The 144,179-nt window shown below is 46.4% G+C and overlaps 1 protein-coding gene across 1 annotated transcript; it reads right to left on the bottom strand.

The window, feature by feature from the left end:
- Positions 1-28,254: 28,254 nt before the first annotated feature.
- On the bottom strand, positions 28,255-110,030 carry LOC138246146 (serine/threonine-protein kinase SBK1-like). The gene is made up of 4 exons (XM_069200422.1): positions 109,882-110,030; positions 60,691-60,914; positions 58,748-58,950; positions 28,255-31,667 (listed from the first exon to the last, which is right to left on the bottom strand). The coding sequence occupies exons 2-4, from the start codon at positions 60,860-60,862 to the stop codon at positions 30,915-30,917; spliced, it is 1,128 nt and encodes a 375-aa protein (XP_069056523.1). The 5' UTR covers positions 60,863-60,914; positions 109,882-110,030; the 3' UTR covers positions 28,255-30,914.
- Positions 110,031-144,179: the final 34,149 nt, after the last annotated feature.

The raw sequence follows: 144,179 nt of genomic DNA, 5'->3' as shown, positions 1-144,179 counted from the left end.
ACAAGGGAGGGGGGACGAAAAAGAGAGTGACACACATGCAACACCCCCACCCCCAACACCATACACGCAACCAGATGCAGTAACATTACATATCTACCCCGTACCCCTCAGGAATAATGCAAGGACAAAATGTTTGGAAGAACGTGAGTGTAATATGATTACTGAACATGAATAAGTGCATTAAATTACAAATGTATATACATATTTACAAATAGAGGGACACTGCCCAGACCTCAATGTCCATGGGCCACAGGGCCACCTCACTCCTGCAACAACACGTAGAAAACACTGCAGGGGCATCAGGTCGAAACTGTACAGGCACCTCAGGGGGACGGGGAATGGGGGCACCTCAGCCAGAAGATGGAACAACACTACTGGTCCTACATTCCCTCTGGATGTCCTAGGGAGTGCAAGGCCATGGTCTCTCAAGTGGGTGGTTTGCCCACTGCTTGGTCCTGGGGAGTGCAAGGCCACAGTCTCTCAAGTGGGTGGTTTGCCCACTGATTGGTCCTGGGGAGTGCAAAGCCACAGTCTCTCTAATGGGTAGTTTGCCCACTGCTTGGTCCTGAGGAGTGGAAGGCCACAGTCTCTCTAGTGGATCACTGGTTCTGGAGGGGGAATTGTGCCCAGTGTGCTTCATCCTGGGAAGGATGGGGTGAGTGGATGGCTTCTTCCACTGGTTCTGGAGGGGGCATTGTGCCCAGTGTGCTTCAACCTGGGAAGGATGGGGTGAGTGGATGGCTTCTTCCACTGGTTCAGGAGGGGGCCTTGTACCCAGGGGGCTTCGTCCTGGGAAGGATGGGGTGAGTGGATGGCTTCTCCACTGGTTCTGGAGGGGGCATTGTGCCCAGTGTGATTCATCCTGTGAAGGATGCGGTGAGTTGATGTCTTCTTCCACTGGTTCTGGAAGGGGCATTGTGCCCTGTGATGCAGATCTTGGGGAGTGCAAGGTCACAGTCTCTCACCTGGGTGTCAGACCCACTGGATTTGCAGGGGCCAGGACGCACAACAGCCCAGGACTACACACTGTCCACCGGCGGTGACAGCTGCTCAGTGGTGGCAGTGGCATGGCTGGTGTCGGGGCTGGCAGTAGTGGGGGGAGGCTCCACCCCATCCCCTGAAGCCTCGGACGGCTGCCCACTGGGGCTGCTGCTGCTGGCAGTGTTGCTGGTGGTGGTGCTGACAGTGGTGGGAGGAGGCTCCAGCCCATCCCCTGCAGTCTCGGACGGCTGCCCACTGGGGCTGCTGCTGCTGGCAGTGGTGCTGGTGGCAGTGGTGGTGGCGGTGGTGCTGGCGGTGGTGCTGGTGGCGGGGCTGGCAGTGGTGGGGGAGGCTCCACCCCATCCCCTGCAGCCTCGGACGGCAGCCCACTGAGGGTGCTGCTGCTTGCAGTGGTGCTGGTGGCGGTGCTGGTGGTGGTGCTGGTGGCAGTGCTGGCAGTGGTGGGGGAGGCTCCAGCCCATCCCCTGCAGCCTCTGACGGCTGCCCACTGGGGCTGCTGCTGCTGGCAGTGGTGCTGGTGGCGGTGCTGGTGGCGGTGCTGATGGCGGTGCTGGTTGCAGGGCTGACAGTGGTGGGGGGAGGCTCCAGCCCATCCCCTGCAGCCTCGGACGGCTGCCCACTGGGGCTGCTGCTGCTGGCAGTGGTGCTGGTGGCTATGCTGCCAAGGGTTGGAGGAAGCTCCAGCCCATCGTTTGCAGCCTTGGACGGATGCCCACTAGGGCTGCTGCTGCTGGCAGTGGTGCTGGCGGTGGTGCTGGTGGTGGTACTGGCAGTGGTGCTGGTGGCGGTGCTGGCAGTGGTGGGGGGAGGCTCTAGCCCATCCCCTACAGCCTAGGACCGCTGCCCACTGGGGCTGCTGCTGCTGGCAATGGCGCTGGTGGCAGTACTGGAAGTGGTGGGGGAGGCTCCAGCCCATCCCCTGCAACTTCGGACAGCTGCCCACTCGGGCTGCTGCTGCTCGCAGTGGTGCTGGTGGAGGTGGCGGCGGGGGTGCTGGTGGCAGTGGTGGCAGTGGTGGCAGATGTGGGGGGAGGCTCCATCCCATCCCCTGCAGCCTCGGACAGCTGATCACTGGGGCTGCTGCTGCTGGCAGTGGTGTTGGTGGCGATGCTGGCAGTGGTGGGAGGAGGCTCCAGCCCATCCCCTGCAGCCTCGGACGGCTGCCCACTGGGGCTGCTGCTGCTGGCAGTGGTGCTGGTATCAGTGCTGGTGGCGGTGCTGGTTGTGGTGCTGGTGGCGGTGCTGGCCGTGGTGGGGGAGGCTCCAGCCCATCCCCTGCAGCCTCGGACGGCTGCCCACTGGGGCTGCTGCTGCTGGCAGTGGTGCTGGTGGCGATGCTGCCAATGGTTGGAGGAAGCTCCAGCACATCCTTTGCAGCCTCGGACGGCTGCCCACTAGGGCTGCTGCTGCTGGCAGTGGTGCTGGCGGTGGTGCTGGTGGTGGTGCTGGCAGTGGTGCTGGTGGCGGTGCTGGCAGTGGTGGGGGGAGGCTCTAGCCCATCCCCTGCAACTTCGGACAGCTGCCCACTGGGGCTGCTGCTGCTGGCAGTGGTGCTGGTGGCTATGCTGCCAAGGGTTGGAGGAAGCTCCAGCCCATCGTTTGCAGCCTTGGACGGATGCCCACTAGGGCTGCTGCTGCTGGCAGTGGTGCTGGCGGTGGTGCTGGTGGTGGTACTGGCAGTGGTGCTGGTGGCGGTGCTGGCAGTGGTGGGGGGAGGCTCTAGCCCATCCCCTACAGCCTAGGACCGCTGCCCACTGGGGCTGCTGCTGCTGGCAATGGCGCTGGTGGCAGTACTGGAAGTGGTGGGGGAGGCTCCAGCCCATCCCCTGCAACTTCGGACAGCTGCCCACTCGGGCTGCTGCTGCTCGCAGTGGTGCTGGTGGAGGTGGCGGCGGGGGTGCTGGTGGCAGTGGTGGCAGTGGTGGCAGATGTGGGGGGAGGCTCCATCCCATCACCTGCAGCCTCGGACAGCTGATCACTGGGGCTGCTGCTGCTGGCAGTGGTGTTGGTGGCGATGCTGGCAGTGGTGGGAGGAGGCTCCAGCCCATCCCCTGCAGCCTCGGACGGCTGCCCACTGGGGCTGCTGCTGCTGGCAGTGGTGCTGGTATCAGTGCTGGTGGCGGTGCTGGTTGTGGTGCTGGTGGCGGTGCTGGCCGTGGTGGGGGAGGCTCCAGCCCATCCCCTGCAGCCTCGGACGGCTGCCCACTGGGGCTGCTGCTGCTGGCAGTGGTGCTGGTGGCGATGCTGCCAATGGTTGGAGGAAGCTCCAGCACATCCTTTGCAGCCTCGGACGGCTGCCCACTAGGGCTGCTGCTGCTGGCAGTGGTGCTGGCGGTGGTGCTGGTGGTGGTGCTGGCAGTGGTGCTGGTGGCGGTGCTGGCAGTGGTGGGGGGAGGCTCTAGCCCATCCCCTACAGCCTAGGACCGCTGCCCACTGGGGCTGCTGCTGCTGGCAATGGCGCTGGTGGCAGTACTGGAAGTGGTGGGGGAGGCTCCAGTCCATCCCCTGCAACTTCGGACAGCTGCCCACTGGGGCTGCTGCTGCTGGCAGTGGTGCTGGTGGAGGTGATGGCGGGGGTGCTGGTGGCAGTGGTGGCAGTGGTGGGGGGAGGCTCCATCCCATCCCCTGCAGCCTCGGACAGCTGCCCACTGGGGCTGCTGCTGCTGGCAGTGGTGTTGGTGGCGGTGCTGGCAGTGGTGGGAGGAGGCTCCAGCCCATCCCCTGCAGCCTCGGACGGCTGCCCACTGGGGCTGCTACTGCTGGCAGTGGTGCTGGTGGCAGTGCTGGTGGCGGTGCTGGTTGTGGTGCTGGTGGCGGTGCTGGCTGTGGTGGGGGAGGCTCCAGCCCATCCCCTGCAGCCTCGGACGCCTGCCCACTGGGGCTGCTGCTGCTGGCAGTGGTGCTGGTGGCGGTGCTGCCAGTGGGGGGAGGAAGCTCCAGCCTATCTCTTGCTGCCTCGGACAGCTGCCCACTAGGGCTGCTGCTGCTGGCAGTGGTGCTGGCGGCGGTGCTGGTGGCGGTGCTGGCGGTGGTGCTGGTGGCGGTGCTGGCAGTGGTGGGGGAGGCTCCAGCCCATCCTCTGCAGCCTCGGACGGATGCCCACTGGGGCTGCTGGCAGTGGTGCTGGTGGCGGGGCTGGCAGTGGTGGGAGGAGGCTCCAGCCCATCCCCTGCAGCCTCGGACGGCTGCCCACTGGGGCTGCTGCTTCTGGCAGTGGTGCTGGTGGCAGTGCTGGTGACGGTGCTGGTGGTGGTGGGGGAAGGCTCTAGCCCATCCCCTGTAGCCTCAGATGGCTGCCCACTGGGACTGCTGCTGCTGGTGGCGGTGCTGGTGGCAGTGCTGGTGGCGGTGGTGGGGGGAGGCTGTGTTGGGGGGAGCCTCCAGCCCATCCCCTGCAGCCCCGGATGGCTGAACCACCATGGTTACTGGTGGGGGCTCTGAATGAGTCCCAGCACCAGGCCTCCTGTCCTTCCTGCCTACTGGTGCAGGCCCCTTGCCCTTCCTGTCAGCAGCTGGATATTGCCCCTTGCCCTTCACACCTGCACCAGGTGGTGCCTCCTTGCCCTTCCTAGTCACAGTTGGTGACTTCCTTGATGCACCTGGTGCAGGCATACTGTCAGTGTTGCTGCCTGGTGCCTTGGATCCTCTCCCACCTGCAGTAGCTGTCAACACTACTGTGCCCCTGGACTGGGTGGCTGAGGTGCTTGCCTGTGTTTTCTTCACCCTGGTCTCACGTGAAGGACTGGGGGAGGAGGGGTAGGGAAGAGGTCAATGGTGGAGAGGAAAAGCTTCTTATGGACATTGGGACGGGAATAAGGTGAAGGTTTGGGAGTGGAGGAAGAAGAAGTGGTTTTAGCAGGTGTCTGTCTGCTGTGTTTGGGTGCAGGTGCATGGGCTAGATGCTGTTGTGAGGTAGATGGCTATTGGGTATCTGAGTGCTTGCGTTTGGGTACCCTGGGAGGAGGGGGCACAGACACAGTTGGAGAGGACACAGGGGACGTGTGCATGGAAGTGGGGGTGTTGACTGCCAGTGAGGGGCGTACAGTGATAGGCCTGATGGTGGTAGTGGATGAGGATGTAGTGCATGAAGGTGTGAGTGTAGATGCTACTGGGAGGGAGGTGGACGAGGAGGAGGAGGGGGACACAGTGGAGGCAGTGGATGTTGGTATGTCTGCACCTGGATGGTGTTTGTGTGAGTGCCTGTGGGATCATGTGTGGTGGTGTGTTTGCCTGAACCACTCCTGTGTGTTGTTCTGGGTGCATACTGGTCTAGCTTGGGGTTGAGGGTAATGGGATTGGGAAGAGGAGGTTGGAGGGGGGAGGCTATAAACAGGGACAATAGCTGCCAACAGGGAGGAGGCCAGAGCCTGAATTGATCTCTGTTGGGCCGCCAGGCCAGAGTGAATGCCCTCCAGGAATGCATTTGTTTGTTGCAAATGTGCTGCCAACCCATGGATGGCATTCACAATGGTTGACTGCCCAACAGAGATGGATCGCAGGAGGCCTCCTCATTCAGGGAAGCAGGGCTAACTGGGGCAGGGCCTGAGGTGCCTGGGGCGACGGAGATGCCCACCCTCACGGGTGAGTGGGCACGGGAAACTCCCTGAGGGGCTACTGAGAGGGCGGTGCTGGTACGGGGTGGCGGCTGTAACTGTAGTTGGGGTGGGCACAGAGGTGTCCGCCAACACCAGGGAGCTTCCATCGGAGGAGATATCACTGTCAGAACTGTCCCCTCCAGTCTCAGCTACGGTTCTCCCCTCGCCCTCCGTCCCACTGCTGCCCTCAACGTTGGTGGATTCGGCCTCCTGGGCCCAGTGGGATGCAGCTCTCCCCACTGCCGGTGCCTCTGCTCCTCCACCAGATGATGCTAATGTACATAAGGACAGAGTGACAAAACAAAAAGGGGTGGAACGAGACAAAGGATACCCTTGGTCAATGGTGGCAACAACACCACTGTTGGCGTACACAACACACTCACACACAGGGAACAGCCCTACGCAGTAGGCAATGCACTACTAGTCACAATGCTAGTCACCAGCCGATGGACAGGGATACCTAACGCCAATTGCAGCATACCTGAGACCCACAGACCCCTGCCCAGTAGTGGAGGCCTACTAGCTTGTTTGGAGGAGGTTGACATCAGACCCTGCCCAACATGGACCCTACTCTGCACTGGCCGTCCTGGCCTAGGGGCACCCACAAGCCCACATCCCCCACCCTGATGCTACCTCACCACGCCCAAGTAGTATATTGGTGCACTATTCTCACCACTTTATGGCTGCTGTGATGCTCCCAAGTGCCCATCCAGCTCCGTATAGGCCACCGTCAGTATGCAGGCCATTAGGGGGGGTTAGGGTTCAACGGGCACCCCTTCCTCATTGGGAGGTCATCCCCAGCTGGGCCTCCACCGTCTTCCATGCCCAGCGTCTCAGGTCCTCCCACCGTTGGCGACAGTGAGCACTCCGCCTACCGTAGACCCCCAGGGTCTGCACGTCATTGGTAATAGCATGCCATATACCCTTTTTTGATGGACGCTGACCTGCAGAGTAATACACATAGGAAAAGGTATCAGTCAGACCGTCCTGCCTGTTACACTCATGGCCCACTATAGCCCTCACATCCCCTTACACACAGACATTGCCCACCATATATGCAGCACACTGCCCAGGGCCCTTACCCCAACCCCCCCCCACACGAGGCCCTCAGACACAGCACTCCATGCATTTATTCCTCATTCATCTTGCTCACAGTGTACTCACCTGTTGGTCTGGAGGCCCATACAGCATTCGGTACTGGGTAGGACCCTGTCCACCAGTCTCTCCAACTCCGCAGCGGTGAAGGCAGGGACCCGTTCCCCAGTGACACAAGTCATGGTCGGTTCCAGACACAGGTCACAGCAGCACTTGCAGTGTAGGTCCTTTCCTGTTGAAGGTCAGGTAGTAAGTGGGTGAACAGATAGAAAATGGTGGTCACGTCCGTGGCGGTGTGTACCGTCACCGCTGGCGTACATCACCATTGGCCACTGTAACCCATAGGGCCCAATAGGATAAAATGAGGATTTGCACGGCCGTTTTCAATCACCTCCAGCAATGGCGCACAACGTCAGCAACGTCAGCGGTATTACATCATTTCCACCTGTCCCTCCATACAGGACAGGCGGATGCCATTTCGGGGGGGGCAGGCCATTGCACCTAACTGCGTCACAATACACATAGGCACCATTTGGGCCTATAAAACCATATTGTGTTACAGTCACAACATGCAATGCAGTGTACTGTTTGAAATATGGAATACTGACCAGCTACTCACTGTTTGCCCCCTAGATAGCAACCACTGCAGATGAATAGGAGATGGAGACATGCCCCCATGTACAGGCCCCTGGTGGACTTGGCAACAATGGAGGACAGGCATATTATCCTCAACTATAGACTGGACTGAGCCACAATCACAGAGATGTGTGCCCATTTGGAACCTGACCTGATATCTGATATCTGTCAGCCCACTGGGATCTCCCCTCTTGTGCAAGCCCTATCTGTGCACCATTTACTTGCAAGTGGCTCCTTCCAAGTGACAGTGGGCTTGGCAGCAGGAATGTCTCAGCCAATGTTCGCAATAGTGCTGACCAGAGTATTGTCTGCCCTGATTAAACACATGCACAGCTACATTGTTTTCCCCCAGGTGGATGATTTGGATACAATGAAAGCAGATTTAAATGCAATGGGACATATCCCCAACATAATTGGGGCTATTGATGGTACACATATTGCATTTGTCCCCACCCGGAGAAATGAACAGGTGTTCAGAAATTGAAAGAGCTTTCACTCCATGAATGTGCAGATAGTGCAGACTGCTGCGGGTCCTCCTGTCCACTAGTGGCAGCAGAGGTGGAAGGCTGTTCATCGGTTTGGCTAGTGTCAGGGGCCTGGTGGTGTGCCACTGCTTCCCTCATGGTGTTGGCCAGATCTGCCTGCACCAGTGCAATGGAGACCAGGGTGGGCCTTCAAGTCATCCCTGATCCCCAGGTACTGTCTCTACTGCAGCTGCTGGGTCTCCTGCAACTTGTCCAGTCTCCGGCCCATCGTCTTCTGCTCCGAGGTATGCTCCGAGGATGTTGGTGAGTGCCTCCTGGAGAGTCAGTTTCCTGGGCCTGTCCTACCCCTGTTGCACAGCAGTCCTCCCAGCTTCCCTGTTGTCTTGTGCCTCTGTCCCAGTGCCTCTGTCCTGTGCCATGTCCTGGCCCCTATTGCCACTGACCCCTGGTCCCCTATCATCCTGTGTTTGTAGGGTGGCCTGGGGTCCCTGTAGTGGTGGACACACTGCTGATTGACGTTTCCTGGGGACAGAGGTATGGGCCCGCTGGGTGGGTACTGTGCTGGTGTTTCCTGAGGGGGGAGGCTCTGCGATGGTATGGGACTGTGCCTGGGTTACAGACTAACCGGAGCTCCCTGATGGGACAGGTTGGTCATCCAGATCCAGGCGTCCAGAGCTGCTGTCATCACTGCGGGCCTCTTCTGGGGGTGGACTGGAAGTTGCTGGCACCTCCTCTCTAATGACGTTGGGTGGGGGACCTGTGGGGATGTAAATGCATTGTTATTGTTTCTGTGTGTGTCATCTTGTGTATGGGTGTGTTGACCTGTATGGTTGTTATTGCCCTGGCAGCTTTGCCTTGTGCGAGTAGTGATTTTGTGGGCTAGGTGATTCTCTCTAATGTGCATTCTTTAGTAATGGGTGTCCATGCAGGTCTGTGAGGGGTGTGCATGCATTGGTGTTGCATGCAGGGCTTGGTATTGGGATGCCTGGGTTGTGATGGTGGGGTATGTGGGAGGTGGTGAAGTGATGGGAGTGAGGGTAAGAGTGGGGGTTTGTGATGCAATGCAGGTAGGAGGGGTGATAGTAATAGAGATTTGACTGACCAGAGTCCAGTCCTCCTCCTACTTCTGCCAGGCCCTCAGGATGCATGATTGCCAAGACTTGCTCCTCCCATGTTGTTAATTGTGGGGGAGGAGGTGGGGGTCCACCGCCAGTCCTCTGTACAGCTATTTGGTGTCTTGATGCTGTGGACCATACCTTCCCCCGTATGTTGTTCCACCTCTTCCTGATGTCATCCCTTGTTCTTGGGTGCTGTCCCACAGCATTGACCCTGTCCATGATTCTCCGCCATACCTCCATCTTCCTAGCAATGGACGTCTGCTTCACCTGTGATCCGAATAGCTGTGGCTTTACCTGGATGATTTCCTCCACCATGACCCTTAGCTCCTCCTCAGAGAACCTGGGGTGTCGTTGCGGTGCCGTGGGTGTATTGTGAGTGGTGTGGGTGAAGGTGTGTGGGATGCTGTGTTGGGGTGTGTGATGCAGGGTGCGTGGATGGTGTATAGGTGATGATGGTGTGTGTCTGTGGTCTTGTCTGTGGTCTTGCTATCTCTCTTGTGGCACTTGTTTGTATTGATAAAGGGTTGTTGGTAATGTTGGTGTGTGTTATATAGTGGTGTGGGTGTGTGGGTGTGTGGAATGTGTATGTGTGTCAGGTGTATGTAGTTTGAATTGTCCAATGTGGTGTAGTTTGGTTAGGTTGTGTGTATTTTGAGCGTAGCGGTATGTACTGCCAAAAGTTTAGCGCCATTGAATGTCCGCCGTGGTGATTCGTGGGTCATTATGCTGTGGGCGTAGTTCTGTTGGTGTAACGGTCTGGGTTTTGCTACCGCCAGTTTATCACTGACCTTTGATATGACGGACTTGTGTGTGTGGCTGTAGAGTGACGGATTGCTATGTGTGGGTCATAATATGGGTTGCGGTAATCTGTTGTGGTGGTGGTATGTTGGAGGCAGTCAGCATGGCGGTAAGCAATACTTACTGCCAATGTCATAATGAAGGCCATAATCCTGCTTCATATTCTGTACAAGAAACGAGACACAGTGATGCCCAATGCTCTTATCAAGACACATAGGTGGTCATTACAACCCTGGCGGTCGGTGTGAAAGCGGCAGTAAGACCGCCAACAGGCCGGCGGTAAAAAAATTAGCAATTACGACTGTGGCGGAAACCGCCAACAAAGAACGCCACTTTAACACTCCGACCGCCACAGCGGTACAAACAAACAGCGCGGCGGTCACCGCCAACAGACAGGCGGGAGACAATGTACCGCCCACACTATTATGACAGGCCAATCTGCCACCTTTTCTGGGGCGGATTCACCGCGGATAAAAACACGGCGGAAACAGGAATCCCGAAGGGAAAACGCTCACCTCTAAACACCCCACGAGGAACGAGGATGCCATGTACCCGGAACTCCAAATTCTCCCTGCAACAGTCTTCCTGCTCCTCAACCAGGAGCACAAACGCCGGCGGCAAAGACCACGGTGAGTACTGCACCTACGACACAGGGGAGGGGGGAGGGAAAAAACAGGGACACACACACGCAACATGCAACACCCCCACCCTCACCCACTACAACACACACACTAATGCATATCAATACATCACATTTACACCCCCCAAAACCCCCAGAAGGATGCAAAGACAATAGAAAATGAGTGTAACTATTGTAATATATTAAAAGCAAGTAGGCAGAAAGATATATTTACACCATGTACATAATATATACCAAGCATAGTAGTCCAGGTAGTGATCTAAGAAAGTCCGTGGAACACTGGGACCACACGGTATGGGCGAGGCCCACACAAGATCCCCGACCATGACGGAGAGAACACTGCAGGGACATCAGAGGGCAACTAAACAGGCACCTCAGGGGGAGGGAAAGGGGGGGCACATGCCGCTTGAGTGCACAACGCCAAATCCATGAGGGGGCCACATGCACACTGTTCAATCCTGGGGAGTGCAAAGCCACAGTCTCTCAAGTCTCTCCAGTGGGTGGTTTGCCCACTGCCATATCCTGGGGAGTGCAAAGCCACAGTCTCTCAAGTCTCTCCAGTGGGTAGTTTGCCCACTGCCATATCCTGGGGAGTGCAAAGCCACAGCCTCTCAAGTCTCTACAGTGGTTGGTTTGCCCACTGTTCAATCCTGCGGAGTGCAAAGCCACAGTCTGTCAAGTCTCTACAGTGGTTGGTTTGCCCACTGTTCAATACTGAGGCGTGCAAAGCCACAGTCTCTCAAGTCTCTACAGTGGGTGGGTTGCCCACTGCCATATCCTGGGGAGTGCAAAGCCACAGTCTCACAAGTGGATGAAAGTCTCCACTTGGTCTGGAGGGGGCATGGTGCCCAGAGTGCTTCAACCTGGCAAGGATTGGTGTAGTGGATGCTTTTCTCCACTGGTTCTGTAGGGGGCTTGGTGCCCAGAGTCCTTCATCCTGCCAAGGATTGGTGTAGTGGATGCTTTACTCCACTGGTTCTGGAGGGGGCATGGTGCCCAGAGTGCTTCATCCTGTCAAGGATTGGTGTAGTGGATGCTTTTCTCCACTGGTTCTGGAGGGGGCTTGGTGCTCACAGTGCTTCATCCTGCCAAGGATTGGTGTAGTGGATGCTTTACTCCACTGGTTCTGGAGGGGGCTTGGTGCCCAGAGTGCATCATTCAGCCTGTGAAGGACTCAGTTGCGTCAGTGCCCTTGCCGCTCATGGGCCAGCGGTGCTTGAGACAGCAGTGCCCTGTTCAGCGGTGCTTGAGATGGTGGTGCCCTGTTCAGCGGGGCTTCAGATGGCAAGGCCTGGTGTAGTGGTGCTTGAAATGGCGGTGCCCTGTGCAGCGGTGCTTGAGATGGCACAGTGCTTGAGACGGCGGTGCCCTGTGCAGCGGTGCTTGAGGCGGCGGTGCCCTGTTCAGCGGTGCTTGAGACGGCAGTACCCTGTGCATCGGTGCTTGAGGCGGCAGTGCCCTGTTCAGCGGTGCTTGAGACGGCGGTGCCCTGTTCAGCGGTGCTTGAGACGGCAGTGCCCTGTGCAGCAGTGCTTGAGACGGCGGTGCCCTGTGCAGCGGTGCTTGAGATGGCAGTGCCCTGTTCAGCGGTGCTTGAGACGGCGGTGCCCTGTTCAGCGGTGCTTGAGGCGGCGGTGCCCTGTTCAGCGGTGCTTAAGATGGCGGTCTCCATTGCATGGTCTCAGCTGCTGGCGGTCCTTCATGGCCCAGCGGGGCTTTTGCTGGCGGTCCTTCATGGCCCAGCAGGGCTTTTGCTGGCAGTCTTTCATGGCCCAGCGGGGCTAGTGCTGGCGGTAGCCTCCTGGGCAGGTGGGCTGGTGCTGGTGGCGGCCTCCTGGGCAGCTGGGCTGGTGCTGGCGGTGGCCTCCTGGGCAGGTGGGCTGGTGCTGGCGGTGGCCTCCTGGGCAGCTGGGCTGGTGCTGGCGGTGGTCTCCTGGGCAGCTGTGCTGGTGCTGGCGGTGGCATCCTGGGCTCGTGGGCTGGTGCTGGCGGTGGCCTCCTGGGCAGCTGGGCTGGTGCTGGCCTCCTGGGCAGCTGGGCTGGTGCTGGCGGTGTCCTCCTGGGCAGCTGTGCTAGTGCTGGCAGTCCTGTCCTGGGCAGCTGGGCTTGTGCTGGAGGTGGGCTCCTGGGCATCGGGGATGATGGCGGTCTTCTCCGCCGTGCTGCTCTTCCCAGACTTGCCGGGTTTCTTGTGGCTCTTCCCCACCTTGGAAGGTGTCACAGCTGACTCCACACTCCCACCGGGACCCCTGGGAGCGGCTTTGGTGGCTGGAGTCTTCCCCCTCTCCCGCCGGGCACTGGCCAACTTCTGATGCTTCACAGGTGGGGGACTGTCTGTGCTGTGGCTCCTTGCCACACTGGCTGCCCTGGTGGCCAGTGCACTCCAGATTCCAGTGACTACAGGCACCACTGGTCCTGGAGATGTTGTGAGTGAGGTGCTAGTTCGGGACCTATGAGATGGACGGGGTGGGGGAGGTGTGGGAAAGAGGTCAAGGTTGGACAGGAAAAGGTTTTTGGACACACTGGGACGGGTAGCTGGAGGAGGTTTGGGACTGGAGGAAGAGGTGGTGGTTGTAGGAGGTGTACGTTTGGTGACTTTGCGTGAAGGTGCATGCGCTGGAGGCTGTTGTGAGGTGGATGGCTGTTGGGTGGGTGTGTGCCTGCGTTTGTGTATCTTGGGAGGGGGCGTCACAGGCACACTGGCAGAGGACAGAGGGGACGTGTGAATGGTAGTGGGGGTGGTGACTGCACGTGAGCGGGGTGTGGTGGTGGGTGTGCTGGAGAGGGACGTAGTGGCTGTAGAGGTAGTGCATGCAGGTGTGAGTGTAGACGAGACTGGGAGGGAGGAGGGAGACGAGGAGGAGGGGGACACAGTGGAGGCAGTGGATGTTGGTGTGTCTGCATGTGTGTGATGCTTGCATGAGTGCCTGTGGGATGTGTGGTGCTTATGTTTACCTGAGCTTCCCTTGTGTGTTGACATGTGTGCATGCTGGTCTATAGGTGTGCTTGGGATAGGCTGAGGTACAGGGGATTGGGTCGGGGTAGAGGAAGTTGGAGGGGGGAGGCTAGAGACAGGGACAATGGCTGCCATCAGTGCTGAGGCTAGAGTCTGAAAAGTTCACTGAAGGGCCGCCTGACCAGAATGAATGCCCTCCAGGAATGCATTGGTTTGTTGCAACTGCCTCTCTACACCCTGGATGGCATTCAAAATGGTAGACTGCCCAACAGTGAGGGACCTGAGGAGGTCAATGGCCTCCTCACTGAGGGCAGCAGGGGTGACTGGGGCAGGGCCTGAGGTGCCTGGGGTGAAGGTGATGCCCACCCTCCTGGGTGAGCGGGCACGGGGCAAAGGCTGAGGGGCTGCTGGGAGGGCGGTGCTGGTGGGGGGGTAGCGGCTGTACCTGTAGATGTGGGGGGCACAGATGTTGCCGCCACCACAAGGGAGCTCCCATCAGAGGATGAGTCTGTGTCGCTGGTGTCAGCTCCTGTCCCCGCCGTGGAGCTCCCCTCGCTCTCCGTCCCACTGGTGAACTCTGAGTCCGTAGTCTCGCCCTCCAGGGCCATGTGGGATGCAGCTCCCTCGTGCTCCGGTGCCACTGCTCCTCCGCCTGATGATGCTAATGCACACAAGAACAGGGAGACCACAAAAAGGGGGTGGGGAGACAGAAGAAAGACATGTTGAGTGCATGCATTACCGCTACCGTTGGCGGACACGACAGACACAGAAGCCCCCTGCACTACGCCGCGCTCTTGGGGTCCACTGTTCAATTCCTGGGAACTGGCCTGCAAGACTATGGATGACATCTGCACACATAGATTACACAGGGGCATGAGTAGGTGTACTTGGCACTCTACAGAGGTGGGGTGGGGTGCCACATGGCCTGCCTTACGGAGGGGCCTTGCCTACGGAACTCACCCTGGCCTAGGGAAACCCTCAGCACACCTCCCCCACCCAGACCCCTCCACTGCACGCAAAGTCACCAGAAAGAGAGTGTACTCACCCCCTTGTGGCTGCTGTGATGCCCTCAAGCGCCCATCCAACTCCGGGTAGGCCACCGCCAGGATCCTGAACATCAGGGGGGTCATGGTGCGACGGGCACCCCTCCCACGTTGGGAGGCCATCCCCAGCTGAGCCTCTGCCGTCTACTTACTCCAGCGGCGAATGTCCTCCCATCTTTTCTGGCAGTGGGTGTTCCGTCTGTGGTAGACCCCCAGGGTCCGGACGTCCTTGGCGATGGCACGCCAAATATCTTTTTTTCTGGTGGGCACTGACGTACAAGAAATGTACAGGGGAAAAAGAGAAGTTATTACCAGCTGCACCGTCAAAGTGATTGGCCCCCATCCCTACCCTTGCCATGTGGCACATGCATTCACGTCTTTCATGCACGCAGCACTCTCCCCCCTTCCTTCTTACATCCAACCCTCTCCACACAGGCATAGCCCATACAACATGCTCCATGTGTGCTTACCTGTTTGTCTGGAGGACCGTAGAGTAGCGTGTACTGGGGGAGGACCCCATCCACGAGTTTCTCCATCTCCTCCGATGAGAAGGCAGGGGCCCTTTCCCCAGACACTCGAGCCATTGTCTCTTCCAGACCGAGGTCACAGCAGCACTTGCAGTGTAGGTCCTCTCCTGTCGAAGATCAGGTATCAAGTGATTGAACAGATAGAAAAGGGCGGTCACGTCCGTGGCAGTACGTACCGTCACCGCCGGCGTACATCGTCATTGGCTCCTGGGACCCATAGAGTACAATGTTAACCAATGCAGCATTGCACCGCAGTCTTCGACCGCCTCCCGCGACGGTGTACAACGCCAGCACAGTTACCTCACATCCCATTGTCCCACTTTAGAGGTCAGGCAGCCGCCACTTTAGGGGCCCACATGGCTTCATTTCCAACTGTGTCTCACATACTTAGGCCTAGACTCAACACACATACAGGCCACCTTTTGTGTATGAATGGTGTTCTGGGTAAACTGTGGGTACGTACCTCTGAGTTGTTTGACTCTGTGCTCGCTGATGTCCTTCACAGGCACCGTCCGCTGGGACATGTGAGGAGATGGCGGCATCCTCTGGTGGACCTGTCGACAATGGAGGAGCGACATGTGATTATCATGTTAACGCGTCCGTCTATGCTAATTTATACACATCAGGACTCGTTTTAGGTCGATTAATCTTTTGACCCAGTGGTAGGTCTCCGTAAGACGAGATTATCAAACATCAAAATTTCCTTTTAATAATCATTAATGAAATATTGGCGCATTCATTTGCTTCTGACTCAAATAATCACACCTTAAAGAAGAGTTTGTGATTTTATTCCCTATTGATTACAATCTAATATTAAACGTATTAATCTCAAAACCAAGAAGCATAAAACCATAATCACAGAGTGGCAATTACAATAATCTTTCAAGAATGCGATAATCAGAATCATAGGATAGATATAACAGCAGAGATTATACCATAGTGCATGATAAACATCAGAATATCAGTTCAGCATAGCTTCATGTCAGTCACGTCAGTTTCGTCAGTCAATCGGATACCTTTTCTAACCTCAAATTAGCATTGGCATGTTGGGCTTCATGCGAAACAATTTAGAACATCAATTTAGAAAAACATCTAACTAAGATACTTAATTAAACATACAGCAGTTGGTACCTAGAAAGAAAAAGCATAGAGATTCTGTTAGCAATAATATTTACCCTCCTCAAGCTAAGTCAGCATACAGGATCAGTCTTCGTCTTCAGGACATTAGTTGGTTCACCGTCAATCTATCTAAAGAGAATCATGGGTCACTCTCCTCATATGGAAGACAGTGTAATAGGGCAGTCTATGGACTGTAATATTTTGTCTAAGTCTCAAATCACCAAATAGAGTGACAGAGTTTCTGGATGCAATCGATGTCTTCCCTTCCTAACTGAACTTCGTCCTCCGTGTCATGAGTTTTTATCCCCTTTTCTTAATCCATTCCCCCAAAATTCTATTGGTTAATAACTACACCCCATCATTGGTAACCAATCAAATGATTCATTAAGTAATGCATTTGTCATTCTAAGATATTTTCTCATCTTCCAATTGGTCTTTACAATCAGCATTTTCGTAGGTGGTACGTCCGGGGTTACTTCACCATCTTGGCACACGTCTCGGGTCAGGAGTTCTTCTCCCCTCGTCTCATCGTCCTTGAGAGTGTCCATTTCTGTTTCGAAGCACATATCTTTATGCTAAAAGCTATTAGAATGCGGATGGGAAGTTTTGTTAATGTTGCTTTTCAATACAGAAGAGAACAATAGCTGGGTCATAGTTCTTTTGCGAGTCCGCGTACAGGAAAAACAGGAAAATAGATTTTAAATGAGAGTTGCACAGCTAGTTCGCGACTCATGCTAACTTAAGACACACGATTTTAATGAATGCAGTTCAACTCATAATACTACATATAACTGAAGATTATTATTTATTTTAGCATTAACGTTCATATATGAGCAAAACTTATACCTTTATTTAATATATTCTAAGAATGTTTTAGTCAAATGTAAGCATTTCACGTCTATAATATATGATATTAAAACTACGCTCTCTCAATCACATACAGGCTTGACCGTGCACAATCCAGGAACTGTGTACCCAGTTGGAGCCAGACCTGATGTCAGCAATCCGCCATCCCACAGGAATCCCCCCTCAAGTGCAGGTGCTGTCAGTACTCCATTTGCTTGCAAGTGGGTCTTTTCAAACAACAGTAGCCATAGCATCAGGGATGGCCCAGCCTATGTTTTCCAACGTATTGTCCAGAGTGTTGTCTGCCCTTCTGAAACACATGCGGAGCTACATCGTTTTCCCTCAGGTGGAGGATTTGCCTACAGTGAAAGGGGATTTCTATGCCCTGGGACACATCCCCAACATCACAGGTGCCATTGATGGGACCCATGTGGCTTTGGTCCCCCCCCCCAGGAGCCCAGGAGTGAACAGGTGTAAAGAAACCGGAAGAGTTATCATTCTATGAATGTACATATGGTATGTTTGGCAGACCAGTACATCTCCCATGTGAATGCCAAGTTCCCTGGCTCAGTGCATGACGCCTACATCCTGCGGAATAGCAGCATCCCGTATGTGATGGGTCAACTCCAGAGGCACCGTGTGTGGCTATTAGGTGAGCACCTGGAGGCAAGTCAGTGGGAATGGTTGTCTGGGGATATCCCTCCAGGTTAGTGCATGTCTAACAGTTGTCCCTCACCATTTGCAGGTGACTCTGGTTACCCCAACCTGTCATGGCTACTGACCCCAGTGAGGAATCCCAGGACAAGGGCAGAGGAACGCTACAATGGGGCCCATGGGCGAACTAGGAGGGTGATCGAGCAGACCTTCGGCCTCCTGAAGGCCAGGTTCAGGTGCCTCCATATGACAGGTGGATCCCTATTCTACTCACCAAAGAAGGTGTGCCAGACCATCGTGGCCTGCTGTATGCTTCACAACTTGGCTTTGCGACGACAGATGCCTTTTCTGCAGGAGGATGATCCAGATGGCGGTGTTGTTGCAGCTGTGGAGCCTGTGGACAGTGAAGATGAGGAAGCAGAGGAAGAAGACATGAACAACAGGGACTCAGTGATCCAGCAATATTTCCAGTGAGACACAGGTGAGAGTACAGAGCTGCCTACTACATGTACTTTAACACCACTACCTCTCTACTGTCTGTCGTTTTCACCCAGTGCATGATCACTGAGTTGTCACTTTCCCTTACGATTTCACAGAAGTGGGTCCCACTGTGTGACATCTGCTTAGATTCCTCATGGACTAGAGCTGTGTGACATAGGTATGTTGACATTATAATTGAATGAGCATTTTGTCACTGCAATTGATAATACACTATTTCGAAATCACAAACAGACTCCAGATTGTTTTGTGCTTTAAGTGTGTTTATTTTAGTGCTCAATATTGGAGGGGGTAGTGAAATGGTGAGGGGTGATGGTGGAGGAATGTCCATGGCAGAGTCCAGTCTATTAGTCTCACAGGTGCAATGCCAAAATGGGCATAGGAAGTGGAGCTAGCGCAGTTTAAGTATGGACAGGGTGACAAAGTGGATGACAATCAATCTTGGCATCGTGCTCTGTCTTTGTCCTGGATCTCAGGGACCGTTTGCGGGGTGGTTCTCCCTCTGCAGGGGGTGGGGTGCTGGTGTGGTGGTCCTGTGGCGGGGTGCCCTGTCCACTAGCACCGGCGGAGGTGGTGGGTAGTTCATCGTCCATGCTAGTGTCAGGGACCCCTTGTAGTGCCACAGTGTCCCTCCTGGTGTTGAGTACTTCTTTCAGCACCCCTACGATGGTGCTCAGGGTGGAGCTGATGGTTCTGAGTTCCTCCCTGAAGCCCATATACTGTTCCTCCTGCAGGTGCTGGGTCTCCTGAAACTTGGCCAGTACCGTTGCCATCGTCTCCTGGGAGTGGTGGAAGGCTCCCATGATGGAGGAGAGGGCCTCATGGAGAGTGGGTTCCCTTGGCCTGTCGCCCCCTGTTGCACAGCAGCCCTCCCAGTTACCCTGTGTTCCTGGATCTCCGTCCCATGGACCGTGTGCCCACTACCACTGCCCCCAGGTCCCTGTTGTTGTTGGGGTGGTGGATTATCCTGCGTTCCCTGTAGTGGTGGACACACTGCTGATTGAGGTGTCCTGGGGACGGAGATATGGTCCCGCTGGGTGGGTGCTGTGCTGGTGTTTCCAGAGGGGGGAAGGTCGGTGGTGGCCTGTGACTGGGTGAGGGGAACCGACTGTCCTGAGGTCCCCGATGGGCCGGGCTGGTCATCTAGATCCAGTTGGACAGAGGTGCTATCATCACTGTGGGCCTCTTCTGTTGGTGGTGTGGACATGTGTGGACCCTCCTGTCCGGTGACGTTGGGTAGGGCTCCTGCAGCGGTATAAAAGGATGGTTATTACGTCTGTGTGTGTCATGGTGTGCAATGGGTGGGTGACCGTGTACCCCAGTGTTTGCATTCCTTTGTGGGACCTTGTGTGATGATGGTTTAGAGGGTTGTATGGGTATGTGCAGTGGGCATGCTTTAGTGATGGGTGTCCATGCTTTGTTGTTGAATGCAGGGCTTGGTGTTGGGATGGGTGGTTTGTGATGTTGGGACATATGTGAGGAGTTGGGGTGCTGGGGGTGAGGGTGGGGGTATGTGATAGCATGCAGGTAGGGTGGGTGATGTCATAATTAAGATTTGTCTTACCAGAGTCCATTCCTCTGCCTACTCCTGCGAGGCCATTAGGAAGCAGAATCGCCAAGACCTGCTCCTCCCATGTTGTTAGTTGTGGGGGAGGAAGTAGGGGTCCGCCGCTAGTCCGCTGAACCGCCTGGTGGTGTCTTGAGACCACAGAACGCACCTTCCCCCGTAGGTCGTTCCACCTCTTCCTGATGTCCTCCCGATTTCTTGGGTGCTGTCCCACTGCGTTGACTCTGTCCACTATTCTTCGCCATAGCTCCATCTTCCTTGCAATTGAGGTGTGCTGCGCCTGTGCTCCTGGCTCTACCCGGACGATTTCCTCCACCATGACCCAGAGCTCCTTCCCCGCGAACCTGGGGTGTCTTTGCCGTGCCATGGGGTGGTGTAGGTGATGTGTGGGGTGGAGTGTGTGGTGATAAGTGTGTTGATATGTAGTGGTGTGTTGTGTGTGGTGCGTGGACGTTCTGTGGGTGATGGTGTTGTGTGCCTGTGGATGCTGTTCTTGCTGGTGGTGTCTCTCTCTTGCCTTCTTTTGGAATTTTTGGTTGTGGGGGTTTGTGGGTGATGTGGGTGTGTGTTTTATATTGTAATGGGTGTGTGGGAGTGGTGTGTGTATGTGTATCAGGTGTTTGTATTTGGAATTTTCCAATGTGGCAGTGTTTTGTAAGAGTGTGCGTATTTTTTGAGCGCGCGGTGTGTACCGCCAATGGAATACCACAGTTGAAAGACCGCTGCATGGATTTGTGTGTTGTGATAGTGTGGGCGTATTTCTGTTGGCATGATGGTGGAGGTTTTGTTTTTGCCAGGTTATCACTGACCTTTGGTGTGGCGGACTTGTGTGGGTGTCTGAATTTTGGCAGATTCCGAAATGTGGGTCGTAATAGCTGTGGCGGAATTCCGCGGCGGTGTGTTGGCGGTCTTCTGCACGGCGGTAAGCAGCTTTTACTGCCAATGTTGTAATGACCGCCATATTTTTATGGGTGATGACACTATGACCAAAATTGGAACAAAGCTTGGAGCTTTAACTGCTTACCCTCTGAAATTTTAAAAAGGATTTGCTGAGACAAGAGAAGAATGTGACTTTAAAGTCTTAGAAAAATACATTGTGTATGTGTGGAAAATGAGTTCTGGCTGTCACACATTTGATGATCTTCTGTACACTGAGTTCAAGAGATCAGTCCCACTAAGTGACCTTCAACGGACGTCATATTTTGTGCGTGGACACAATAAAAGAGCGTTTTACTTTATCATAAGATGTGTAAATGTTTTGTATCATGCATATGTAGAGAAAGACCCGTGTAAGTTTAGTTGGGAAGATACTGATGGGGTGCTAAAACCTACAAAAGTTTTAATGTCTCTACCCGCAGAACTTGCAAAAAGATGTCCCTGTCGATATGCTCTTCTCAAATGATCAACATTCTGCAAATGTACTAGGAGTGATTGCCGAAACAAATGAAATTAACTTTAAAAATGGATTTAAATCAGGAGTGATAAACATTATTTTTTCATATTCAGATCATAAACATTGTTTGGTGTCTACATAAAAAGATTAAATGCCATTATTATTTGTTTCATTTCTATATATGCAATATATGTCTCTTCTTCCTCTATTGTAGCTGCCATTTTGTAAAATGGCAGAAGAGTTGCTCTGAGGAGTTATTTTTTGTCTCTATAAGTCTACTTGACCTCCAAACCTATGTTTTGACACCCAAATGAAGTATATAGTTCTCATGGTTCCTGAAATATTACCTTATCTTTTGCTTCTATGTTTAACAATAACAACCATGTTGACATTCCTATAATTTTACGAAAAGATGGTGCCCATTTCATGGCAGAAAGCAATAGGATTAGTATTAGGATTATGTCATGAAAACAAAGCCTCTTCACAGAACACCCTTTCAGATCGTTCACAAATTCAGGAGAAAATCCCTTTTTTAATCTCAATTTTTGCTGGACTCCCCAGACATTTTGAAGTATGCTGAGCAAGTTCAAGGTTTTTGAAACCTGCAAATTTTGTTTATGATTGTATGTTTCATTATATGTGTGTATTGTATCCATGAATCTATATGTCACTGCACCCAACCCAAGCGACCAATCCTCAATGAACATTGCTTTCAGCCAGGCACAGTGCAGACTGGCTGCAGGACATCCCCTCCATGCCTTTTGTTCAATGCGCCGCAGGCAGACAACTTCTTCTGTGCACAGCCTTCACCTATGTGCATATAGGATTGTGGTCAGATTCAGCACCCAATCCACCCACTGGCGAGCAAACTCCACTGTGCATGGGTGGCCAGCTTCCATGGCTCGGCCATCTATAGGTAGGAATCCTCCATGTGCCTTCAACAAGACCCTGTGCCCAACCATCCACAGGTGACCAACCCCACTGCACACAGTGTCTGTAAGTAAGGGTTTGGCCACAAGGACAGCCCCAATCCATTACATTAGATCAAAACCCCCTGTGATGAGCCTTTGGCCTTGTTTAGTGAGTGATGGCAACAGGGTTGGCCATAGGACTTGACCTCTGGCCAGGTCCACACCTACACAGTTGTAGGTAGTCATCTCTTGATGTGCATGGTTGGCCTGCCCACTTGCCAGAGCCAGGGCCTGTGTTGAATTATCTGTGGGTTAGCCTACTTCATTGATCACTTTGATCAGACCAGGCACATAACCCTGTGCCCAATCATCTGCGGGAGGCCAAACACTTTAGCCGTGGACTTTAGCCGTGCGCAGTGAGGGTTTGTCACAGGCAGCCAGGCCTTGCACCTTAACCTAAGCATTAGGTTAACCCCTGACCTTCTGTTGTGTTCGGTTTGCAGAAGGGCTGTTCTGCAGTGGGTGGAGGCCCATGTTGAGTTGAGAATAGTGAACTCTTACATGTTGTATATGATCAATAAATTCAAACGAAATCATTGAAAATATCATAGGCTAAAGTGGAGTTATAGCAAATGAAACCTGAAAACCCATTGATATTTGCACGTTCTGGCTGAGACTGGAAATCAAACTTCACACAGCAGACATGCAAACCATAATTGCCACACCAAATGCAGCATTTATGACCCCACAGAATTTATCTCAGTAAGTAACAAAAACCAAAAACACAACATAAGTAAATAACAATACTCACCCAAACCAATAAATAATGCTACCTTTATAGTTGAATGTTTTATAGTGTTTACATTATTAATATTATATACATACTCTAAACAGCAAGATTATGTACACCATTTGTCATGCCATCTGGCACACTAAGGTTGAGGTCAAGAGCATTGCATTTGGTGTGTGAATTATGATTTGCGAGTCTGTCATTTTCGGTTTTTAGTTGAAGCCATAACTCCACTTTAACTGTGTTTTTTTCAGTGACTTTCCAAGGTTTTTAAAAATATGTTAATATATTGTAAACAAAGGCAAAAATAGCTTCACTTAACCTTTGTTCAGTGAATAAAATATGTTATGGCTGATCACCACACAGTAAAATAAAATTGTAATCTATTGAAGTGGTGTACGTATAAAACAATACCAAATTAACACTAAACATAAAAACAAAATTAAGATGGAAACACCACAACATTTGAATAGAATTTCTACATACAAATACAGCACACAGATACAATTTCTGTGACAATATAAGTTAAGGTATCACTGCAATGGTATTAATTACAAATGCAATTTTCAAATAGCAACAAAACTTTCTTGTAGCTTTAGCTTTCTTGATAAACTTCACAGATTTATTAACGCTTGATTGAAGACAAAGGAACAACAAAAGGCTAAAACACTGGTGTAGGCCTGCAACTGTTAACATTAGAATGCCCTAATATACAGCTTTTGCCACTCCCTCACCCCTGCCTCTCCTCAGTATATCTTGACCATGCATGCAGGAGGCAGGGGCTGTGACTGAGAAGTAACAGTGAGCCTTTCACCTCCATTGTCCAATGATTCACAGCGTCACTAAATCCATGAAAGGGTATCTCCCTCTTCTCTACCCAATGAAAAAAGGCAGAGTGACAGAACTGACAGAAGGATGCATGCATAGACTTCGGACTCCTTTCACAGACACTGCTGTCCATGTTTATCAATTACTACTGTGACCTTGCACAAGGCAGTAACGGCCAAACCTCCCAGCAGGAACTCTGATTGGAAGCAGAAGCTGGTAAAAGCCTGATGGGTTTTTATTCCTTGTGTCTTTCGAGAGTTCATTTAGTATGACTTTCCATCCTTCTGAGGTTGAATATTCTATTTGTTCAAAAAATGATGCAAAGGTGGCACTAACTTTTCATAAATCAGGCCCTTAGTACACTTAGTGGTCCCAAAGTAAAAACTATGGCCCATATTTACACTTTTTTATCGCCCCATTTGCGTATTTTCTTGACGCAAAAGCGGCGCAAACTTACAAAATTCAATGATATTTCGTACTTTTGCACCGCATTTACGTAAAAAAATGATGCAAATGTGGCACAAAAAAGTATAAATATGGGCCTAACACCTTAAGCAATCTTGGATTGAATAAAGGCATTAACCACCTGAGTACGGTACTGGGGTCATGGAAGGCTAGAATGTGCAGCAGGAGATTGAGACCCTAAAAACAGGAACTAGTTGCAGCTGTAGCTTATGGATCCAGTATCATTTTTTTTCATCCAGTATAATGCCAAGATTCCAAACTCCATTGGCAATACAGGCGCCGAAAGTCCATTGACAATGACTGCAGTTTTCCAAATGCTGGGACTTATGCCTGGGACTAAGGGACTATTTAACAACGTGCAAAGAAGGCTAAAAATAGTATCAACTACTTTTTTTTAGAAGTCAGACAGTGTAAGGTTTGACTGGAGAGCCAGAAGGAGGTTATGCAGTAAGTTATTGGACCACTTCTTCACAAAACAGAGGGACAAATGTTCCAAGCAAATGAGTAGGCCGTAATGTGTGGGAGGAACATCTGAACAATTGAACTCCTGTAATGATAGCTGATTGAATCAATGTTCTGGAGACCTACCAACTTGACAAAGAATTACTGAGATTGATCAGGTACCTTCATGAGGGGACTTACGCCCAGGTACGTTCGTCTCAAAGCGGTGATTTAACAGAAGCTATACCTGTCGACAGGGGGGTCAGGCATGGGTGTGTCCTGGCCCCCACATTGTTTAATCTCTTTATCAATGGTACGGCGGACCAGCTGATGCACTGCAACCATGATGCTCCAAAGTTAGCAGGAGCCCCTGTCCCAATTTTAATGTTTGCGGATGATACCTTATTGATTTCAAGAACCCCAATGGGCCTACAAAACAAACTTGATGCTTTTTTTAATTTTTGTTCCAGGAGGTGACTTGAAATAAATCCAACTAAATCAAAGTTCATGGCTTTTAACCCGCCTAAATCATTTAGGGGGATAATGACTATAGCAGGCCAAGCGGTAGAGAGAGTTAGTCAATTTGACTATCTGGGAATTAGACTAGCAGATGACCAACAGTGGTCGGCACAGATTGGGAAGAGTTTGTCAGTCCTCAGGCAGAGGTCAGCAGTGATAGGGAGGGAAATCGCTAATATTTCGGAATGGGAGATCTCACCTGCTATTACAGTTTACAAAGCAGCATCAGTGGCTACTTCAACTTATGGTGCCGAGCTTTGGGGGCACTCTAATTCTAGGTGTTTGGCGACGGTAGAAAAACGCTTTATACGTAATTTCTTGTGGCTGCCGATGAGTACCCCTCTCAAACCCCTTAGATTTGACTTAGCTTTAAACGAGGTTCACAATGAAATTGCTCTAAGACCTCTTATGTATTGGGTCCGTCTTTTGGACTTCTGAATATTTGTCCACCTACCAAACAGCAACAGATGAGTTCCTAGTGGACAACCGTGCATTAAAAATCCCTTGGTTCAAATATATTAGAGATATGAGTAAATTCCTTAAAATGGAGGAGGTGTGGAGAGATCCTCTCAATTTGACCAAGGAAGCAAAAGTGCACATACAAAGGTGCTACTGGGAGACTATCCTGGTGCAAATTTGGTCTAAAAAATTGCAAGGTAGTAGGACCCTACAGTTTTTGGATCATAAATGTAGCCCTAAGTTTGAGGCCTATATGGATAATGTAAACCCCCCCCTACACCAAAACCCTCTTTATTAAATTTAGATTAGGGGCTCTCCCACTTAAGACATTTACTGCAAGATGGAGCACAGAGGATTGCAATCTGACCTCATGTCACTATTGCCAGGAGCAATCAGAGTCACTGGCACATTTCATGTTTTTCTGTCCTAGATATTTGGTCCCCCAGGAAGAAGTGGATCATTCCTCTATGCAGTTCAATGGGGATAAGGGAATGCAATACATCTTTACGCATCTTGGCAAGTGACACAACCGATAAAGTAGTCTTTGCAGTTGCAAGATACTTGAAAAATGCATGGGCCATAAGAGCCAGAGAATCACTATAACTGTGCATTTCAATAAATTTATTTTAGATTAGAATTATTTATTGTAGCAGCAGATTATTGATTGGAATTAAGATGCAATGGCCCATAAGATTTTAAGATTTTAAGATTGGTCTGTTTTGTATTGTTTTAACAACTATGCAATTCTTCAATTTATTTAAATTTTAGGGTCTCAATATATTATGTGGTATTCCTCGTTTATTTTTTACTTTTATAACTGGTCTTTTGTATGATTATGATATGGTGTTTACTGGATACTTTTATGGCTTTTAGCTGAAATAAAGTTTATTATACATAGAATCAATGATGCTTTTCTCAGATACCTTTGGGTTGAGCTCGAAGGTGTCTGTGACCATCGCAGAGTGGTGAAGTCTGAAACAATCCTGAATCCTCGGCCACTAACATAGAAGTGAACCTATAGCGGTCTGTATAGTTTTCTCCAGAAAACAGAGAGGCTATTTCAAAATGCTGGAGCCCGCCTAAAGACATTGGAGATGCAGTAGGACAAGTGACTACTCGTGTAGGCTATCTGCCAATAAATTCTAATTTTTCACCTATTACATAGTTTCATAGAATACATTCTAGCTTCTTTACTTGGCATGTTCTAATAGCATTGTGACCCATCTGCCTTGGACTGTGGCAGTTATATGCCTTTGCTTGCAGCTTGGGTCACTCACTTGTGAAGTGTATTTAACATTTATTCTAGTTCTAGGCAGTAAAGCTCTATAGGAATAACTATAAAAGTAATTTGAAAAGACAGCATACCATTTGCTATACCCCTTTTTCTGGCTAGTTCTGTGTTGTTTTTTTATCTCATGCAAACATTTTGTAATATATTTTACCAATCAGAAGGCCAATAAAATGTTTTTATTCTGGAAGGACTTAAGCAAACCTTATAATTTATATTCATGTAGAATGTTGTTTGCTGAATGACAACTGCCTTTTTTTGGTTCTAGCAGTGATGAGTATGTTTATTATCCTACTGGACTGTATTATTTTAACCAACTATAGGAAGACATTTTGAGTCACTCAACTCGTTTTAACTTCCAGGTATCTCACAACTCCAGATGTAGGAAGCCGTTTGCATGGTGCAAACTGCGAAAATCGCAGTTTGCGCCATGCAAACAGCCTAATGCGATGCTCATTCACAATTTGCGAGTCGGTACAGACTCGCAAATTGTGAATGCGACTCGCAATTAGGAAGGGGTGTTCCCTTCCTATTTGCGACTTGCATCACAATGCAGAATTGCGTTGTGACCGCGAATGCGGTAGCAAAGCAATTCGCAGTTACCACCAGTGTCACACTGGTGGTAACTCATTCGCAAAAGGGAAGGGGTCCCATGGGACCCCTTCCCCTTTGTGAATGTGGGCAAAAAGGTTTTTTCAGATCAGGCAGTGGTCCAATGGACCACTGCCTACACTGAAAAAACAAAACCAAATGGTTTCGTAATTTTTTTCATTTTGCAACTCGTTTTCCTTTAAGGAAAACGGGCTGCAAAATGAAAAAAAAAAAACTGCTTTATTGACAAAGCAGTCACAGACATGGAGGTCTGCTGACTTCAGCAGGCCACCATCCCTGTGAGTGCAGGGACTCGCTATGGGGTCACAAAATGCGACCCACCTCATTAATAATAATGAGGTTGGTTTTTGCGACCCCATAGCGAGTCGCAGACGGTATCTGAGACACCATTCTGCATCCGAATTTGCAATTCGGAAATTGCGAGTCGCACCGACTCGCAATTTCCGAATCGCAAATTCGGACCTTGCTACATCTTGCCCTTTGTTCCTTATATATCCATTTACTCGTAGCAATACATCATACTAAATTATAATGTTCATCCTAAATGATGAAAAAGTAGAACTAAGTAACAATGTAAGAATGGACATTGCACTGTTGTCTAAAATTGTTTTTCTGTCCTATCTTTCATCCTGTTACACTGAAGGATATTTGTCTAAATGTTTGGGCATGTGATTAGTATAGCAGGACATGTGTTATACCCAGTTTTCTGGCACCAGGACACTCGAGTTTACTATGCTCCAATCTCAACTGGAGTGTTCTCCGCTGGTGTCCTGGGGCCTCAGTACTAGTGGACCCAAAACTGGATAACCAAATAGTCCTCTCAAGCACTTGACTCTCGTGGGGTAGAGAGACATAATAGTCCAAGGCTTACTCAACTCCAGGAGGTGAGGTGGGTTTAGACATTCAGAATACAGTGCACGCAGTATTATCAGCTAATAATTTCAATGTCCAGCCAGTGCTTTACTTTTTAAAAAGAAAAGTACTTTAATACACACTAGAGAGATATGCTACACATAGAACTATGATAGATAGTGAAAAACAGATATCTCCACAGCCCTCTGGGCCAGAGCTCTGACCCCAAACAGTATTATAGCACCTATGCACTAAACACTATAAAACACGGTTAACATGTGGACACACAATTAGCATTGCATATTACAGACCATGTTGCACATGGTTGCTTTCATTTGCTAGAGCCATGATAACAGTCGTTGTACTGAAATTATGTAGTTTCAGCATATGATGTGAAGCTAAATGTTCTGGAGCAGCCCCTGAACCCGCCACCCAAAGACCAGAAGTCCCCTCCCATTCTTAGCGAAGACACCACTCTAGTGGCATCAGGGATCTGATCACAGGTGTCTGATGTCTTGGCACAGTATACTGGAGTCCCACTAGTGCAGTAGTCACTGGCTAGGTGTAGGAGGGTAGTGGCTGACCAGAGTGCCATTACACCCTGATACCCTCAGATTTCACAAAGAGAAAGGTGGGGGCCTGTACCACAGAACACTCTTCACCACCTACAGATTGTAACTGAAAGTATCACACAGGCTCCCACAGCGCAGGGGAGGTGTCTGGTCAAAGTGATCTCACCTTCAAGGACTGGGATCAAGCTTCACCTTCAAGGACTGTGATCAAGCTTCTCTATCTCCCTGTCTCTGTTGATGTGCCTCAAGCTTCCTTATCTTGTGCAGCTGTTTGCAATTCCCTTGTGTTCCCAGCAGATGCTTCACAAGCCTTATATGACGGCGAGTTCTCTGAGTCAGGGCTACTGACTGATGCACTTGCTCTATGTCAAACTGGCAAATTCCTTCGTAGCATAATCCATCTGTCACAGAGAAACCTCTCTCAAAATATGAGTATTGACGGGTTTGCAGACACAGTAAGGAAGCTCATCCACCTTGTATTTACACCATAGGCATCAGCTGACTTCCTTAGATGCACCTGGTGTGTGCTACCTTATCAGAACAGAAGAACAGTCTTGAACACAACTGAACACTAGAGCCAGACTTTTATAACTGGTGATTGACAGGTGGATCCAATCAGAGGGTCTGCTATTCTTTTAATCCTGTGTGCTACTCCAGTCGTGAGGCACATTTGTGAAATGTTCACTGAGTGTCCAAGGCATGCAATGGGTGACTTACTGTGTCTTGGTACCAACCCGGGCTATACCCCAAATTTTAATTAACTCCTGACCAGGAGGCCCTTACCATCACCTAACAGAGAGTGGGGAGACTCCCTTCTAGCAGAGTTAGTGTAGCTAAACACAGATAAGTGCAAAATGTCTACCCCAACCCACCAGTCTTCTCCAAGCAGTAAGGAAGGACACAGAGGAGCTGGAATGTCCAGCAGAACAGCTCTGCTCACTTTAAACACAAACACTTAACCCACCGTCCTCACCCAGCGATCTCACAGGCTCTCACACACACATCCCAGGAAGGAAAAGGCAACAGGACCACAGGCAAGGAAGACTGTACAGATGTAACCAGGAGCGTGGCTAGTAGACTACCTATTCTAGGGTACAGGGATACAGGAATCCCTGACTACAGACTTATTGCTGCCACCACTCACTGTCATTCTACCACAGCCTGGGTAGAAAGTGTAGTTGCCACTCTCTGTGGAATAGGGGTGAACAATGCATGCCCCCTCGATCTCAGAGCCAAGCTCTAAGGTCGCAATCCATGTAAACAGGGAGATCTCAGTGGCCATGATTGATTGTCATGTTCTCTGAGGATGGGCTCTAAAAAACACAGTAACTTTTAAGTGACTTACCTGGAGATCAGCATTCCTGTCCCAATAAAATGCCTCTTCCATTGCTGAATAAGGTGAGTTTGCCCACACATAGCAGATTTAGGCCTGTCAGTTGTGGGCATCATTATATCTCACTGAAGACTTAACTGTTCTGCACTTGGGTTTCCTTGAAGTCCCACACTATTAGCCTACTCAGGGTCTGGTGAGTTGTACACACACGTGCGCACTCACACAAACATACACACACACACTAGCTAGAACAAAGACACAGAGTACAGAAGTGACACACTCTATTAAGGCTTCTCCAGAAGAAAATTGGTCCTAACCTATATATCCATTGTAGGGTATTCTATTGTTGTTGTCATTTTGTCTCATACAAGCATTACACGCAGGCTCTTCTCAAACAAGTATCCCACCCAGAGTCTTGTACTTAGCTCACTGAAGATAAAAGTGTAAACTAATTCATACTTGAGTCCCAGAACAAACTCCTCCTCAAACTTCATGTTTAGAAATCCTATTCTTAGAGTTCAAAACATATGCGTTATTGTACTGCTGGATGTTTCCAAGTAAGTATTAGAAAACATAGGCAACATTTTACATTGGGAACGTTAAGCAATCCTGCTCATGAAATAATTTACACTTTAGTAAAAAACTATGAAACATTACCGAAGACAATCAAATGAACCACAGAGAGCTGTTTTTTTTTTACATTTAATTCTTCCTTCAATTTATAAGTCTAAAATTCACAAGGTGTGTTTTGCATTCAGAATGATAGCATGAGATCTGACAATAATCTACGGAAATAACACAACTTCTAGATGTTTGCTTTTCATGTTTTACGTTGCAGATGTATCACATCTAGTAAACTTATTAAAACACATTCAAACACATATTTCAATGGGTGTGGACACCAGCATTTGGTTATGGTTTCCTTCCTTGGCTGCATCATCAAAACTGCTGGATGATGTCAGAGAGTAATTAGTGCGGGAGTCTTGGCTGATACAGTTCTTAGCATCACCGTTTGCAAAAGGCAGGCCTTGGTGTTTTATTCTTGAGAACAAATCTTCGTTCAAGTTCATTGAAGAAGCCTGTGAATCATCTTTCTTCACCACCCAACATTTACCAAAGAAACACAAGACATCCTTTATTGAACAACGTTTTTGGGGTTCAATAGAAAGGAGTTTCCTAAACATTTTGAGGGCACTGGGGGTAAATCTACACCACTGAGAAGGGGTGTCAACATTTTTGAATCTTTGCCACTGTAGAAATTCCTCGTAGAATGAGTCAGAACTGAGAGCCTTTTCCCAGGGAAAATTTCCAGTCAGCATACAGAAGAGAAGGACACCAAAGGCCCAGACATCAATGCTGTAAGTCACAAGGAACCCATCATGCTTGGAAGCTTCGCAAAGCTCTGGTGCCGTATAAGGAATGGTACCGCTTACTCTTTTCTCCATTGTGCCCGTGATGCGGGTCATTCCGAAATCTGACAGCTTAACTTTTCGACACTCCTTGTCAAATATAAGGATATTCTCTGGCTTGATATCTCTATGCACTAGTTTTCTGCTGTGTAGATGGTCCATTGCTAATGCAACTTGATAAATACATCGCTTAGTGATGTGTTCTGATAGGCCGACCTATAAACAGATAAAAAACACTAAGTATTATCGTCATTTATTTCAGTTTTTGCACTGGACATATTAAATTTTTCACATCCACATACTGCATTCCATCTGACTTTGAGGAGTTAATGATTACATTATTACTATGGGTAATGCACCCCTTTTACAGATGTGAAACACATTGATTATGGCTTGCAATGATTGCTTGGGTCAAATGATTATTTTTCCCTCTTAGTAGCGTGGTGGGGTCTACTATGTCACCTATAACCATGCAGGTGGTCACGTGACCTGCCTCTGGTCTACAACAGCGCAACAAGAAAAAACATTTCCTTGTGGTGATTATGCAGTCTCCCTAGTTTACTTTTCAAGTTACTTTACTGCAGTTATTGCAATGACTTAGAGTGCCGCTTTTTGACAGTCCTCTAACCTAGTGGTTCTTAACCTGTTGTCTGTGGACTTGTAGGCGTCCACAAAGCCTACTCAGGGGGTCCACGACTTCTAAGACAATTAAATATTATTAACAGATTTATAAAATGTATGAGAACATAGATGCAAATTGATTATTTTAAAATGTTCAGTAATCTGAAATTGGGGACTGAAATTAAGTTAGCATCCTCATATTGAGCAGAACAAGTGCATTAAACAGAATATAGTATGTATAGTAGGTGGCATCATTTGAATTAATTTCCAACCTTCCCAATAAAATAATTATATTTTTTTATATTTGTTTTTGAATTAGATAAAATATTTCATCATTTTGTATTTGTTTCGTAAAGGCTTGTTTTGGCATTTTGTTATATTGCTTTGTTGTTCAAATTATTGATACTGTTTGAGCCGGGGCCTCCGTATTCCAATAATGATTCATCTGGAGTCCCTGTATTCCAACAATGATTCAGTGGGGGCCTGAATTCCAGTAATTATTAAGTGGGGGTTTACAGAAGTCAAAAGGTTAAGAACTGCAGCTCTAAACAACTCCTCTGCTCAATTCATAAGGGGTGCTAGCCACATACTGGCAGCCACAACTGCTACAGTCTGCTAATTAATCTTAATATGATAACAAAACAACCGTTTTAGGAGCCCAATTATTATTTCATACCAACACGTTCATATATGCTCAGTTAGTCCTTTATTCGTAGTGTTGATCTAGGAAATTATAGTATTGCCTTGATCATATCAGTATGGTAATCACAGTTTCATCTTTGGTTACAGCATTAGACCTTGTTTATAAAAGCGTAGCCAACACGTGTTTCGTTGTATATGGTTTGGTCACCTACGACTTTGTCAGGGCTACAAGACACCAAGTAATAAATATTCTAAATAAAATCACTCAAGGGTATACAACTGGATACTTTCATCAATTGTGTCATACAGTGTGAGTGAGAACACCTCACTAAGATCATAGTTAGTAATGCGGCAAATAACCCTATAAAAAAAAACAGGATAACAGTAGTAGTGAAAAGGTGAAAGATAGATGCTCAGGTTCAAAGTAGGTAAAGTAAGTAATGGGCAAGCATAGATTTGGAAAATGTAAGGAAATCACAAAGGTAAAGCCTTCACCAAGTCATAGCTTCTGATCAAACTTAATGTGTTAAGGCCAAAAAGTGAGCAAAACACATAACACCCAAGACACCGCTATTAAAGACTCGTGCCTCATGTTATCTGATCAATAATTGTACTGCAGTTATTACAGTGACATTATCAATGATGTTATCAAAGATATCATGGCGAGGGTGTGAGTTATAATTATAGTTACCTTAGGGCACGAATTACAGTTACTTGAGATAACTCAAACTATAACCGATGTATTTCTAGGGTTCTGTACAAGTAAATTCAGAACCTAACTCGTCCTTGTAACCTTTGATTTTTAAGTGAATTTCTATGCTTTTTAAAATTGTATTTCCTAACTAAAACGCCCCTGTAACCTTTGTTTTTTTCAGTGAATTTCTATGTTTTTTTTACGTAAAGTAATTTTTATTATTATACGTTAATCCAAGCACAGCCTTCGGCCATTTGACAAAGCGGTTGGCCGAAGGGCCTGGCATGTGGCCAAGCTCTGTGGCCAACCCCCTATAACCACCCAACCTTGTGCTGTGCACAGTCTTCAGCCATGCATGGTGGGGTTGGTCACAGGGTGGGGCCTCTGGCCAGGCCCTGCGGACAACCCCCTTAAGCATCCAACCCTGAAGAAGAGAGGGGAGAGAGAGATTACTTGTGAGATTCAGAGAGAGAGAGAGAGGTGATTTAGGCTTTGATGAATGAGATACATTGAATTAGATATTGTAGAACAAATTAAAAAATAAAAGTGTAAAACCAGTGAGATCACCTATCAGTATGAACCTTTAACTTTTGAAGTTTAAAATAAATTAAAGAAGTGAAAGACCACAGACACACCTGGAGTAGAACCCTCAACTTTCAGTGTGATGGTTTGTGACCTTAACCATTACACCACAGGTGACTCCTTACCTGTTTCCAGAAATACCTATGAAATTCAACCCACACACGTGATAGAGAAGAAACATGAATGTCCCATCACTAGGAAGGTTTAACAGCCTAAACACTAGTGAATAAACAAACACACTGCCAGGTGATACAAGGATTTGAACCTTCAGCCTTCTGAATGACACCATCAGACCTTGACCATTAGGCCAGTAGTGCTCTGTGTACAAACTTAACTATAACATTCATACCAAACATCTTGCCAGTTTGACGCTTTGAAGTCATTGCATGAAGAGACCATTGCAATGACTATCTCTCTTTCTCCCATCCCACTATGGGATGGAAGAGAGAGAGAGTAAGAGAGAGCGAGAGAGGGTAAGCTTCAAGGCCCCTGCGGTCCTAGCCGGCTCCCACGTCCAGCAGGAGCCACCATTGCTCCCACAAGCAGGGAGTTGCTTTTAACAGCAGCTCCCTGCTTGTGGGAACAATGTTTTCATCTGTTTCCCTGCAGGCATATTTTTGTGCAGGGAGACAGATGAAAACTCCGCTTTCTGACGCTTGGCAGCTCCAGCTGTCAGAAAGTGGACTTTGTTTGCTTTTGTTTGGTGGGGGTTGTCAGCTCCCACCAAGCAAAAGTAAACAGCTATGTCCTGGGGGTGGGCACCCCGGGACATAGCAGGAGCTGACCCTAGGGGCTGGCAGTCCCCAGGACCATCATTAGCACCATGAGGGGGGCTATGCGTATCCCCACCAACTGAGAATTTAGCCTTAGGGAGGTCATTCTTTTATTGAAGCCCCGTGGAGGTGGCAGTCCCAGGGGCTATGGGGTCCAAGTGGCCCTGTGGATAATTTTAGGCTAACGCCCGGGGAGGTGGTGGTCCCCGGGGCTGTGTGGGCCGCACATGGCCTCCTCACACCGTATTTAACTAGAGCCCGGGAGGTTGTGGTGCCTGGGGCTGTGGGGGGGCACACGGACCCCCACACTCTCTTTCATTTAAGCCCTGGGGAGGTGGCAGAGGGGGGGACACACAGCCCCCGCATTATATTTCAGTGAAGCCCCAGGGAGGTGGTGGTCCCTATGGGCCCCCTGCTTTCTCTTCTATTTGAGCCCTGGTGAGGTGGCAGTCCCTGGGGCTGTAGGGTGGCTACACAGCCCCGCATTATATTTTATGAAAGCCCTGGGGAGGTGGCGGCCCCGAGGTTGCAGAGGGACCACGTGGCCCCCCTACATTTTGGAAATGATAAACACCAAACTGCTGGTGGTCTTTGGGGGCAGTAATAAGCCCTGGAGGAGGGCCCGTGTGCTCTCTCCTTATTTTTTTTATATGGCCCTCGGACCTGGCCTACCCGGGGGCTATAATAAACAAGCAGGTGAGAGCAGGCTTGTTTTATTTTTATTTTTCTGCAAATGTGTGGCAAGGCTGCAAATTTGTGGCAATTTTCTTTTCCAAAATGTGCTTTTTTGCCACAGCAGGGTCCCTCTGGGACCTTAGCACCACAGCTAAGGGATCAGAGTGTCCCTATCCTGTTTTTTCACATTTTTTGGTGGGACTCGGCTGAAGCCTGCCAGCACTTTCTAGTTTAAATATTGGCAGCCAATCAGAGCTCTGCAGTTCCGTGCTCAAACACGTTATTATTTGCGAAGTCGTCGCAGTCAGAGACATACAAGTTTATATTCCCTTTAATATCTCCAAAACTACCAGAAGGATTACACCAAATAGGCAAAAGCGTATTTTGTATACTGAAAGCTATCTTTCTGCTAAATTTGGTGTACTTTTGTCTAGTGGTTCGGGCTGTGTCGTGTCTAAAGGTTCTATGGGAATTAAAATGGGAAACGCAACTTTTTTACCCCACTTTTTCTCGGGCCCTGCTTGGGAGATCACCCTGAAACTTTTTGTAGCAAGCCACAGTGGTGCTAAGTTCAGTGCTGCCCTGCTGATCCCAAGTCAAGTTTCTGCCAGCCTTTTCATGGCTGGGATCTTGCCATGAAAAGAATGACGGAAACTCAATGCTGAGAGCCACCCTGCCCCGCAGCCTTGAAATGTGCACTGTCTGCTATGGCAGATAGTGCTTATTCCCAGGGTGCTGGGGGCACCCACTCTGCGATGGAATTGGCCTCAGCAGAGGACAATGCTGCCACTCTGTTTCCACTTGGCTGACCAGCAGAAACCTCTGATTTCAAAGATTTCCACCGGTCAACCCAGTGGAAAACTTGTAATCAGTCTGGGGGGGAGAGCACCAGCTCTGCGGCGGTCTCCTCTCCACAGGGCTGGTGGGCCAACAGGTAGCCCACCAGCCTCGTAATGAGGGCCTTTTTCTATGCCTTAAATTGTCTCTGAAACCAAAATCAATAACAGGAGAAAACAGAAGTATTCCATAGCTGCAACATAACTTATGTTGGTGACAGTCATCTTCAGTAAATGTTTCGTTTCCTGATGACATTACCATTCTTGGATGGACCATTGAGAGTTTTAATCTTTGGATGCTTCATTACCCTCAGAAACTAAAATCCCTTGAAGCTGAGTTTTTGCTCACCCATCCCTCGCTGTAACATTTCTATGTAATACTTCTCAGACTCCCTGAGCATCCAAGTGCAAGCCAGCCATCAATAATACATTCAATCTACAACAGAAACAAAATTTACATGCCCACCTACATAACTTAAGCGAGACATGCGCAGCACCTAACAGACTACTTAAATGAATAAACCCATACATATTACATGCTTTCATAATGTACACCTACCACCTTTAAGGCAGCCATATATGCTGCAGCAAGCATAGCTTTTGAGAAAAAATATTTTAACATATAACTCCTAGCCTCCTTAATACCTTAAATGTTGTTGTGGATATTTTTTGAATGTGCATATGCAACGCTTTATGGAATTAAACTGGCAACACATCAACAGGGGACCTAATGAAATCATTAGAACACCTGAGAAAATATATGCCAGAGGCAAAACATGTGTGAGGATCACTACTGGTTCAACAGTCAGGATTATATATCCCATTGTGACAAATCCAATATACTGTTTATGAAGAATTTTGATAAGATGCTTGACGCCCAGAAAATTATGGAGATAGTTTACTAATTATCTACAAAGAAACTATTGACATTTATATGAATCATGCAAACACAGTTGATGTGAAACACATGTGAAGATGAAAAAACTTCAAAAGCTAATCCGGCGCCTTCCCCTCCCCCAAATAAGTTGAAACAGCATATAATGTAGTGCTTTAAAGTAGGTATCAGGCACCTTCACCGGTAAATTAATAAAATAATACAAGATATGGGCACCATCACCATCTTGGCCAACGCTAGTCGGCCCGCGATGAATAGTGGTAACGTTATCCAAAACTGAATCTGCGGCTTGAGGGAGGTCATCGCTCTCTGCAAGTTGCCCTTTAACAGGTCCAGTGGGGTTTGATAAATTTGCACACCTAGGTATCGGAAAGTGTCTACAGTTACCCGTAGTCATATATCACCCAAGACAATTGTGTCCCCCATATCTAATTCACAAAAGAAGAATGCTATTGACTTGTCATAGTTTATGTCCATCCCTGACAGTGGTGCAAAATTGTGAAATATCTGCGCAGCAGAACTCAGGATGTGGCCAAGGTTTCTCACATTTAATATAATGTTGTCGGTATATAGTGATATCAAGTGCATTGTACTCCCTACATCAATTCCCCAGGACTCGGCATCTCGTCGTAGTCGGTGTTCCAAAGGTTTCACCGCTAAGACAAACAACAGGGGAGACAGTGGGCATCCTTGTCTAGTACCCCTATGAATATTATAGGAGTTTGAAATGTTCTGTCCCATGCGCGCCCTCGCCAAGGAGCAGCATAGAGCAGTCGGACCCAGTGTATGTACTCATGGGGAATCCCAAATCGTTCCAACACTTCAAACATATAGGGGGTCATTCTGACCTCGGCGGTAAAAGGCCTATACCGCTGGTCAGAAGTCCGCCATTCTACCGCCGCGGCCGCGGTAAACCGCCACGGTCATTCTGACCACCAACTGTGAAACCGCCAAAAACCCGACATCCAGGGAAGGCCGCCTCATCAGCGGGCCGCGGAAAACTGGAGATGACCAAACCTCCACCGCCACGCCAACACAAACACGCCCATGCCATTCTGACCCACCAATCCACGCGGCGGTCTTTCAACTGCGGTATTCCATTGGCGGTACACACCGCCGCGGTCAAAATACACACACATGTACAAAACACTGCCACATTTGACAATTTGAAATACACACACCTGACACACATACAAACAACACTCCCACACATCCAATCAACTATAAAACACACACCCACATCACCCACAAACCCCTACGACCGAAGATCAGAGACGAAGGAGAGAGAGACACATCACAGAATAGAGAGCTACATCACACAGAGGCACACTACACCATCACACACACCACATAGAAGCACAAAGCACCACACACCAACACACTCATCACCATATACACCACCCCACACCTCATCCACACCACCCCATGGCACCCCAAAGGCACCCACGGTTTTCGGACCAAGAACTCCGGGTCATGGTGGAGGAAATCATAAGAGTTGAACCCCAGCTCTTCGGCTCACAGGTGCAGCACACCACTATAGCCAGGAAGGCGGAGCTATGGCAGCGGATCGTGGACAGGGTCAACGCGGTGGGACAGCATCCCAGAAATCTAGACGACATCCGCAAACGCTGGAACGACTTACGGGGAAAGGTGCGCTCGATGGTCTCGCGACACAACATCGCAGTGCAGAAGACTGGCGGGGGACCCCCACCCACTCCACCCGAATTCACAGCATGGGAGCAAGAGGTACTAAACATCCTGCATCCTGATGGCCTCGCTGGAGTACACGGAGGAATGGACTCTGGTAAGTACAATCTCAACTACTTCACCCCCCCCAGCATGCTAACCCCCACCCCCACCCTCACCCCCAACCCCCATCACACATCCTCCCTGAGAATGTCTCTCCAGCACAACCCACCGAACACCAACCCCTGCATGCCACCACAAACTATGGACACCCATCACCTAAGCATGACCACTGCACATCCCCCCCCCCAAACACCCCCACAACACCTCCCCCAAGGGAATGACAGCACTGGGGGACAAGGGCACCCATAGATCGCACGCAATAGCACACACAGAAACAATAACCATACTCTCTTACCCCATGCAGGACCCGAACGCCAACACACCGGCCAGGAGGGTCCAGAAATGTCCATCCCCCCCCGGAAGAGGCCCCCAGTGATGACAGCAGCTCTGTCGACCTGGAACCTGATGACCAGCCCGGACCATCGGGGACCTCTGGACAGTCGGTTTCCCACACACAGACACAGGCCACACCAGACCCAACCCCCTCTGGGAACAACAGCACAGCTCCCACCCAGCGGGCCCATGCCTCTGTCTCTAGGACAGGTCAATCAGCGGTGTGTCTGCCACTACAGGGCACCCAGGCTAACCCACCACCCCAACAACAACAGGGACCTGGGGGCAGTGGTAGTGGGCACACCGTCCAGGGGACAGAGGCCGGGGGAAACCGGGCAACTCGGAGGGCTGCTGTGCGACAGGGGGGGGAGGAGAGGCCCAGGGAACCCACTCTCCAAGAGGCCCTCACCACCATCATGGCAGCCTACCACCACTCCCAAGAGACGATGGCGACGGTACTGGCCAGGTTCCAGGAGATCCAGGCACAGCAGGAGGAACGGTACATGGGGTTCACCAATCAACTCACCAACATCTCTACCGCTATGGGGAGCATAGTCCAGGCCCTCAACCGGATAGAAGACACGTTGCGGGACCATGTGGCACCACACAGGGCCCCTGTCACTAGCCCGGACCAGGAACAGCCTACCACCTCCGCCGGCGCTAGTGGTCAGGAGGTCCCACCACAACGACAGGCCACCAGAACCCCAACTCCTGCTGAAGAACAACCACCCCGCAAGAGAAGCCTGAGATAAAAAAAAAAGACAGAGTAGGATGTCAAGACCCCCGCCAGCATGAGATACCCCCTGAAGTCATCCCACTGTCCCACATTGCCTTCCACAGGCATATGGACAATGCACCTGTGAGACTGAGAACTGGACTCTGCCATGGACATTACTCCACCCCCACCCATCACCGTGTTAATATCATGTACCATTATCTAGCACAATAAATAAATCACTCAATGCACTGAAATCAATCAGGAGTCAGGCTGTATTATTTACAAATGTATAACACATTACAGATCAATTATGTTCTGTTAACTTTGTGCTGAACACATACCGAGATCAATAAGCATTAGTCCATGGGCTAACCAAGCAGAAGTCACGCAGTGGGTCATACAGCACTGAAAAGGGAAGGGAAAATCAAACATCAGTTTAAAAGAACTGGGGGGTCATAGACAAAGTTGAGATGCAGGAGGCTTTCAGGAAAAGTTAAATGGCGTGGGTGATTCTTACCTGTGTGCTACTGAAAATACTGTTGGATAACTCTGTCCCTGTTGTCTGTGTCGTCCTCTGAGTCTTCCTCCTCTTCACTCTCCGCAGGCTCCACAGCTGCTTCAACACCACCATCTGGACCATCCTCCTGCAGGAAAGGCACCTGACGTCGCAATGCCAGATTGTGAAGCATACAGCAGGCCACGATGATGTGGCACACCTTCTTTGGTGAGTACATCAGGGATCCCCCTGCCATATGCAGGCACCTAAACCTGGCCTTCAGGACGCCAAAGGTCCTTTCTATGATCCTCCTAGTTCGCCCATGGGCCTCATTCTACCGTTCCTCTGCCCTGGTCCGGGGATTCCTCACTGGGGTCAATAGCCAAGGCAGGTTGGGGTAACCAGAGTCACCTATTAGCCACACACGTTGCCCCTGTAGCTGTTCCATCATATGAGGGATGCTGCTTTTACGCATCACATACGCGTCATGCACTGAACCAGGGAACTTGGCATTCACATGGGAGATGTACTGGTCAGCCAAACAGACCACCTGGACGTTCATAGAATGGTAACTTTTCCTGTTTCTGTACACCTGCTCATCGTCTTTTGGGGGGACTAAGGCCACATGGGTCCCATCAATGGCACCAATTATGTTGGGAATATGTCCAAGGGCATAAAAATCACCCTTCACAGTGGCCAAATCAACCTCCTCAGGGAATATAATGTAACTCCGCATGTGTTTCGTCAGGGCAGACAACACTCTAGACAAAACTTTTGAAAACATGGGCTGAGACATTCTAGATGCCAAGTGCCACTGTTGTCTGGAATGAGCCACTTGCAAGAAAATGGAGGACTGACAGCACCTGCACCAGAGGGGGAATTCCTGTGGGTTGGCGGATGGGGGACATCAGGGCTGGCTCCAGCTGGGCACACAGTTCATGGATAGTGGCACGGTCAAGTCGGTATCGTAGTATGATGTGGCGTTCTTCCATTGTCGACAGGTCCACCAGCGGTCGGTACACGCAAGGATTCATCCTTCTCCTCGCAAGTCCCAGCGGACGGTGCCTAGGAATGACAACATGGAGCACAGAGTCAAGCTAATCACTGGTACGTTCACCACAGCTTGCATAGCACACGGTTATCTATGTATTCAAAGGCGTGTATGTGTGGCAATGCAAGGCCTAGGCCTGTGTGACGCAGTAGAAATTATGCTATGTGGGCCCTTGAAATGGCGGCTGCCTGACCTGTGAAGTGGGACAATGGGATGTGAGGTCAATGCGCTGGCGGAGCACACCGTGGCGGTAGGCGGGCGAAGACCGCTATACGAAGCCGCATTGGTTAACATTGAAGCCTATGGGTTTCAGGAGCCAATGACGAGGTGCGCCGGCGGTCGCGGTACGCACTGCCGCGGTACGCACCGCCGCGGGCGTGACCGCCATTTTCTATCTGCTTAATCACTCGAGACCTGATCATCAAAAGGAGAGGACCTATACTGCAAGTGCTGCTGTGACCTCGGTCTGGAAGTGACAATGGCTGCTGCGACTGGGGAAAGGGCCCCTGCCTTCACGTCTGAAGAGTTGGAGAAGCTCGTGGATGGGGTCCTCCCCCAGTATGCGTTACTCTACGGTCCTCCAGACCAACAGGTAAGTACACCGGGTGCACATGGAATGGGCGATGGCTGTGTGGAGTGGGGTGGATGTAAGTTGGTGGGGTGGGGGGCGAATGAGGAGTACAACGCACGACAGATGAGAGCATGTGCCATATGGCAAGGTTGGGGAGGGGGGGCCAATCACATCTAACATGCAGTAAATTGATGAATGTTTCCTTCCCACCCTGTACATGTCACATAGGTCAGCGCCCATCAGAAAGTCGAGATTTGGCGTGCCATCGCCAAGGAAGTCCAGGCCCTGGGGGTCCATGTCAGACGGGGCACCCACTGCCGCAAGAGGTGGGAGGACATCCGCCGCGGGACCAGGAAGACCGCCGAGTCACTGCTGGGGATGGCCTCCCAACCTAGGAGGGGTGCCAGTCGTACCCTGACCCCCCTGATGTCCCGGATCCTGGCGGTGGCCTACCCTGATTTGGATGGGCGCTTGAGAGCATCACAGCAGACACAAGGGGGTGAGTATCAGCACATTCTGCTATCTTTCTGTGCAGTGGAGGCGTCTGGGTGGGGGAGGAGGGTTGTGGGTGACATTAGGCCAGGGTGCTTTCTGTAGTGTAGTCCTCTCCCTTAGGCATGGCCCTGTGCTCCCGGCCCCCACCTCTGTAGGGTGACAAGTACATCTATTGATGGTCCAGCCTCACACATGTGCGCGTTTGTCGTCTCTTGACCTGTTGTCCTAGTCAGAAGTACTGAGTAGTGTACCCCGAATGCGCGGCTTAGTGCATGAGGCTCCTGTGTCTGTCCTCTCCGCCAACGGTGTTGACATTGCATGCACTCAACCTGGTCTTCTTTTTTCTCCCCCCACCCTTTTTCTTCATCTTCTTGTGCATGTGTGCATTAGCATCATCAGGCGGAGGAGATTTGGCATCGGAGCACGAGGGAGCTGCAAGTCACAAGGCCCCGGTGGGCCCAGGAACAGACACCGGGGGCACCAGTGATCCGGAGGGCGAGGGGAGCACCACAACGGGGACCGGTGGTGAGACCAGCGACACAGACACGTCCTCGGATGGGTGCTCCCTAGCGGTGGCGGCAACATCCGTGCGCCCCGCCTCTACAGGTACAGCCGCCACCCAGCGCACCAGCCCCGCTCTCCCTGCAGCCCCTCAGCCTACGCTCCGTGCCCGCTCGCCCAGGAAGGCGGGTGTCTCCTTCGCCCCAGGCACCTCAGCCCCTGCCCCTGTCACCCCTGCTGCCCTCAGTGCGGAGCTCATTGACCTTGTGAGGACGCTCATTGTTGGGCAGACTACCCTTTTGAATGCCTTCCAGGGGGTAGAAAGGGAGGTGCATCGGAGCAATGCCTACCTGGAGGGCATTCATTCGGGTCAGGCTGCCCATCAACGATCGTTCACTGCTCTGGCCTCAGCACTGACGGCAGCCATTGTCCCTGTTTCCAGCCTCCCTCTTCTGACTGCCTCCACCCTGTCTCTGTCTACTGTTCCTCAGCCTATCCCATCCACAGCATCTGACCAGCCTGCACACACCTCAACACCCAAGGGCAGCTCATCCAGACACAAGCACCACGGATCCCACAAACACTCACCCAAGCAACACCCAGATGCAGACATTCCAACAGTCACTACCACCCCTGTGTCCCCCTCCTCCTCGTCTCCTTCCTCCCTCCCTGTGACGTCTCCACTCACACCTGCATGCACACCAACATCAGCCAGTGCTTCCATCACCACCACACCCTCCTGTACAGTCCGCACGCGTGCAGTCACCACCCCCACTGCCATTTACACGTCCCCTATGTCCTCTCCCACTGTGTCTGTCACCCCCTCTTCCAAGACACACAAACGCAGGCAGACACCCACCCAACAGACATCCACCTCACGACAGCCTACAGCACCAGCACCTTCACCCAATGACAGCACACCTGACTCTCCTACAACCACATCCTCTTCCTCCACTCCCATCACCACTACTCCTACCCTTTACCTTGGCCCTAAAAAAGTTTTCCTGGCTAATCTTAACCTCTTTCCCTCCGATGACCTACCCCCTCCACCTGCAAAGAGTCCCAAGAGCACCTCAGCCACCACCAGCCCAGCTTCGAGTGTCACTGTTGTGCATGGGTTCTGGAGTCCACCCTTTGCCAGCAGTGACACCTCAATCAGCAGCAAGGACACATCCAGCCCCCCCCCCGGCAAGAGGACCAGGAAACAAAAGGGCCGCCGTGCCAGGACTGACACGGCTGCCCCCAAGGAGCAAAGTTCGCCCACTTCACCAGCCACAACATCTAGGGGAGGCAAGGGCCCGAGAGCCCCATCTAAGGAGCGAAAGGGCAGCAGGGCGGAGAAGTCAGCCAGCAGGAGCGCGGAGCAGGTGGGCCCCACATGCCACATCCCAGCTGTAAAGGAGGACACCAAAGGGCCCAGGACTCTGTCACCGAAGGGTCCAGAAACATCACGGTCGGAGGGCGACTGAGCAGGGAGTCCAGCCCAGGTCTGGCTCCCTTGACCTAATGGATGTGCACCGCTGAAGAGGGCCCCGCCGTGCAGAAGAGCACCGCTGAACAGGGCCCCGCCGTGAAGATAGGCACCGCTGAAGAGGGCCCTGTAGTGCTTTCCTCTTATTTAATTTCTAAGCACTAACATAACACAACAGAAATGCACTTCTGAGGTCAAAGAAGACTTTTATTGTTATTTTATTCTTCCCCAACCACAATGTTTATGAATGAATGACGAATTAGTAGCTTTCAAGTCCGCGTTAATCAAACAAAATATATCAGTTTGCAATATACACAGCAGGTTATATTTATAAGATATTGAATGCAAAGCAAAACAAATACTTCACCGTGTAGGAACTATTTACAGCTACATCTTTCTAAGGTCTGCAAGCTGAGACCCCTGTCAGCCGCGAGAAAGAGTGTCATCTACCCACACGGGATGCTGGCAACTGGCGCCAAGCTCCAGCACGAGGTCCGGCAGATTCGAATCTGACTCTCTGCAGCCTGTTACATTCGTTACAAAAGTGTGCCCCCTCCTCTCAGACCTGGGAAACTGAGCAAGCCTTTTGGAGACTGGCCAGGTCTCCAAGACTACTCCTGTTCCCAAGCTCAAGGGAAGAGAAACAACGCCCATGTACTCTCTCTTATCAGGTCTAGTCTACTGTGAGAGCAAAACATCTTGGTTCTCTGGTGCAAAAACACAGCTTGGAAAAATACAGAACTATTCTCAACTGCAATGTCTAACTCCACGTTAAAGGCAATGGGCAGCTAACCTAAATATCAAATGCAATGTCATGTTAAAGGCAATAGGCAGCTAACCTAAATATCAAATGCAATGTCTAGTGTCATGTCAAAGCCAATAGGCATCTAAGCTGAATACAAAATGCAATGTCTTATATCATGTCAAAGCCCATAGGCAGCTGAGCTGAATATAAAATGCAATGTATAATATCATGTCAAAGCCAATAGGCAGCGGAGCTGAATATCATGTCAAAGCCAATAGGCAGTTAAGCTGAATACAAAATGCAATATATAATATCATGTCAAAGCCCATAGGCAGAATATCTAATAGCATGTCAAAGTCAATAGGCAGCTAAATTGAATACATCATGTCAAAGTCAATAGGCATGCAATGTCAAAGCCAATAGGCGGCTAGACTGGATACAGCATGTCAAAGCCAATAGGCAGAATACAGAATGTAATGGCTAATGCAATGTCAAAGCCCATAGGCGGCTAAACTGAATACAGAAAGCAATGGCTAATGCCATGTCAAAGCCAATAGGCACAATACAGAATGTAATGACTAATGCAATGTCAAAGCCCATAGACGGCTAAACTGAATACAGAAAGTAATGGCTAATGCCATGTCAAAGCCAATAGGCGGCTCAACTGAACAAAACATACCATGTGCTACTGGTGAACATTGAGCAACTAATATGCGCAGTGGTGAAACACAAAGTCATTGGTCAAAACAAAACTCCATCAAATAGCAGGACATTCCGCCCTTTGACCAATGAATTTTTGTTTCACATATCTCATATTTCAAACAAACAAAAAAAAAACATTATCAGCAAATCAAATTTCAATGATCAAAGCAATCCCTGTAAAGCAATAGAAGTGAATTAACACATTGATTTCATAACCTTTCACATCAGATACATCTATACAGAAAAGACTGGGCAATTTTTTTTTTTTTTCTGAATGAGTCTCTAATTCAACAGTGTTAGCAATTTGATGTGGCATGAGTTCTACTCATGTAAAGATGCACGGTCCACTTGAAAGGTTTTCTGGAAGGTAAGCAAAAGTCAGAGTTCCATACGAGAGGGAAAAAAAAAAAAACACAGCAAACAAGTTGAACTTGAACTGAAGGCGCAGTTTGCGCAAAATGGATCCATGGTGCTGGCACTTTACTCAGCCAGGTTCAGGTTGGGGATTCGGTCCCTTCCCCGACCCCACACGCACACACCGAAAGGGGGACCACGCAGCACACTCAGGGACAGTGGCGAAACGTGGTCGGATCTGCAAAAGAAACAAGTATGACTTTTCTTGCAAATAAAATTTTTCATTTAAACTGCACCCTTCCTCTTTCTTTCCCTGTTTTATAATCAGCAGGACGTTTTTGAGGCCCTTTGTTATATTTTCTGCAGGTTCTGGAGGGTCACTTGGGGCTTCAGCCCACACATCAGTACTGAGGTTTTTATCTGCTGCGCCACAGCTCCCCTTTTCTTGCACTGTCAGAAGGGCTGGGGCAGACTCCTTCTTTACCAAACCTCCATTCACTGCATTTTTGCCAAATTGGGCCATTCTGTCTCCAATTTGTATGAATGAATCAGATTCTTTTCTAGGTATCAGCATAATTTCGATTTTTCCTTGGTAATTTGCAGCAATCACTCTCCCTAAAACCTGATCAATTTGCCATTTCTGTTCTGGTAACTTTCCTCTCCCCAACTGCTCTGTGACTGCTTGCATGACAGATTGCTTTTGTGCGTGCTGCACAGTTTTTATCAAATCTAGGGGAATGTGCATCTCTCTCATCTCTGCCCACCTGTAAGTGGCCTTTTCACATTTCTGGGGCACCCACATAGCCATCCCCACTAAGGCAGAATTCTGGGTGAACACTTCTCTCTCTGCATTTTTCTCATTAACATCAGCAAGGTAATTGAACCAGTTAGGTGCTAAAACATTATCAAAGAACCAAAAATCAGCATAAAAATGACACATCTCACGTAGCTCTTGCTTTAAAATCTGACACACATTATACAACGCTGTTCCTTCTACTGTGCCAGAAAGCAACATTTCAGTCAATGAATCATTAGTAAAACAAACATGCTTTTTATCTTCAGTAGACACGAATTCAGATGGTGCACACAATTTCATTGATAATTCTTTTATCTGTGGTACTCTAGCCCTGTCTTGCAAGTACCAGGTCCATTGTATGATTCTAGCTAGGGGCAGTATTTTCTTCCCTTGTTCTTGAATTACATGTACATCAGTTTTTCCTTCTTGCACTGCGCAGAAACCTAAAGTCTGCATTATTTCATTTGCCAAATCACAAGCGCGCAGCTGCATATTATTTTTCACAGTGACCATGTACAAAAGTGTTAGGATTTCTCTCAAATTAGGGCTATTCTTTTTCCAAAAATCAAACAAACTAATGAAACTCGGGGTGTCTTGCTCTAAAATCCTTCGTTTTACTTGTGCATTTTGCAACGGTAACTCGTCGTCCGTGTTATCAATTAAGGAATGCACTTTGGCTGCCAAAAACCCTGGCTCACACGGAAACTCAGTGCAGCTCGGAGCTGTCTTAACCCCCTCATTACTGGAATGGGACAAGAAAGATTCTTCAAAAACAGCCCTTTTATAACTTTCAGTCTTATTTTGAATTATTGTATCCTGGCTAATTTGCTCACGTAAATTCCTATTTTCATGTTCCAACTTCCTACATTTCTCCTGCATTTCTCTGTAAGCAGATAAAGGTATCCAGACCTTTCTGTCATCATTACTTCCAAAACACACGTTTTCTACATATATACAACAGGAATTATTTCTCAAAACATTATCAGGCCTTTTAGCTACACATGCATTTTCTTCTGTAATTCCCCAAACAGAAAACAATTCACAGTTTTTCTTAGCACCATCAGGCAGTTCATCAACACATGTATTCTCAGACATGGTCTGCCGTGCTACTGTGATTCTCCAAACAGAAAACAATTTCTGTAATTCTCCAAACAACAAAAAAACAATTACACTTTTAAAGTGTGCACTTAGAAATCTACTAACTCGTCAAACCCCTTCTTAATCACCTCTTAATGACCGACCCCACGACTCCAGGTACCAATTGTAGTGCTTTCCTCTTATTTAATTTCTAAGCACTAACATAACACAACAGAAATGCACTTCTGAGGTCAAAGAAGACTTTTATTGTTATTTTATTCTTCCCCAACCACAATGTTTATGAATGAATGACGAATTAGTAGCTTTCAAGTCCGCGTTAATCAAACAAAATATATCAGTTTGCAATATACACAGCAGGTTATATTTATAAGATATTGAATGCAAAGCAAAACAAATACTTCACCGTGTAGGAACTATTTACAGCTACATCTTTCTAAGGTCTGCAAGCTGAGACCCCTGTCAGCCGCGAGAAAGAGTGTCATCTACCCACACGGGATGCTGGCAACTGGCGCCAAGCTCCAGCACGAGGTCCGGCAGATTCGAATCTGACTCTCTGCAGCCTGTTACATTCGTTACAAAAGTGTGCCCCCTCCTCTCAGACCTGGGAAACTGAGCAAGCCTTTTGGAGACTGGCCAGGTCTCCAAGACTACTCCTGTTCCCAAGCTCAAGGGAAGAGAAACAACGCCCATGTACTCTCTCTTATCAGGTCTAGTCTACTGTGAGAGCAAAACATCTTGGTTCTCTGGTGCAAAAACACAGCTTGGAAAAATACAGAACTATTCTCAACTGCAATGTCTAACTCCACGTTAAAGGCAATGGGCAGCTAACCTAAATATCAAATGCAATGTCATGTTAAAGGCAATAGGCAGCTAACCTAAATATCAAATGCAATGTCTAGTGTCATGTCCAAAGCCAATAGGCATCTAAGCTGAATACAAAATGCAATGTCTTATATCATGTCAAAGCCCATAGGCAGCTGAGCTGAATATAAAATGCAATGTATAATATCATGTCAAAGCCAATAGGCAGCGGAGCTGAATATCATGTCAAAGCCAATAGGCAGTTAAGCTGAATACAAAATGCAATATATAATATCATGTCAAAGCCCATAGGCAGAATATCTAATAGCATGTCAAAGTCAATAGGCAGCTAAATTGAATACATCATGTCAAAGTCAATAGGCATGCAATGTCAAAGCCAATAGGCGGCTAGACTGGATACAGCATGTCAAAGCCAATAGGCAGAATACAGAATGTAATGGCTAATGCAATGTCAAAGCCCATAGGCGGCTAAACTGAATACAGAAAGCAATGGCTAATGCCATGTCAAAGCCAATAGGCACAATACAGAATGTAATGACTAATGCAATGTCAAAGCCCATAGACGGCTAAACTGAATACAGAAAGTAATGGCTAATGCCATGTCAAAGCCAATAGGCGGCTCAACTGAACAAAACATACCATGTGCTACTGGTGAACATTGAGCAACTAATATGCGCAGTGGTGAAACACAAAGTCATTGGTCAAAACAAAACTCCATCAAATAGCAGGACAGGCCCGCCGTGCAGAAGAGCACCGCTGAAGAGGGCCCCGCCGTGCAGAAGAGCACCACTGAAGAGGGCCCGCCGTGCAGAAGAGCACCGCTGAAGAGGGCCCCGCCGTGAAGATAGGCACCGCTGAAGAGGGCCCGCTGTGCAGAAGAGCACCGCTGAACAGGGCCCCGCCGTGAAGATAGGCACCGCTGAAGAGGGCCCGCCGTGCAGAAGAGCACCGCTGAACAGGGCCCCGCCGTGCAGAAGAGCACCGCTGAAGAGGGCCCGCCGCGCAGAAGAGCACCGCTGAACAGGGCTCCGCCGTGCAGAAGAGCACCACTGAACAGGGCCCCGCCGTGCAGAAGAGCACCGCTGAACAGGGCCCCGCCGTCTCAAGCACCGCTCCGCTGGGCACCGCCGTCTCAAGCACCGCTCCGCTGGCCACCGCAGTCTCAAGCACCGCTCCGCTGGGCCCTTCCTGTCAAGCACCGCTCCGCTGGCCACCGCCGTCTCAAGCACCGCTCCGCTGGGCCCTTCCTGTCAAGCACCGCTCCACTGGGCACCGCCGTCTCAAGCACCGCTCCGCTGGGCCCTTCCTGTCAAGCACCGCTCCGCTGGGCCCTTCCTGTCAAGCACCGCTCCGCTGGGCCCCGCCGTCTCAAGCACCGCTCCGCCTGGCCCTTCCTGTCAAGCACCGCTCCGCTGGGCACCGCCATCTCAAGCACCGCTCCGCTGGCCACCGCAGTCTCAAGCACCGCTCCGCTGGGCCCTTCCTGTCAAGCACCGCTCCGCTGGGCACCGCCGTCTCAAGCACCGCTCCGCTGGCCACCGCAGTCTCAAGCACCGCTCCGCTGGGCCCTTCCTGTCAAGCACCGCTCCGCTGGCCACCGTCGTCTCAAGCACCGCTCCGCTGGGCCCCGCCTTCTCAAGCACCGCTCCGCTGGGCCCCGCCTTCTCAAGCACCGCTCCGCTGGGCCCTTCCTGTCAAGCACCGCTCCGCTGGGCACCGCCGTCTCAAGCACCGCTCCGCTGGCCACCGCTGTCTCAAGCACCGCTCCGCTGGGCCCTTCCTGTCAAGCACCGCTCCGCTGGGCACCGCCGTCTCAAGCACCGCTCCGCTGGCCACCGCAGTCTCAAGCACCGCTCCGCTGGGCCCTTCCTGTCAAGCACCGCTCCGCTGGGCACCGCCGTCTCAAGCACCGCTCCGCTGGCCACCGCAGTCTCAAGCACCGCTCCGCTGGGCCCTTCCTGTCAAGCACCGCTCCGCTGGCCACCGCCGTCTCAAGCACCGCTCCGCTGGGCCCTTCCTGTCAAGCACCGCTCCGCTGGGCCCCGCCGTCTCAAGCACCGCTCTGCTGGGCCCTTCCTGTCAAGCACCGCTCCGCTGGGCACCGCCGTCTCAAGCACCGCTCCGCTGGCCACCGCAGTCTCAAGCACCGCTCCGCTGGGCCCTTCCTGTCAATCACCGCTCCGCTGGGCACCGCCGTCTCAAGCACCGCTCCGCTGGGCCCTTCCTGTCAAGCACTGTTTATGGTTCACTGTGCCCACCATGCCTCCTCCTTGACCAGTGGAGACTGTCATCCACCTGATGGACTGTGGCTTTGCACTCCCCAGGATGGCACAGTGGGCAGCCCACCCACTGTAGAGACTTGTGAGACTGTGGCTTTGCACTCCCCAGGATGGCACAGTGGGCAGCCCACCCACTGTAGAGACTTGAGAGACTGTGGCTTTGCACTCCCCAGGATGGCACAGTGGGCAAGCCACCCACTGTAGAGACTTGTGAGACTGTGGCTTTGCACTCCCCAGGATGGCACAGTGGGCAGCCCACCCACTGTAGAGACTTGAGAGACTGTGGCTTTGCACTCCCCAGGATGGCACAGTGGGCAAGCCACCCACTGTAGAGACTTGAGAGACTGTGGCTTTGCACTCCCCAGGATGGCACAGTGGGCAAGCCACCCACTGTAGAGACTTGAGAGACTGTGGCTTTGCACTCCCCAGAATGGCACAGTGGGCAACCCACCCACTGTAGAGACTTGAGAGACTGTGGCTTTGCACTCCCCAGGATACATCAATGGGCATGGTGGCCCCTTCGTGGATCTGGCGTCGTGGACTCATGTGGCTGTGGTGCCCCCCCCCTTCCCTTCCCCCTGAGGTGCCTGTAGTTTTTTCATCAGATGCCCCTGCAGTGTTTTCTCCAAAGGACTCAGGTCTTCTGTGTGGGCTTTGCCCTTATGTCGCTACACTGTGGCCCACGGACTGTTCTATTTAATTTTGATGTAGAGGACTAATTGCCTCGGTTCTCCATGGCAGTGTATATAGTATTATTTTGGTATGGATATTTTACATAGTTGACCTATATTTATCAGAGCCTATTTTTTATATACATTTTTCTTCACAATTTAATTATGTCTTTGCATTTTTCAGGGGGGTTTGGGGGGGTGTCACTGTGCATTGTTGCTCTGCATTGGTGTGTACATTGTTTGGGGGGGTGGGGGTCGCATATGTGTGTGGCCGTAACCTTTCCTCCTCCCCCCTCCCGTGTGTCGTAGGTGCAGTACTCACCGTTGTCGTCTGCGCCGGCGTTCGTACTCGTGGTAGATGAGAAGGTAGACGAGAGCAGGTAGGATGTTTAATTCGGATTCCATGCTGTCCTCCGTACTCGTAGAGTGTGTTTTGGTGAGCGTTTTCCCGTTCGTAGTCTGTTTCCGCCGTGTTTTTATCGGTGGGGCTCCTGCCCCGGAAAAGGTTGCGGATTGGTGAGTTATGATAGTGTGGGCGGTACATTGTCTGCCGCCTGCCTGTTGGCGGTGACCGCCGCGCTGTTTGTCTGTACCGCGTTGGCGGTCGGAGTGTTAATGTGGCGGGCTGTGTTGGCGGTTCCCGCCAGGGTCAGAATTCCATTTTTTGGACCGCCGGCCTGTTGGCGGGTTGGCCGCTGCTTTATCACTGACCGCTAGGGTTAGAATGACCCCCATAGTCCCAGTTTAAGAAGTCAAACGGTTGGGGGAGATCCAAGGAAAGACAGCCTGCTTGGGGGTATCTCTCTCTGGCAGAATCTATCATATTGTATAATCGGCGTATATTTAAGGATGTATTATGAAATAGTATAAATCCACATTGATCTGTATGGATCAAGCTGACTATAAAGGAAAGGAGTCTCTGCTCCTATTTGCTAGTATTTTATATTCCCTGTTCAGTAAAGATAAGGGTTATAGGAGGACATATCTGTTGCAGACTTGCCAGGGTTCAGTAGCGAGGTCACTATTGCTGGTTTAGTCGTATCGAGGAGGTAGCCAACTGCCAGCGAGGCATGGTATAACTTCTCCAATTGAGGGGCAGTTTCGAACTATATAAGGAGTAGAATTCGGTCGGAAGTCCTGGTGATTTATTACGCGCCATAATGGCTCCACGGATCTCCCCTTGTGTTATCTGCACTCCCAGAATTTGTTTGGCTGTATCATCAAGTGTCGGTAGCTCAATGTCAGACAGGAAGGAGCTAAGGTGTACCTGATCTAGTACTGGTGGGGCAGAATGCAGGGTTATGTAGTAGTCTTGAAATGCTGCGTTGATCTCTAGTTGAGTATTTATACTAGTTTGTTGTGGTGTATAAATGTGCAATATGGGAGTGGCGGATGGTTTGTCTTTTATAAGGCACGCCAAAAGCGCGTCAGTTGATTCTTTATATTGAGCAAATCCAACATTATTTATTTCAGTTTTCACCCAAAGTATAGGTACAGTGCAGGCAAATACTTTTGTCAAAAAGAAAGGAGTAGTTATTTTTGGATGTCTGATTAAATTAAAAAGCCTGTACAGGCCCTAACCAATTTCTTAAAGGTTTGATCTGTGACAGGCTACTGTGTGTAGATAGCAGGGTGAGTCAGGCAGTAGTCTTCTTCATTTAACATGCACAAGTATGTGCACATGTGTTTCTGTGTACTGAGAGAAGAGTCTCTTGCCCACCTGTGTAGAAGCATGCCTGATTTTAAAAGGAAGACTTTGTCAGTTATCAATAAAATCTATTTTGCCAGAAGTTCACTTTAGGTGTAACTACTGTATATTTTGATGTCTTGCTTATAGAAGAGTTCCAAAAACCAAACAGTCCAAAATAAAAACGAAATCAGAGGGGATCACAATCCACATCCCAACAGTTAGCTCTGAGTGGTATCCCTCTTGTAGGACCATAACATGGACCATGCTTTACATACCGTGTGAATTGGTGGCAACACTATGGCTATCATTAACATCATGGGGGCCTTTTGTGTGCAGTGCTAAAGTTTTCTTCAGAGTATTCCAGATATCTCAGGCATAATGGTAGTCTATCCTTGGCCTATTGTGGGTGTTACTGTCAATGTTTTGGCTATCAATTACATCATGGTAGTCAATCCATAATAGATTTTGGGCATTTTCAACAACATTCTGGCTGCCCTTGGCATTACTATGGCCATTAATGACTTGATGCTGCATTCCCTGACATATGTCTAGTTATCTCTGGCATAGTGATGAAAATGTCTGTCTATGTGGTAAAATATACACGGTGAAAAAAACATGCTTAAAAAGTCAAACTTAGTGCCAACTGGGCAAATTATAGAGACACATTTCCTTTCTCCCAATACTGACAAAGATCTAAGACAAACAGATAAATAAGCAGCTTACAATATTCATTGATTCTAATGATATTCTTCACCAGTTCCAATCAGGATTTACAGCTGGATACTGTACAGAAGCAACTCTATTGGGAGTGATGGAAGACCTTAAAGCTCGGATGTATAGAGGAGGCACCACCTCTGCAATTTTGTCAGACCTAAGTGCCGCCATTGACACTGTTAGCCATAACATATTGTTCACAAAGATTAGAAGACATAGGTGTGTGGTGCACCACCTTAAAATAATTTTAGTCTTTTCTGCAAGACCACTATTTTCAAGTCCGCACAAAACAGCACTGCTCACAAATATACCCACTATCTTGTGGGTGGTACCACAGGGCTTGACCCTCAACTCAACTATGTTCAATGTCTATATATGCCCTCTGGCTGACATTGTAGACAGCTTTGGCCTGACTCTTTTCTCATACACTGACTACATCCAGATCATTTTTTTATGACAGCCTAGGAAAACCAAAATGCAACTGTTTTAAATAACTGCCAATCAAAAGTACTGGCCTGGATGCATACTAACCACCTAAAATTGAATGGTGATAAGACCGATGTCCTGGTGGTAGGCAACCAGCCCCAGTTGTGGTGCCCTCATCTATGGCCTAAGACTCTTGGAACTTGCCCCACTTCAGTGACAATTGCTAAGAAATTTGGCATCAGGCTAGATGGCAAGTTCTCAATGAACACCCACATCACTAACCTAGCAGCCTCTTGCTTTAGAATGCTTAGATGGCTAAAAAAGATTATTCGCTGTCTCCTGCCCTCAGCACAAAGAACAGTAATACAGGCATTGATCCTTTCTCATTTGGACTACAATAAGGTCTTGAACCTGGGTGTTTTACAAAGGGTGCCCTCACGTTTCTGCAGCTGGTTCAAAATGCTACTGCAAGGCTGCTTTTAAAGCCACCAAAATTGTCCTACACAGCTAAGCTTTTGCATGAACTCCACAGGCTACTTGTGAAAAAAAAAGAATTAATTTCAAAACATTATGTTATTATTAATATTACTGATATTTTGTAAGGCGCCTATGAAACACAGGCCCAAAATATTTTAGATATCTGATATCACCTTACAAACCACTACGCTCTCTACATGTTAGCAATTCCAACCTTTTCTCAGTACCTGGAGTAAGGATATCTCACCAAGGTGGTTGTGCATTCTAACTAAGGCCCAAATTATGAAATGCGATGCCACAGTCACTGAGATCCTGTTAGTCCCTCTCGATTTTTCAGAAACAACTTAAAACCTGGTTGTTTGAATACATTTTCCTATCACTCTTTACGAAAGTGATATGTGAAGACCTAGCTCCAGGAAACCCATTGCGGGTAGCCACGCGCTTTACAAATCATCAATAATATTAATAATAACAATAATAATGGTGATGACAGATGGAACTAAAAGGCGGCTACTGTCAATGTGTTACAGCAGTACGTGTTGTTACTTAGAGTAAATAACAAGCTGATATTTGAAGACCAAACCTGTATCTACTCAAAACTAAAATGTACTTTATGGCAAATCTATTTTATATCATGAAAGCCTCATTTTGAGGGAAGTCAACCTAATTTATGCAAAATATAAAGATTGCATTTCATGGAGAGATACCTATATTTTCAGAAACTGAGAAGCTGCTGTTTGGGACATACAAAATATATTCATAAGTGCTAAATAAAAGTGACAGCTAATTGATATTGAGTTCAGGCAGCATTTTAGTGACATTGCCTCTTTCTAAGCAGGGGATTTTTTATCTAATAACTTATACAAAGGCATTTTATCATCTATACTTGTAACTCTTTGTATGGTACTATTACTACTTCTGCCTGGGTACTGAGCATGGTAGATAAGTGTCACTGCTTCTGTGAGCTCTATACAATTGAGCAGTGGCAGTAAAAAATAGTCATGCCAGATTTCTTTAAAGTGTTTAACCTATGATTTGTATTACTTTCCCTCTTCTTAGTCATGAAATATCCACTTGAAAGAGGTGGGATGAAAAAATGTATCTTGATGCCAAATACATTTCGAAATATGAAGGGCCACATAACGTGGTATACCAAGATTAATTTAACTCACAGTAGTACATATTTCCTTTTAGTCAGTTATTAGTGAATATGTGCCGAAAATACAAGCTTTTCCTTCCCTTTTCAAATGTTCACTTAGATTGCGATCCCCAATACTCCTGGGAGTAAGATGATAGAAATGCCTGGTATGTCACAAAAGTATTAGAATATTTTCATTACAGCACTTTTAGAAACTGTATATTCTGCATCTTTGCCAAGTTATGCAATAATTGTGCTGTTAAATGCACTTTTTCATGAACCCCACCAGTCTGTATTGTAGATTTCCCTGAAAAGGTTAACCAATTATTTGATTTTGTATCATGGAAAGCACAGTACATTGACATGCTGCTGATAAGTAAGCTAAAAAGCTGCAGCCTTTCTGGCTGGGCTTATGGTTTTCCCACTATTGTAAAATAAGAAGCAGCCTGCAGACATATATTTAAAGCTACCACTATTTCCTCAGACTGAAACTAAAGCCAGCTGCTGAATGATCTCATCTGTACAGTTGGAGAGAATCCTATTGTGAAAGGATTGACTTATGATTCCAGTGTAATGAGTACCAATGCAGGGCAAGTGGCAGCTACACATGGAATTCCAATATATGATTCAAAGGACCTGGAAGCTAGTTATAAATGAAAAGGCCTTTACTGCTTTATGTACCCGACCTGTGAGGATCCTATAGAACTCAAGAAGTCCACTAGCTACAGGGCTTGAAAATTTTAATTACAAAGCAACAATTCCAGTCCAACTGAAATAGAGGTGACCAGCCACCATTGTTCTTGGATACTGAGGAGTGGGAGCATGTGCTCTGTCTTTAATGTATTTCAGAGATCATTTCAGTGTCTTTATATAAGTGATCTAGTGGGTGCATTTTCACCAGATTTTCTAAAAAAATTTATGTTCTCTAATTGACATTTCGGTCTTTTGTGTGTTTATGTGCTTTCTCTCAGTTCAATAATCTGCAAGTCCTTCTATATTTTTATGAATCATTTCCACCTACTCCCCCTTCTCTTTTATCACTGCACTGCCTGACAGTTCTCTACAAGAGGCAAATATATTTGAAATATATTTGAACAAAAACAGCTCTCCCCACTTACACAGAGCTGATTTATTCTTCTACAGCAACAAAGGCTTAATGCGCTATTGGCATGGTGGGAGTTTGTCTCATTAAAACATATGCCCAAATTAACTAAATAAATACCAAAATACGGGTGAGGATTTACACTTTTACTGCAGTGTATTTATTCGCTATTCACAAGCATTCCTAGCAGTATGTCTGGAATGCTGTGCCAGTTTCAACAAGTCTTGCAGGGGGTCAAGTTCTCCATATTAGAGAATTATGCACAAATGTAATTTTTGTCTCATCCTATCATTGAAGAGGAGTTATTACAGTCTAACATAGGCTCCCGCTGCCCCACAGTGTTGGGGGACCCCTAAGCTCCATGGCCCCCCTCAGCACAGTGCCCTGGCCCAAGAACTCCTGACTGAGTCTGGGGAAGGGCCCCTCCATGTAGTTTGCAGGGGGCAGGGCCTCCGGTTTCATTACGCTACTGAGCAGAAGTACATTTTCCCCCATGTTGAGACATGTAAGGGGTCAGAAGGAAGAATGTGAATTGCCACAATCATACTTGTATGGTTACAAACTTCAAAGGCAAACTCCCCATTTGTCACCCCTTAGGAAGGATTCACTTCTGCAGATTTTTCATACTAGTGGGAAAGAAATCTGCAATAGTAAAGTACTTACATCTGCCCGAAAGTCCATTGTGAATTCATGTCAGTCATAACAAAGAATTTGGTTGTAAATTATGTTTACAAGTAAATGTTTTTGAGCATATGGTCCACTATTGCCTGGTTATGTGGATCTGGTCCAGTTCATTCAGCTCTAGTTTGTATAATGAGATTATGATAAGTTTATATTATATTATATATCATCCAGAGGGAAGCAATGGAAAGGCAGATGCTTGTCTGCCCTGGCTTTTGCAAACAAAATGAGAGCAACTGAAAGAAAAAAAGGTAATCAATATGATTCCATCGAAAACATCCATTGGTAATTTTTCTGTCATCAATTACTTAAATGACAGTGTTGTTTAATATGGGAATTAATTGTTTTAAAGTAAAGTGTGTGTTTAACTTAAAGAGTGTCAAAGTTAAAAATTAACCACAGTTTAAGCTCTTTAATGTCTTTTTATGTGAAACTTACCTGGGGTGGTATGATATCAAACAGGTCCCCAGCTGCTGCATACTCCTGGGCAAAGACATAGTGTTCATCTGTTTCAAATGCTATATCATACATGCCGATGATGTATGGGCAGGCAGATAGATATCGTGAAATGCAATACTCTTGAAGAAAACTCTTCTGTTTTGTTGTTTTTTTTCTTAGAAACTTTAACGCCATCTTTGTACCTTTGATAAAAACAAAAATACTTGATAATAGTAAACTTTCTATTTTTCAGTTTATACGATTTTACAGAAAATAAGATAAGTATACATTTATAAAAGATACAAGATACAAGAGTTTCGAATACTGCATTGCCTTGTATTGGTGATACTAATCACACATAACTGTTAATTGTAGGAACAACCTCATACAGCCATGATGCCTACACATGATTAGGTCATCAACGTGATTGGTGTTCTATGTTTTTTACCAGTCTCTAGAAAAAATCAGACTTTTTAGCCTATCTGTAGGTTAATGATTCAAAGACAAACACAGATTGTTTTAGTGCTCACAGTAACACAGAATGTTGCAAAGAAGTGTGCGTTCGTAAGGCTGCATTTGGTAATTTCCAATAGCTTTGTGGGAGATGTAGATTTTGTATCTTTTATTTAATTTTCCATTTTTTATCAAGCTTTAAAATATTAAGCAATTTTCAGTGAGGTAATCACGTTTCATTTTAACAGTTAGTACAGTTGACTTTTCTCCGAGATAATATCCTGACATCATGACATTTCATGTTCATTAAAGTTCTTTAGATGAACTTAACTTTGATAGGTGGTTCTGAATTGCAGCATTGTACTTGAAAGAACTAACATACTTGAAGAAATTATGAACAAAGGTCATCAAAATTAAGGTTAGAAAGTTGTTTGTGAAATATGATCTGGGTTCCCTATTAAAAAGCTGGAAGGCAAATGCAGATGGTGTACATTTACAAAAATCCACATTAGAAACAGATCTTTTGACCTTTCTTATAGAAATGATTTACAGCACATTTATAGAAAATACAACTTTATAATTTTAAATCGCAGCCAGGCATTGCTGTGTTCATGGTTAACATTCCATCAATGACCATTAGGTGCTTCTTAATGCTAATGAGGGTGGCACAGATTCCATGCAATTATAATGGTTGTGTATAAAATCGGCTTGCACAGTTGGGTCACTAGTCAAAGTGTGAGGATGCTTTCTGATGACAGCTCACATGTTTTGCTGGCCTGCTGTGAATTCACAAACCCTAGAAAATTATTTCTAAAATACTAAGAGGTTGCAGAATCCAGCATTCAGGTTTCTCTTTATGATAGAATCTGATTCTGTAACTGGCTGTGCTTATTTTCAAATCGAGTGACTACATTTTATTTTTTATGTAATTTTATGATGGATACTGCCATATTAATGTGTTATTATGGTGGATCTGAGTTAAAACTTGTGTTAATTTTTGTACATGATAATAAATGTGTATCTCATGTGTAATCACTTTCATTATTCACACCTTATATATGTGGACTGAAATGGTGAAAAAAACACAAGTACCTATATTAGTAAGGTGCCAATTCAAAGTTAGCACCACCTAATGAATGCCCAAAAAACTTGATCTTAAAAAATTGAGACATTTTCTGCAGTTAGACAGAATCTTTGCGTCATGTAGAAATTTAAGATTTATGTACAGTAGAAAGAGATTACATTCTTATAAGAAATTAGATTTTCAAATATTTGCACATTGCAAATAGTGCATGGCCACACACACTCACAGTGTAGTCCAATTAGATAATTCTCAGTCAGGAAGAAGCACCACACCCAGTGAAGTAAAGGGTTTTAGTCGGCTGTACCTGTGGCCTGGGATTTTAGGCAATAATAACGAAATAAAAAATAAATATAATGATACGTTAATTCACCATTTATACTACATGAACCTATCATATACTTCTTACCTCTGGTTTTATGGATAACTAGATCCACTCTGCCATAGGTTCCTTTTCCAAGCTCTCTTATTACTTCATAATACTTATTAATTTCAAGCTTTTCCATATGTTTTGCTGTAAGTAGCTGAAGCTCATTCAAAACATCCATGGGTCCTCTTGTCTGTAGCGATGAAAAGTTCATTATAAACTTCTGTACACAGTATTTGGTCAAGATGGACACCTTCAGTATTTACCTACAGGATTGAGAATGAAATGTTATAATGTTGAAATCATATGCACATTCATACATATTTAGTAACATTAAATCCATGAACGAAGGCTTGTGTTTACTGTTTTCATATCCAAAAATATTGAAAATTGGTTGCGAAGAGTGCTTAATTTCTGCCGGTGATTAAAGGTGTTGTGCATCAACACTCACTTTTGTGGTCTGGAATTTATGATTCATTCTAACACTTTGGCCAAAAGCCAGAGAGAGGAAAAAGATGAATTAAAGAAGGCGGTAAACAAAGTCAGCAGATCTGTTGTTGAAAAGAAAACGAGAATTGGCAAAGCCAATATGTCTCACCTATTGGGTTTGGCAATGTTTGGCTTTTGCAGTGTGGCTAAAACTAATTTTAAAAGTACTATGAATCAGCCAGCACTAATGTTCTTTTTTCTAAAAGTGCATTAGTGCTGGGTGAATTATAGTCCTTTTTTTATTATTTTTTCTAGCAATGCTGCACAGCAGCCATGCTGCTATACAGCATGGGTGCATATCATTGCTAAAAATTTCAATGCCCATACTTACAGCAGAGCCAACAGTCTCAAAAGCGAGACCTACTGCTTTGACCAGTGACATAACAAAGGGAGGGGAAGGTAAGCTCCAGGGGCCCCGCAGACCAAGACCTGGCCTAAGTGAAGCTGGAGGGGGGGCCCCCTTCATGTTCTTTGCATAGGGGCCCTCTCCAGTTTTGTTACGCCACTGGCTTTGACAATGTTTGTTAAGTTTCTGGACAACACCCTTGTAATTCTTAGAAAATCAATTACTCTCCCCATTTTTGAAAAAGAAAAGAAAATATGACATTAAGCAAAACATCCTATCACTTAAAGAAAGCAATTGCTCCCATGTCCATATCTTAGAAAAAATACATTAGGAAGTATATAACATCTGTTGTCTCAACAAAAGTAGGTAACATCTGTTTTCAAAATAAAGTATACATTTGAAAGGAGAAAAGGGCTGTTGCGTAGGCTCTCATTATCCTAATGAGACTACTGGATTTTTGGGCGGCAAGATCGTTCACAGTGTGGGGGACTAAGTCTAACCCACAGCGGAGGACCCTTGTCACCCCAAATCCGGGTTGAGCTCCGGCTAACTAGCAGTGCCTCATCTCTCCCAAAGGGAAGAGACAATTGGGCAGCCGAGCACATGACATCTTAGTGTTTCCCAGGGAAGTCGTGGTCACTCAGGTCCTAACCAGTTCTCTCATACACAGTGTGGTCTCATATATAAATGACAAAGACAGTTTGAGTTTTAGTGATTGGTTTAATAAAATGACTGCATTTTAGATAACAAGGCGTGAGCCGCAATAACCAGAACCATACAACACAGTAGGATTGAAATAGTAACGAGGAGAGTGAAACATAAGAATAACGCTATCATAATGCAACTAGATTACGTTCTCTCTCCTAAGTTCTACTGTATTTTGAGCACAGCATGTTAAGCTCTAAGCCTGCCTTTCAGGTTCCCCCGGGAGGACATCGACCCTCATACCTGAGCAAAGGCCTGTGATCGGGATCAGCATCTGCAACAGGGCAGTCAGCGTCTAGTTGTGGGTTCCTGGTCGGAATCTCCCTCTTACGTGTACCAGGACAGGACTAGGAAGTGTTTTTATAACTAACACGCTGGTGTTCTAAGAAACGTTCCTACGTAAGAATGTGTACTTTCTATGAACCCTAAAGACTAAACTTCTACCACGTCTATCGGCAATGTACCAGACTGTGGGGGTCATTCTTACTTTGGCGGGCGGCAGAGGCCGCCCGCCAAAGTTCCGCCGTCAGAATACCGCTGCGCGGTCAAAAGACCGCCGCGGTAATTCTGAGTTTCCCGCTGGGCTGGCGGGTGACCGCCAGAAGGCCGCCCGCCAGCCCAGCGGGAAACCCCCTTCCTTGAGGATGCCGGCTCCGAATGGAGCCGGCGGTGTGGAAGGGGTGCGACAGGTGCAGTTGCACCCATCGCGATTTTCAGTGTCTGCTTGGCAGACACTGAAAATCTTGGTGGGGCCCTGTTAGGGGGCCCCTGCAGTGCCTTTGGCATGGGCACTGCAGGGGCCCCCAGGGGCCCCATGACACCCATTACCGCCATCCTGTTCCTGGCGGCGAAAACCGCCAGGAACAGGATGGCGGTAAGGGGGTTGCAGCGCCGCCATGGAGGATTCCCCAGGGCAGCGGGAAACCGGCGGGAGACCGACAGTTTCCCGTTTCTGACCGCGGCTGTACCGCCGCGGTCAGAATGCCCATGGATGCACCGCCAGCCTGTTGGCGGTGCATCCGCGGTCCCCGGCCCTGGCGGTCCATGACCACCAGGGTCGGAATGACCCCCTGTATCCTTGACTGAATCACAAAGCGAGCAAGAATGTAATGTTTGAGAACTTCACTGCTGAAGTAAGCTAAACACTGTGATAGAAGGAAATAAAACAAGACCGTGAAACTGGTTATTGTAAAATAACAGTGCAAGGCTAAGTAAAATGCATCTAGGGCAAAGTGCACAGAGGCCTAATACTTTAAGCAAATGTGCAGAAAGCTATATTAAAAATGGCTACACTACAGGGCTTCTTTGAAGTGCATGTAGTACGGTAATACATAGTTAAAAAATGGCAAGAGGTTCAACAAGTACAGCATGGAAGAAGACAAATTAAAAGTAGTGCCTTAATCAAAGTTTGATCAGCGGAAGGACAGCAATCAAGAAATCAGTACCCAGTCCATGCTCCAGCTAGAAGAAGAGAAAGTGAGGCCAGCACACGCTGGCCAATTAGAAAGCAGTAAATAAGAGTGACAAGGAAGACAACAAATGTTAAGACCTGGGGGGTTGCTAGGCTCCTGCTGTATACAATGTGACTTGCACATGAGAGCACATTCAGTGCATGCGCAGTCGCAGGTGAGACTTAAAAAGCATGGATGGTGGCCTGGCTTGGCCCCCGCAGAATATGGTCACTTGAGTCAGGAGCGCCATGTTGTGGTAGGGAAGTTCTCTCTGTTACTTGCTATCTAAGTTATCTGCAATGAGATGATCCTTACCTCAGAAGGCTTGCAGACAAATGGGACACTATGTTTCGGTTCTCTAAGTGCTTTCTTTCTCTGAAAGCACAGGGGCATCCCTGCGGTTCGTACACCAAAAGATGTGGTGTCCAATTTAAATCTCCTCCCACGCTCCTGTGACAGAACATTGAGGTGGACATTATGACATTGGGGGTAAAACGCCTACCGCTGTGGTGACGGCCGCCAAAATACCGCCACCGCTGCTACCATCCATCCTCCATATTATTAGCACTGACTGACGTCTGCCACAAGAAGGGCGGAAATCCGGCAGTGTTCATGGTTGTGGACTGTGGTAAGCTGGTGCTGTTGTCACCAGTACTGCCACACCAGTAGAACGCTGCCAGCCGTATTATGACCAGTAATATGGCCTGGCGGTGTTCTGCTGGCAGGGCGCTGCTGGCAATAGCAGTGCCTCTTCGCATTCCCCGCCGGAAAACCTCCTCGCCCAAGGTAAGTCGGGCTTCCGACAGGGGAAGGGGTGGTGAGGTTGGGAGGTTGTATGTGTGTGTCTGAGTGTGTGCATTAATGTCTGAGTGAGTGTGTAAATGCATCTGTGTGCGTTCTGTTGTTTGCATGGTTGTGTGCATGTGAGTGAATGCATGTAAGAATGGTGAAGTGAGTGCATGTCTGCATGTCAGTGTGATCATTGTAAGAATATGTGTGAGCATGTCTGGATGTATGCATGTATGAATGCGTGTATGCCAGTGTGGGTGATTGGGTGTATGCGTGGTGCGTGTCTGCAGGTGTGTGCGTGTATGTGGGCGTAGAGGGGGTGTTTGGATGGTGGGGGGTGTCAGGTGAGTGTTGGGGGGGTGAGGGAGCCGCCTACCGGTGACAGGAAAGGAATTCCCTGTCACCTGTAGGGCTTACTGCCATGGTTTTCGTGGTGTTGGTAACGCCAGGAAAACCATGGTGGTAGGCTGGCTCACAATGCCTTCAGCGGTACTATGCCGGCCACTGGGCTAGAGATGCACATCTCTGGCCTGACGGATCATACCGCCATGGCGGTGAGTGGGGAAGTGGCAGGTTGGCTGCAGCCAACCCACCAATCTCATAATGTATGTATGTACCGCCAGCTTGTTGGAGGTCATCCCACCACATTAACATTCACTGCGGGGTCATATTGACCCCCTATTTCTTCACAACGATGACCAATTCATTACAAAGGTACAGAAGAAAGTTGTTCTTTCAATGACTCTTGTTGCATGCAATTTCATATCCACAACAAAGTGCTTATTACAATTTATTTTCAGTTTCCTATTCAAATGATGCTTTTTGTTAGTGCTCTGTCTCCTACTTATATCCTCACACAGTATGAAATCCTTCTCCATCTATGTTTTTGTTAGTTTATGCTCCTTAATAATACTATGGCTGTTACCCCTCTGGAACTTTAATAGAGGTCTTGTTTGGGTAAGACTAGGAAACAAATCATCTTCCAAATTGGCTGTACTTTCAATTTGTAATTCACCAATGGCAAATAGTCTCTCTGAGACTGAGCTAATGCCTTCTAACATTTCTAAGTCCACAATGCTTTTGCCTTCTCTGAGACCACAGAATGCTACCTTCACTAATTAGCAAGTTAAACAAGGCCCTCCATCTACTTTAAAGTAACAGTCATCTGTCTCATTGGAACTCCCCTTGAAGAAAACAGAGCTACACGCCCCTTTGTAGCGAAAACCAATATTTGCATTTAGCACTTGGATGACAAATGGTCTAATATGGATACAGAAGTCTCAATGATGAAATAACGAATTAGGTATGTTCAGGATAAAAGTCATAAGATAGCTACCTTGGAGAAGAAAGTGGCGTAATTAAACTTTCTGATGGAGCACTTGAAAAACAGAAACAAGTGAAACAATCTTTCGACTTTAACATCTTCCTGAATGTATTGAAGGCACAGATCCAGTATCTGTTTTTCACAGCTTTCCTGCCCCATCTAGTTGACTTACCACCTTTAACAGCTATTAATATTTAGGAAGCACACTAAGCACATTAGCTTGGGCAGTGCCCTCAAACCCTGCATACACTACAAAACCATGTGGAGTATTACTTTAATTTCTGGAATTTGTTGACGTTCTGAAAATACTTAATGCACCAAAGACTAAAAAGGAACTATTCTAATCATGAAAGAAAATCTTCTATACTCACGACGTCTCAAGAGCAACAGCCACATGGAGGATAACATTTCTAGACCTATAACCACAACTTCATGCCTTGGGTGCTCTATATGGCCTGCTTCATCAATCTTTTTCAATGTCACATTCCAAGACAAAGTTACTTCTTACAAGAATCCTGTAGACCTCAAACCATTTCTAAGGAATTATTCCTCCAATACCATGGCTACTTTGTGTTCTTCTAAGAGTTCATATGATATATTTGCTTTATGTGTGGCTGATGTTTTAACTATTTCATGTTGTTTACTTGTGGTTTAGCTGTATTATAATGTATGTCCTCATTTCTGTTTTTGTTCTTTGTTGCCTTCTAATATCTTTGTATCTCATTCCTTTATATTTGTATCAGTTTACCCTGACTTTAGTACACGTTGTTCCCCTGCTTCGGCGTCTTTGCTTTGCACTGTCACTACCCTTTCCTCAGTTAAGCCTTATAACAAGGAATGTTGCTTCCGTTGTCAATGGTATGGCATGTACTGTCTCTTTCCATTAGATCTTTTCCTTTTCTTCCCCTTTTTCTTTATTCTTCCTCTATCTATTCCATTTTCCTCCTGTGTTTCTTCTGTGTCTTTCCTTTTTTATGGACTTCTCCTTTTCAGTTTAATATTAGACATTGTTGTACTTTGTTCATAGGTAATACCTTATACTATTGTTACTGTTTGTAACATTCAGAGTGATCTAATGGAATGTCAAAAGATTTATTAATCCTATAAAAAGAAAGAGTTTTGTCCCTTCTAGCAAAATATGATTCAAGTGTGGCTTTGTTTCAAGAAACTCACCTCATAGAATTGGAAGCTTTAAAACATAAAATTGGTTGGGTGGGTACAGTTCTGGCATCACTGACTCCTCATAAAAGAAATGGTGTAATTATTCGGTTTCACAAAAATCTAATATTCACAAATGTATTTCGAGTAACAAAGAATGAAGGTAGATGGAGTCTTGTTTAATTCCTGATTAATAACACCTCCTTATCAGTTTTTAATGTTTATGGCCCCAATTAAATCAACTTTAATTTTTGACCTGATATGTGTAAACACTGATCGCATTTTGGTGATGAAGATTTTAATAAAGGAAGAGATTTTAACCAGGCTATGGATTCATTTCTTGATGGATGATCCACATTGAAATTCATACCATTCAAAATGCATAAACAGTTTTGCTCCTCCATTACTCAAAGACATTTAATTGACTCCTAGAGATTTAGTAATCCCTCTTCAACAGAATAGCCTTTCTTTTCCCTGCATAGCTCACTCACTAGGTTAGACCATATTTTTCTTAGTAAATCTCTCTCCCAAATATTATTAAATCATAATGGGTCACATTTTGATTTCTGACAATGCTCTTGTGATTACAGATTTTGATTTTATTTCATTACAATCCAAATTTAGTAGGTAGAGATTTAATAATTCTTTATTGCAAGATGCCCACTTTTCTTCATCTTTTCTTTCTTTTGCGGTCTTATCCATGATGATCCTAAGATTTCGCCTTAACTTTGTGGGACACTTTTAAAGACACTACTCATACTTTTATTATTGATTTTGTAGCCAGAAAAAAGCCCTTTAATAGAGAGCATAAATCCTTATTATCCACTATTAAATGACTAGATCATCAATACAACACATCCAAGTTTGATGCTGCCTTAAAAGACCTTATAAGAGACAAAGTACATTTAAATTAATACTCTACAAATAATGCATCTTCCATATTTCTTAAAAGTATTGCTCATTATTAAGGTGGTCGCAAAGAGGTTGACAAATTGTTAGTTAATTATCTTAAAATTGGAAAACAACACAATGATATTCATTCTTTATGTGATTCCCCAGGTTCTCATTTCTTTAAAGATGATATGTTGACTGAATTTGTTAAATATCATCAAACTCTGTGTAATCCAAAAATGATCCCACCATCTTCACTCCTATTTAGATGATATTCCTAAACTTGTTAATGCTGATCTTAATTGTTTTTTCACCTCTTAAAGATTAAACAAATTTTATCAGATGTTTCTAATGGACCTTATTCACTGCCATTCTGCGCACCCGGAGGTGAATTCAACTAGGGACTTGACCCCCCTGCACAGCACTTGCCTGGGTGAAAACTGGGCCAAGAGCAGGCCTGTCTGCGCCCGTCTGTACATAGCTGGGCCGGGCCACCCCTCCTGGCTTGGGTTTTTAGTGGGTTTAACTGGAGTTAGGATTCTCCAAGCTACCTTTGATCGAATTCTAGGAACTGAGTAAGTGACTGAAATCATTTTCGCAGCTGCTGCGAAGGTGTATATTGATCCATAGCATGATTTTCGATTTGGTCTAGGCAATCTCCTTTGTACATTAGGCGCAAGGCAATTGGAAAGGGGGGGAATGGAAGGTAAACACCAAAGCTCGCAGCAGGAAAAATCAAACATCCTATCCTTTTTGTCATCAGCAGTGGATGCCCTGGAGCAGGAAATTATGTGGAGGGTGAACTGGCCCAGCGCAAGGGTGCAGACACGTAGCATGTGTCTTCCGTAGTTTCCAAAGGCTGCACACCCCGCACGGACGATACTGCTCCGAACCTTGTTACAGTGGAAGCTCAAGTCCCTCATGCAGAAGAGGTTGCAGACAGTGCTGTGAATTTGGGATCTTTGGGTTCTGAAAATGGAGGTGATTCCATATCCACAGCACAAAAGCATAAAAAAAAGAGGGTCATGGTGGGGGAGTAGTTTGCAACCGATAATAAGGTCCAACCAGAGGGGTAATATGATAAAGTGAAAGTAGCGGAATATAGGCTGGATCGAGCATGGGCTAGGAATGGATGTCTGTCATCCAGCATTTTAGCTCTCCCACTGGGCTATTTTTACAGGTCTCATCAAGTTAACCAATACTTTGGGATGGAGGCCAGGTTGTTGAATGGTGGTCAAAGTTCCCACCGGCCCAGTGTGCTGCAAGTACAATGCTCCAGTAGATTTTCCCCCTTCAGCCAACTGGATGATTGTGATTGACAAGAAGTCTCAGCAGTAGATACCTCAGATAACTCTGGATAGTCTCTTCTCATGAGATAGCCTTTGATGCTTGCGATGTAAAAGACTGGTCTACTTATATAGGGACGGATATCACTTTGCTTAGTTGTAATATAGTTGGGTTTTTAGCAAATTTTAAGGAAGCTTTGTGGTTAAAGTATGTCAAGACCTTTCACCTGATTTATCTTCAAGAGACCTTGGAGTGATTGAATGTTTTTTCACCTCGAAGGCTACACAACTTATTTTACGCCCCCAGCTCCGTCAGTTACAGGGTGTGCTAAAGTGGACTTGATTATTTTTGCTTCCATCAGGATAAATGGGTGGTTAAGGGAGCTGATGTCGACCACTGCAACCATACAATCCCCTAAACTTACAGTCACAGGGTCATGATGTTTGGTGTTGACAAATGTTAATAAAGCTAAAAACGTGGTCGCAGAACTCCGCTTGTGTTCACGATTTATCCGGATTTATTGTTTTTTTAAGCCATCAGATGAGGGGGAAATTGTCAAGCCTGTTGTTGGTGTGGAATTTTAATGTATATCAGTGTAGGCTGGAGAATCTTGGTGCTGTGGACCCTGTCAAACAGGTTGTCACTAGCAAAATCTCCTGGAGTTGCTGTTTGTTAGAGGGGCTCCATCTAGAACATACGTGGGTAGTGACCAAGTTTATGACACTGTTGAATGAGTTTAAATTGGAGTACACTTTGGACAGGCTAACGAGGATGGGGTCCTGGTTCCAACTTATCAGGGGTAGAGATGTGCTTCTATTATTGACTATATCTTTATTTCTGCTACAGTACTTCCCTTGATTAGCACCTTTGAAATTACAAGGCATCCTTGTAGTGATCATTATCCTCTTAAGCTGAAGCTGAGGGGCCCTAGTTTGATGATAAAAGAAGCTTTACCTCAGCCTGGATCATCTCGGCTACAGCCTCAGGATTGGGGTAGATGGATTAGGTGGTCCCTCGTAGACCTGGACTCCTTTATGTCATCTTTAGTCTTTAGTCCAAAGTTGTGCATCTGAGTTTGCTGTTTGTTTAGATTCCACTTCTACAGATAAAGATCTTTTGAGTGCATTTGCTGATGTTGCAAACAAGGTTAAGGATCTTCGTATTTCTAAATGTTTTAGGCTGCCAAATAAGTCCTCAAAATGGTTTGACTCTATTTGCTTGATGGCATTGTGCAATCTATAAATAGCCCTTAAAGCCATACCTAGGGAAGCGAAGTTGGTGAGAAATTATTGTTGTCTTTATAAAGAGCAACTCAAAATAGGAAAGAGGTCTTCAGGAGCAGAAAATGGGAAGATTTGGTATAAGCCATTACAATTAAAAACAGTGTGCTGTTCTGGAGTATAGAGAATTAGCCCAGTTTTGCTCAGGAGAACATCCCTAGCATATGTCATCATATATCGGCCCAGGACTGGGTGGCCTTCTACGAGAATATATTTAACTGTCCCATACAGGGCGGGACTGAAGTAGAGGCTGAGGTGGAGTGTGCGCAGTCTAACCAGGTTTTTACCTTAGGTGAGGTAGTTTAGGGTATTAAGGGTCTAACTAGGAATAAATCCCCAGGGCACGATGGAATTCCTCCTGATTTGCTTGTATTGTATGCTGAGGTTTGGGCGCCAATATTAACATTGGTGCTGAATGCAGCTGTCAGGGTGGATCCCCCATCTTCTTGGTCTTTATCCACTATTGTTTCTGTATTCAAGAACGGGGACAGGAATGTTACAGGGCTATCTCCGTCATTGATTCTGTAGTGAAAGTCCTGGGGAGGTTATTATTGGAGAGGATGGATACCTGAGCAGTAGAAAGTAATATTATTGCTGAGTGTCTATATGGCTTTCAGCAGGGCAAGTCAACCATAGATCAGCGTTTAAATCTTTTTTTTGGTAACCAGCAAATATACCACTTTCCGGTCTGAGACTATGGCCCTCATCATGACTGCAGCAGTCTTTTCCCAAGAACGCTGCAGCTGCGGACTACGGAAGACCACCAGTGCTGGCGGTCTTCTGACCATCGATGCTGGCAGTCTTCCGACCGTTATATTATGACTGTCACTGGCAGTCGGATATTTGGCGGCATTCACTACAGCAGTTGGCGGCTCTTAGGTGGTTCCACTGCTGACACCACCTCCCCAGAAAAAGACCGCCCACAGAATTACGACCAGTAATTCTGTGTGGCAGTCTTTTTCTGGCGTGGTGGTGCCGGCGGTGAGAGCACCAGGTCCCATCCCCCCACGGAGGAGTACCTTGTCGGACGAGGTAAGTGTTGTCCGCAAGGGAAGGGGGTGAATGGGTGTGTGTGAGTGTGTGTATGAATGTCATGAATGTGGAGGGGGGGAGGCGGAGTGATTGTGCATGTGTGCATGCGTGTCTGTGTGTAAATGTGGTGATGTATGTGTGTGAGCATGTGAACGGGGGTGGGCTTGGGTGCATGCCCCCTAATCGGCTCCCGTCCTCTAACAGTCCTATTTTATGCGGATGATGCAGTCTTGATGGCAAGAACTGCAAGTGGTCTGCAGAAGTTACTAAACGTTTCTGATAAACTCATGAAGGATCAAGACCTGTCACTATACCTGTCAAAGTCGTACATTTTGTTGGTGGTCCCAAGCCTTTAAAACGGCTGACCTTTTCGCTAAATGGGTCCCCCCTTGCTAAAGTTGAGAGCTTTCCCTATTTAGGGGTCCAGTTTGATTTTTATTTAAACCAGAACCACCTGATTGAGGCAAAAAAATGGAGTTCAGGAGGTCAATAGTGGCCATTTTTAGCTGTGCTGCAAGACTTGGTAGCTATTCTCTGAAGGCACTAACAATAGTTCATGAATCTAAGTGCTTATTGAAGATTTTATATGGGAGTGAGCTACTGGGGTACCTTTAGGTAATGGGACTTCAGATTGAAGAGAATACATTTTTTAAATGTATTTTATGTATACCTCAATGTGCTACAACATTTGCTGTCCATGAGGAGCTCGGGGCTAAGTACCTGAGGACCTTGTGTAAGGAGAAGCTAATGTTAAATCAATTAGTCATTCAAGATTGCTTATGTATGACTCACGTGATGAAAATCCCCTGGTTTAAGGATGTCAAGCATTCCTTTGTAAAACTGGGTAGAGAAGGTCTCTTTCTTAACCTGGAAGGCATTGTTAAAAATGATATGAAGTGAGTTAAAGATTACTCTAGGGAGAGGCATCCCCTACTTAGAGAAGAGACTGAGCTAAGGAAACCCACAGTCTGGCTCTATAACCTGATAACCACTACATGGGATACTGAGCCGTACCTGACCATAGTGAAAATTAATAAGGAATGGTGTTTGCTTGCTCATTTCAGATTGAATTTGTTGTACCCGTATCTGGCATTTCCTAAGGGATGCTCTGACCCTGTCCGACTGGGCCCTTGCAGATGTGATGCTAATTCTACTCAAGATACACTAACTCTTTTGTTAATCTGCAAGTACTATCAGAAACCAAGGCTTAGTTATATTGTACCTTGGTTAAAAGTGTGGGGATTTAGGCAGGCAAGGCCAGCCCTGCTACACTTACAAATGTTGTCCGAGGTATGGCCGATTGCAAATGTATGTAAAGTACTGAATGCTGCTTTTCTCATTAGAGGCACCTTGGAAGATGGATTTTAATATTTTGATCAGTCTTCTTTAAAATACAGGTTTTTATCATTAGTAGTTATTGCATTTTTAGATATTTGTATTTGCTGCTGTGTTAATGGTTTCAAATTTTGTAACCGAATAAAGAATAAAGATCACTTAAGAGGGGTAACACTTCTGGTCGCGATGGGTTCACTGTAGAATTATTTTAATTATTTTTAAATATTTTGCTGCCCAGATTATTTCAATTAATAATTGCTTTCCTTATTACTGGCATGACTACAGGTACATTTCAAGAAGGCACGATCTGCCTTATTCACAAGGAAGAATAGGATTCCTTGTACTGAAAACAAATTACAGACCGATTTCCCTTATGAAAGCAGATTACAACATCTTTGATAACATTCTGGTCCTATGTATGGATCCCTTTATACCCACCTTAATAGGGAAAGAACAATAGGATTTTATAAAATGAAGAAGATTTGCTTCAGATAACACTAGATTTTTTTAATGTCCTTAATAAAGCTTCCCTTCTTCATAATCCATTTGCATCCATAACAGAAAATGCAGGAAATGGTATTTGCTAAGAGTTGACTGGAACTTTCTGCTCAAATCTTTAGCTTGGCATGGTCTTGGCCCGGAAATAATTTTGCTTATTACCTTAATGTATGTCTGCCCAAAAGCCTCATTTTAGTCAATGGAAACCCCTATCCTTATTTCTCCCTTCAAAATGTGGTACATCAAGTATGTCCATTATCCTCATTATTATTTGTTATGGCTCTTGAGTCTTTCCTTTCCCATAATCAAAATAATCCATCAATAACTGGTTTCTGTTATGGAAACGATCAGCTCATGATGACATTCTTATCTTCATACCAAAGCCTAATACTCTCATTCCACATGTACGTAAAGAAATTTCACATTTTTCCTCACTTTCAGGTTATAAAATTATTTCAGATAAGACTGAAATTCTCCAGCTCAATAAATTCTCCCCTAAACACACATTTGAATCCTCTGGATTACAATGGAGCTCTTCAAAGAACAGTGTATCAGAAATGTGTTTGCACTCACTGTAAATTAATGAATTAATATTAACCTCAAAGAAGGATTGACTAAAGTTGAATCCTTACTTTCTTCTGGGAATCCCTTGTTTTTTCCTTGGTGGGGTCATCACCCATATATCATATATATATATATATATATATATAAATATATATATATATATATATATATATATATATATATTTATATATATATATATATATATATATATATATATTCTCTATGATCCTTTAAAGATCCCTTCCTTTTATTTTAGAAAGAGTGGCTCTCTCCTTTCTAAATTTTTGTGAAGACAGACTAAAAAGAATATCTATAGCAAGACTTAAGAAATGTAAGCACAAAGGTGGGTATAAATTTTTAGGTTTCTCCCTTTATCATATAGCCTATAAGTTTGACACACCTCTTTATGGCTGTTCACAGTTCCTTCCCCATTTTTGCCATTATCGCTTGATATTGAAAAATTGTTTTTGAACCCTTTTTTTCGCTTAAGGGATGATTTCTTGGTCCTCTTTTTCATATATTGCATCTTCACCCCTTTTTAAACATGCTTGCTAGTTGTTGAAACCTTGTTATTCCCCAACTGTCTTCAATTGTACAGTATTCCTGAAATCGTTTTTATGGTAAAATGAGTTTCTTAAATTCCAAAAATAGACCATCATATTGGAAATCTTGGAGACAGATATATATGTGTGGTTGAGGTATTTCATGAGGATGCTCCTAGATCTTTCCCACTCTTTCAGAATTTTTTTTAGCTGTTCAAATTAATTCCAAAACAAATTCTAGAATCTAATGAATATTGTACTGGATGACATTTACTGATCAGAGAATACATTATCTCCTAGTTCGTCCTATTTACAACCTTCATGCTTTTAGATTCTTTCCTAAAACCTCCCTCATACATAAATCTTTTTTCTCTACAGATCTTTCTAAACATAAGTCCAAGGAGGAACTTCTCTAAGAATCAGGTGTAAAATGCTACTGGTTTATGCATTCTGGGATTAACTATGGCTTAGAATTCACAAAATATCTTGAGAAGCCAGTACAACACATTGTTTTCTTTATCATAGACATTATATTTCTCCCTCCTGTACCGCTACGTTCTCTATTTATACTAATAAGAATTGCTTGTCATATATGCAGCCAATAGAGATCTCATGCATATGTTATTTTTGTTCACAAACTCTCAAACGTTTTGGCAAAGGTGTGGTCTCAAAGGAAAGTGATTCATCATATTCAAAATCCCTTTTCAATTTTAGCCATTTTTCTAGGGAGATTTGTGGATACTAACAATAGCAAAGTTCTTATAAATACATTGTTAGATAATTGTTTGCTTTAGGTTATCAGAAAATAAGTATTAATTGGAAATGCTCTTTAATATTTCATGCAAAGCTTTGTGGTATAATATATGTCATCATCATGGACTAGACAGGCCCTTTGTGTCCCATTCTCTTTCACTGATACAAAGGGACTTAGGGGGTCTTATGAACATGGCGGTAACAACTGCTGTGTTCATGCTGGCGGTCAAAACACTGACCGCTAGTGACCACGGAACCCCGCCGGCCAAATAATGTACATTTCTGTGGGCTGGCGGGTGGAAACATTGCTTCCGCCCGCCGGCTCACAGGAAGGCGCGGGCGGGACATTGGCAGTGGCTTCACATGGAGCCGCCGTCAATGCCTCTGTGCGGTAGGTGCAGTTGCACCCGTCACGCAGATCACTGCCCGAAAACCGGGCAGTAACCTGCGCGATGGGGCTCTGCACCAGGGCCCCCTGCACTGCCCATGCAAAATGCATGGGCAGTGCAGGGGCCCCCATGGGTGCCCCGGGGCACCCCTTTCCGCCAGCCTTTCCCTGGTGGGATATCCCGCCAGGAAAAGGCTGGCAGAAATGGAAACATTATCCCCAGAGTAGCACAGCTACCCTGCGGATAGTGTTTCAACTCACCGCCAGGCTGACTGACGGCAGAAGCCTGGCGGTGGGTGAGGGCTGCCGATGGTGGCCCTCACCATGTTCAGAATATGGCGGTTTGGCCCGCCATGCCGGTTGGCGACTTCAGCCGCCAATGCCGGCATGGCGGGGCAAACCACCATGTTCGTAATGAGGGCCTTATTTTGGTTACTCTAATGATTTTTCTTGATAACTGTTGTACAAATGCTTTAAATACTATTTGTGTATCATCAGACAATTGTAAGCCCCTATGAATGTTGATTTATCTTTTTCTTTCTCAACAGTTTATTATTGTATAAAAGGTATTATTTCATAGGTTTAATGTTCTTCATTGTAATCCATATTACCTATTCTTTTCATAGTCCTGCTTAACCCCTCCTTATTTGCCTTTACCCTTTGTAAATGAAAATAGTTAAAAGTTTATGTTTTTTACAACAGAATGTTCTTAATGCTTTGTACTTTTTCTTTCACTCCCTCAATCCATTGTATTATTACAATATTCAGAAAGACCTTATGCTTTGTTTATTTTGAAGTTTATGTTTTTTGTTGATTAATAAAGGTTTTCAAAATAAAAATATATATAAAGCTTGGATGAAGGAGAACCTGCAAGAGTAAGATAAAGAAACAAGAAGTAGAGTGGAAGAAAGAGGCATGCACATGAAATGGAATTATTACCAGGTATTCTTAGTATAAAGCAACCTTAGCATTCAGCAAGTTTGGTAATGGCAGTGGGCTCTTAAAAACTTTGGGCCCATGCACGTATTTATTATTTTGGTGATTGGGAGCTGAGCGTTTTGTAAAATTGTATTATTTCATGGTTATTAGGTACAAATGTGCTTCATTCAACAAATCACAGGCAATGTGTATGACCTCACAATATTTATACTTAACAAATAACAGAAATTATCAATGTAACATCATTAAATAACACATAGATTAAAAAAATAATGTAAATGTTAAGGTATGATGTAATAGCACTAGTGATTTCATCAATGCAGTTTCTGATGTGATCTTTCACATCAAGGGTGTGGCCATAGTTTTTGTATTTAATGATAGCAGGCCAATGTTAGAGGTTTTTCACTTATATTTTGTAATCATAACTTCATTAAGTTGTGCTTATAAGGGAAATTTTGAGTTTAAAAAAAAAAAAAATGTTAATATGTTATGAGCAGAGCAAAATATAACATACCTTACCACCATTATTTAGTTATGGTCAGCCACAATTTGCATTGAAAAGGAAATTTCTGATTTGCTTATAACTTTTGACCCAGTGGACAAGTTTTCATGCAACATGCACTAACTCATACAAGGAAGGTGGACAGGAAAAAGTTAAGAGGACTGACAAAGTATATATTTTTTCCCATTTTAGTTCCTGTAGGAAATTATGCTAGAAGATAAAGAAAAAAGTGCTAAACAGATTTACATCAAAAGTGGAATCAAAGTAGTATTTTACTCAAAAAGAGTGCTTTATTTGTTTAGTGTAAATCTGTTCTGAAGTTTTCAGAATTATGCATTCAAAAAAGTGTCAGGTGGGATTTAAAGGGTTAACATTCTTGCACATCTTGTAAGTTGAAAAGTCATTTGTTAATTTGTTTATACCTTTGGCACTGTTTCACAAATATGACCACAGATTACTATAGTTATTTTTGAATTTTTACATCTCCATAAAGATGAGAACCAGTAAAAAATGGTGGAAAAAAGTGTTCCTTTGCTACTTAGGGCATCATTACATATCTGGCAGTCTAAGGCCAAAGTTGTAATGAGGCCCTAAGTTCGGAATTATCTGATGAATCTGCACACAATTTGGCAAAAGCTAGGAAGGATTAGTTTTATATTGGTTTGTCAAGTTTTGTGTTAATCCATATTTAGGGGACATACCCTGGAGGGGTGTTAAGATTTTTTTTAGTTATAAGTGTAGCTCTGTTTGATCAATCAGTGGCCCATGTAAAGTAGTTAGTAATTTATAACCAATGAAGGTATTTTAGGCTTAGTGAAAATTTAATAGTGTGCAAGATTAAAGGGGGGTCAAAAATAGTTTTGATTTACTAATAACTGTAAACAAACACAAATGATTCCATCCATCATTTGTGTTTGTTTTCTTTTGTCACCATAAATGCTTCGGGTATGCCCAGATGTGGGTCACTTGCTCCCCATGCCACTTGCGTCAAGCTAGCCTGGCCGATGAATGGTGAACCCTGAAATCGGTCCTAGGATGCTTGTTTCCAATCCAGGGAGGACCTGGCTTGGCAGTTCGGGCTGGACCGTTCCATAGGGAACAGGGTCAAGACTGATTTGCATATGGCTGGGTCCAAACTGCAATGACATAGGTAGCAAAAAAACCAATGGATTTAAGCCCAGATCTCTGTACTGAGGGTGAATGTTTGACATTGTTCAGCATTCCATCCATCACTTGTTCTTTTTGCATTACTAACAACTGTGCCACCTTTTTATTGATCTGCAAAACATATGGGCGGGACTTACCACAAATGAAAAGGGTGACAAAAGTATTAATTTGCTAATAAATTTGGTACTGCGAGATTAATCTGTAGTATCTTAAAAGGTTTGACTTTTGACTGGTATATCAGTCTTGTGGAAAACAATCAATCACTTATATCTTTAGCACTTTTGAGAGAATCTGCATTAAATGTGGCAAACAGTTAGCAAGTTACACTTTCAAGATTCAAGATCTGTGTATATTTAATGGGGGAGAGGAGTTAAAGATAGTATCAAAACACTGTTGATTTACTAATAACTTTGACACATTTTGATGCAACTACCTGAAATTTGCCATAGACATGGCCTGCTTAGTCTTGTTTTTCTCATTTTCACATAGGCCAATCAAGAGGGAGGGGCATTTCAATGGGGAGCACAAATAATCTCTTAGATACTGTTTGGTATATCCAATTTTGAGCAGGTCCATCTGGAGGCAAATATAATGGAAGGGCAATTACAGTTCATTCACTAATAACCTTTGGGCTGTTCAATTAATTGGCATACAATTTGGCAGCTATAACATTAGGCCTGTTGCAAAGCCAGACAAGCCCTACAATCAAACTCCACTGCACATAGCCAAAGGTGGGTTGACCAAGACCTGGCTGAACGCTGTGCACAGAGCAGGATGAGAACATGGCAAGCCGTCAGCTGGTTTTGGGTGGCTATGGTAGGTTCGGTGCAGGTCCTGGCCACAGGCCCCGCTGCACATGTAAAAAGACTGTGTCTAACAGAGGTTAAAAATTAAGTGTACCATAAAAAAACGGAAATGTTCAACATTAAAAACTCATGTGATAATTTGTACGACCTGTTATCTGTTGATATCATGTTGATATCTAGATAATTGTTCTTATATCTATGCCTTTGGCAAATTAGTATTATGAGCAGGGAGGGTTACATAACTTATGGTATGTGGTGTGTGTTGAACTGTTGAATTTCAGTGATTTGTTGGAATTGAGTAAGACCCATAACTGTTTACCTGTGTTTCTTCACTGAATATAAAAAGAAACTCGACTTGCTTGTGGTGACGATGCCTCTACTGGAACAAGCACGATCTCCCGTCCCTAAGCTACAAAACAGGGGAAAAAGTAGTGCACTCCTGTAACCAGATGCATAACTGAAGATGGCACACATGATGGCGCAATATGATGCTATTATTCTAGGAAACTGGGCCACATGGCCAACATGTGGAGCCTTAAAGCACACCATGAGCAATGGTTAATGTGCCAAAGCCAGGTCCCACAAAACGTCCACCCACAAAATAAAGCTCAGGGAAACCTGAGTGTGCTTTATGTTCAGCTGCAAGAAACCACTCCACTACTGCACCTACATTACAGGGGTCAGGTAGTTGGGCCAGTGCACGGCATCAGTAGCCACAGATAAAGACCTCTGACCAACAAGAACCAGGGTCGCATCCACCACAAAGAGGGATAGCCACTTGGGGAGACAATACCTTTGCACAGGCACAGAACTCGAATGTGCAGTAGACAGTAGTACCCCCTGATACACACATGTGCATCACACACACCATAAAGCTCACTGAAGTAAAACTGCAAGAATGAATGTGAGAGGAGTAGGAATTCAAAACCTTTATTTTCAAATGGGTGTCCTTGTGAAATCTGACGTTTGGGATGCTGTATGGGTTTCGATCAGGTGTTCTCACTGAAGTTTGCAATTAAGGGTGCCCACCACAGCAGGCCTACTCTGCTGCTGATCCCCCAGAGCAGGGCCAGCTAACCATACCCCAGGGGGTGGGCAGACCCATGGGGGCACAGCGGCGATCGAGTGGCCCACTGTTCTTTTCAGGGTGCACCTACCAGTGGGCTCTATTTGATGTTCAAATGTTTAGGTTCTGTCTACCTATCATAAATAGATTGTTGACAAAGCAACAAACAATGGCCAGTACCAGTGGAAGGATGTTCTCAGGGTATTCATTTGAAAGTTGATAAAAGTAACCAATTGCAATGCTATGCACTACTTTGCGTCAAGCGTGCATTCACTGGTTACTAAAAATAGCAGACAGAGCATTGTGTCAAAAGGTTATGCCTCTTCCAAGCACTCTATAGCACACATACAAAGGGGGAAACGTATTAAGCTGTGCCATACCATAGGTTTTTTTTTAGTAAATATAACCGAATTATGCAGTTTCTTTACAAAGAATCGCCCTTTTCAACACAGTTCTAGAAGGAAAAGATTTTTTTTACTCTACTTGGAATTCATTTTTGTTCTATTTTTCATGAGTATATTGTTGATAAAACAATGGTCAATGTTTCACAACTAGCGGATTTATGATATTCTGTAACATTTACATGATAGCTATAGATTTCCCTGATTGTTCACATAATCTGCAACATATGTTACAGAGTATAACAAAAATGTTGGGGGGAATTTACTAACACTTTGCAGTGGGTTTGCATCATAAAAGTGACACAAGTCTGGTCCAAACTGCTTTGCCTGGATTTAATTTCCAATACAAATCCTGGTTGGTGTTGGAAAGTTGCCTATTGTAACGCTAATTGCACTATTTGTGCTAATTTATGTCAAGGAAGCATTGTGGATTGTACATGGGCATTCCAACGCAAACACTCATGCAGTTTGATGCAAAGCCCTATCTAGTGAAAAAAGGTAGACAGAACTTTGGACCAAAATGGTACACCTCCCCAAGGCAGACATAGGGTTTGAGAATTTTTTTCTTTTCTCAACAATTTTTATATTTTTAATGTGCACCCTACTAATTCCTTTTTACACAATGATGCACTGTTCCAACCCCTTTGTTTCTAACTTAAATGAGTCAAAATATTGGCACCAGAGAATGGGCTACATGGTGCTGGATACTTTTCCTTTTCTTTCTGTAGTGTTAATCCTTTTTGCCCTGAAACTGGTAAAGAGCTACAGAGGGATTTATAAGCAGTCATTCTGATGATACCCTTATTTTACAGAGATCTGTGGAATATTTTTCAGATGCATTATTATGACAGCCATTGCAAAGCTTTACCGTTGTCAAATGCTTAATTGCTAGTCTCTACATGGAAGCCAAGAAAGGAACTTTGTAATTAGAATCAGGGTCTGTTTTAGGCTATGTTTTGCTGGAAGTTGTGTTAATTATCCCTAGATTTAGCCAAAGCCTACTGTTTATTCAGCAGTCTATTTATGAATGCTGAACAATTAACTGCAATCAGGCCTCATTCTTAGATATGCTTTGCTGGCAGAAGCATCAACAGTCTTTGTTGTCCATAGTCAGAATGTGTTTCCTACCTGAGGCCCTGTATTCTCAACTACATTCCATGGGCAAGCAAACAGAAAGGTCCACTATTTAACTTACTTTTTTAATAAACCGTTCCCTGTTTGAGACAATGAAATAGAATTCATGATAACTGCATCAAAACAAAAATGTTATATAAAAAATACATACAGAGCAACTTTTTCAACAAATTCTACATTTTTTTGAAAAACCTACTAAAAAATGCACTCCACCTAAAACATGCAAGTGCAAACTGACTCCTTCAGGCTCTTCAAAAGACTTCACTGACAACAAATGGCCCACCCGCAGACAGGAAAGTATGGGAATAAAAACACAAAACCCAATCAATTGATGCTACTGTGGTCCCTCCAGGTATCCGAAGCCAAATATCATACCAACACCCTTAATTAACTGCCAATAGAAGTGGAATGCCTTTAAGACAACAAGGCACTTCATCAAGCCTAATCATGACCCTCCTATCTCACTCATCAACCTCTTTCTCATATAAAAAAATACAGAAGATCAGACAGCACTTCAACAACACCAAGCCTGCTTCACCTCTTATACCCACACCTTCTCAGAGCATCCTGCAGTGGTCATCCTTCATAGCTCTATCTCCTGCAGACCTCACCGGCATACTCAATTCTGGCAAAGACATTCCCTATAAAGATCATGTCTTTCCATCATGAAACTTTTTCTGGATCTGCATCTTCCCAGAACTGCTCAATACAGGACCAAACCCTCCACTCCTAAAATATAAAATCACAGGACTATCTGGCCAACTATCATCCCATCACTCACCGAACGTTCAGCAGCAAGATCACTGAAAATGCAGTCTATGCTCAACTCCAAGATTACATCAATGTCAACCATCTCCTGCATGATTACCAGTCTGAATTGAGATCACTCTGAAGCTTGCAGACAGGTACCTTACATGTAGTAGAGACACTCCTCACCACAGAGGAAGATGACTCCTGCCTCCTAATATTGCAATTTCTCTAGGCAGCCTTCAAAACTGTTGGCCATCCCACCTTCAGCCACATCCTGAAGTCACAAATGTGATTCAGTAGTACTGTCTTTCAATGGTTCTCCTCCTGCCTCCTCTATTGACAATTTGTTCCCACTGACACTATCAGGTCCCAGAAGAGCCCTATCAACTGGAGAGTCCCTTAGGGTTTCATTCTGTTCCCATCATCTTCAACCTCCACATGGACTCTGATGGGGTCACTTCACCAATAACAGCTTCAAATCCAATAATATGCAAGGATACACAAATGGAATTGGATGGTTGGGGGGGGTTGGCTGCAGGCCTTGCAGCCGACTCTTGCCGTACATGGCCTTTGGCTGTGCAAGGCAGTGGTTGGATTAATGTATAATAATGAAAGGGAATTTACATTTTTTTTTAAAAACGAACATAGAAATTCACTGAAGAAACTAAAGGTTACAGGGATGTTATAGTTAGGAAATAGATTTTTTTTTAAACATAGAAATTCACTGAAAAAACAGAGGTTACAGGTTTTTTATAGTTAGGCTCACATTCAACACATACAAAACCAGTGAAATTCAGCAGTTATAGTTACCTCAGCTAACTATAACTTGCACTGCTTATGACGTCACATATAACATCACTCATGACATTGTCAGTGGCATCACTGATGACATATCATACGACATCACTGATGACATGATTCACAAAAAAGCTCAGGCATCCACTCATGCCCCCATACAAACAATAGTACATCCACACACTCAACTATACACATACTCATGCATACACCCATAAGCCGACTGACACACATGAACTCACTCACTCACACAGCCACTAACACAATGACTCACTCACCCATATATTACTTAGGTCCTTATTACGAGTGTGGTGGTCTTGAGACTGCCACACTCACGGTCTGACCACTACCAATGTGGTGGTCCGATCGCCATATTACAACCATTGTGGAGCCGCCTGAATTACAGGCAGTGAAAAGGGCAATGCAAAGGTGTCACTGTGCAAGGCCTATCTCCCTCATAGGTTAACATGGGGGCTGCCTTTGAATATTCTTCCGTTTGAGAGCAGATAGCAAGGTGGGGTTTGGGGTCTCTGAGCTCACAATTTAAAAATACATCTTTTGGTAAAGTTGGTTTTTAAATTGTCTATTTGAAAATGCCACTTAAAGAAAGTGGGCATTTTCTTACCTAAACCATTTTGTGCCTCTGCCTGCTTGTGTATTGCACGTCTGGGTGAGACTGGCAGTTGGGTTGTTGTAAATTTCTTCTAGACAGAGACACAAAGGAATATGGGGTGTAGCCTGCATATCCTGATGACCCATCTGGCTTAAAGTGGAGGGAGAAGTGATCACTTACACCTGAAAGGGCTGTGCATGTTCTCACACCATGCAGTCTCCGACCTCCCTGGAGTGTGTATGAGACCAGGACTGGGCAAGGCAGGATCTTGTGAACAACAGAGATTTTCCTTTGAAGTAGGCCTACTTCAAAGGCAGAAAGGGGTACAAGTAGTGGACTCAAAACCTCAGATTTGTAGAATCTTTCTGGAATCAAGAGGAACCTCTGCCAAGGAGAAGAGCTGAAGATCTGGAGGAGGAGTACTGTCCCTTTGCTGTGTTGCTTTGCTGGATTGGCCTACAGTTGCTGCTTCTGCCTTAAATTAGTGTAAAGGGTGAACTTTGCTGTGTATCCTGCTTGAGAAAGTTATCCAAGGGCTTGGAGTAGAGCTTGCCTCCTGGTGGAAGTCTCAGGGATATCAAAGACTTCAGTCTCCTCGACCTGCAGCACTGGGAACTGTGGGCCACATGCACATAGCATGTTGCACATTGCAAACGCGAATCGGTCCCGTTTGTGACATGCAAAATGCACTTTGGGATGTACAGACCCATTTTTGTGATTCGGTAAACTATTTACCGAATCACAAGAAGGGTTTGCGAGTCGCAATTAGGAAGGGGTGTTCCCTTCCTAATTGTGATTTGCAGTCCCATGTATGATTGTTTTGTGACCACGAATGTGGTCGCAAAACAATTGCAGAACCCATTCGCAAATGGGACCCCTTCCTCTGTGTAAATGGCAGTGAAAGCATTTTTTCATTTATTGTTTTTGGAATGCATCTTGTTTTCCTTTCAGGAAAACAGACTGCATAAAAAAAAAAAAAACTGCTTTATTTAAAAGCCGTCACAGACATGGTGGTCTGCTGTCTCCAGCAGGCCACCATCCCTGTGAGAGCGGCCATTCCCAAAGGGGTCGCAAATTGCGACCTACCTTATGAGTATTCATGAGGTAGGTCATTTGCAACTCCCTTGTCATTGACACAGTTGAACATAAGGTTTTGCGAGTCGCAAATTGAGAGTCACTCTGACTCGCAATTTGCGAGTCGCAAATCCTATATTTTGTACATGTGGCCCTGTGTGTTCTATGCTGTAAAAGAAGAAAAACCCCATCGATGTCGTCAACAACGCCACTGACCTGCACTATGTCCTGCCGACGCCGCACGAAGCTGCACTGCTCCAATTTGCATCGCAACACTGGTCTCACTGACATCGTCATCAAATGACTTCACCGAGCCGTTGCTCACACCGCAACCTGTGGGCCCCACAGTCCGGCATCGCCTGCTCACACTTCAGCCTAGGCATCCCCAACGATACCACTCCTGCTGACACCGACGGTGCTGCCTGCACTGTGGCCTGTGGATGCCGCTCGTGAAGAGCATGAATACCATCCCTACCGGTCCACCGATGACAGCACGATCAACTCCAGTGTTGTCAACAGATGTACCTGTCTGCAAAGTGACCTGCAGACGCTGCCTGCAGCTGCCCTACGTCGCACCTTTGACTTAGGCCTACCGACGACAACACTTAAGCACTGACGATGCCTCTGCCTGCACCGTGACCTGGTGACACCACACGTTGCACCGCCCTGCTTCACACCGCAGCCCTGGTCTCACCGACGCCACTGGTTGTCGTCACCGAGCCACTGCCTGCACCCTGACCTCTGGGAACTTCATGTCGCATTGTCCCACTTCGCACCACAGCTCCAACACCATCCATAGCAGTGCTCCTGACTTCATAGCCCGGAGTTCCATCTACAACGCGGGTGACTACAAGGGCCCGACGACTCCTGCACCGACTCCAGAAGCAACACAGCAACGCCAGTGACGCCACTCCCTGGAGCTCACTGTAAGGGTCACGACGCCCTGCAAATCCAAAGTACTGTTTGCTGGTCTCCCCGACACCGTAGCTGGCCTGTGACGCTGCAAGCGGCCTGAACCGTTGGTTTTGTTGATCATGACGGCGTGATAGCCCCAGGTGGAACTATTGACTTCAAAGAACTGTATTTTTAAGTTAAAACTTGGAAAATGAATATCTTTATTACGGTATGTCACATTTTTATCGTTTTGGTTTTGTTTTACACAGATAAATATTGGTTATTTTTCTAAAACTGGTGTGGTGTCCTTTTGTAGTGTCTTCACTGTATTACTGTGTGTTATGTACAAATGTTTTACACATTGCCTCTGAGATAAGCCTGACTGCTCATGCCAAACTGCCAAGAGGGTGAGCAGGGGTTATCTGAGCGGGTATCTCCCTTATCCTGACTAGAGTGAGGGTCCCTACTTGGACAGAGGGCAAACCGACTGCCAACTAGAGACCTAATTTCTAACAGTGAGAGTCTGAGTGCATCTGTGAGTGGGTGAGAGAGTGTCTCAGAGGGTCTGTGAGTAGGTGCGTGAGGGTCCGAGTGGGGCTGTGAGTGGGTGCACAAGGGTCTGAGTGGGGCTCTGAGTGGGGCTGTGAGTGGGTGCACGAGGGTCTGAGTGGCCCTGTGAGTGAGTGCTCGAATGCCTGAGGGTGTAAGGGTCTCAGTGGGTGTGTGAGTGGGAGAGGGAAACTGAAAGAGAGAAATTGAGAGAGAGAAAGAGAGGGAGAGAGATAGAGATTCTTTTAGGCTTTGATGAATGATATACTTAAAATGATACATTTCTGGACAAATTGAAAAGAAAAATGTATTTGTCAATTAAAAAGAGTGAGATCCCCTTTCATCATGAACCTTAAACTTCGGAAGTTTAAAAGAAATTAAAGAAGGAAAATGACCATGGACACACCTGGAGTAGGACACCCCAACTTTCCATGTGAGAGTATGTGTCTTTAACCTTTAGGCAATAGGTGACTCCTTACAGTGATGCTTCTAGAGTTATCCATGACAGTTAACCGGCACATGTGATGTGAAGATTCCAGTACTAGTAAAAACGCTAGTAAATAAACAAACACACCGCCAAGCGATACTAGGATTTGAACCTTCTGCCTACATAGTGACTGCAGGAGAGCTTGACCATTAGGCCAGAAGTGAATCTGTTCTTTTCGGCATCCAAATGTGGTTATAACATTTGTACCAAACATTTTGCTAATCTGTCTCTGTTAAGTCACTGCATGGAGAAACCATTGCAATGACAACCTCTCAGGACAGGACTGCAGGGGCTTGAAGGCTCCAGCAGTCCTAGCCAGCTCCCATGTCCTGGGGTAGCCGGCATTACACCCATAAGCAGGGAGCTGCTTTAAACAGAAGCTCTCTGCTTGTGGAAGTAATTTTTTCATCTGCTACCCTGCACGCATATTTGCGTGCAGGAAAACAGATGTAAACTTTACTTTCTCCAAGTGAGAGCTGTTTGAAATGTTTTCTCTGACTTGGTGGGAGTTGTCAAAGCTCTTGCCAAGCCACAGCAAACACCTACGTCCCTCGGGTAGGTACCCTGGTACATAGAAGGAGCCTGCCCTGGGGGGGGCTGCACCTTTATCAGCTCCCTCTCTGTGACAGCAATGCTAGCTCCCGCAGTAGGCAGGGAGCCTACTGGGACCGTGGGGACCTTCAGGCTCCCCCACAATCCTCACACAGATAACATGGCTGGGCCCTGGGGTTTGGGGTCCCCAGTGTCAAAATCGGCCGGAGGAGGAGTCTGGGTGGCCGCCATGCACTCGTCATGCACTGCTAATTACCCCACAAATTACAGCACTCATAACATCTTTGATAATATCAATGTAATTGCAGTAAAAGGTTTGCATGTTAGGGGTGCAAGATATAGTTACCTTAGGGCACAAGTTAAAGTTACTTGAGATAACTAACTATAACAGGTGAGTTTCTATGGTTTTGTATGTTTAAAATGTGAGCCTAACTATAACATCCCTGTAACCTTTGTTTTTTTAAGTGAATAGATATATATACAGTTGTAGATAGATATATATATAGATATATAGATACACACACACACACACACACACACACCTTTGGGTTAGTGTTCATAGATTAATAACATACCTTCAGAGTAGTGTTTGCTCAGGTTTTGATTTGATCATTCAGTGAGTTCTGTCTTCTATGTGATGATTACTTGGACAGTAATTGCCTGGATAGGTATTTTAGTGTAAGGAGAGCATTGGTGATTGACTTCTACTTTTGTCATTTCTTTGATGAGTTATGAAGTTTCTATTCATTCACTAGCCTTATCACTTCGAAATTTCCTTTTCTCACTGGGTGTCAGTCACTTTATATGACTACTGAAAATTGTCATGTGGTGTTTGATCTGGTCTTCTCTGTAGCTGGTCCTTTTGGTGGTGGCACACACAGTGACAATTCTAGATTATTCCTGATGCATGTAATTTGGTATTATAGGTTATAACGATGAAGTCTGCAGTTGTATTATCTACACAGAAGAAAGAAGTGTTGGCTTTGGATGCTGCTTTATGTTGAAACCTGTTTGGAGATCATTTTGAAGCTTTGTGCCAAGTTGCATAAGAATAAAGAATCTATTGATAGGAGACTTACTTCAGTACTTTACTGTGGTGTACCAGTGGAGTGTTTGAAACCCCTTTTTATATCCAAAGTTTATTTGTTTCTTTTCTGTCTGACTGTAAATTCATTTATTCAGTTGCTTAGCAGTGCCAAGACACACAATAAGTAAAAATGTGTTTCAAAAACTGATCTGTGATTCACTCAATCATGGACACAAAAAGACAGACACTCAAACACACATGCTCTAGTCACAGACCTATAGAAAAAAATGAAGAACAGATAATAAAAAAAGCTACCTCACATAGTTTAATCTAGCACTGAAAGTCTGTAGAGGGTAAAGAGGTCTTTGCTTCTTCTGTATTTCATTTTATCAGTCAGACAAGCCATGCTAACACATGATGACTGTCATTGTGGTGCTGAATTTGTACGCTGTATGTTTCACACAGATGATGAGGGTTCTGCAACATTCTTTTGGATGCATGCTTGAACTTATGATCACATACAACCTTGAAATACTGAACATTTCCCACACTCATCTCTGAATCCCTCAAATGGCAATTCTCACTTCAGAACCTGTATCTGCACCCTCCAGCCATGGGAACGCGTGCAATATACTTCAACTGTCTGGGAAAGCTGTCCTCATCCCCATTTGGCATAACAATAAGCAAGGCACATCCAAAGGCCTCCTACTTTATTTTTCTACTTAATACTGAGAGTCAGACTTTAAGGTTGAGCATGAGAGGACATTTGCTCTAGCTTTTGAAAAATATCCTTTTAGATGTTTGCATTAATTACCCCTTGAATTCCCTCATGTTGCCACAATCATGAGGTTACTGCTTCCTTAAAGAGCAGCTTATAGTACTCAGTATTTCCCTATATATGTGTCCAGGTATTACTTTATGCTTTCAACCCTGAGATGATTAGCTGTTATTGTTGAAACAGTGGTCTACTGTTAACCTAAGTACTCAATATACCTCACATAGGGAGACTGTGTCCTTGATTCTAATGTCAAAAGTACATAACATAACATTATCTGACATGCATATTATGTTCCTTCTTTCTACAGTTTTTTATCTTCAGATTGCATGCTATCTCACAATGTCTCACCTGTATTCCCAGAACCTTACATGAAAATCTCACCATGATTTAAAAGTGCTGATTGTCCCTCTCCCTTTCTTTTGAATTACTCTTGCCTTACTTTCTATCCTCTGCATGCCTACACTCTCTGAGCACAGCCTACTCTAAGTCACCTCCATGTTTGGCTTGGCTTAATCTTTTATCCTGTATTCAGCAAATTGACTTCATTTTATTTTAAACTCCCCCAACATCTCATTTGTGAAAGTCATACCTGCCACCTAACACAATATAATCTAGTTTATGTCCACCACAAAAAAACAAGATTAAATGCATGGAAAGTTTTCCTGGAGAGCATAAGACTTATCCCATCCCAATAACCAACAATAACCAAAAACCATTGGATTAACCACTAACCTAGGTTCCGAAGCAGCATGTTGCAAACCATAAAGCTTTTACAATGACCACTGTGGGTTCTGGAGCACCATGCTGCTGGATATTAAGCTCTTCAAAGCCTTGTCAAGGATAGTAAGCACTTTATAAATGCAATTACAATACAAAACAAGACATTTTCTCAAATGACCCTTTTGCAGTTCAAGTGTATATACAAAATCAAAGGAACCCAATAATCACTTGACCTTATTGGATCTGTAAGGTAATCTATTGCCAGAGGTACAATTATGGGGCTTCAGCTCATAATAATTGTGGATTTAATGTGCTTGTCACATAGTTTACTATTTACTGCATAATTTAAGGACTTGAACAAAAAAACATTTTTTCAGTTCGAATAGATAAAAAATTACTTTAAAAAGTTCCATACATTGTGCTACACAGTGGCAGCAACTTTGCAATTGTTAACTAGTCACCTTTCCATTGCAGATTGTGGTATTCAGGGGTTAAACTAGTACTCATGAGGAGAACGGTACAAATGAATGAAATAACACTGCCACAGAATATGTCGCATTATGCTAAATAATTTGCTTTTCTTGACACATAATTTAGTAAACCAGCCACATCATTTGATCTTCCATTGCTGCATAAAGTCATTGGTCTTGCCTATAAAACCGCCAAGCTGCCAACCAATTTCTCCAGATCAAACCACAAAGACTTTGTCATTTAACGCTTCCTTATTATCTACTGCACACACAATGCATGCACCCAGCAAGGGACATTCTGTTCACCTGGAGCTACTCAGATAGTGGATAAACTGTGTCACCAAGAGCATACCCATCTCAGGATAGAGAATGTTGCCCAGCGCTCTCCCAGCAGGGAACAGAATGAGGCTCAGGGAGCACTCCAAGAAAGAAAAAGGGTTTACCCACATATTCAAAAGGAAATGGAGAGTGCCATTTGAAGCACTTCTATCGAAGGGGGGCGCTGAAGATACTTCAGGTGGAGCATTTTCACAACGGGAAAGAGTGCACTATTTGTGGAATTCCTTTCACTGAATGCATGTGTCAGGCCCTCCCTGCGGGACAATCATTTTTTTATCTTAGGCACTAGATAACTGGGAGATAGTTTGTCGCATAGAGGTTATCTACATGGGGCAGGAACTGTCACTTGCTATATTGTCAAAGTTGACAGAATATGTCATTGAGAGCTGCTCTAGAAGGGTGAGGAGAGTTTCAATTTCTTGCTGCTCCAGTAGGGCATGACATGTTTCTAGGAAGACATCACGCAGAGCATATTTCCTACACCAGTCTCAGCAGGTGAAGCGGAATGGCATAATAAACACTGACATTTATCAGAGAGGGTCAACACTCCTACATGAGATATAATGAATCACCTGGAGCACTTCCTATTTGGGGCAGAGCTAGCCATCTGGAATGATATTAGCAAGACACAGAGCACATAACTTTGAACTTCCAAACCTGAAATGAAATGTGGCATTCACAGAAGCGCTAATGAGGAAACAACGGAAATAAAATGTAATCTGAGGAACTATCAGTAAGTAAGGTAAATTGTAAACTGGAACATTAACAGGTGAAGACTGGGGGCAATATTCCACTCAAGAATTATCAGTTTTATCTACAGCACTCACAGAAGAAATAAAGTCCACCACCAGGCACACACAAGGTTGCGAGAGATGGGTGGCCTACAACACACACTTCATGTATAGCATGTGTCATCTGCCCCATTTCTAGCAACAAATACATACTGGTCCTTGTGAACCACCTGCATGGGTGATATGTGTTATTTGGAGCATAGCCTCTGTGGATAAGATGTACCACTTGGCATACACACTACATGGATAGGATTCCTCACAAAGAGCAGCTATAATGGGCTACCTTGACATCTCCCAGTAGCAGCGGAATTGTGGCATCTGAAGCTGGCTTTTTAGGTCTTGGAGAAGCAGAAGAGGAGTTGGGGCATCCAAAGCTGTCTTTTTAGGTCACATGTGTGTTACCAAGAACATTCCTAGAGGAAAAGCAAAATGTAATACTAGCAAAGTCATTCTGAATTTCAGTAGTTCGATTGGAACAATCACACTTAGGGAACAACATGTACCATTAGGAGCACTTGGAAATGAATGCCTTGTGTCACCTGTTGAACGCCCAGCAAGGAATGGGTCAGGATTCTGGAACAGTCCCACGTGGAAATAGAGTGTGGTACATAGATGATTTCTAGGATGGGAAATATGATCAAATATAGAGCAGTCCTTGCTATGCATGGATATTACCACATGGTGAATGTTCAGACAGGTGTGGAGAATCGCAGTAGGATCATTGCCAGTGGGAGGAATGTGTTACCTCGAATGAATTCGGAGACCATTAGCTGAAGAATTATTTTAGGAAGAGACAGAGAAGGTCAAACGTACCACGTCTGCAGGGGACAAATTATGCCACCCAAAACATTTGCAGAAAGTATAAATGGTATCACTTAAAGAACTACCAGCAGGCATTGGGCAACAGTCAGTCTCAGCTGTCCTACTCCAAACAAGGAAGTGATTGTGACAACTTGAGCACTTTCTGTTCCCTCTTAATATGAGCCTGTTACCTGGAGCGCTCCCACCATCAGGCCACATTTCGTCACTGCATTGGATAATGTGTGTTGCCAGGAGTATTCTCAGCACCTGGTCACAGAGTGAGTCATAAGAGGAAAAGAGGACACCCCCTGCATGAAGTAAAGCAGTCACCTGCAGCACTCTCATTATGTGCTCAATGTGTCACCTGAATCACTTGCAGCAGTGTGTGGAGAGTGCCACATGCAGCATTTCCATTTAAGTGGAATGAATCCTCCTGGGTGATATGAGTAAGGATTACATGTATCATATCAAGCATTCCCAGCATGGGAAAGAATGCATGCCCTGCAACTGCACCTCCAAGTGATGAAGTGTGCAAAAAGTGGGTATTTCCTTCATGGGATTTAGTTTGCCAAATTAAGTCCTACCAATAGGTGCTATAGGATGTCACTTGATGTGTATTACCTGGGGATGTACTATCCGGGAGCTGAGGTACATCCTTTTTGCCGGCCAACTGCTAAGTCCTCCAGTCATGATTGGAGGATGTTTTGAGTTCAGTGCTGCAGAAATAACATCCTTATTGTATGAGCAGTTATATCCAGTGTCACGCTTTACCATCTGTGAACATGAGTCCTGCCAAAGCACTGAAGAACAGAATGTAATGCTTTGTAGTATCACAAGATAAAAGTGTCATTCCTTCATTAGTTTATTAGTGGATGGACACTGTGGGGACCGCAGGGATAAAGATATGCCCTTCTTTTAAAAAAGGTCCACCATGCATTCTCTACATAGCTCTAGGGAGGCTTTAACAGAATAACGACTGCAGTGGTATTCTATTTGTCAAATAACATGCCCTTCAGATGGTTGCACAACAGAGCTAAAGGTTTCAACAAGTGGGCGAGTGACACCAGCCTTGAGAGCACCTTTAGCTTTGCCACAATAAATCACTGATAACACCACAACTGGTGCCATCAACACGAGAATCAAAGGCATGTGCAGAAGAAGCCCAAATCATGCAACATCAGTTGGCCTTTGTCATATTAACACCATGCCTTCTTTTGGAGGAACACATAATTGTGTGATTGTTTTTTTCTATAAAATATTGCTTAGATATTGATGCTTTCTATCAACTGAAGTGTTTCATTGTAACTATGCCAAATATAGCCTAAACCCTAAGAGTATCACCAGGAAGATGGAGTTGCAAAAGATGTTGAGGGCCCAGGCAAAGTCCATCAATCGCTGGTTGAGCAAAAGGAGAGGATAATGTGATGGAAGGACAAGAAGAGGGCCTAGCTGAGATCCAGTCTTCATCTTAAGTGGATGACTTGGGCGATGAGGGGGATTACTTAGCCTTTGAAGTAGAGCCGCTGGGCAGGGGGCATTGTCTCTTCCTGCAGCTTGTCCCCAGAGGAGCTGGTGGAGAGGAGGGAGGAGAAGGAATTCAGGCTGGAGATGGCCAGACTCAGGATGGAGGAAAAGAAAAGGGCCATTGAGGTGGATCACTGACGAAATATATGAAACAGAAATATTGAGTCGCTATAATATTATGTCAAAAATATCCAGGACCAAAATATCAAGAAGATAAGTGCAAATAGGTAAGTACAGATTTACTATTCTTAAATCCACATCTACATACCTTGAAGATAAATATATATCATCAATGTACATTTATGTGGAGTTATATATAGTAAAACTTTACTTACATATAGAAGTTTACAATATTTTTGTCCTCAATATTCTTGACACAATATTTTGTTCCATAATACTATGTTTCCGATATCCTGCCTAGACACCCATGGAAGCAGTCAAAGAGAAGGCTGAAGTTGAGAAAGCCTTGGAGGAGAGGAGACTACCCACTGAAGAAAGGAGATTGACCCACAAGCTATGTCTCAGAGAGCAGGAGATCAGAGCTAAGCAGGTAGGGTCCAGCAGTAATGGTGGAAGCATACCTGCAAAATCTGAAGGAGACAAAAAGGTCTGCATCTTCAAGGATCTAACGCCCAGCTATGTGGTGGGGGTTGACATTGAAAAATGGTTTTCTGTCTATGATGTAGCCCGAGGATTCACAAGATCCCAGAAGAGCTTCCTGCAATGTCTGAAGGAAACAAAAAGGTCTGCATCCCCAAGGATCTTGTGCCCAGTTATGTGGTGACAGATGACATTGACAAATGGGTTTCTGCCAACGAAGTAGCCCCGAGGGTTCACTAGATCCCAGAAGAGCAATGAGGGGTGGTTTGTGTAAATACATGCCTATATTGGGTGGGACACACTTCCTACTTTAGAGGTTGAGGACCAATCGAGGTTCACTTCCATGAAAGACATCTTGATTGCTATGTTTGAACTGACCCCTGAAAGGCACTGCCAGAGGTTCAGGGACAGTAAGAGGCTCCCAACCAATCCTGGGGGGATTTTGTGCATAGCTAGGCACTGAATGACTGGGTGTGAGGCAACAAATTTATGACTACCGTGGGTTGTATATTCTCATTCTGAGAGAGAAACATGTTCAGAATTTCTTATCCAGAGCTGTACCAGCACCCAGTAGACGATAAGCTAACTGACCCCAGGAAACTTGCAGAGGAGGCGGACCTCTAGGCCAGCCCCAGAGTGTCCTCTAAGGTATCTGGGGGAGACTCGCAAAAGGATGGTCAGATGCTCCACCAGAAGAAAGAGAGGTGAGAAAAATTTAGAAATAATGGGTTCTCAAAAGGCCTCCAAAACAATGACCAAAGGAACACCAGTCACCCTTCCCAGTCTAAGCCTAAAAAGAAGGGGTTCTTTGATAAGCAGAAAGGGAAGACTGTATTCTAATGAGCAAAGTGCTAAAAGCATGAGCACTCCAAGTGCGACTCCAAATTAGCACAATCCTCACCAATGGGCAGGCATCTAGGTTGGCGAGTATAGCACTCAGGGAGTAGGTAGTCACAGTTAGGTTTGAGGTCCATAGTTTCCCTGAGGGATAAGGGGATGACGTGAAAGCCCCTATGCCTACCAATACTTCCAAGTACTGGCAGTGTGTTGCCATCAATGGGCAATGGGTGGAGGCTCTAAGAGACACAGGAGCCAGCATGACCACTATGAGGTGTCAGCTAGCGTCCTCATAGCAGGTCCTCCCTAGCACATTCCACCAAGTCATAGCTGTGAACTATTGTGACAGTCATCTACTAGTGGCTCTGTTCCCATTGTGTGGACAGGTCTCAGTTTCTTTAAAAGTAGCTGTGAGTCCTGTCATGCCTGTAGATTGTTGGTTAGACAGAACCCTGAACACACTATTTAGATGGTTGTAGAGCTTAGGCAACACTTGGAGATGTTAGGATTGCCTGAATGGGTCTATATGACTATGCATTCCATGGATGCCAGGAACGGAAGTTAAGGACGCCTGGAGTATGGAACAATGGCCCAAGCAGCTGCCACGAAGCATGGGAGCAAGGGGCACATGAAACCAGCTCCTGAGGTTTCCCTGGTCCAGGTTGCCAAGGCTCCTGAAGAGGATGCCCCTGAGCCAACCAGGGAGGACACTGACACCCAGAGTGACCTGCCTGAGCTTGCTGGCTGGCAAGTTGAGGGTGGGCCCAGCAGGGAGGAGCTCTGCAAGGCGTAGAAAGTGTGTCCCACTCCAGAGGACTTGAGGTGACAAGTTGAGGTCCATGGTGCATGTGACACCTCTAGAGATTACCTGATCTATTTGAAGAATTACCTCCTATATAGCGTACCTAAGGTTCCTGGACCTGGGGCAGCCCATATGCTGATGGTCCCCCGGTGTACAGTGCCTTTCTGCTGGGTTTGGCTCATGACCTACCTCCAGCAGGACATCTGGGGAAAGATAAGACCTTTGTAAGATTTGTTACCCACTTCTATTGGCCCCGGATGAACGCGGCTTCATATGCATTCTGCAGGTCCTGTTCCACCTGCCAGGCCAGTGGGAAGTCAGTGGGAAAAAATATCAAAGCTTCTCCGACCCTATTACTTGTCATCGCCACTCCTTTTGAGAGGGTAGGCATTGACATTGCTGGACCTTTGGACCCCATGACAGCTTTAGGCAACAGGTTCATCCTGGTTTTTGATGGACCACACCACTCGCTACCCAGAGGCCATCCCTCTGTGGTCAGTGACTTCACCTGCAGTGTCCAGGACCCTGATGGAGATTTTTACCCATGTGGAGTTCCCCAATGAGGTAGAGTTTAACAAAGGAACTAACTTTATGTCAGCATACATTTAGTCCATGTGGGATGAGTGTGGAATAACTCATACGTTCTCCACACTCCATCAACCTCAAATTAATGGCCTTGTGGAAAAAATCAAGAAGGGCATGATAATGGGCCTACCTGAGCCCATGAGGCACAAGTGGGATGTCTTCCTGCCATGCCTTCCCTTTGCCTACAGGAAGGTGCCACAGAAGGGGATTGGATTAGCCCCTTGGCACTCCTCTATGAACACCTAGAGGTGTAGTGTGCTGGAAAGGTAGGCCTTGTCTGTGGTCTGAGCACTGAAGAAGCTGATTCCATACCTGTTTGGGACTCACTTTAGGGGTTCGGACAGACCACAGGCCCGTCAGGTGGCTCATGCACATGAGAAGTGAAGTTCCAAAACTGTTGAGGTGGTCCATCTCCCCACAGGGTATGGACTTTATGATGGAACACTGTCCTGGGTCAGACCACCTCAATGCTGAAGGACTATCCAGGTTCTTCCTCCTCAGTAATTAAAACTCCTGAGGAGTTGGGTAGTTCTTCCAACTTTCAGCTAGGGAGGCACATGTTAGACCTGTCAGCCTTAGGGTTGTCTTCCCCCAAACCATTTTGCCTTCCTCCTCCATTTTCACTGATCTTGTTTATGCTGGTTAACTTAGAACTCTGTAGACTTTAACAATGCTAACCAGTGGTAAAGGTCTTATGCTCCCAGGGTATAAATACTAGGCTTCAGACACTAACTATTCAGTACACTTCTGGACCTGTGGATACTCCACCAGGCACCACAACTGCTATGCTGCTACAAGTACTGACACTCTGCTGTACTGCTGCTCTAAAAGAACTGCTGCCCTGCTTTGCTGACCTGATGACTGCTGTCCACTTGCCTGGACAAGAAAAACTGGATCTGCAACTTCATCTTGAATACAGGACCCCAGAACACTCCAACTGCTAGTCTGCTGGCCTTCTGATCTGAACCTCAAGTATATAAAAGGCTCCACTACATCCTGCATTAGCCCCTTGATCCAGCTGCAGTGAGTTTCTGACCCCTAAGTGGTGCCTCTCAAGTCCTGGACCCTTTCTGTGGCTCATAGGAGCAGAAATAAAGCAGCTTGTGGGCTCTTTGCGACCACAAAAGGGCCTCATCCGTACTGAGACTTTGTCGCTCGCACCACAAATCAGCACCAACCCTGTCAGCTCGACTCTTCTTACAGCAGCACTGACCACTCGTGCAGACCACCATCGTGAAGCTCAAGCAACGCCCACCTGTGACAGCTGGCCAGCTCCTCATGCTTTGCAGACAGGCTACTGCGATGCTTTCCTTGCACCTCACAGCCCCCTGTAATGTGAATGGGACTCTTGGCATGAACTGAAGAAGGTAAACCTTCAGCAGAACTAACTGACTGTTTCCAAGCTGCACACCATTGTGGTCAGCCATGCAAAGCTCCATCTTGCTCAGCCTGAACTTCTGAATTCAACCTGGTCAAGTGCAACCGGAAATCTTGCATTGGAACTTTGTGCTTTTTGGAACTATTGACACTTTATTCTTTAAAAATTCATAACTCTAGTTCTGCAGATTGGCTTTTCGTTGGTTCGGTCTTGTTTTATTTAATAAATACAGCTCTATTTTAATAGCATGGCGTGGGATCCTTTTTCTGTTGTGTTTTCACTCTGTTACTGTTTGAAGTGTTGCACAAATACTTTACACATTGACTTTAAGTTAAGCCTGACTGCTCTGTGCCAAACCAGGGGGTTGAGCACAGGTTAATTTGGGGTTTGCTTGTGCGTTACCCTGACAGGAATTGTGGTTGCTGCTTGACCCGGGCTCACACCCTAGTCATCAAGTAACTCAATGTCTTTATCTATCTATCTATCTATCTATCTATCTATCTATCTATCTATCTATCTATCTATCTATCTAACTAACTATCTTCACTGAAAAAATGGTTAAAGTGACATTATAGTAAAATATTGGTGAATGAGACACAAGCTAACTTTAAAAAACCCAAAACACTGACAGATGGCAATTTAGTTTCATGAACTAACTTTAACTTACACCCCAATCAAGCACTGTTTATGAACTCTTGTGTGACATCACTCATGACATGTTAAAGTCACCATCATCCACTAAAATAGCATCCATAGAATATCATCCTACAACGTGGAACACCTGTCATTCAAGCTCCACATCACAGCCAACTTTACTCTAAGTGACATTCTCATCTAGACCATCAAGTCTATGCACAAATTTCACCTACACTATCACGGACTTTAACACACTACTTGCTCTCAATGCTAGCAATTACATCCTAATCGGAGGCCTGAACTTCCACCTAGAAGACCATGCCAGCCCCAATTCAAGAGCACTCATTGAAGACTTGGAAAGTCTGGACCTCAACCAACGAGTAACGAAATCTACCCACCTCCCATTCAAACACAGCAATATAACAAGATCCAGATGACCCCAGGCCAATTGGAACACAGAGGAACGCAGACTGATGAAACACTACTGCAAACTACCTGAGCGCAAATAGAGAATGAGCCAGGATAATGCAGACAAGAGTACATTCAAATCTGCCCTAACACAGTATCACCAACTGATACGACCAGTAAATGTGCCACTCTTGCAGACCACATTGCCACCAGCAGAGAACATAAGCAAAGACATTGGTGCCATTGTGAAAGATTTCACCTCACCATCGGCTGCCTCCAGATCGATCAACCTCTCACTAGAGCTCTGCAGCAATCTCTCTCAGTTCTTCAGCAAAAAACAATTACCATATACAGCAACTACAGCTCTCAAACAAACCTGACAGACCTCTACAAATGCTTCACAATCATATCTAATGAACCAGTGCTAACCACATGCCCTATCATCATCCACCACCAGCAGTGCCACCACTACTCAGGGGCCTCATAGGCCCCTACTCCGCCACACCTTCTTCCGAGGACTGCAGCCCATCAGCACTGTGCTCACTCTCTTGTTGAACCCTATGTGGACCGTTTGTTTGCTACTGCTATCAAATACAGGAACACCACCCACTGCATGACCTCCTTAGGCACCTCAACCCTGATAATGGAGCATCTCAACCTCCAAATCCACACAGACGGAAAATCACCATCAGAGGCTCCCTTGCCTATAGACCACCAGCACCATGCCCCAGTTTCTGCAATGCCAGCGCTGACCTCATCGCCCCGTTTACCATCTTCTTCGACCATTACATCTTCCTAGGAAGTCTTAACTTCCACCTCTATGACTCCAGCAACACCAACACAACTGACCTTCTGGAAAGCATGAGTAACATCAGCCTCAAGCAACTTATAAATGACCCTACCTACATCGCAGGACACACTCTCTACCCCATTTTCATGTCCAGTGACTGACTGAAGTACAAACATGTCTCACAGCTCACCTGGATCGACCACTACAGCATCTCAGGACCTACCAACACAGCTTCCCATGCAGAAGCTGGAGAAAAAAAATATCAGAAGACCGGTGGAACAAAGCTCTCATCTCCTACCTCCCAGACCCAACATCCAACCCAGAGCAGGCTGCAAGGAACTTCTTCCAGTGGATCACTGAATGCACCGACACAATCTCCCCAGCCAAGCCAGCCAAATCCAAAGGACCTGCCAGAAGAGCCAGCTGGTTTACCACAGAACTGAAATCCACCAAACGCAACTGGCAGCAACTATCAAGGAAGTGGCACTCCAGCAAATGGACAGAAGACCATGCCACCTTCAAGACAGTACTCAACCAGGTCCTCCGCCTCCTGAAAGAAACAAAAAAGAACTCCCTAGCAGACCACATAGAAGCCAGCAAAAACCAAAGCAAGGAGCTCTTTGCAATTGTGAAAGAGTTCTCCATCCCTGCAGCTGCCGGGGACAACATCACTCCCTCCCAAGAACTGTGTGATACCCTGGCTGATTTTTTCAACAGCCGGATCTCAGCCATGAATGAAAATTTCAAACCACACCCACTGACAGCATCAGCCTGCTCACATCCATGAACATAAACCTTAAACACATGCTCACCCATTGGGACCCTCTCACAACTGAATCCACAATCTCCATTATGAACCCCATGCACTCAGATGCACCCACAGACCCTTGTCCCCACCACGTCCTCAGCCTTGGGAGCAGGAGAATTGGTGATGAGCTCAGGAAAGCCCTGAAGAACTCTATCACCTCAGCCTCCATCCCTGAGGACTAGAAATATGCCAAAGTGAGGCCCCTCCTTAAGAAGCCATCCGCGAACCCAGCAGAACCAAGGATCTACCAGTCTACCTCCTTGATCCCCTTTCCAGCAAATGTTCTAGAGAAGGCAATCAACCAGCAACTCACCAAACACCTGGAACACAACAACCTCCTGGACCCCTCTCAGTCTGGATTCTGGGCCAAACACAACACCGAGACAGCCCTGATTACAGCAACCGATTACATCAGTGCCTTCCTGGACTGTAGCGAAACAGGGAGATGCCAACAATTGGATCGCCTCATACCTCACCAAAACAACCCAGACAATCATTCTCCCACTGTTCACCTTGGAACCAAACAAGATCATCTGCGATTTCCTCCAAGGATCATCCCTCAGCCCCACCCTCTCCAACACATACATAACGCCTGCCAACGCCATCAGATCGCATGTTTTCAACATAATTTCTTACGCCGACGACACCCAGCTCATACTCTCGCTGTCAGAAGACCCCTTCATCACCAGAGGCCAACTTCCACAGATATAGGATGAATGTTGCAGAATGAACGTAGAACTGTTAACATGTACAAGACGGATGTTCTCATCTTTCTGAACAACACCTCCTCATAGCATGCATGGTAGCCTGCTGAACTCAGCCCATCCTCCACCCCGACAGACCACACCCGCAACCTCAGCACCATCCTCAACAGCAAGCTATTTATGAAGAAACAGGTGAAAGCAGTCTCTTCGGTCTTCTTTCACACCCTACACATGTTCCAGATTGTGGCTCCCAGTCAACACTAGAAGGACTGACATGCAGGCCTGTGTCACCAGTAGGCTGAATTACAAGAACACACATTATCGAGGAATCACTGCACCCCTCCTGAAGTGACAATAGCTAAAACAAAACTCAGCAGCCAGATTCATCCTCGACCTCCCCAGACGAACACACATCACACCCCACCTCAAGAGGCTAGACTGGCTCTCAATCCAGAAGAGATGCCAGTTCAGGATGTTGACCCATGAAGACAAAGTCCTGCACAATGAAGGACCAGAATACATCAACATATGCATGACCTTTCACCAACTGACAGGATACCTACGATCCACCTCCTTATTCCTCGCATACACTCCTGGATCTGCAGAGGCAATAGTGGAGGGCGCGCCTTCTCACACCTGGTGGCAAAAGCTTTGAACGACATTCCCCTGCACCTCTGGACTGCCTCATAGCTCAACCAATTCAGGAAAGGACTCAAGACCTGGCTGTTCGAATGAGCAGATCACCACGAAGCAGTTGCAAACCCAGCACCCTGAGACTGTCACAGGTGACTTGCCGTACTTTACAAATCCTTGATTGATTGATTTAACACTCTGCTGGGCTACTCCTTAGTGTCATGGTGCATCACAAAGCTCCTTCCAGTTCTGTAGCAGAATGGGACATGCTAGAACCAGTGAGATGCACTGGAGCACTTCAATGGAAAAGGAATAGGGTAGGAAGTGAGGGTACGTTTTATAAATATCTGCCTGGTAGCCCTAAGGCTTTAATCTGAGGGCCAGCTGGTACGATTAATAATTGGAAAAGTTAGGAAATCCTTGGGGTCTAGGTACTCCTACTTCCTCTTAGGGTCAACATGTCACAGCCACAAATGCCACAAATGATTGTTCCTATAATCAGGACCAATTATACTACCACAGTCCACATCTATTCCATAATGCTGATGTAACTTAAGACTCAGGCAGGGACGGAGGCATTCTCGGTGAGCAGGCCAGGTGGGGACCTTGGAGGCACACGTCTCGTCCATGTACCTATGGAGCACTATTAAGTGCCATAATATATACCCATTTATGGATACCGAGTAGGTATTTCAGTAGGTATTTCAGGGGTGGTTGACATATGTATGGTACATTCACCAGTTATGGAACCGTACACCTCTGATGCCTGCAACTCATCTCCGGAATCCCGCAAGTATCCTTCCTGAGCCGGTCCCGCTTTAATGCATATTAGATCCCTCTAGCCAGTATTATCCACTCCTATGATATCAATGTCTTCTCCTACACCAATGCAAAAAGAACAGTCAATGGACAGAATGTAGACCAAATCAATCATTCACCCACAGTCACAGATCTGGGTTTAATCATTCAGTTTTTTTGCTTACCATGCCTTTCCAGTTTGGACCCAGCCACATGCAAATCAGTCTTGTCCCTGTTCCCCATGGGAACAGTCCAACCCGAACTGCCAGGCCAGGTCTTTCCTGGACCAGAAACAAGCATCCTGGGACCAGTCCCCCCCAAGTGGCAAGGGTATGCCTAGGCGTGGGTCCCATGCTCACTGTACTACTAGATTCAAGCTAGCCTAGCTGATGAATGGTGATACCCTGAAACTGGTCCTAGGATGCTGGTTTCTGGTTCAGGGAGGACCTGGCTTAGCAGTTTGGGCTGGACTGTTCCCATGAGGAACAGGGTCAAGACTGATTTGCATATGGCTGGTTCCAAACAGCGGTGGTGTAGTGATCAAAAAAACGATGGATTAAACCCAGATATTTGTAACTGGGGGTGAATGTTTGCATTGTTTAGCATTCCATCCATTATCTGTTCTTTTTTGCATTTGTCACCCCAAGTGGGAAGGGTATGCCCAGAAATAGGTCCCGTGCTCTCTGCGCCACTGGATTCAAGCTAGCCTAGAGGATGAAGGGTAATACCCTGAGACTGGTCCTAGGATGCTTGTTTTTGGTTGAGGGAGGACCTGGCTTGGCAGTTTGGGCTGGACTGTCTCCATGAGGAACAGGGTCAAGACCGATTTGAATATGGCTGGGTACAAACTGGGGTGGTGTGGTGAGCAAAAAAAATGATGGATTAAACCCAAATCTTTTGACTGGGGGTGAATGTTTGCACTGTTCAGCATTCTGTCCATCTTCTGTTTTCTTTGCATATGTTGCCCCAAGTGGAAAGGGTATGCCCAGACGTGGGTCTCCTGCTCACTGCACCACAGGATTCAAGCTAGCCTAGCTGATAAAGGGTGATACTCTAAAACCGATCCTAAGATGCTTGTTTCTGGTTCAGAAAGGACCTAGCATCGCAGTTCGGGCTGGACTGTTCCCATTAGGAACAGGCTCAAGACTGATTTGCATATTGCTGGGTCCAAACTGGGGTGGCGTGGTGAGCAAAAAACGATGGATTAAACCCAGAACTTTGTGGCTGGTGTGAATGTTTGAATTGTTCAGCATTCCGTCCATCATCTGTACTTTTTGCATTTGTTGCCTCAAGTGAGAAGCCACTGACATCATCTGCAGCGTCCCCCAAGGCTCATCCCTCAGCCCGACGCTGTTCAACATCTACATGGCCCCCCTCGCACAAGTGGCCCGACAACACAACCTCATCATTCTCACCTACCCCGACGACACCCAGCTCATCCTTTCACTCACCAAAGACCCGGGCACCGCCAAAACCAACCTCCACGAGGGAATGAAATCCATTGCCGAATGGAAGAGAAGCAGCAGTCTGAAACTAAACTCGGACAAGATGGAGGTCCTCATCCACGGACCCACCCCCTCCGCCTGGGATGACTCCTGGTGGCCTACCCCACTAGGAACCCCACCAACACCGACTGACCACGCTCGCAACCTGGGCTTCATCCTCGACTCCTCCCTCACATTGTCTAAACAGATCAACGCAGTTTCCTCCTCCTGCTACAACACACTCTGCATGCTCTGTAGAATCTACAAGTGGATCTGGTCAGAAACCAGAAGAACTGTGACACAGGCCCTCGTCAGCAGCAGACTGGACTACGGCAACGCACTCTTCAAAGGGATCCCAGCAAAAGACCTACTACGCCTCCAACGCATCCAAAACGCCTCCGCCCGGACCCAAGACCTACTCACCTTCAGAAGACTCCTCAAGACCTGGCTCTTCGATCGGTAACAGTACCCTCCCCCCCCCAGCACCTTGAAACCCTCACAGGTAAGTAGAGCGCTTTATGAATCCAGTGATTGATTGATTGATTGATTGATTGAATTAATGCCCAGATGTGAGTCCTGTGCTCACTGCGCCAATGGATTCAAGCTAGCCTAGCTGATGAAGGGTGATACCCTGAAACTGGTCCTGGAATGCTTGTTTCCAGTTCAGGGAGCACCTGGCTTGGCAGTTCGGACTGGACTGTTCCCATGATGAAGGGTCAAGACTTATTTGCATTTAGCTGGGTCCAAACTGGGGTCGAGTGGTGAGCAAAAAAACGATGGATTAAACCCAGATCTTTGTGACTGGGGGTGAATGTTTGCATTGTTTAGCTTTCCGTCCATTATCTGTTCTTTTTGCATTTGTCACCCCAAGTGTGAAGGGTATGCCCAGACATGAGTCCCGTGCTCACTGAGCCACTGGATTCGAGGTAGCGTAGATGGGAGGACCTGGTTTGGTAGTTTGGGCTGGACTGTTCCTATGAGGAACAGGGTCAGGACTGATTTGCATATGGCTGGGTACAAACTAGGGTGGCGTGGTGAGCAAAAAAGCGATGGATTAAACCCAGATCTTTGTGATTGGGGGTGAATGTTTGCATTGTTCAGCATTTTGCCCACCATCTGTTCTTATTGCATTCCTCCTACACCAATGGCACACAACTCATTCTCTCTCTTCCAGACAAGCCACCCAGTACCCGGTTCAAGATCAATGCCTGCATGACTGAAATCACCCATTGGATGAAGACCAACTCTCTAAAGCTGAGCACTAACAAGAGCGAAATTGTGATCTTTGGGATGAGCAGAACATCATAGAAATCCACCAGATGGTCAACAGAGCTAGGACCGGCACCCACCACCCACACTAAGAATCTTGAGATCATCATTGAAGCATACTCGACATGACCGCCCATGATCACCCTGAAGATGCTGAGGAAGATTTTCAATGACTCCTATTCAGCAACCAGAGAACCATCACACTTATCCTGGTCAAAAGCAAGCTGGAATATGGGAACACCCTCTATGTCGGTATAAAAAAAAAATTCACCAGAAGGCTTCAGATCAATCAGAACTCTACAACCATAAACACTCTCAACCCCCTACAACGCACTCACCTCAGACCACATCTGAAGGAGCTCCACTTCAAGGCACAAGAGGACACTACCCAACCATACCTTAACAAATGCATCTTCTTTTATAAACCATCCAGACATCTCTGTTCAGCCAAACTCCTATTTGCACAAATCCCATGCATAGAGAATGCCAAATCTGGTGGTTAAGCCTTCTCCTACATCACTCCAAAAGCATGAGCAACCTGCCTCTACTCATTAGAGCCTCTTCCTCACTTTTTGAATTTCACAATAAGTTAACCCCTGACTTTTTTAGTAGTCCCACTGCACCCTAGGTGTCCCTGAACTCACACCTGCTCAGCGCCAGTATACCCTCCTGGGTGATAGTGAACTCTACATATCTGCATAGAATAAGATTGTTGAATATGAAAATTGTTGAAATTACCATCAATCAATCAATCAGAGTTTATAAAGCACAGCTACTCACCCGTTTGGGTCTCAAGGCGCTAGGTGGTGGTGGGGGGGTGTAGCGTGTACCGGAGGTAGATTAAAAAAGCCTTTGTGAAGCTGGGGAGGGAGGTGGTTTGTCTGAAACCACCATGAGATCGGCCAATGATTCTGAAAGCGTGCTATAAGCTTTGTGAAGGAGGAGTAATACAAATGAAATCAATGGTTGGACACTTAAAAGCTTATTTGTACATTATCAAAAGATGCAAAAGAAATCTGATATTTCAGAAGTGAAGCACCTGTGATGGATATTATTATCTCTTTACTTGTATTCACCAAAAGGATAGGTGCAGTGGGAGTAGGTCAATTGTGGAGTGCTGGCTGCTGAACCTCATTGAACAATAGACTCTGGTCAACCATTGCTGTGAGAGGCTCAAGGTTGAGCAAGTAGGGATTTAGGTGGTCATGGAGCAATAGGTGTAGTGCCTGGCCACAGGTGAGGCCCTGTAGCCAATTTCCGCTGCACATTGCTGAACACCATGCATATTGGTGGTTGTTCACATGTGGAGGACTGGGCGCAGGGAATTGTCATAGGGCAAGCCCACTGCCTAAACCCTATTGTATGTTGTCTGCAGTTTCTAGGGTGAATGCAGACATTGCACACAACCTCTTCTGTATTTGTCCAAAGTTTGTGCCTTGTGGGGGTTTGTCACTTGTGAAGAGGTAGGGGCAGACCCTGGCTAAGCCCTGTGTCAAACTTTTCCTACTTATGGGGGAAGATGGTGTGCAGTGGACGTTTGATACTTGTGGAGGGCTGGTTAAAGGGTTTTGCTGGAGCCTCATGTCCTGATGCGGATTGGATCTAGGATCTGGCTAGAGGCTGTGACTGAGATGTCATGAGTGATGTCATCAATAATGTTATTTAACATGTCATGAGTTATGTTATAGGTGAGGTCAAAAGCAGTGAATGATGGGGGCACAAGTTATAGTTAGTGCACTAAATCATAACTGCCATATTTCAGTGGTTTGGGTTTTACCAACGTTAGCTCGTGTCTCAGTACAACATGTAATCATAACATCACTTTAATTGTTGCCTTTTTAATGAATTTCTGTTTTTGTTTAACATACGTTAGGGTATTGGCTCCCATTCTCATTATAACAACACTCTAATGTTTGTTTTTTCAGTGTATATATACATATATTCATATTTGTCTACCAAAATGCTACTATTTTAAAATTAGGGAGCTGTTAAGCATCTGAAAGATGGGTAAGTGGAGTAAACAGGTGTGAAAAGGAAAAGCTGTACTTATGTAGACATCTTTCTCTTTAACTATTTTTAGCCCCTTTAAATATATATTTTGCTTCAAATTACTGAAAACTCATACCTCCACTCACAGTTTTAATCCTCTGCTTCTTGTCTGCATTCATATCCCAATGATCATTTACTTCAGCCTGCTTTTCAGGAAATGCTAAAAATTCAATAACTACTATTCCAACAAATGGTGATCAAGAGTGCCTTGATTTTGTCTTGAATTAGAAATACTGGCACTCTAGTTGTTCATTAGCACTCTGTGGTGATGTCACTATTGTTTAATAGCGAGTTAACTGACAGTTTGGTGCTGGTGTTGTAAGTGCATGTTTCTCTCTGCATATCAGAATGTTTTACTGCGAAGAAGCGAGTTGGTATGTAACTGATTTATTGGAGCTGCACCCATAAACTGGAACCAGGGAAATAGGTGGATGTGACCGGCATTCGCTAATGGGGCTTTGTCATATATATATATATATATATATATACAGGGAGAGAGAGATATGTATATATATCTATATCTATCTATATATATATGCATATATATATATAGATAGATATAGATATATATACATATCTATCTCTCTCTCTCTCTCTATATATATATATATATATATATATATATATATATATATATATATACTTAATAAAACAAAGGTTATATGGATGTTATAGTTAGGTTCAGACCATCAAAATTCAGCTCTTATAGAGTTATTATAAGTAACTATAACTCGTACCCTAAAGTAACTACAACTTGTGCCCTTGCCATGCACAGTTTTCTCATCGATAATTTTACTGCAAATGTTACAGTGATGTTAGCAATGATGTCAGAGAAGATGTCATGAGTGATGTAATATCTGGGGTGATTTTCAATGCATTGCAAGGGCGCGAGTTATAGAGTGCAGACATGCAGGCTGGGAAATAGATGATTACATTTTAATTACAACACTGTGCATGGCGGGGGCACGAGTTATAGTTACCTTAGGGCATGAGTTATAAGTACTTGAAATCACTCTAACATAGCTGAATTTCTATGGTTTTCAACGTTTGAAATGTGAGCCTAACCATAACGTCACTGTAACCTTTGTTTTTAGTTTAAGTGGGAAAAAAAATATATATATATATATATATATATATATATATATATATATATATACATATATGACTATGCTTATATATTAAAATATATGTATATATCTTTATTTATTAACAGAGAGAGAGTGGGAGGGGGGAGAGTGAAAGAAAGCGAGAAAGTGCGAGATAAGGAGTTTTTGGTCATCGTTTCATCTTTGAAAATGTTTTGTTTGTTCTAAGTGAAGATAACTATTATTTGAATGACAAAATAAGTCCAGATATGGTCAAATTAAAGTTATCCCTTCTTGCAACATACAGATATATTTTAAAACCCAAGGGCTATGCATAGATGGTTTGCCACCCTCCAGTCATGGGCTCTCTGTCAGTCATGTTCCTCTGTGCTTTTCTGTTAAGATTCACCAATCCAACTATATTAGATATATTTAGCAAAAGATACTGGATGCAGAAGACTGTTTAGTAGACTATGTCCAATTTAAAATTAGTCAAAATCCTTGCAGGCCCAATGAAGAGAAAGCTCTTAAATCAAGTTGTCCAACAATGAGGTATATTAATGAATACGTCAAGTGTCTACTCTTGGTTTTGCAGAAAATCTCCAATTTTCACTGTATTTATCATTAATCTGCCAATTGTTTCTATGGTGATCTCAATAGAGCACCGTGTATTCACGTGTATAGCATAAAAAATAGTTTGCGCTAACACATCACATGGCACACAAACAATGATGGCGGCAATGGGCCATTAACACACAATCCCACAGCTGCTCCTACTGCATGCTGGGTCATTCAGAGAAAACGTACACTTGTAAAGACAAAATTCCAAATATTACTTATACCATAGCTGTCAATGTGAACATGAATTCTGAGCCTGACATAAATTTCCTCTATTTGTTCTGTACCTTCCATCCATAATCTATCAGTGAAGTTTGCATTGTTATAGGCCCTAAATATATGTTGCTCTGCGTGGGTCTGCTTCAGGTGAAAATGATGTCGCTCCCTGATAGCATAGCATCGTCTATCTTTTTATGATGCAGTGCAGTGGGCAGTCGGCGTTGCGTTTATTAGCCAGTTCACATTGCTGTGTACTTCCGCGTCGCTCTTTTTGCCTGCCGTTAGATTATTTCACAGAGACAAAACTCGTAAATACGAATATAAACACACGCACTGTAAAATCTGAGTATACATTGCTAAACACCATTATTGGTTCATATCGGGTGCCTAGCCGTGAACGTAGATGCGTAGCCTTTTGTTCCACACGTTGTACCTCCGTATTAATCGCACCCTGCATTCTGCACAATCCCACAGCTGACACCGCTTAAAACATTGCTAGAAATATTATAGTTCACTTACATTTATGGCGTTTTGACCTTGTTTGGATCCTCTGTGTTACAGTAGAAGGTTAAGAGCTTTGGGGGATTTCAGGACCCCTTCAGCACATCCTCGCCCTTTCTCGCATTGTTCCTTCAGCCCCTGCAGTCTGCGCCGCAGCTGTATCGTAAAAGCAGGTTGGACATGCAGCGGATAGCCCCGCCCACCGCAGCCTCCGACAAGAACAGGCGTCTGAAAAGGATGGAATGCCAACAGACAATGGTTCATGCTCCACGGGCACAATGCTTTCGCAACCTTAATCGACGAATAATATTGTCAGTACAGTTGTGATTTCACGGCACTCATATTTCTGGGTAGACATGGCCATGTTTTGTTTCAAGGACATTTACTTGTCTCTGAATTTGACTTTGCAGGTCGGTTGTACATTGCAGCAGTTTAAGATGCTCGTAAGGGACAGAGGACCGTTTCTAGCAAAATAGGTTTCTACCTCCCCTTTAGGTCTGGCTTAGAGACAGCTTTAGAATCTGTCATGCTTCATATTTTCAAGCGAAAGCTCGCTAGCTTTCGCTCTCGCGCTCCCTCTATATATAAATAGACATAGCGATAAATATATATATATATAACGTAGATAATACAGATTGATATAGATAATCACACTTGAAAGGACTGTTTCCCTGCACTCTTTATCTGCAGAACTGTAATTCACACTTACCTTCCACCCACTACCACATAAAGTATGGGGCAAACCACGTACACAGGCATACAAAAAAATAACCACAGAGACTTCACTTAAAGAAGACACCCAGCGTGGAACATATCATTCCACAAAAGGCTTAGGATGTACAAAATACAAAATAATATATTGAGCGGACCTCTGTAGAATGCTCTACTTTTAAATTAATATTCCTTTTGGAAGTAATTAATACTATGTAGTTGAATGCTGCCTCTTGCAGGTGAAAATGGCACGTTGAATTCTCCCAGCCTCCTCTCTTTTATGTGTCGCTTTACTAGATAAACTTCGACTGATATCCATATAGAACAGTAGCTTTATTGCACTGAGACTACTGAAGTTTTATTCTTTACTTTCTGGCTGACATTTGGACCCGGGCACCAGGTCAAAAAATGGAGGCGGGCTCAAATCCTTGAAAAATGGTTGGGGCTGCCCTTAGAGTCAATACAAGAAAATAGAATGATAAATTGTGCATTTAAAACATACTTGACAAACTCGATATGATTCTAACTAACATGTTTTAGTGGATCTGACAATGCTATTAGGCAGTGCTGCAACTGGAAAAAATGTATTCCAGATGGATTAAGCACATAATGAGGCCAAGATAACATCACATGTATCGGATGATAAGGCATAGATGCATCGCAACTATGATTCTACTGTGGCGATTGGTGATACTCTTACATAAATGCTTGACAAGGTACTAGCTTATGACTGGATTAATGACAACACTAAGCACTTCTTGTCCACTGTTTTTCTTCACAAACCCAGGCATTACATGTTACCAAAAATTCTAAAAAATGCTCTAGCTCCTCCATTCAGACTAATTGTATCAGGGTGCGGTTCTTTGCACGAGCCACTGGGAAAATATTAGAACACAGTTTTACGATGGAGCGCGCGTGAGCCGCCAGCCAAGATTGCCGCCTAATCTCAGAGCTCCACACATCGTCGGACACATTTCTACCGCCAGAGCCGTTTTTTTTCCTTATTCTAATGGCACTTTGCTCACAATAGCTGTGGGATGTTTTGGTGAGCATTTTTAATGTTTTTATTGTCGCCTAGTTTATTTCCTGTTTTTTAAATTATGCTTTTACATTTTTCCTCACAAGAGTGGCCATTTTGAATAATTGTTGCTCACCAATACAAGGTACTTTTCTGTTTTTTCTTTGAATATTTGATGGCTTGACTTGCAGTTTTTTGCGCAAGCCATGTCATTTATTTTTACTGTCTCATCAATGTATATTTGAAGTTCCTGTGTCACTCGTTTCCTTATTGAAGGCTTTTATTTTTATATGGGCAAACTAAAGAAAATAAAATCTCTGTCGCATCAGTTCTCCTCAACTGACAAACTTTCACAGTTTTTACAATTGGCTACTACTGCAGCGTCTTCTTCTTCCACGTCAAAGACGTCTTCCTCATCTTCTTCTTTGCCTAAAGTTTCTCAGAATACTTCTACAACTACTCATAAGAGGGTCAAACAGGACCCACCTTCACCAGTAAAATCTCCCTCACCGATCTCTCTTGAACTTCTGCTTGACGAAATACGTGCATTGCGTCCTTTTATCGAAGAAACTAAGGGCCATATGTACGAAAGATTTTTCCCTTAGACACAGAATGGGTAAAATCCTTTCGTACATCTGGCTCTAATTCTCGGATACAAAATCTTGATATTAAGTGGTATCAAGTGGAAGTGAGAGTCTCTGTTTTAGAGCAAAGAGTCAGTGACGTGCAGGATGAAACACATAAAATTACTAGTTTGGAGAATGAAGTGGCAACTTTGAAGACACTTGCAGAGGATTTAGACAACAGAAACAGATGCAGTAATCTTCGCCTTAATGGATTACCAGAGGGTCTTGAAGGGAGTGACTTAATTCAATTTTTTGCTTCATTCTTTCCACTGTTAGTGGGCCTACCATCTTCTACAGTACTTAACATCCAAAGGGCACATCGTATTGGTCATCGTCCTCCGCATTCCTCCACATCTAAACCAAGAGGTGTGTGATTATTTTCTTTCTTGAATCTACTGATCTATTGAGAGTTCTTAATGCTGCGAAAGCCAAAAAACAAATCTCTTGGCAGGAAAGTAAAATCTTCATCTCACATGATGTGTCCAAAGCTACAGCAAACAGGAGGAAATCATTTTTGGATCTTCGTCCACAGCTTTGTGACTTGGGAGCTCGTTTTGGATTATTCCATCCGTGTTTGTTCAAAGTGACATATCAAAATAAGACCACTTCATATACCTCCCCTGCAGCTCTTCATGATTTCCAAGACTACACTCTACACACCCTATGGGTGGTCCTTCTTCACATTGACTATAAACGTTTCTTAGTCTAATATGCCCTTGTTCATTACTATTACGATACAGTTGATGGTCCTTCACACGCAGTTTATACATCATATTATATTGATGTTACTATAGGTCCTCTTTGTTAATGAATTGTTTTCTTTTCACAGGTTCCTGGTGTTCTATAATCATTATTTTTGCTCATAACTTTTGTCCGTTGATGCGTTCCGTTCCCTTGCTGTGCCGTCTTCAGTCTGTGCTGTCATCACCCCTCTCCTATTTTTCATTCATCTCAGGTATGTTTTTGCAGTCATCTGTATTTGACATGTACTGTCTCTTCTTTTTTTCTTGAATATTTTACATCTTTTTTCTTGCTGTTTCCCCTTTACTCTTCTCTCTCTTTGTTTTTCTTGTTTTCCTTTCCCCTATATGTATTTTCAGTTATTTTGGGTGCAAGACCTTTTGTGTATTTATATGGTTATGTGACGTAAAAATTCAGAGTTATTTCTTGGAATGTCAAAGAATTTATTAACCCAAATAAAAGGCAGAGAATTTTATCCCATTTAGCTAAATATAATCCAGACTTGGTTCTTTTACAAGAGACCCATTTGACGGAGTCTGAGGCTCTGAAACTTAAAAGAGGTTGGGTGGGCAATGTTTTTACTTCTCCTTCATCTACAAAGAAAAATGGTGTAATTTTGCTCTGCCATAAAAAATTATCAGTTAAGGTTATTCCGCAAGATTCGGATTCCGATGGTAGAAGGCTCTTTGTGAAGCTAAGAATTAATGGGATTATAATGACTATTGGTAATATTTATGGTCCTAATAACACAGATTATCTTTTCTGGCCTAATGTTACTAAATAATGTTTGTATTATAATGATGAATGTTTTCTTCTTGGAGGTGATTGTAATCAAATTATTGATCCTTTTATAGATAGGCAATCTGTAATTACATTTTCTCCCCATAAAATGCATGAACAATTTAAGGTATTTCTCTCACAATGTAATTTAATTGATTCATGGAGAATCTGTAATCCTGATAGTAGGGATTTTTCGTTTTATTTTCCACCACATGGCTCCTTGTCTAGACTTGACCATATTTTTGTTTCAAAATCGTTATCCCAAAATTTTATTAATTCCTCCATTGAACCTAGGGTAATATCTGATCATGCTCCAGTCATCACAGATTTTGATTGGCTCCCGGTGCATCCCAAGTCCAATAGGTGGCGATTTAATAATTCTTTGTTGCTTGATTCTAAATTTTCCACTTCCTCTGTTGCCTTTGCGGAGGAATTTCCCAACAATTGTTATGGGATTCGTTTAAGGCTGCGGCTCGTGGTCATATAATAAATTTTGTCTCTAATAAAAAGAAAACTTTTAATGCACATCGTCAATCTCTGCTTTTCAAAATTAAATGGTTAGAACATCAATATTCTTCTTCTTTTTCTAATTTTAATCTACAAGAATTTATTCAAGCAAAATTGCAATTTAACAAAATCTCAATGGATAATGTTTCCTCTTTTCTTCTCTCTCCACTCCTATTTATTCTAGCTCTAGAGTCCTTTCTATCCTGTATTAGAAATAACATTAAAATTGAGGGTTTCCAATATGGTGAGAAACACTTAAAATTAACTGCATATGCAGATAATATACTTTCATATACCTCAAACCCTGAACTCTCGATTCTGTCTCTACTTCGGGAGATTGAAGACTTTTTTTTTAATTTCAGTTCATAAGATAAATTCGGATAAAACTGAAATCCTTCCTCTAACAAAATTTTGTTTTAGATCACCGTTTGATTTTATTGGCTTTCACTGGAATTCTTCCAAGAATAAATATTTAGGTATTTGGTTCACCTCATCCATTAAAAAGTCCATTGAAGTAAATATCGCAGATGCTTTAGAGAAGGTTGAGAGATCTATTTTGTCATGGAGTCCCTTATTTTTATCTTGGTGGGGTCGTCTTGACTCTATCAAAATGATCATTTCTCCTAACATTTTATATGTCCTATCCATGCTTGTGATTCCTCTACCTGTTACATTTTTTAAACAACTGGACTCCAGATAGTCTAAATTCCTCTGGAACAATAAGAAATCTAGATTTTCCCTTAGTCACCTTCGTCATTCTAAACAGGAGGGGGGAGCCAATTTTCCTGATTTCAGACTATGGGGGTCATTCTGACGGGTTGGCGGGAGCACCGCCAACAGGCTGGCGGTGCCCCGCAGGGCATTCTGACCGCGGCGCTTTGGCCGCAGGCAGAAGAGGAAAACCGGCGGTCTCCCGCCGGTTTTCCGCTGCCCATAAGAATCCTCCATGGCGGCGCAGCTCGCTGCGCCGCCATGGGGATTCTGACACCCCATACCGCCAGAGCCGCCAGGAACAGGATGGCGGTATGGGGTGTCGTGGGGCCCCTGGGGGCCCCTGCAGTGCCCATGCCAATGGCATGGGCACTGCAGGGGCCCCCGTAAGAGGGCCCCACTTTGTATTTCAGTGTCTGCTTTGCAGACACTGAAATACGTGACGGGTGCAACAGCACCCGTCGCACCTTCCCACTCCGCCAGCTCCATTCAGAGCCGGCGTCCTCGTGGGAAGGTTGATTTCCACTGGGCTGGCGAGCGGCCTTTTGGCGGTCGCCCGCCAGCCCAGTGGAAATCCCAGAATCACCGCAGCGGTCAGACGACCGCGGTGCGGTGTTCTGCCGGGGGTACTTTGGCGGGCGGCCTCCGCCGCCCGCCAAGGTAAGAATCAGGCCCTATATCACCAATCTTTTTGTCTGCGTCACGATTCTAGATGGATTTCCTGGTCAGACTCTATGTTTACTCCCTTATGGTTGGCTATTGAATGTTCTTTTCTTCTACCTTTTTCTCCTCGTGAGGTGGTATCTTTTTCTAATAATATTTCACTTATCTCCTCCCTGCTTCGTAAACATACTTGTACTCTTCTGCGTTCTCACTATTTACCTCCATCCGTCACTTATTCCTCTTTTCTGAATTCCCCTATTTGGCATGATCGTCTCATCACTATTAATAAAATCCCTTATTTTGGAAATCCTGGAGATAATGAAATATAGCGTGGGTCAAAGATTTATTTTCCAATGATACTCCACTTTCTTTTTCTAAATTCTAACTTCTATTTCATTGTCCCAATTAATTTATGCCTAAATATCTTCTTCTTATTAACATTATTCTTGATGTACTTTTTTCCTTGCCTTCCCCTCCTTCTTCTTTGGAATTACCCTTTTCTTTGTCCTCCTTTCTTACCTCATATCCTAAGGCGTCAAATATTTATAAACTTTTTCATTCTCCTGTTTTGACATGTCCCAAATCTAAAATTGAGTCTCAATGGGAATTGGATTTGGGATGTACCTGGACTGTTTCCTTCTGGAATAAGGTATGGCATCGATCTTATAAAATATCTAGATCAGCTTCTACCCCACAGTCACTTTTTGTCTTTACCACAGACTTTATTTTACCCCTTCTACTATAGCAAAATTTTCTGTATCCTCCACTTTAAACTGTTGGTCCTGCAATAGCCCAAAGTGAGACCTTATGCATATCCTTTTTGAATGTCCCCCCACTGTCTCTTTTTGGAGAAAAGTTTGGCATCAGCTTACCTCCATTTTTCATTTGCGAGCCCAATTATCTCCCTCAGTGCTTTTTCTAGGCAGCCTCTCTGCTGATATTGTTTCAGATGATGATAATGTAAAGCTGTTGGATCTCATGTTAGTTTTAGCCTTTCAGCCAATTACTCTTAATTGGAAAATTCATCCAACTTTTCCTATAAGGCTTAGTGGTATAATGTTTGCCACCACCATAGACTAGAAATTGGTTTTAACTCTTTATGCTGACCCTCGATAAATAGAGATTTGTATTGGTTACCTTTGACTGATTATCTTAATGTTGTTGCGTGCAATTCTATTAATTGTACATTACCTGAGAATTTTAAGCCACCATGAATTCTTTGTTTTCTCTGTTCTTGGGTGAATTTAAATTTAGCTTAACTTTATGCTTTATTGAATATCATTTTTTTTTTGTTTTAATACTCACTGTATCTTTCTTATTTGAAGTGGTCTTGTTCTGTTTTTATTATTGTTCCCCCATTTTATACTTTAAAATGTTAAACAGCTTTTACAATTCCGTTCAAAACTATATAATTATCATTGTGACAGATATCTTGTATTGTTATTATGTGACCCATTTGTATTTTGATTTTAATAAAGCTGATTTACTTAAATTTTTTTTTTTTTTTTACAACAGTTCATAAAGAACTGCAAATCTTACATTCAGGACACAATGGCCTTCTTAAAACATCTGGAACAAATACCTTTAATTTAACTCAACAGATGGTGATTGTGCACTATTGATGTGACAGCATTGTACACTTCAATACCCCATGAAGAAGGTATTGAGGCCGTAGAACGGGCTCCACTGTGTCAAGACAACATTTGCATCAATATGATTGATACTGGAATATTGAAACTACTACATTTCTGTCTGTATCACAATTATTTTTCTTGGGATGGTGCCTTTTATCTACAGACGAACAGGACCTCCATGGGTTTTTAGGGAGCCCCGAGCAATGTCAACATCTTCCTAGCTAAATTTGACAACCAGCACACCTATTCAATACAGACATGGCAAGAAAATTTAGTGGGTTATCTCAGATACATTGACAACATCTCTCTGATTTGGAAGGATCCTAAAGACGTTTTGGAGAATAATATATCAGAACCCAATAAAAAAAAAATCTGAGGATACAATTGATGCACAGAATCAGTAACCACACTATTACATATTTTGATGTTCAAGTAGATTTGTCCATCTGGGTTAACAACGAAAGTTCACAAGAAATGCACAGATCATAATTTGTGATGCTTCCACAATTTCCCTCCAAGATCAATAAAGCAACATCTGCCTTTCTTAAAATGTCTCCATAACACTTCAGGTTATAAAGACTGTAATCAAACCATGGAAGCATCCAAAAAACAGTTTACTGAAGGAGATTCTCTGAAGAATTTGCTGAACTCCACGTTATAACGAATGAAAGAGCTGACTGGTACATGTCTGTTGAGCATAAAAATGGAGAAACCAACACAACGCCTTTGTCTCTAAATTTTCAACTAAATCACAATCAAGTAAACAAATCATCCACCAACAATGGGAACTGCTACAATCTGAACATGACATTAAGGGGTTGTTCCAACACAGGCTCATTTTTGCACACCAAGGCATGAAAAACCTGAAGGAGATTTTAGTTGCAACCGTATCTAAAGACACTTACCCCATTCCCTGGTATGAGGAGATGCCAGAATTGCATACACTGCAATAACGTTATTGTAGGCGACACAGTCACTTATCCCTAAATGGGTCAGTCTGTAAAATTGAGACACACTGTGAACTGTAATAGACATTAATGATTTACAGGATCAAAGGCCCATGTGGCTCAATGTACATCGCAAAATGGAAAGGAAAATAAAAGGATCTCTGAACACAACAGTAGATAAGGAATGAAAACAAAAGGTCTTGTTTGGCTGCAGTTTGATTGGACCAAAAACATAATATAGCGCATTTATGTTTCTTGATTTTGTAGGTAATTCAAACTAACACTGAAATCAACATACACAAAACTCTCTCTCAAAGAGAAATGTTCTGGAATAAAAAATTCAATACTCTTCTGCCTCATGGTCTTAGTGACAAGCAGGAAATGTTATGTTTTTTGTGAAGAATGGTCAGGGGGCACGTAACATCCATTTTTAGGGTCGAGCCAGCGTAGTATGCGCTTGCGCATGCGTATCGCTTGTGAGACACTGGATCAGTTAGGAAAAGGGCTCGGAGCCTCGCCCATGTCACGTCAGTGTCTTTCATTGGTTCATGGGCTTCTTTTTAAAATATGCTTGCTTTCATTAGTGGGAGGCATGCATACATCATGCCTTTTCGGGTGGTTAGCCCTCCTCGAGCGCAGCGACCAAGTATTGAAAACATACAAGGCTCGCTGTTTTCCATCCGGTTTATGGACTACTTTTTCTCTTTTTTTGCAGCGTGATCTCGCTTGGCAGAAGTCGAGCATTTTGCATGACATCGACCCTGTCACATAGTTAATTGCACTTTTGCCGGTTACGTGATAATTGCACTTTTGCCGAAAGGTTTCACTACGCATTAACTGTTATTTCCGTTTGTGTGTCTATTTCCATTTTTTAGCAGCAAGATCGCGCAATTTTTTTTCCATTTAATGAGGCAAGAAAAGTCAGCTGGGAGTTTACAACTGCTAATAGCTCTAACTCTGAGAAGTGCGAGACCTGTTGCATTGTAAATGCTTGTTATACTCTTCTTGTTGCCTTTGTTAGAAATTCTCAGTAGCAACAGTATTTAAGTGCTTCATTTGAGATGACTAGCATTTAGGTGTTTTTCACTTTTGTTCAAAATTGGAGTCACCATTTTTCTTCTTAATCTGTCATGGCTCGTGGGAGGGAAAAGAGGTGGGGTGCCACGTGGTGGGGGGGCAACAAAAAATACGTTTTACCCACGCCGCTCTGATCCTTTCCGCTCTGATCTTGCATTGCAGGCACAGTCTCTTAGCCTGCCCTGCGTCCAATCTTATGCTGCCAGCAGCATGAAAGCAGCGGTAGGATTGGACAGAGCGCCCAGCCAGGCCCCTCCGAGGCAGAGTGGGAGCCTCTGCCTGCTCTCTCCAACCCAGCACTACGTTGCCGAGTTGGGGAGAGCATAGTGCGCCGAGACGGCTGGCCAAACATACATGCTCACTGAGGGGGAGTGTTGTGCACTCCCAGTCCTTCCCTGTCACACCAATGGCCCCACCCCTTTTACAGTAAAAACATAATAAACATGGTTTATTATGTTTTTACTGTAAAAGTTTTGCAACTGCTGCTGCTGGAAGAGGAGGCAAGGCTTCCGCGCCATAACGGAGGAGCCGCCCCTGCTGTCAAACATGTACTTAAATAGATTAATTGAACATTTCAGGTGATTGTGTTAATCTTCAATGCACATTCAATGTCTTCAAATTATATTCCCTGAGTTACACTGGATCTATGCGTGTATTAGGGCCAATCTGGAACACTTGTCCTAGTGGATGGTCACACCTATGCACTTTTGTACAGTACCAATTTGCATTGTTGCTTATCAGGTTTCAGAAAGCAGTGTTGCTGTTAATGTTTTGCATTTCATGGCATGACATGTATGGGACAAAATGATTTTACGCTTTTTGCTCTTTGTAATGTTTCGGTTATGTTTTAGCAAGTGCACTGATGAACTTTGTATTCTTTCAATTTGTTTATCGTTCGCAGTCATTTTACTAACAAGTAGGTGCTATCCAACACCGTTACAGTATGTTTAGTTCACAATCACACTTCACTTCCCGGTGGGTATTTCTGTCGTTTTCATTACACTTCATGCGTTTGGTCACATAAATACGGCAGCTTTAAATCCCCAATTGTCTTGGCGTTCACTTACTGGGTCTTCCATGGCAGCACGGAGTTCTCACAGAGGTGTCGCATTTATTCTCAAGGTAATCATTTCTACACACAACGCAAGTGTTCGTCTCTTGCAGCTTCAGTGTCATATTTTAGTACTAGTGTCACTTTGACCATTTGTTCATTTTTTCCAGCTCCTTCCTTCATCAGGCACGACTGTTTGACTATCACGGGTGCAGCCGCTTGCGGTACGCTGTTAAACACAGGAGTCGTTGCGTTAACACTTACGGTAGGTATTTCCCTCACGCACAGCGAGTGAGCATTTCATGTAGTTTTTGAGTTATATTAGCACATTAGTTCAACTTTGACCGTTCACCCATTTTTACAGCTTCTGCCTTAATCAAGCACAGCTGATTTGTCGATCACTGATTTAAGCGCGTCAGAGCCTTAATAAGTAAACTTACAAGGAGAGGCGTCTAGGTCGACAAACCTTTGGACCACGTTTGGGGACTTCCCAGCACAAAATATCTTTTTAACAGCACCAAGCAATAAATCAATAAACAATCAATAATCACAGTTTCTAATCAGTAAACATTTAATAAGAATTAATCATCAAACTCACCATAACTTCTCAGTCACGAATAACCACACCAGTTTAGTCAAAAGTTAAGATAATTATTTTCCTATTGGTTACAATCTAACATCATGTCTGTTAATCTTATTAACAATAAACCACGCCCAACAATCCTAATTAGTAATCAAACACGACTCTGATCAATGCGTCAGTTATATTCATTCAGTATTTAGGCACGTCATTAATATGAAGCAACTTAGCAGAGTCTCATTAGTACATGATTCAACAAAGCAAGAACTCAGTCATTTGTTTATTTGCATAAGATATTTGTGAACGCCTTGACTAACCTCAAATTAGCATTAGCATGTTGGGCTTCATGCAAAACATTTTAATGAACACAAATTTAGAAAACATCTAAACTAAGGCCTCTATCAAAATAGCAGTTGGTCCCCAGAAAGTAAAAGCAAACAGACAATCACAATTTTGTATTGGATAGTTACCAATCCAACAGATCAGCAAACAGCATCAGTCTTTGTCCTCAGGACATCAGTCAATTCACCATCAGCAGAGATGGGACGGGGTAAAGTCTCAAGATAGCATAGCTAAGAAATTGATTCCTTCCCTCAGATGGAGGCGAAGTAAGTATCAGGAAAGAATGGGGTAGAAGATGGTTTAAAGTGACAGGACAATTAAACTCTAAAGTATGGGTGTGGAGTGTCCGGAAGAATGGCAAATGACAAAAGTCTTATGGCAAAAGAAAATGGCAAATGTCCCTGTTAAAGTGGAAGAAGAAGTAGTGTCTCTGTTTCCTTGGGTTACACCGTTAAATCAAAACTGTCTAACTATTCCCTAATTCCTCATTGGATAAAGTTTGGTGCATCATTATCTCTGTCCAGTAATTCGGTAAGCACCTTATTAGAATTATCCACCGTTTACAGTTCCCATGTCGCGGATTGGTCCATGTCATTGACGTCTTCAACGGTTGGAATGTCAGGTAGAAAATGTTACACTTTACGCTCCAGTCATTGTCTTCTCCTAGTATGGTTAACCTTGCACCTGTTGCGAATTACACTGTTGCATCCAGCAAGAATGTCGCCTTGAGCAAGCCGGTTATCATGAGAAAGAATTTACTATGGCTACACACATATAGCTCCTGGAAAAATACAGCTTTGTGTCCTTCAGGAAAACAGAGCATTTACACGTTAGAAAATACGATTTAATGTGAGGCCAGGCTGCTAGGCCCAAACCCTCGCTAAGCTAAGGCCCTCTGATTTAATAAAGCAAACTCTTAACACATAACTCTAATTATGATATACAAATACAAATTCAAAGCCTTATTGCATAATAATTCAGAATTAATAAGCCTTTCATTAGTCTTCGTATACATTGGTAGCCACTTCCCGTGGGCACATTTCAAACTTGTGCATTATTTTCTGTGTTAACACATTTTCTATGCAGCTTCATCACACAATATATTGCGAGATTACGTAATTAATATTAGTTTTAAAAGACACACTCCAACACTGGCGCCGCTACTCGCAGTCAGCTGTTAAACACGAGAATCGATTGACAGCGTCACATGCTTGACGGCTATGCCTGAACTACCAACTGTGAGATTTTAATTTTGGTCCTATTTTGCCTTAGGTTGAGTCCACTTAAGTTTGTAATTATGACCGGTTATTGACATAGAAACGGTTTCCATATCAATTAACAGCACTGAAACAATTGATTGGTGCTACAGACTTAAGTGTTGCACTTTAACATCCACACAATGTGATGCATGATGTAGTCTCTTTAGGCCTTGAAGGCAATGTCCTAACACATCAAGTATTGCTATTCATTTTACTTATTCCTCACAGGAATTCCGCACGTTTTAGGAGGTGACGGGATTCACACTGCTGGTAATACGTTTCTTGGATGCACTGCCACTACTCTGTCAGTGTTCAGATGTTAGTCCTGTCACATTATTGTCACACATACTATTTAGGTCGACCATGAGCGTACTGCCTCTTGTGTACTTTTAGTATACTTAGGGGCATATTTATACTCTGTGCAGGATTGGCGTCATTATTTTGACACACATCCAGCGCTAACTTATCTCCATATTTGTAGTTTGACGCTAGACATGTCTAGCGTCAAAAATATGGAGTTAACGTCATTTTAAGGATGTGTAAAACCACGTTGCGACAATGAGATGCAAGATAGGCGTTCCTGTCCAAAAAATGACTCAAACACCCTAGCGCCATATTAATCCAACAGGGCAAAAATGACGCATGGGTGGGAGGTGGACCCAAAAAATGACGGTAATTCCCATTTGCGTCAAATTTAAACACCTTGGTCAGGGCAGGCGTTAAAATGAGGCAAACATAGGAAAACATACACAAGCAACATTACAGACTGACAGGACAACATGGAGGTGCTACTGATGCAGCTTGCAAGACAACGCCGAGCACAGGACCAACGGCGGCAGCTACCATCCCAACGCAGCCCACAAAGGCAACGCAGAAGGAAGGAGAGAATTTTCAAAAACAGGACAACCCTCCATGGCCTCAGGAAACAGGACACCGTTCGGAGCTATTGATTCAACTGGCAAGCCATACAGCAGCTGCTGCACCATATTGAGCCACAACTAACAGCTAACCTGCAGACACCACACAACATACCACCTGTGACCAAGCTGCTAGCAGTCCTGCATCTGTTGGCAAGTGGCTTCTTCCAGATAATGGGTGCCCTGGTCGCTGGGGTATCACAGCCCTCATTCTCGGCTTTCTTACCCAAGGTGTTAGATGCCATAATCCACCTTATACCCTACCACATCAGCTTCCCCAACACCTAACAGAAGCAGCAGGAGATTAAACAGGGGTATTATTAAATCCATGGCTTTCCCTATGTGCTTGGTGCAATTGACTGCACTTAAGTCCGGATCGTGCCACCTGCAGCAACAGAGCACCTATTCAGGAACAGAAAGCACACACGTTCTATCAATGTGCAGGCCATAGTTGACCACCATGGATTGTTAACAAACATCTTGGCCAAGTATCCTGTTAGTGTCCATGACTCTTTCAAATTCCAGCACAGCAGGATCAATGAGCACTTCCAGGATGGACAATATGGCAATGGCCTTCTTATCGGTAAGTCAACAAACCTAACAATATACACACAGCACAACAACCCTCTAAGACATACAAGACATACACCACTACATTGACACGTTGACAGGGTGACACTGAGGTGTGACAGTGGTAGTTATGCTGTACACCCTGACACTATGGGATACACACCTGTGGACAACTGACGACTGCCACAAACATTAGCTGCCACTCTAGAGCACCAAGGGACCAATGTTAAAGCTCACAGTGACAATGACATGGCCTGCACTGTAAGTACAGCTTGAAAGATGAACTATTTACAATTACATTAGGCCACATAGTCAATCGGTCACCCTCCCAAGCAGTTTGTAGTGTTGAAGGGGTGTGCAATATGTGTTGCACAGGTCTAACACCATGAGACACACAGCATGATGATGCTGACTCAGATGTAGGTGACATGGAAATACTGAGTCAGTCCCAACATCAAACACCACTCCTGGGGTGCTGTTTGCAGTTTGCAATAAGGAAGTGGACTGTGCTATGAACACATATTGATGTGCCACCAATGCAAACTGAACACTGCTGCACACACTGAAAGAGCCAATTGTCCATCAAAACAGCATATGTAGAGGGAGATGGCCCTTCCTGCACAGATACATCCACCTCCACAAGGCAGTTAGCCAGGTTCCCTGGAGCATGTTCGGTAGTGTAGGTGCACGGTTGCACATGAGCAACTGGCAGAGGGAACAACAAAGGTTTGCCAAGAAACAAGTCACACATGGGACAATCGTGCATTGTCAATACTGAACAGCTCAGTGCTGCCAACTTATGGAGATGTATTGTGCATTGTCACCTACCCAATTCAAAGGTCCTCAGTGTTGCATTTCATCTGCAATGACACGTCTAAATGGATGGGATGTCCAGGCCATGTAGTGCAACCATGTTACCACCACATCTGAACCCATTGAATGTGTGGATGTATCATGGCCTCTCCAGTGAAAGCACACTGATACATATAGGACACTACACAATGAATGGTACATACATACTGACCAATAGTTAGGAAACCGAATCATAGATCCCAGGTCCATGAGACAAACACAAGTTGTCATGTCCAACAACCCAGTGCTGAGAAGACCTCTCAGAAGCCCAGGAACTCACACATATCACAAACACATATGAATCACAGACAACACAAGATATCAACTGTCATGCTACATGACATTCCTGTTGCAAGCACTAACAAAATACCCACTCCTCTAATCTTTTGCAGTGGATCTGGGTTATGGGATCCAGCCATGGATCATGACCCCATTCCCCAACCCAAGCACAGCAGCAGAGCATGCCTATAATGAAGCACATCGGAGGACACGCATCATTGTAGAAAGGACTTTTGGCATCCTGAAGTCCAGATTCAGGTGCCTGAACATCAGAGGAGGCAGCCTCCTATATGCACCATACATTGTGTGTAAAATTATACTGACCTGTGCTATCCTGCACAACAGATGTGTGAGGATGAACATCCCATTTTATGCGCTGGATCAAGAACAGCCTGAGGAGGAGGAGTATGGTGTCAGGGAAAATGAGGGGATACAGCAGAACACAGCTGCAGGAATGCGTCACAGACAACAACTTGTACACAACAGTTTCACTTTATATTCACTCTACACCCTTGTTAAGATTTGTAAACAAACACTTTACTCCATCACACAATCCTGCTCCGGTGTCTTCTTTCTCCATCACATGTACCTTAGGAATGTGAGTATTACCTCAGGGAACATGTCACAAATAGAAATCTGACTACTTCTGATGCAACATCACATGTGATGCGTATGATTGTACAGCAACCATCACACACATAACTAAAATACTCATCTCTTGAATGTCACAAATGAACGACACAATCAATGGACCACAACATATCAGTCACATTCACGTTGCCAACATGTTCAACTGTAGCACATGACACACAACTATGACATCTCCAATCATAAGGTAAGTAAGGGCCCCTTACATGAGGCAGTGGATGTGAAATATCAAAAGTACTGCAATGTATGAACAGACCCCTGAGATTACTAAGTGTGACACTTGCAATATCTGAAAGGAGCTTTTGTGACAAGGGGGGGGGAATCATTTCTGACAATGGATAGCATGATTGTCCCAGGTATAACAAGCAATGTTCACAACAATTGCCCTGCACAATCTATCCCTGGAAATCAGTCCTGCCACTGTCAGGGAGCCCAGTCCTGACGCAGGATACACATTCCCACACACTTGAACTGGACACTTCTGTGGAATGCACATCTAAAATTATGCAGCTAGGACAGCAAGTCCACCACAGCAACACAAGTGACATGGCTAACTGTAATGAGTCAAACTGATGTGTACAAAACATATTATGGGTGGAATTTAGGCACAGGTTTCAAACACAGTACGTACCAAACATGTACACATGTCAGACATTTGTGTAGTCCACACACAAGTCACCATGAACTCATAACCCACAATTAGTGACATATGAGGGGTAACATATCTTACATAGCACTCATCAACCATCATCAATAATGCCTGAGTTGTGTTTGTCTTCTGAAATGTAATGACCTCTAAGTAAAACAACTTCACACATCACATGAGTCAACACATATCACAAACACATACCATGACTGTTGTAGATCACAGACTGCCATCAGATGTGGATACACATTTGGCACACATTCATACATATGCAAGATGTCCAAAGTATTGCATGCCGTTCATTCAGAAATACACACATCATTATTACAGACCATATATACCCAACTCACAAAGTTGCATGCTCTGTCACATGTAGCCATAGCCAATATTATACACTGCAGCCCATACCATCCTATTTGCATGTTGATACAGGGTGCATCCATGGTAAATATAATAAAATCATGCAATCACAGATAGAGTCAAAACTTTTGACGCTATTGCATCGAAAAGACCCTCAAACACAAACTACCGAAACATGGGCCCTTAGCGTGAATTCCACCCTCGCACAACACTCATGTGGATATCCTGTGAAATTTAAGTCTACAGGTAGTGCGTTCTATATTGCCGCACAGGTAGGTAATGCGTCGAAAATAGTCACACAAACATCTTATGCATCAAAAAAATACACGCATGACGTAAAACATGTCGCAAGGGGACAGGAAGTGATGTAATAGTAAATCCTGATTACAGGCATGGTACAGTGGGTGTACTTTCATTTTCACTTTACAGTCTGTGCATTTGTTGACTGTGTGGCTGTGTCTCGGTGTTGCTGGTGTGTTGTAGGCGAATATTGTGTCTTGTGGTGTTTCTCTTCTCTTGTGTCTGTCATGAAATCTGATTATTACTTGTACCAGTGCATGTGATTTTGTATAGTTTACTGTTTTTCATTTTGTATTTGTACTGTGGGGTGTCTGTCTGGGTATTAGATTAGTTGGGTTAGTTGGGGTTCTTAAGTTTCTCCTGTAAGTTTCCTTTATTGTCATTTCATTTTTTCACTATTTACTGTTTGAAATTTTGGTTGAGGGACATGTCAGGAAGGGCAAGGCTGACACGGATGGGGGAGGAGGAGCTTGGGGGCTTTGGGCGGATGGTGTGCCACTTCCTCCCTATTATGCTCAAGATGGGTTGCATGGTGATACAGGGGTATCAGACGGAGGCGAGGCAGCTGTGGTGGGGCAAGGTGCTCCACCACCTGAAGAGGGTGTACCATACCAGCCGTAATGAGCACCAGCTAAAGCATCGCTGGGCTGACCAGGTGGCCAGAGAGCAGAATCTGCTGGGCCACCTGGGTGTCCCTGTTTGTGAGTATCTCATTGACATATGTGTACAGTAGAATGCTCCTGAGTGACAGTAGCAGATGTGTTGGCGTGCTCCATGCAATGCTTATGGCCAGGTTGAATGCAACCACAACAAACTGTTAGTGTCCCAGTACTGAGATGGAGTCCACATGTCTATACTGTACATGTTAATAATGCAGGTCAGCGGTTTGTGAAGTCATGTACGACTATCACTTAGGGCCACATGTATAAAGCTTTTTTTCTCGTCGCAAAAGGCCCGATTTGCACAATTTCCAATGCACAAACCTAATTTTGCCATTTGGTAATCACATTACTGAATCGCAAAAAGGGTTTGCGAGTCACATTTAGGAAGGGGCGTTCCTTCCTAATTGCTTGTCGCTGTCCGATGTATGATTGTTTTATGACCGCATAATCACAGTTAGCACCAGTTTCAAACTGGTTCTAACCCATTCGCAGAAGGGAAGGGGTCCCGATGGAACCACTTCCCCTTTGTGAATGCATGCAAAAACATTTTTTCAATGGAACACTGCCTGCTCTGAAAAAATTAATAGAAAACTTTTTATTTTTGTTTTTGAAAAGCATTCCGTTTTCCTTTAAGGAAAACGGGCTGCATTAAAAAAAATACTGCTTTATTTAAAAGCAGTCACATACATGGTGGTCTGCTGACCCCAGCAGGCCACCATCCTTGCGAGTGCCACCATTCCCAACAGGTTCGCAAATTGCGACCTACCTCATGATTAATTCATGAGGTAGGTCATTTGCGACCCCATTGCGAATCGCAAACAGTGTTATTGACACTGTTGTACATCAGGCTTTGCGACTTTGCAAATTGCGAGTCACTAAGGCCCTCATTCTGACCCTGGCGGTCGGTGATAAAGCGGCGGCCAAGCCGCCAACAGGCCGGCGGTCTAAAATATGCAATTCTGACCCTGGCGGGATCCGCCAACACAGCCCGCCGTATTAACACTCCGCCCGCCACGGCGGTACAAACAAACAGCGCGGCGGTTCCCGCCAACAGCCAGGCGGCAGACAATGTACCGCCCACCCTATTACGACCCACCAATCCGCCACCTTTTCCGGGGCGGGAGCACCGCCGATAAGAACACGGCGGAAACAGACTACGAACGGGAAAACGCTCACCTCTACGCACTCCACGCGAGATTCCGGCAGTATGGAACCAGAGTTGCAGGTCATCCCCGCACTCCTATACCTGCTCATATACCAGGAGCACGCCCGGCGGCGCGGAAGACATCGGTGAGTACTGCACCTACGACACAGGGGAGGGAAAAGATTACCGGCACACACCCACCCACCCACACCCACTACAACACACACATCAATGCATTCCCACAGATCACTGTCACAACCCACAAACCACCCCCCACCGAAATAATGCAAAGACCAAAAGAAGAGATCATAAACGGGCAGATATATTGAAATATGTACACCAGTAATCCCAATAAATAAATAAACTATGTACAAAATATATACAGCTACTAAATGTAGTCCAACCACTGTCCGTGGATCACAGGGGTCCTGTGCAAAGGGGCAAGGCCCAGTCCCACGACAAGAACTCCACGGAGAGAACACTGCAGGGGCATCAGAAAGAAAATAGGACAGGCACCTCAGGGGGAAGGGAAGGGGGGGCACCTCAGCCACTTGAGTACACGACGCCAGATCCACGAGGGGACTCCATGACCACTGGCCCATCCTGGGGAGAGCAAAGCCACAGTCCAAACAGTCCATACAGTGGGTGGCCTGCCCACTGGCCCATCCTGGGGAGAGCAAAGCCACAGTCCATACAGTGGGTGGCCTGCCCACTGGGCCATCCTGGGGAGAGCAAAGCCACAGTCCAAACAGTCCATACAGTGGGTGGCCTGCCCACTGGGCCATCCTGGGGAGAGCAAAGCCACAGTCCAAACAGTCCATACAGTGGGTGGCCTGCCCACTGGGCCATCCTGGGGAGAGCAAAGCCACAGTCCATACAGTCCATACAGTGGGTGGCCTGCCCACTGGGCCATCCTGGGGAGAGCAAAGCCACAGTCCATACAGTCCATAACAGACCCCACTGCCACTGGAGGAGGCAAGTTGGCCAGAGGACATCCTGCAGCCCTGCCCGAGATAGATCCTGCCCTGCCACGTCTGCCAAAGGGCCAGCGGTTCTTGCCTTGAAGGGCCCAGTTCAGCGGTTCCTGAGACGGCGGGGCCCAGTTCAGCACTCCTTGCCTTGAAGGGCCCAGTTCAGAGGTTCTTGAGACGGCGGGGCCCAGCGGAGCGGTGCTTGAGACGGCGGGGCCCAGTTCAGCGGTTCTTGAGACGGCGGGGCCCAGTTCAGCGGTTCTGGAGACGGCGGCCGGTCTATGGCCAACTGCTAATTGCCTGGTGGTGCCCTCCTGGGCAGCGGGGATGGTGCTCCTTCAATGCCCACCTGGGCTGTGGGTGGTGGGGCCCTCCTGGCCAGCTGGGCTGGGTCCTCCCTGGGCAGCGGCTATGGGGGTGGTGGGCTCTCCCGGGGCAGCTGTGCCGGTTCCTCCCGGGGCAGCGGCTATGGGGGTTGTGGGATCCTCCTGGGCAGCAGGCCTGCTGCCTGACCTCTCCGACTTGCTGCCCTTGCCCTCCTTAGTCGTGGGCCTGTGGCCCTTTCCTCCCTTTGGAGCTGTGGCTGGTGACTGTCTCTGGGTGGTGTCCGGGGGGGATGTAGAAGGCGGGCTCCTGCGGCGCCCCTTCTGCTCCTCTTCCCAGGGGGTGGGCTGGCTGTCCCCTTGCTGCTGGGCGAAGATCCAGACATGCGGGCTGGCGGGCTCCAATACCCCTGCACCCTTGTCAAGGGGGCTGCAGGGCTGGTGGTGGCTGAGGTGCTCTTCTTACCCCGACGAGAAGGAGGGGGGGGCTCAGGGTCAGGAAAGAAGTTAGTAGTGGCGAGGAAGAGCTTCTTGGGACAATGGAGAGTGGTAGGTACAGTGGGAATGGGAGTGGAGGGAGAGGATGTGGTTGTAGGTGAGTCACGTTTGCTGTCTTTGGGTGCAGGTGCAGGAGGGATAGGCTGTCGTGAGGTGGATGGCTGTTGGGTGGGTGGGTGGCTGCGTTTGTGTGGTGTGGAAGAGGGGGTGACAGACACAGTGGGAGAGGACACAGGGGACGTGTAAATGGCAGTGGGGGTGGTGACTGCACGTGTGCGGACTGGAGTGGAGGGTGTGCTGGTGATGGAAACACTGGCTGATGGTGAGGTGAATGGAGGTGTGAGTGTAGACGTCACAGGGAGGGAGGAGGGAGACGAGGAGGTGGGGGTCACAGAGGTGGTAGTGACTGTTGGCATGTCTGCATCGGAATGTTGCGTGTGTGAATGTCTGCGTGATCTGTGGTGCTTATGTTTGGATGAGCTTCTCTTGGGTGTTGAGGTGTGTGCAGGCTGGTCTGATGGTGTGGGTGGGACAGGCAGAGGAACAGGAGACTGGGAGGAGGGAGTTAGTAGAGGCAGGCAGGAGACAGGGACAATGGCTGCCGTCAGTGCTGAGGCCAGAGCCTGGAACGATCGCTGATGGGCAGCCTGACCCGAATGAATGCCCTCCAGGTACGCATTGCTGCGATGAACCTCCCTCTCCACCCCCTGGATGGCATTCAAAAGGGTAGTCTGCCCAACAATGAGCGTTCGGAGGAGGTCAATGACCTCCTCACTGAGGGCAGCGGGGGTAACAGGGGCAGGGCCTGAGGTGCCTGGGGCGAAGGAGATGCCCGGCTTCCTGGCAGAGCGGGCACGGGGCGAACGCTGAGGGGCTGCTGGGAGGGCGGAGATGGTGCGCTGGGTGGCGGCTGTACCTGTAATGGCGGGGGGCACGGATGGTGCCACCCCCGCAAGGGAGCCCCCTTCCGAGGACGTGTCCGTGTCGCTGCAGGGTCCAGTCGTCCCCGTCGTGGAGCTTCCCTCGCCCTCCGTCTCACTGGTCCAGTCTGACTCTGTGGCATGGCCCTCCTGGGCCATGTGAGATGCAGCTCCCTCCTGCCCCGATGCCACTTCTCCTCCGCCTGATGATGCTGATGCACACAAGCACAGAAAGACAAACAAAAAGGGGGGGGGAGAGAGAAATAAAGGGATATTGATTACATGGATCTCCGGTACAGTTAGCGGACATGACAGACACAGATGCCCCCTGCACTAAGTTGCGCACTTGGGGTCCGCTACGCATTCCGTGGAACATGCCCTACACGCCTAGAGTTGACAACTGCACCCATGGATGACACGGCCCAGGGATGGCTGTACTGACAAACTACTGAGGGTGGTGGCTGGGGACAGAGGGGCTTACGGGGGTGCCCAGCCTACAGATATCGCCCTGGCCTAGGGGGACCCCCAGCCCTCCTCCCCCACCCAGACACCTCCACTGCGCGACAACAGAGTAGATAATGCTTGTACTCACCCCCTTGTGTCTGCTGTGCTGCCCTCACGCGCCCATCCAAATCAGGGTAGGCCACCGCCAGGATCCGGAACATCAGGGGGCTCAGTTGAGGGCAGGCACCCCGCCTACGTTGGGAGGCCATCCCCAGCAGAGACTCGGCGGTCTTCTTGGTCCCGCGGCGGATGTCCTCCCACCTCTTGCGGCAGTGGGTGCCCCGTCGATGGTGGACCCCCAGGGTCCGGACTTCCTTGGCGATGGCACGCCAAATCCCGATCTTCTCATGGGCGCGGACCTATGTGACACGTACAGGGAGGGAGAAATACCACGTTCAAGTTTGTCAGCATTTTCCTTGCCAGTGGCCCAACGCCCCCCATCACCGCCAGGCCCTCCGCCATGCCCCCCGCCATGCCCAACATGCCCCCCATCCCCGCCAGGCCCCCCGCCATGCCCCCCGCCAGGCCCAACATGCCCCCCATCCCCGCCAGGCCCCCCGCCATGCCCCCCGCCAGGCCCAACATGCCCCCCATCCCCGCCAGGCCCCCCGCCATGCCCCCCGCCAGGCCCAACATGCCCCCCATCCCGGCCAGGCCCCCCGCCATGCCCCCCGCCAGGCCCAACATGCCCCCCATCCCCGCCATGCCCCCCGCCATGCCCAACATGCCCCCCATCCCCGCCATGCCCCCCGCCAGGCCCAACATGCCCCCCATCCCCGCCAGGCCCCCCGCCAGGCCCCCAAGCCAGCCAGTGGCCCCAAATCCAGATTGAATTAAACTCACTTGTTGGTCTGGAGGACCGTAGAGTAGCGCATACTGGGGGAGGACCCCATCCACAAGTTTCTCCAACTCCTCTCCAGTGAAGGCAGGGGCCCTTTCCCCAGGCGCAGCAGCCATTGTCCCTTCCAGACCGAGGTCACAGCAACACTTGCAGTATAGGTCCTCTCCTGTGAAAGTTCAAGTCGCAAGTGGATAAGTAGATAGAAAATGGCGGTCACGTCCGCGGCGGTGCGTACCGCGGCGGTGCGTCCCGCCACCGCCGGCGCCCTTCGCCATTGGCTCCTGAAACCCATAGGCTTCAATGTTAACCAATGCGGCTTGGCGCCGCGGTCTTCGACCGCCGACCGCCGCGGTGTGCCACGCCAGCGCATTGACCTCACATCCCATTGTCACACTTCACAGGTCAGGCATCCGCCATTTCCAGGGCCCACATGGCTCAATTTCAACTGCGTCACACAGGCCTAGGCCTTGCATAGCCACTCAGACACGCCATTCACTGCATAGAGAATCGTTTACTGTGCTAGCTGTGAGTACGTACCTGTGGGTTGCTTGACTGTGTGCTCCATGTTGTCCTTCTTAGGCACCGTCCGCTGGGTTGGGCGAGGAGACGGATGAATCCTCCCGTGTACCGACCGCTGGTGGACCTGTCGACAACGGAAGAACGCCACATTATCCTGACCTACCGTCTTAACCGTGCCACTATCCATGAACTGTGTGCCCAGCTGGAGCCCGACCTGATGTCCCCCATCCGCCAACCCACAGGGATTCCCCCTCTGGTGCAGGTCATGTCAGTACTCCATTTCTTGGCAAGTGGGTCATTTCAGACAACCGTGGGAATTGCTTCTGGGATGTCTCAGCCCATGTTTTCGAAGGTGTTATCCAGAGTGTTGTCTGCCCTGATGAAATCCGTGAGGAGCTACATCATTTTCCCTGAGGTGGGCGAATTGGCTACAGTGAAGGGTGATTTCTACGCCCTTGGACATATTCCCAACGTAATTGGTGCCATTGATGGGACCCATGTGGCTTTGGTTCCCCCAAGAGACAGGGAGCAGGTGTACAGGAACAGAAAAAATTACCATTCAATGAACATCCAGGTGGTGTGTTTGGCTGACCAGTACATCTCGCATGTAAATGCCAAATTCCCAGGGTCAGTGCATGACGCCTACATCCTCAGGAATAGCAGCATCCCCTACGTGATGGAACAGCTACAGAGACACCGTGTATGGCTAGTGGGGGACTCTGGGTACCCCAACCTGTCGTGGCTACTGACCCCAGTAAGGAATCCCCGGACCAGGGCAGAGGAACGGTACAATGAGGCCCATGGGCGTACTAGGAGGGTGATCGAACGCACCTTTGGCCTCCTAAAGGCCAGGTTTAGGTGCCTGCATATGACAGGTGGATCCCTAATGTACTCACCTAAGAAGGTGTGTCACATCATCGTGGCCTGCTGCATGCTTCACAACCTGGCTTTGCGCCGCCAGGTGCCTTTCCTGCAGGAGGATGGTCGAGACGGTGGTGTTGTGGCAGCGGTGGAACCTGAGGAGAGTGACGAGGAGGAAGACGACGGGGCTGAAACAGACAACAGGGACAGAATCATTGAACAGTACTTCCAATAGGACACAGGTAACATTTCAAAGATAATTTAGTAAATGTTAACTACTCTCCTGCATCTCTGCTGCCTGTCTATTTGCCCCAGTGTATGATGACTGAGTTTTGGCTTTTCCCTCCCTATTTCAGATCTGGGGTCCCCACTACGAGTCCTGTGCTTCGTTTCCCCATGGACTACAGCTTTGTGGCAGCTGTTTGTTGACTTCACCATGTACAAGGACATATTTGCACTGTCATGTCAATTACAATATATTGAAATCACAGCCAGACTCCAGATATTTTGGTGCAAAATAGGTGTTTATTTAAGTGCTCAAAATGGGATGGGTGGTTTCAAGTGGGTGGGGGCTATGGTGAAGGAATGTCCATGGCAGAGTCCAGAGTAACAGTCACACAGGTGCATTGTCCAGAGGCCTGTGGAGAGATGGAGCATGGGCAGTTCAAGGATGGACAGGGTGACAATGTGGGACAGTGGGATGACATCAGGTGGTATCCATTGCTGGCGGGGGTCTTGACATCCTACTCTGTCTTCTTGCGAGATCTCAGGGCCCTCTTGCGGGGTGGTTCTTCTCCTGCAGGAGGTGGGGGTCTGGTGGGCTGCTGCTGTGCGGGGGCCTCCTGTCCACTAGCGCCGGCGGAGGTGGTTGACTGTTCTTGGTCCAGGCTAGTGGCAGGGGCCCTTGGGTGTTGTTGAGTGTCCGCCCTGGTGTTGACGAGGTCCTGCAGCAGCCCTACCATGGTAACCAGGGTGGTGTTGATGGCTCTGATGTCCTCCCTGTACCCCCGATAGTGTTCCTCCTGCAGTACCTGGATCTCCTGGAACCGGGCCAGTACCGTCGCCATCGTCTCCTGGGAGCGGTTGTATGCTCCCATGATGGTGGTGAGGACCTCGTGGAGAGTGGGTTCCCTGGGCCTCTCCTCCCCCCCCTGTCGCACAGCTGCCCTCCGAGTTCCCCTGTTTCCCTGGGCCTCTGCCCCCTGGCCGGTGTGCCCACTACCACTGCCCCCAGGTCCCTGTTGTTGTTGGGGTGGTGGGTTATCCTGGGTGCCCTGTAGTGGTAGACACACCGCAGATTGACGCGCCCTGGAGACAGAGGCATGGGCCCGCTGGGTGGGAGCTGTGCTGGTGTTCCCAGAGGGGTTTGGGTCTGTAGTGGCCTGGGCCTGTGTGAGGGGAACCGACTGTCCAGAGGTCCCCGATGGTCCGGGCTGGTCATCGGTGTCCAGGTCGACAGAGCTGCTGTCATCGCTGACGGCCTCTTGGGTGGGGGGTGTGGAGAATTCTGGCCCCTCCGCCGCGGTGTGTTGACGGTCGGGTCCTGCAGGGGTATAGAGGTATGGTTATAGTTTCAATGTGTGGCATATGGGTGTATCTATGGGTTCTCGTGTCCCCAAGTGCTGGCATTCGTGTGTGGGGGCTTTGGTGAGGGTGGCTTGTGGGGGGGATGTGTATATGCATTGGGCATGCTTTGGTGATGGGTGTCCATGCTTAGTGGACGCATGCAGGCCTAGGTTTTGGGATGTGTGGGTTGTGATGGTGAGACATTGGGGGGGGAATAGGTGTGCTGGGGGTGGGGGTGAGGATGGTGGTGGGGGTGAGGATTATGGTGGGGGTGAGGGTGGGGGTGAGGATGGGGGTGGGGGTGAGGGTGGGGTTCGAGGATGGGGGTGAGGGTTGGGGTATGATTTGGCATGCAGGTGGGGGGGAAGCAGTATTGAAGCTTCAACTTACCAGTATCCATTCCTCCGCCGACTCCTGCGAGGCCGTCAGGATGCAGGATGTTCAAGACTTCCTCCTCCCATGATGTGAATTGTGGGGGTTGAGGTGGGGGTCCTCCGCCAGTCTTCTGCACGGCGATGTTGTGCCTGGATACCATGGAACGCACCTTCCCCCGTAGGTCGTTCCATCGCTTCCTGATGTCTTCCCGATTTCTGGGGTGCTGTCCCACTGCGTTGACCCTGTCGACAATCCTCTGCCATAGCTCCGTCCTCCGGGCAATGCTGGTGTATTGTATCTGTGTGCCGAACAGCTGGGGCTCTACCCGAACGATTTCCTCCACCATGACCCTGAGTTCTTCGTCTGTGAAGCGGGGTTGTCTTTGGGGTGCCATGGGGTGGTGTGTATGATGTGTGGGGTGGAGTATGTGTATTTAAGTGAGTTGAGTGTGGTGGTGTGTGTTGTTTTGTGTGTGGATAGTGTGTGGGTGATGGTGTTGAGTGGCTGTGGCTGTTAGTTTGTGGATGCTGGTGTCTCGCTCTGGCCTTCTTTCAGAATTTTTTAGCGTAGGGGTTTGTGGGTGATGTGGGTGGGTGTTTTATATTGTATTGTGTGTGTGGGAGTGGTGTGTGTATGTGTATCAGGTGTGTGGGATTCAAATCGTCCAATGTGGCTGAGTTTTGTTCGTTTGTGTGTATTCTGACCGCGGCGGTGTGTCCCGCCAATGGAATACCGCGTTTGAATGACCGCCGCGTGGATTCGTGGGTCGTAATGGCATGGGCGTATTTCTGTTGGCGTGACGGTGGAGGTTTTGTCACCTCCACTTTTCCGCCGACCGCTGGTCTGGCGGTCTGTTGTGGCGGTCGGATTTTCGGAGGTTTGCCTTCTGCGGGTCAGAATGACCGTGGCGGGTTTCCGCGACCGCGGCGGGATTATGGAGGATTTCTGACCGGCGGTAGGCGCCTTTTACCGCCGAGGTCAGAATGACTACCTAAGTCTCACAATTTGTGAATTTCAAAACCTGATCTACGTACATGTGGCCCTTATTCACACATTTCAGGGGCCGTGGCAACACCGGTGCTGATGCATTCTGTCAATGATGATCAGGCAAGACACTGGAAGCATACCATTTTTCACTGGATCCTAACAGCAAAGTGGGCAGCCCATGTGTAGCGCTACATTGTCATCATTACACACACATGATCCCTGCCATTATGTTGGCCAAGGGGGCATAGCCTCCTTAGGGGACACTGGCAATGGGGCATTTGTTAACAACATACAACTGTGCCACATCACTCATGGACCACTGAACGCATGATATTTGCAGACTCAAAATTGAGCCCCATGTCCATCAAACAGTTACTCAGTGTGCCTTGATGCACAAGCCACAATACCTGAGTCACTTGAATTACAGTGTACCAGGGACTTGCCATGGATTTTTCATCCAAATACAAATCATGCCATGGAGTACCATCTTAAATTGGCCACATATGGTTGTTGTAGGGTTTAGCACCACATGAGTCTTAGGCCTAGTGCATGTGTACAGATGTGTGGCTCTCAATCACCGAAGTGTCAGTGTCAATTTGAGTTTGCAGTGGAATGTCTGCTGTACTGTCTTCATGCAGGATCACTAGCTCACCCATCTAAAATGATACACACTGTGATATGCTGTCCACTCATAGTGACAGTGATATGACATTGAGCATACATTTTCATCAATGTCTCACAGGTGGACCTGCCCCCTACACCTTGGAAAAGTGGCAAGATTTCAGGACCCAGATGTATCTAGTAAGTGTGATAATGTCTGTCCCATGTAGTGATTGTGGCTGTTATGTGAGTGACTCTTTTGTGTTGCACTCAATGCTAGGTATGATGAGCTGGCACCTGATCAGATATCAAAGTAGGATGGATGGTGACACTGTGTCCCATATAAGGGTTACCCATTCACAAGCAGACAGTCATTTCTTGGGAGTCTTATGCTGTACAATAGGCAGCAGCGTGAGAACAAGGTGATTAGTAGCCACATGTAGGCCCACATGTGACTTGGAAGTGCACAAGTGTGAGTATATTGGCACTGGGTCATAACGTCATTCTCACAACACAGTGATGCACCAGTTTTCCACACAAGATTGGTGTATCCTTTTATTGTAATGTGCATGTAGGACTAGGTGTGTAACTGTCCTCCAGCTTGTAGCCCCATAAGTTGTACTTCATTTACGTGACACGTATGTGGTATGTAATACACATGCATGCAGGTCAAGACCAGACGTGTGCTGGCATCAATGTGGGTGTTTAAAGAATTGTGTTGGCAGATCAGGTGTTGATGGGTGTCCACACCTGGACACATGAATGAAGATGTGAATAACCTATGGATGCCTGCTTCCTAGGTGGCAGCTCTCCTCTCATGTGTTCCACTCCCTAACTCCATGTATAAGTGGACAAGCATTCGTGGTTGACCTCAACAGTTGTGATGATGGATTGCATGCCCATCTGAGGCACAAGGGTAGGGGAACAACATATGTGTAGCTGGATGTGATGGTCACAGTGTAGATGACAGTCATCTCATTCAGGCTTGCATGTGTCCCAATCAACACTGACCCCTTATGATTAGCAACTGCATAACATACTCCCAATGACATCCACTCGTTACTGGTGTTGAGTGCTTTAAAGTTGACTCAGATGATGAAGATTAGTGGGCCTGGCCTATGTGAAGTTGTTGCTGCCTTTGTATTGACACATTGCACTAAATCACTGCACAGATTAGTTTATTTTGTTCCAAATCTTGGTGTCAATGACATGATGGGTAGGCAGCGTTGCCTTTACATTCATCAGGGACATTGTATTATCTGGAATGTGATTCAGAGTGCATGTGCCAATCGACGCAGAGTATTAGAGTATCATCTGTATATACATCACACAATGCGGGCACTGATGGTTGCCTGTCTCAATTTAACAGCTGCCAACATGGACAGTGTGGAACTCAGGGAGTTCTAGAAGAGAGCAGTGCGCTATCGTCACATATTGGATGTGGCAACTGGGTACCCCAAGATGCACAACGCTAGCGAAAGGAACGAGCCATGGGGGAATGGCGGGCATTCAGCTAGGGGGGAACTGCATTGGCCACAAAGAGTGGACCGAGCACCACACCTACACAAGGGGCCACAGCCACCACCGTCACAACTGCCCCACCTGCAGCACCCTCAACATCGGCACCACAGCCCACCACACCCGCTTGCAATGGACATGTCGGCAATAAAGGACCTACAGAGGGACATGAAACAGGTCCTCAAGAAGCTGGACAGCCTAAAGAAGGAGGTGCACACAAAGAGACTGAAGGCCATCAAGAGGACACTCAAGAGGGCCAACCTCTGAACTGATGCCTCCCTTCACCCTTAGTTCAGTTCCCTTCCTCCTCATTCCTTATCATGTTTTGTAGTGGGTTTAAAGGGGTTAGTGATAGGTTAGATTAGGGTAGTTGTTTTGATGGGATAAGTAGGTTTGGGGGGTGGCTTTTTATATTATTACATGTTAGTTTGTAATGGTGGGTGGGGGTGATGTGGGGAATTTGAGGTTTAATAAAAAAACAAAAGGAAATGATAAAAATACAAAAAATATGTATTTGTTTAGAATGAGATAGTATATGTTTAGGTTAGTATATGTTGTCCTGCATGTGTCTCATGATATAAGGAGGGTGGAGGGCCAATGTTTAGAGTGTGTTGTTGAATATGGTACATAAACTTAGCATAGGGTAGTTAGGGACAATTGTGGGTAATGTATAGGTAAGATAGATTAGGCTAGAATAGGTGTTTAACCTAGTTTCAGTTCAGGTTCCTACATATATAATAAAGGGTTGGGTACTCTCCTACTGCATGTGTCATAGGTATGAGTCTCAGGGTCTTTGCATGAGTGTACAGTGCCAATTGTCTGTTGGCCTGGGGATTCCGTCCTGCATCCAGATCCCTCTCTTGACATGTTCATTCCTACTTCCAACTGAGCTGTCACGTTGGCATCTCCAGCACATCTACTACTCAATGCATCTGCCATCCAATGTACCCACTACTCAAGGTGACTATGGTTCACATGTATTGGACAGGTAGGTGTGGGTTTTAAGCTGTAATTGTTTGGGTCCTGTGTCGGAATGTTGGGCATTGTGGGATGTCTTCCTGCAGCCTGAAGTTCATGTCAACACTGCTAAACTGAGCAGTGCCAATTTCAGATGAGGTCAAGTATAACTATTTCACACCAATGTGTTTCACTGGTACTCCTATCTGACGTATTTGCCCGAGCACTCTTACACAGCCATTCCTGCTGTATGTAGTGGGTGAGGCATACATGTGTTAAACAAATGTCACATACACAGTGACTTGCTCGTAGCGGATGTGGCCAGCATTGACTTTGATCATGTAGGTACCTTGTGCGTAGATATGTGCCCACAATATTTCTGCACTCTTGTACTGACACTCTGGCCCTCATTACAACCCTGGCGGTCGGAGTTAAAGCAGCGGTAATACCGCCAAGAAGCCGGCGGTAAAAAATATTGGGATCACGACCGGAAACCGCCAACACAGCCAGCCACTTTAACACTCCGACAGCCACATCGGTAGCAACAAACACTGCGGCGGTAACCGCCAACAGACAGGCGGAAGTCAATGTACCGCCCACCCCATCCCAACCCCCCATCCACCAGCTTTTCCGGGGCATTACCAACACCATCAAAAGCACGGCGGAAACAGTACTTGGAAGGGAAACTACTTACCTCTCGACACCAATGAAGAACCAGGACGCCATGGAGCCCAAGCTGCAGGTCCTGCCCATGCTGGTCTACCTCCTCATCTACCAGGAGTATGATCGGCGGCGGCAACGACCATGGTGAGTACTGCAACTAGTACACAGGGGAGGGGGGGAGGAAAAAGAGAGAGACACACACACGCAACACACAACACCCCCACCCTCACCCACAACACCATACACACAAACGCATGCTTCAACATTACATTTACACCCCGTAACCCCCTGGAAGAACGCTAGGACAAAGGGAATTGGATCAACTCAGTGATATTTTAGAAATAGTCAGATATTCGTAATAAAATTAATAACAGTATTTACAATAATATACAATATGTACATAAGGCGGTACATTGTCCATTCAAAATGTCCGTTAGCCACTGAGCCAAAACTCATGGGCCAAGCCCACACTTGACCCCTGCCTCAATACGGAGGGAACCCTGCACGGGCATCAGGTTGAAAACACACAGGCACCTCAGGGGGACGGGAAAGGGGAGGGCACCTCAGCCGGAAGATGGAATAACACCACTGCTCCTGGAATAACGCCACTGCTCCTGGAGGGGGCTCCATGCCCACAGCAATGTCCTGGGGAGTGCAAGGCCACAGTCTCTCGAATAGGTGGTTTGCCCTCTGCTTGGTCCTGGGGAGTGCAAAGCCCACAGTCTCTCAAGTGGGTGGTTTGCCCACTGCTTGGTCCAGGAGAGTGCAAAGCCACAGTCTCTCAAGTGGGTGGTCTGGTAGGGGTTTTGTGCCCCGTGTGCTTCATCCTGCCAAGGATAGGGTGAGTGGATGCCTTTTTCCACTGGTTCTGGAGGGGGCTTTGTGCCCAGTGTGCTTCATCCTGCCAAGGATAGGGTGAGTGAATGCCATTCTCCACTGGTTCTGGAGGGGTCCTTGTGCCCAGAGTGCTTCATCCCACCAAGGATAGGTTGAGTGCATGCGTAGCTCAACTGGTTCTGGAGGGGGCTTTGTGATCAGTGTGCTTCATCCTGCCAAGGACAGGGTGAGTGGATGCCTTTCTCCACTGGTTCTGGAGGGGGCCTTGTGCAATGGGTGCTTCATCCTGCCAAGGATAGGGTGAATGGATGCCTTTCTCCACTGGTTCTGGAGGGGACTTTGTGCCCAGTGATGCAACACTTGGGGTGTGGCAGCTCACAGTCCCTCACCTGGGTGTTTGAGGCACGGGATTTGCAGGGACCAGATTGCATGATAGCCTATGGAGACAGGGCTAGACTCCATCCTGCGGTGGCTAAGGCTGCAAACTGGTGGTAGTGCCGGTGCTGGTAGGGGTGCTGCCAGTGGTGGTGGGAGGCTCCAGCTCTTCTCCTGCAGCCTCAGATGGCTGCCCACTGGGGCTGCTGCTGCTGGTAGTAGTGCTACTGTAAGTGGTGCAGGTGCCGGTGCTTGTGGCGGTGCTAGCAGAAGTTCAGGTGGCAGTGCTGGCCGTGGTGCAGGTGCTGCCAGTGGTGGTGGGAGGCCCCAGCCCTTCTCCTGCAGCCTCGGACCGCTGCCCACTGGGGCTGCTGCTGCTGACGGTAATGGTGCTTGCGATGGTGCAGGTGGCGGTGCTTGTGGTGGTGCTAGCGGCGGGGTTGCTGGCGGTGCTGGCTGCGGTGCAGGTGGCGTGCTGGCAGTTGTGCTGGTAGCCACCAGGCCTTCACCTGTAGACTCTGACGGCTGAAGTGTCTTGCCTGGTGTTTTCTGCCCCTTCCTCACCTTGCCAGATGGTGGTGTGACCTTGGGTCTGGCAACTGGAGTCTTTGAGGTGGCCTTGCTGGATGATTGTGGCTTCTTCCCCTTGCTGGATGCTGTCCCTCTCTTCACCTTGGCAGATGGCGGAATGTTTTTTTCCTTAGCAGGGATTGGTGGCACACTGGCAGGGCTGATGAGTGCCCCCTTTGAGCCTCTGATAGCTGCAGGAACCACAGCAGACGTCGACTTGGTGGCTGACGTGCTGGCCTGGGTTCTGGCCACCCTGGCCCAAGGAGAAGGACGGGGGGAGGGAGGGGAAGGGAACAGCTCAATGGTTGCCAGAAAAAAGCTTCTTAGAGACACTGGGACGGAAAGAGGGTTTGGGAGTGGAGGAAGAGGGAGTGGTTGTAGGAGGTGTCTGTCTGCTGAGTTTGGGTGCAGGTGCATGTGCTGGATGCTGATGTGAGGTGGATGGCTGTTGGGCGGGTGGATGCTTGCGTTTGTGTACTTTGGGAGGAAGGGTCACAGACACAGTGGGAGAGGACACAGGGGACGTGTGCATGGATGTGGGGGTGTTGACTGCCAGTGAGGGGTGTGTTGTGATAGGCGTGCTGGTGGTGGAGGTAGTGGATGAGGATGTAGTGCATGCAGGTGTGAGTGGAGACACTACTGGGAGGGAGGTGGATGAGGAGGAGGAGAGGGACACAGTGGATGCAGTGGATGTTGGTGTGTCTGCATGGTGATGGTGCTTGTGTGAGTGCCTGTGAGATGAAGTGTGGTGCTTGTGTTTGCCTGAGCCACTTTTGTGTGTTGATTTGGGTGAATGCTGGTCTGAAGGTGTGCTTGGGATAGGCTGAGGTTGAGGGGATTGGGACTGAGTAGATGATGTTGGAAGGGGGAGGCTACAGACAGGGACAAGGGCTGCCATCAGTGCTGAGGCCAGAGCCTGAAATGCACTCTGTTGGGCCGCCACGCCAGAGTGAATGCCCTCGAGGTATGCATTTGTTTGTTGCAATCGCCTCTCGACACACTAGATGTCATTCAGAATGGTTGACTGCCCAACAGTGAGGGATCTCAGGAAGTCAATAGCCTCCTTATTGAGGGCAGCAGGGCTGACTGGGGCAGGGCCTAAGGTGCCTGGGGCGAAGGAGATGCCCACCCTCCTCAGTGAGCGGGCATGGGAAACACGCTAAGGGGCTGCTGGGAGGGCAGAGCTGGTGGGGGGTGGCGGCTATACCTGTTGTTGGGGTGGGAACAGAGGTGTCCACCACTGCCAGGGAGCTTCCATCGGAGGAGGAGTCGCTGTCTGTGGTCTCCCCTCTTGTCCCCGTCGTGGTGCTCCCCTTGCCCTCCATTCCACTGGTGCCCTCACCGTCGGTGGATTTGGCCTCCAGGCCCCTGTGGGATGCACCTCCCTCCGTCGCCAGTGCCTCTGC

This window comes from Pleurodeles waltl, chromosome 7 (genome assembly GCF_031143425.1).
Source record: "Pleurodeles waltl isolate 20211129_DDA chromosome 7, aPleWal1.hap1.20221129, whole genome shotgun sequence".
Classification (NCBI taxonomy): Eukaryota; Metazoa; Chordata; class Amphibia; order Caudata; family Salamandridae; genus Pleurodeles; species Pleurodeles waltl.
The sequence above is the reverse complement of the archived record's forward strand: the minus strand, read 5'-3'. Positions and strand labels throughout refer to the sequence as shown.

Bases quoted from the DNA above. Each gene is read 5' to 3' on its own strand.
- LOC138246146 (XM_069200422.1), bottom strand. From the start codon at position 60,862: ATGAACTTTTCATCGCTACAGACAAGAGGACCCATGGATGTTTTGAAT. The intron at 58,951-60,690 runs GTAAGAAGTATA...TTTTTATCAAAG, and splicing joins AGTTATCCATAAAACCAGAG to GTACAAAGATGGCGTTAAAG. The intron at 31,668-58,747 runs GTAAGTTTCACA...ATCTGTTTATAG, and splicing joins TTGATATCATACCACCCCAG to GTCGGCCTATCAGAACACAT.